Genomic DNA, 144,179 nt, shown 5'->3' with positions numbered 1-144,179 from the left:
TGTTTCTAATAGCAAAAGATTAAAAAATCTAAATTCCATTAAGTAAGGACTGATTAGGCAAATTATTGTATATACATAGATTGGAATATACTATATAACTGTTAAAAATGAAGATCTGTACATGTCTGTTGATATAAAAAATATCCTCAAAGTGTGTTATCAATAAAAGCTAGATAAAAGAGATATTTATCTTGGGCTATCTTTCATATGCAGAAAAATTATATAGATGTGTATATATTTATGTCCACAAATATATTGTATCAAGAAGAAAAAAACTAGTAACTGTTGCTTTGGAGAAAGAGCATTGGGCGAATAAAAACAGAGGGAAGGAGACATTATCACTTTGTATGCCCTCATATTTTTAAAATTTCATCCTATATGCATGTATTGTGGTTGAACATACATTTAAACAACATTTAATGTTTACATTAAAAGTAAATTTAGATTTTATGAAGTGCCATGGAAGAAAAGGCTTTTCAGCCCAGCACTCACCATAAAGGTAGAAAGAAAATTATTTTTACTCTTCTGCAGTTTCTAGTGATGAGGATGAGCCCTTCTTGGACACCCCATCACACCAAAGCCTGCAAATGGAATCCAGGGAAACAGTCAGGAGCTGGCAAAGGATCTTAATGAAAGGTCTTAGGTGAATCATGTGTTCTTGTGTTCCAAGTCCAGTGTTCATAATATGACCAACCACCAAACAACTAGACTTAGTGGAATCTTGGCTTCCAACTTTCTCACCAGGGACTGAGCTTTGAGAAAAAAAAAAAAAAAGCAAATCCTGGCAAAGATCCAAGATAGTAGAGAAGTAAGTGGAAGCTCCTCCCAGGACCAATCTGGAATTACAACTAAATTGTAGAGAAATCATCCTGAGTAACCAACTGAACACTCACTGGAGAGAAGCCTTATAACCATGTGCAGACAGAAGAAGCCACTTCACCACAACATGACTGAGACTTGGGCTCCAGAAAAGGGAGGACAGAGTGGACTAGAGATGCTTGAGGAGATGTGGGGTTGGTGGCTCTCTTGAGAGAACTAAAAAAACAGCCACCAAGATCTCTGTGATGTGTCACTCCCTGTAGTGCAGAAACCATCTTTCTCAGACAGACAATTCATCTCCAAGTGACATCAACTTGAAGAGAAGCAAGAACCCCACCTGCAGGAATTACTCTGCTCCACCCTGTGGAGCTTAAGCTGGCCTGCTGATTACCACTTGATTAGCTTAACAACTAATCAGTTAAATGACTGATTAGTTTAACAACTAAGGAAGACTATGCAAATAAGCAGCCAAAATGGAAAGATAAAGAAACAGACCCCAACTGAAAGAACAAGAAAATTCCCCAGAAGAACTAGAGGAGATGGACGCAGGCAATTTAGCAGATAGAGAGTTTATAGTAATGATTACGATACTCAAAAGCATAAAAAAGACATAGAAACCATAAAAAAGGGCCAGTTAGAAATAAAGAAGGGAATATCTGAAATAAATAATACACAGGAAGGAATAAACAGTAGGTTAAATGAAGCAGAGGATAGAATCAGTGTTTTGGAAGACAAGGTAGAAAAAGACACCCAGGCAAAGCAGCAAAAGGAAAAGAGAATTTTTTTTAAAAATGAAGAGAACTTAAGAAACATTTTGGACAACATGAAGTGTGACAACATCTGCATCATGGGAATACCAGCAAGAAAAGCGGGCAAACAAGGGATAGAGAAACTATTTGAAGAAAAAGTGACTGAAAACTTTCCTAATCCGGTGAAGGAAAAAGTTGCACAAGTTCAGGAAGCTCAGAGAGTCCCAAACAAGATGGACCCAAAGACCCTACACAGAGACACATCACAATTAAGATGAAAGGCTTAAACACAAGGAGAGAATCATAAAGGCTGCAATAGAGAAGCAGAAAGTTACATACAATGGAGTACCAATAAGACTGGCATCTGACTAATCCACAGAAACATTTCAGGCCAGAAGACAGTGGCATGAAATATTCAAGGTGATGAAAAGCAAGGACCTATATAACAAAGGCTACTTTACCCAGCAAGACTATCATTTAAAATCAAAGTAGAAGTAAAGAGCTTCCCAGACAACAAAAATGTAAAGGAGGTTGTTAACACCATACCAGTAATGCAACAAGTGTTAAAGGGCTTGCTTTAAGAAGAAGTAGAAAAAGAAAAGGAGGGGGGGAAAAAACAGCGAACAACAGTCTAACAATAAAATGTCACTACATAAGTATCTGTCTATAATCACCTTAAATGTAAAAGCCTTAAAAGCTTCAGCCAAAGACATAGGGTAGCTGAATGGGTAAGAAAACAAGAACCATATATGTGTTGCCTCCAAGAGACCCATCTCAGTTTGAAAGATACACACAAATAAAAGTAAAGGGACAGAAAAATATTTTCATGCAAATGGAAAAGGAAAAAAAGCTAGGGCAGCAGTACTTATATCTCACAAAAGACTTTAAAAGCAAGGCTATAGTTAGAGACAAAGAAAGATACTAAATAATGATAAAGAAAGCAATCCAACAAGAGGATATAACCCTACTAAATATTTACACACCCAACATAGGAGCACCTAAATATGTAAAACAAATCATTTTTATTTTTGTTTAAGTACAGTAGTCTCCATTTTCCTCCCACCACTCCCCCAAACCCCAGCCACCCCCCTTCCCACCCTCAATCCTACCCCCTATGATTTTGATCATGTGTCCTTTATGCATGTTCCCTGACAACCCTTCCCCCTTTTACCCCCATTATTCCCTCCCCCCCGTTACTGTCAGATTGTTCTTCATTTCAATGTCTCTGGTTATATTTTGCTTGCTTGTTTGTTTTGTTGATTAGGATTCACTTATAGGAGAGATCACATGGTATTGGTTTTTCACCATCTGGCTTATTTCACTTAGCACGATGCTCTCCAGATCCATCCATGCTGTTACAAAGGGTAGGAGCTCCTTCTTTCATTCTGCTGCATAGTATTCCATTGTGTAAGTGTACCATAGTTGTTTGATCCACTCATTTACTGATGGGCACTTAGATTGCTTCCCCACTTGGATATTGTAAATTGTGCTGCTATGAACATTGGGATGCATAGGTTCTTTCAAATTGGTGTTTCAGGGTTCTTAGGGTATAATCCCAGCAGTGGAATTGTCAGTTCAAAAGGCAGTTCCATTTTTAGTTTTCTGAGGAAATTCCATACTGTTTTCCACAGTGGCTATACCACTCTGTATTCCCACCAGCAGTGTACTAGTGTTCTCTTTTCTCCACAACCTTGTCAGCACTTGTTGTGTTTTTAATGGGTTATAGTGGCCATTCTGACTGGTGTGAAGTGGAATCTCATTGTGATTTTCATATAGGAAAGTCTCAGATAGTACATGCAAAAATATTTTCATTGACATGTCCCCTACAGCAAGGGAACATAAAGGAAAGAACAAACAAGTGGGACTTCATCAAGATAAAAAGCTTCTGCATGGCTAAAGAAAATATCAGCAGGATGAATAGGGAACCAATGTTATGGGAAAATATATTTGCAAATGGTACTTCAGACAAGGGTTTGATCTCCAAAATATCTAAAGAACTCACCTGACTCCACTCCAGGAAGACAAACAACCCAATTAAAAAATGGGCAAAGGACTTGAACAGACACCTCTCTAAGAAGGACATACGGAGGGCCCAGAGACACATGAAAGGATGCTCAGCATCACTAGCCATCAGAGAGATGCAAATGTAAAACAAATCTTGATGGATACAAAAGGAGAGATTGACAGAAAAACAGTCACAGTTGGGGATTTTAACACCCCATTGACTGTAGGCAGAAAATCAACAAGTCGAGTTCTGCCCAAGATGGAGGAGTAGGCAGAAACACTTTGCTTCCTCACACAACCAAAAGAAGGATAACAACCAATTTAAAAAGAAATAACAACCAGAACTTCCAGAAAATCATTTGCATGGAAGTCCAACAAACAAGGAGTTAAACAAACATTCGTCCAGGCTGATAGAAGGGGCAGGACTGGCACCCAGGGTGGAGAGGACATGGGGCATGGTGGTGACTGGAGGACCAGCTGAGGAATGTGGCAGTTGGTGGGTCATGCAGGGTGATTCCACATTTACACAGATAAGCCAGGAAGAACAATGGGGGAAAGAGGCAGACAACAAAACCCAGGGTTTCAGTGCAGGAAACTAAAGACTCAAAATCCCTGGCTGTAAAAATCTGTAGGGGTTGTGGCATTTGGAGAAACTTGCAGCCTCACAGGAGAGTTATAATATCCTTGTGGGAAGTGAGGAAAGTGCCAAAAAGTAGGAAGAGAGGGGGAGCAAGTGGTATTATTCCCTCTCTGACCCCTCCCCCACAGACAGCACCACTACCCAACAAAGAGGGTCACCCTCTTTTCTTATACATAGTTAAGAAAAGTAGTTGCACAGTTGCACTTTTATATGCTAATAATGAGCTAACAGAAAGGGAAATCAAGAAACTAATCCAATTCACAGTTGCTTCAAAAAGAATAAAACACCTAGAAATAAACCTAACCAAGTATGTAAAAGACTTATACTCAGAAAATTATAAGACACTGAAGAAAGAAATTGAAGAAGATACAGATAAGTGGAAGCACATGACATGTTCATGGATAGGAAGGGTTAACATCCTTAAAATATTTATACGGAACTACCCAAAGCAATCTATAGATTCAATGCAATTCCTGTCAATATTCCAATGACATATTTCACAGAACTAGGCTAAATATTTCAAACATTTATATGGAACCACAAAAGGCCCTGTAGAGCAACAGTGATCCTGAGAAAGAAGAACAAAATTGGAGGAATCACTCTACCTAATATTAAACTGTACTATAAGACCATAGTAATCAAAACAGCATGGTACTGGCATAAAAACAGACACATGGATCAATGGAACAGATTAGAGAGATCCAAAATAAACCCACACCTTTACAGTCAATTAATATTTGATGGAGGAATCAAGTATATGTAATGGACCCATGTCCTATCCCCACCCCTCCTACTGGTCTGGATGAATGTTTCTTTAACTCCTTAGTTGTCAGAGTTCTGTGCATTTTCATTTTCTGGCAGTTCTGGCTGTTTATTGTTTTTAAATTGGTTGCTATCCTTCTTTTGGTTGTGTGAGGAAGCAAAATATTTCTACCTCTGCCTCCATCTTGGCTGGAACTCTGATTTGATACACAGTAAATGTTAATTAACTTGCTGTTAATGGATTTCTATATGCTCAGTTGGGCACAGCACAGATCTGCTGTGGTTTAAGAGTTGATTCTAAAGGTGATCTTGACCTTGATTTTAGCCCAATGAGACCTGTGGTGGACCTCCAATCTCTAGAATTAAAAGATGATAAATCTGTGTTGTCTTAAAAAAATAAAAGTGATCTTGAGGCACTAAAAGCAAAACTTCTTAATTGCTTGCTAAATATGTTATCTGACTGTTTTGTATGCTAAATAGACTTTCATATAAGGGGAAGGATTAAGTCAAAGAACATGTATAAAGGACCCATGGACAAGGACAACAGGGGAGAGGATTGAATGTAAGGGGGGCAGGGTAGAGGATAGTAATGGGGTAAAGATGGGGACAACTGCAATTGGACAATAAAAAAATTTAAACCAAACCATTTCTTTAAGGACACGTAAGCAACAGAATTCTACAAAAAAAGTAAATATCTACTTTAAAAATAATTTTAACATCTGAAAATAAAACTCGCGGCTGTGCAGCATAAGTGAACTGCAGAATGAGTAAGAAACTCTAAGTCTAAACTATTGAATACTTGTCAGTCTGATCAAGTATTTTTTATTTGTTTCTTTTTTAAATTATATTTTATGGATTATACTATTACAGTTGTACTGATTTTTCCCCTTTTGCCCCCCTCCACACAGCAACCTCTACTCCCTCAGGTAATTCCCCCACCATTGTTCATGTCCACAGGTCACGCGTATAAGTTCTTTGGCTATTCCATTTCCTATACTGCACTTTACATCCCCACGACTATTCTGTAACCACCTATTTGTACTTATTAATCTTCTCACTTATTCACCCATTCTCTGACAGCTCCCTCCCATCTGGCAACCATCAAAACATTCTCTATATCCATGATTTTGTCTCTGTTCTTCTTATTTGCTTAGTTTGTTTTTAGATTCAGTTCTTTTATTCTTGTCTAATCTCCTTTTAATGCTATCGATTTTTTATTTTTTATTTTATCCACATTATTTCATTGTTGTATAAGTATAGTTGTCTCCATTTCCACTCACCCAATTAGATTCATTTGTTGATAGGTATGTATTCTTGCCATTTTATTGTTCATCATTTTCATCTTCTTTTTCTTAAATAAGTCCCTTTAACAATTCATGTAAGAATGGTTTGGTGATGATGAACTCCTTTAGTTTTTTCTTATCTGTGATGCTCTTTATCTGCTCTTTGATTTTAAGTGCTAACTTTGCTAGGTAGAATAATCATGGCTGTAGGTTTCTGCTTTTCATGACTTTGAACATCTCTTGCTCATCACTTCTAGCCTGCAAAGTTTGTTGTTTGTTTGTTTGTTTGTTTGTTTTGAGAAATTGGCTGACAGTCTTATGGGAACTACCCTGTAAGTAACTAACTTCTTTTCTCTTGCTGCTTTTAAGATTCTCTCTTTATCTTTAACCTTTGGTATTTTATGATGATGTATCTTGGAGTGGGCCTCTATATCCATCTTCTTTGGGACTCTCTGTGCTTCCTGGACTTGCATTTATATTTCCTTCACCAAATTAGGAAAATTTGCTTTCATTATTTTTTCAAATAAATTTCCAATGTCTTGCTCTTTCTCTTCTTCTGGAACCACTGTGATGCACATGTTGCACATCTTGAATTGCCCCAGAGGCTGCTTATATTATCCTCATTTTTCTAATTCTGTTTTCTTCTTGTTCTGATTGGTCATTTTTTGCTTCTTTATGTTCCAAATTATTGATTTGATTCTTGGTTTCATCCATTCTAGTGTTGTTTCCCTATAAGTTCTTCTTTATTTCAATTAGTGTATCCTTCATTTGTGACTGGATCTTTTTTATGCTGCTGAGGTCTTCACCAGGTTCCTTGAGCATCCTTATAACCAGTGTTTTGAACTCTACATCTGATGGATTGCTTAGCTCCATTTCATTTAGCTCTTTTTCTGGAATTTTAATCTGCTCTTTCATTTGGGCCATGTTTCTTTGTCTCCTCGTTTTGGTAGCCACCCTGTATTTGTTTCTATGTATTAGGTAGAGTTGCTTTGACTCCATGTGTTGGTAGAGTGGCCTAATGTAGTAGGTGTTCTGTAGGGTTCAGTGGTATAACTTCCCTATCACCCAAGCTGGGTACTTGAGGTGCACCTTTCATGCAGGCTGAGCACACCCTCCTCTTGTAGTTGAGCCTTGGTTGCTATTGGCAGATCAATGAGAGGGATTTACCCAGGCTACTCAGCTGTAATGATTGGCTGTGACCACTTACCACCAACCTCTGCCCTCTGTGGAGGATCAGCTGTGCAGGGACAGGGTGGTGGTGCTCCAACATGGTCTGCAGATGTCCACTGGGTGCATGGGCTTTGGGGTTTCCCAGGTGGTGTCCCCATCTGTGTTCTTCCCAAGGCCACCCTGCTTAAGTTATAAGGCAATCTGTGATGACTACTTCTTATACTGGTCTTCGAGATTCCCAGGAGAATGCAAGCTGTGAATCTAGGTTGGCTGCTGCTAGCGGTGGGCCTGGAGCACACTGAGGCCATCTGCTTCTTGTTTGATAGTATTTAAAAAGTTGTATGACATAAGCCAAGGCCAGCCATTCGTAAGGAAAAGCGTCTTGGGTGGACTTGGAATTTGGGTGGGGTAGGGCCTCTAGGGATCTCCAAGGTGGGTCACTGTTAGCCAGGTTGGTGGAGTCTCAGATACAGCATCAGCTTGCTGGTTCTGTGACTCTTGGGGGGGGCGGGTTAGAAAAGGGACAAAGGCATCTGCTCGCCTTGATGCCAGATACTTCAGTTTCTTCCTGTATGTCACTGATGGCTTTCAAGCTGTTACACTGGTGTTGAAACTCAAAGGGAGTGAGTCTGAGTAGGTGAGTTCACATGTTGGTTCTTTTCTTTTAAAAGGTTTTATTCATTTATTTTTAGAGATAGGGGGAGGGAAGAAGAAAGAGAGGTAGAGAAACATCAACATGTGGTTGCATCTAATGCATTCCCTACTGGGGAACTGGCCCACAACCCAGGCATGTGCCCTGACTGGGAATCGAACTGGCAACACTTTGGTTTGCAGGCCTGTGCTGAATCCACTGAGCTACACCAGCTGGGGCTATGTGTGGGTTCTTCAAGAGGAACAGCTTGGGGCTCCATAAGTTTCTTCCATCAACTCAATCCCCTTTGGGTTTTGCAGCCAGAAGTTATGGGGACTTATCTTCCTGGTGCTAGAACCCTGGGCCTGGAGACCTGGTGTGGATCTGGGACTCTTCCCTCCTGAATTTTTATACATGACACACATTGGTGGGACTAGGCTACTTTGCATCTGTGCCCTCCAACCAGTCTGGATGGATGTGGTTTCTTTAATTCTGCAGTTGTCAGACTTCCATTCAACCTGATTTCTGATGGTGCTGAGTGATGGTTGTTCTATATTTTAGTTGTGATTTTTATGTGGTTGTGCAAGGAGGTGAGCTATATATGCCTACACTGCCATCTTGAATAGAAGTCCTTATTTTTTTATAAGGAAAATAAAACAAATTATTTTCAGGTATTATCCAGAGCTTATTGATGAATACTAACCTGAGTGGCTGTTCTTTAGTAGTTTCGTTTCATAATTAGCATAAATAAAAACAAAAAAATACTTTCCCACAACCTAGTCTCTACCAGCTAGTATGACCAATGAAAAGGAGGTAGCATAATTAGGTAAAGCAAAAATATTTTGTACTTTCTCCTAAAAAGTGGGGGAGGTGGAAAATATGAAGAATATGTATAGATAAAATAGAGACACTCTTAAAGAGCTAAATTGTTGTTGATGTTTGTTTCACAAACTTTCATAATTCACCTTCCCAGAGTGAATAGTTATCTTTTTAAAGACCATTGTAATGAATGGCATCCATCTGACAAAATTAATATTTAAAAAGTCCAAAGGTTTAACTGAAAAAAAGTTTTAGCTACTTGTTTGAAACTTGAAACAAATTTGCTCCTCTCAGCAGTGTTACAAATGGGGGTTCAGCCAAAATGTACCCACCCCTATGTCTTTGTTGATCTCCACAGAAGTAAATCCTGAGACCAGTGCAAGTAGTTTACAGTGTTTGGTCAATAAAGGCAACACTGACAGAAAAGAATTAAACAAAGAAGGGAGGTGTTCCAACAAACAGTACATTGTCAAGCCAGCTACCACTGTGGATAACTGGAGCAAAATCCTCTGGAGAACAGCAGTGTAATCAAGTATACATCTCAGGGTTATCCTGCTATAAGGGCAAGGGAGCTGGGACACTAATATCCCAATCTGTCCCTTGTCGAGAGCTTCCGGGTAGTGAGGAGGTCATTAACTTCCCAGTTCTCTGGCCTGGAGGAATAAAGAACAGGCAGGCAAAGCAGGTTGTGCCTAAATGTCCTTTGGTTAATTCTTTCGCCATCATTGATTCCATTCCCCACCTACTGTCTGGCAGCTGTCAGTCTGTTTCGTGTATCTAAGCTTCTGTTATTATTTCATTAGTTTACTGTGTTCATCAGATTCCACATATAAGAGTGATCGTGTGGTATTTTTCTTTCACTGACTGGATTAAATCACTTATAATATTCTCCAGGTCCATCCATGCTGTTGCAAAATGTAAGAGTTTCTTCTTTTTTACTGCTGCATTGTATTTCCACTGTATCACATTCCAAATGTATCACAGCTTTTTTATCCATTCATCTACTGATGGGCACTTAGGCTATATCCAAATCTTGGCTATTGTAAATAGTGCTGCTATAAACATAGAGGTGCATATGTATATATTTTTTTGTATTGGTGCTTAGGGATCCCTAGGATATATTGCCAGAAGGGGAACCACTGGGTCAAAAGGGTATTCCATCTTTCATTTTTTGAGGAAACTCCATACTGTTTCCCACAGTGGCTACACCAGATTGCATTGCCATCAACAGTGCACTACGGTTGCCTCTTCTCCACATTCTTGCCAACACTTGTTTGTTGATTTATTGATGGCAGCCATTCTGACAGGTATAAGGTGATATCTCACTGAGGTTAATGTGCATTTCTCTAATAATTAATGATGTTGAGCATTTTTTCATATGCCTATGGGCGAGCTGCATGTCCTCCTTGGAGAATTGTCTATTCTGTTCTTTTGCCCATTTCTTAATTGGGTAGTTTGTCTTCCTGGTGTTGAATTGTATTAGTTTTTTGCATATTTTGGAAATTAAAGCTTTATCAGATGTATCACTGGCAAAAATATTCTCCCATACAATGGGTTCTGTATTCATCTTGCTGAGGGTTTTTTTCACTATGCAGAAACTTTTTAATTTGATATTGTCCCATTTGTTTATTTTCTCCATTGTTTCCAGTGCCTTAAAAGCTATATTGGCAAAAATATTGCTGCATGGGGTATCTAAGATTTTACTGCCTATGTTTTCTTCTAGAATTTTAATGGTTTTGTGATTTAGAGTTGTCTTTTATCCATTTTGAGTTGATTTTTGTGTATGGTGTAAGTTGGTGGTTCAGTCTCTCTCTCTCTCTCTCTCTGTCTCCCTCCTCCTCTTCCTCCTCCTCCTCCTCCTCTTCCTCCTTCTTCTTCTTTCTTTTTTTTTTTTTTTTTGCATGTACCAGTCCAGTTTCCTCAACACCATTTACTGAAGAGACTATCTTTGCTCCACTGTATGGTCTTGCCTCCTTTGTCTTATATCAATTGACCATAAATACATAGGTTTATTCCTGGGCTCTCTGTTCTGTTCCATTGATCTACATGTGCATTCTTATGCTATTACCAGGCTGTTTTTATTACAGTGACCTTACAGTATAGTTTGGTATGAGGAGTTATAATGCCTCCAGATTTGTTCTCTTTTCTCAAGATTGCAGAGGCTATTCTGGGTCTTTTTTGGTTACATATAAATTCTTAGAATATTTGTCCTAGTTCTGAGAAATATGCCATTGGTATTTTAATAGGAGTTGCATTGAATGTATAGATTGCTTTAAGTAGAATGGACAGTTTAAGTATGTTAATTTTCCAATCCATGAGCATGGTATATGCTTCCACTTATTTGTATCTTCCTCAACTTCTTTCTTCAGTGGTCTATAGTTTTCCAAGTACAGGTTTTTTACCTCCTTGGTTAAATATATTCCTAGGTGTCTTCTTTTTGTTGTTGTTGCAATAGTAAATGGAGTTGTTTTCTTAGTTTCTATTATCAAGAGCTCATTAATGGTATATATAAATGCCATCAATTTCTGGGTATTAATTTTGTATCCTGCCACTTTGCTGAATTCATCTATTAGGTCTAGTAATTTTTGGTAGAGTCTCTAGGGTTTTCTATGTACAATATCATGTCATCTGAGAATAATGACAGCCTAACCTCCTCCTTTCCAATTTGGATGCCTTTTATTTTTGTATTCTTCTTGATCACTGTGGTGATCAGAACTATTAACAGAAGTATGAACATACTTTGAGAACTATGCTGAAAAAGAGTGGTGAAAGTAGACATCACTGTCTTGTTCCGGATCTTAAGGGGAACACTTGAAGTTTTTGCCAATTGAGAATGATGTTAGCTGTAGGTTTTTCATATGTGACCTTTAGTACACTGAGGTATGATTCCTGTATTCTCACTTTTCTGAGTCTTTACCATAAGTGGGTGCTGGATTTTTTTTAATTCTTTTTCTGCATCTATTGATATGATCATGTGATTTTTATCTTTCATTTCATTTATGTGATGTATCTCATTTATTGGTTTGGGAATATTGTACAAACCTTGCATCCCTAAGACAAATCCCACTTGATCATGGTGTATGAACTTAAAAATATTCTCCAGTTCAAATGGTCTTGTCTTAGGGATGCAAGGTTTGTGATTATTGTACAAACCTTGCATCCCTAAGACAAATCTCACTTGATCATGGTGTATGATCTTAAAAATATTCTCCAGTTCCACCCATGCTGTCAAAAAGGTACGAGTTCTTTCTTTCTTTCTGCTACATAGTGTCCCATTGTGTAAATGTACAAGTTTATATATATATATATATATATATATATATATATATATATATATACTGGTTTACTAATGACATTTAGGATGTTTCTAGAACTTGGCTATTACAAATAGTGCTGCTATGAACATAGGAGTACATAAGTGAAATAATCAGGTGGTGAAAGAAAAATACCATATGATCTCACCTATAAGAGGAATCTAATGAACAAAATAAACTAATGAACAAAATAGAACCACAGGCGTGGTAATATGGAACAGACTGACAGCGACCAGAGAGGATGGGGATAATGGTGGAAAGAAGGGGAAAGAACTAGTCAAAGAACATGTATGAATTACCATCGCCATTGACAACAGTGTGAAAATTGACTGTGAGAGCAGAGAGTATGATGGGTAAAGGAGAGCAAGGGGGAAATATTGTGACAACTGTAATAGAATAACAATAAAAAAGATTAAAAATAAAATAAAATAATTCTCATGCAAGACAGACATATTTTGGGGTGACAAATTTGCTTCCCTACAGTTGGTTTTGCTTCCCTAGGATTAGTCCCTTGAATACCTGGTAGGCACCCTGAGTTGTCTTGGCAACTGATTTGATCTCAGACTGTCCCTGAGAAGTTTGGGGCTGGAAAAGGTAATATTTTCTACTCTTACTGGAAAACAAAGGTAGTGTACATCAGGTCTGCAGAGAAAGTAGGCCCCAGGGAAAGAGAAGAACTAACACAGCATAGTCTCCTGACACTCTTCTCCTTCTAGAAGTGGTAAATTGATCCTCCTGGAATAGGGCTCATTCCCTGGAGGCACTGCTTATAATCCCTCTATCCTCCAGCAGACACTGAGACACCTTCACCCTATCTCTACTCGTTCACTCACTTATGGCTATTGTAGAGGAGAACAACTCTCCTCCCAGGAAGATCAGACACTGTTAAACTTCAGGTTTGGATTCCCCTCTTATCCATGAAAAGAGATGATATAATGCTTACATAAGAAAATAAATATTAAAGAGCCACAGAAGCCTCTGCTTTCTAAATAAGACTCCTTTTCATTTTGCTTCTGCTATATATCATATGGCTAACAGTTGCTAAGCATTACTGTGTATCAGGTTGTAGACAAGTACTTCCACATTCTGAGAACTCAGTCCTTTGGTGAAAGTGTTAACTGTGCCCATTTTATGGTTAAGATACTGAGAAATATTGTATGTGGTTTAAAAAGTTTTCACAATTGACAAAGTATGACTTGTAATTCAAACCCTAGGCACTTTACTCCAAATCCTTTGTTTTTCTACTAGCTTTAGCTGCCTACCACTTCTCATAAATGGAAAACTGTTCTTATTTTCAAGGCTTTGCAGAAATGGGACAGGTGTGAAAATCTCCTGTGCAAACCAAATGAAGCAGATAGATGTGCTGCTGTGAGAGGTCAATTATACTTTCACATCATTGTGCCTTCTTGGACTGGCCTTGGGGAAAAAATAAAATATCAGAGAAATACATTTCTCTCCTATACTATAGCTCAGGACAGGGCTAACCTAGATTGAGTTGAATACAATCTCTCCAAGATATAATGGAGTGATGATGTCATTTTTTTTGGCTTTGTTAAGTAACTCAGTCCAAGCATCCAGTATACATAAACACAGCTTTGACATCATTCTCTTCATATTTATGCTCTGTCACAGTGCTTTCTGGGGCAAATTCAGAACTGTCACATGGACAGCTCCAGCTTACCCTTGTGCCAAGTAAACACCACTGCTCTTCTTTGCACACAGGAGCCAGGTAATAAAAGGTGAGTAACAATACTTGTTAGAAATTTTTTTTCACCCACAGTCAATTTAATTTTTTCACCCACAGGTAGGTCAAGCATAAAATGGTGGTGGCACATAGAGAATCATGTTTCACATGCTATTCCTTTTCTAGGGCAGCTTTGTCAAACTCCCAAAGTTGAATTACCAAGAGGGAGTTGGCCTGAAATTTTGGCTTCATATATAAGTGACAAACTATCTAACTAATGTTTTCATCTGAGAGAGAAATGTAACTAAAAGATCACCTCTATCTCTAAAATTTTTATATCATGTGTATTTGTGGTATACTTACAATAGGAATAAGCATAATGAAAAATGATTAAAATCATATAATCCCACTCCCTTTTCATATAAACAAAGCTTATAGAGATTTAAAAACCCCACTAGAGCCACTGAGAAAAATTATTGCAATGCTGAATCTAGAGTTTCCATATCACGCACGTTCCATATCACGCACGTTCCCTCCCTCTCTCTCTCTCTCTCTCTCTCTCTCTCTCTCTCTCCACCCCCTTACTTCCACATTTGGATCATAATTATCTCCAGCAGTCAGAGAAGTGATATCTGGGTGGGTTGGGGCATGTTCTACCACCCAGAACATTCAGTCTCTCATTACTTCTTTTCAGTGGAATTCCTCTGAAGTCTGGGCCGATGCTCTGGTAGTTTCATGTCATCTGGAGCCTTTCTTGTATGTTTCATTTCCTAAAATTTCATGTCACAGGTCTTTTAAAGTTCAAGTGAAGTAACTGGCAAACATCTATTATTTATCTACATTCTTTATCTTTATAACAGTGTAAACAATCATTTATTTGAAAAATATTTACAAAATTCCTACTATCTTTCTCAGATTGTGTTGGGCACTGGGGATAGAGTGAACATGAAGAATAACAAGAGCAAAGAATCTTGCTATCCTTTCATTTTTAGTTACAGTTTTCCCAACTCTTTCCCCTTTGCTCTCCCCAGCCCCATCCTTCCCACTCCCAAAGTCAATCCCCCCTCATTGTCCTCTATTCATGCCCATGAGTCCTCTATTCATATTCCTTGGATTGCTCCTTCCCCTTCTCCCCCATTATCTCCCACCCCCACTCCCTCTGATCACTGTCAGTCTGTTCGTTGTATTCACACTTCTACTTCTAGTTTGCTCATTTGTTTGTTTTGTTCATCAGGTTCCACTTATAGATGAGAAAGAACATCTGGTATTTGTCTTTCACCATCTGGCTTATTTCACTCTGCCTAATACTCTCCAGTTCTATACATGCTATCATGAAGGGTAGGAACTCCTTGTTTCTTTCTGCTGCATAGTAGTCCATTGTAGAGATGCACCACAGTTTTTTAATCCACTCATTTACTAATGGGCACTTAGGTTGTTCCTAGCACTTGGCTATTATAAATTGTGTTGCTATGAACATTGGGATGCATAGGTTCTTCTGAATTGGTGGTTTGGGGTTCTTAGGGTATAGTCTGGACAATGGGATCACTGGATCAAAAGTCAGTTCCATCCTCAGTGTTTTGAGGAAATTCCATACTGTTTTCCACAGTGGCTGCACCACTGTGGTGCACACCACTATGCACCAGTCTGCATTCCCACCAACAGTGCACTAGGGTTCCCTTTTCTCCACATCCTCACCAGCATTTGTTGTTTGTTGATTTATTAATGATAGCCATTCTGACAGGTGTGAAGTGATATCTCATTGTGCTTTTAATTAGCATTTCTCTAATGGCTAGTGATGGTGAGCATTTCCTCATGTGTCTATAGGACCTCTGTCTGTCCTCCTTGGAGAAGTATCTGTTCAAGTCATTTGCCCATGTTTTAATTGAGTTTTTTATCTTCATGGTGTGGAGTCATGTGAGATTGTTATGTACTTTGGAGATCAAACCCTTGTCCAAGGTATCACTGGCAAATATATTCTCCCATATGGTTGCTGCCCTTTCCATTTTGTTGGTATTTTCTTTAGCCAGGCAGAAGCTTTTTTGTTTGATGTGGTCCCATTTGTTTTTTCTTTCTTTTATATCCCTTGCCCTTTGGGAAGTATCAGTGAAAATATTACTACTGCATGGAACATCTGAAATTTTCCTGCCTATGTTCTCCTCTAGGACTTTTATGGTGTCACAACTTATATTTAAGTCTTTTATCAACCTGGATTTTATTTTTGTGTATGGTGTAAGTTGGTGATTTAGTTTCAATTTTTGCATTTACTTGTCCAGATCTCCCAACATTGGCTGTTTCTTAAAACTTAAAAAAGAACAATGTTATATGATTGAAGTATTATGTGGAGGAGGGAAGGTGTGTTTGTGTGTAAAGACAGAGAGAGAAAGGTAAATTCTGATGGCTTTGGAAATTTATTTTTTGTAATTTAGGAGAAATCTGGCCTCACACCTCAGTTAATTCTGCACAGGCTGACTGCAGCTCCTGACCTCTAGAAGCCTCCTCCCTTTCTACAAATGTCACTTGTTAGACCAAGGATCTTCCATTGTTTCAGTTAATTATTGTTTAACATGGTATTCTAACTCACTTGGAACAAAGAAAGTCATTATGCAGATATTCAATCTGTAAAGCCACTCTTTCTTGAGATGATCCCAGGCAGTTACTGGAGGATGGAGCCAAGTGTTAGCTTTCCATCCCATACAAATCCACTGCTATTTAGAAATCTATGTTATTAATAATATCCACAGTTTATATTATTGAATATGATTATAACTATAACTGAAGACTGGGAAAATTCATATCGTTTTCCAGGTAAGCACAGACCTATTTCAACATGAATAATTCTTTCACTTTGGTTTATAAGGATTGCGATTTTAACACAGCAGAAACTAAGACTAATTTCCTCTAGTTGATTTCACTGTTTACACATGAAATTGGTGTATCATATTATGAAATTAATAAGTTAATCATTTAATTTGAAATAAGGCAAGTTTTAAAAGTTGCATAAAAGAAGTAATTCGAAAAGCTCTATGAGTTTCTGTTACAAGGCTACACAATTTGACTCAGCTTCTGCCACAACTGCAATTGATGTCACCTCTTCTGGAAGTGGGAGAAATTCCATTTTTGTGAGGATAGAGAGGTAGTAGATAAATGGAGACTCTATTACATGGAACATGTAATACGATTTTCAAACATCACATGACTCTCCTTCAAGAGCTTATCAAGTATGACCAAAAATTTTCTTGAGTCCACAGTGAAAATGTAAATGAGAAGAAAGAAACAACCCAAGTCAGTATTCAATCTTAAAGGGAAAAAGTAGCTATTGATGTATACATCTTTGTTTTCTTTCCAAAGATAGTTTAAACATAAATCTGGGTCCCCATTTGTCTGCCTCCAGTCATTTAATATTTGCTGGTCCTTTCACAGTTCACAAACCCATGAAAATCTTCAATAACTCCAGCACCATCACTGGCTTCATCCTCCTGGGCTTCCCTTGCCCCATAGAGGAGCAGGTTCTCCTCTTTGTGCTCTTCTCTGTTGTCTACCTCCTGACCCTCATGGGCAATGGTTCTATCATCTGTGCTGTGCACTGGGATCAGAGACTCCACACCCCCATGTATATCCTGCTTGCCAACTTCTCCTTCCTAGAGATCTGCTATGTCACCTCCACTGTCCCCAACATGTTGGCCAACATTCTCTCTGACACCAAAGACATTTCCTTCTCTGGGTGCTTTCTTCAGTTCTACTTTTTCTTCTCCTTGGGTTCTACAGAATGTTTTTTCTTGGCTATTATGGCATTTGATCGATACCTTGCTATCTGCCAGCCTCTACACTATCCAACCATTATGACTGGACGTCTCTGCACCAATCTTGTGGTTGGCTGCTGGGTACTTGGATTCCTCTGGTTCTTGATCCCTATCATCATCATCTCCCAAATGTCCTTCTGTGGTTCCAGGATTATTGACCATTTCCTGTGTGACCCAGGTCCTCTTTTAGCACTCACTTGCAAAAAAGATCCTGTGGTAGAGCTCATCTTCTCCATTTTAAGTCCTCTGCCCCTCATCATTCCCTTTCTCTTCATCATAATGTCCTATGCTCTGGTCCTAAGAGCTGTATTAAAGGTCCCTTCAGTAGCTGGGAGAAGAAAGACTTTCTCCACCTGTGGGTCTCACCTGGCTGTGGTTTCACTGTTCTATGGTTCAGTACTGGTCATGTACGGGAGCCCAGCATCTGAGCATGAAGCTGGAATGCAGAAGATTGTGACTCTGTTTTATTCTGTTGTGACCCCCCTTCTCAATCCTGTGATATATAGTCTTAGGAACAAAGATATAAAAAAGGCCCTGCAGAAACTTCTGAGTGTATAAAAAGTGTTAATCAGTAAGAATCTTGGAAAATTATGAGGCAAGATAGTAAGAACCTAGGAAAATTCCTAGGCAAGTGGAATTGGGAAACTGAAACAAGAGAATTAAACAAGGCAAACAATTTGAACAGCTTACAGCCAGCTGTTGAATCACAAGACCTTATCTCCCACTTGAGGAGCAAGGACACTTGAGAGCAAATGGTTCATACCTCTCCTCCCTAACCAGAGAATACATGGCTTAAATCACCGTAGTTGGGGAAGTAGAGAACAGAAACCCAATTAATACCATTTGTGCCAACTAAATCCAAGGGCAGATAAAGTCATCAAAACAAATAACAAAAATTCCATTAGAGCCACATGGACCCAAGATAAAAGTAAATCAATACAGCAGACCAAAGAACAGTCCCAAACTCTTCTATATGACCATTTTGGTGCATCAGCATATTAAAAGTGTACTTGGAAAGCTTATGAATATTCTGCTAAAACATTCCCCTGAGATTCTCACCTGAAGAAGAGACATTAAAAAATCTCAAGACAAAGGCTAGATGCAAACTCTCTCTAGAGCATCCATCCCCCTTCTCAGGCATAAACTTTTTACTTCTCTTAATCTCTGGGTCCCCATGAGACTTGAAACCAGAGGAGTAGTTGGCAGTGGCAACTTGTCCCAGGCTTACCCCCTAATCCTGTCTTAAGGCCCTCTTTCTCTGACTTCCCAGTGAGCCAACAGCAGCCCTGCCTTGGCTCACTCTTTCCTATAATGTTTCTAGAGAGTCAAAGCAGAGCACCACCTGGGCTCTCTCCTGTTGCTCCTTCTACCCTAAGCCCTTCCCTTGTTTCACTGTCCCCAACTTTAATAAACACATTCTCAAAATCACCTAGACATTGTGAAATCTTTCCTACATGAAGTCAAGAACCCACACACTACAGGCTGGCCAGAAGCAGACCTGCTCCAGGCCAGTCTCTGTCAAGGAACAGTATCTCATTTTTAACCCAGTAGAGTGACGAAGATCAAGCAGTTTGATAACACTACAGTTGAGAATGGTGATATAGGTTCTCTCACACTTAGTAGGTGGGAGTTACATTTTAGAAATTGTACAGAACAATTAGGCAACTTTTATCAAATGTAGAAGGCATATGCCCTGTAACCCAGAAACTCAACTTCTAAGGCACTTATCCCATAGCTATTCCCATACATGTGGGAAATAATGAAATCTCGAGAATATTCATTTGCAGCATTGTGGTAATAGCAAAATATTAAGGAAAAATGTCAGTTCCTATGAATAGATAACTAATTAAATAAGCTATCATTCAGTCATACAATGAAATAGCATGTCTTCAATTTTATAAAACATGAAATCACTCTATATGTAATGTTATGTAATATCTCCCAGATATACTGTTGAGTAAAAAGAGCAAGGTGAGTAACAGAGTGTAACTACCTTTTATGTGAATGTGCAGACTAGCTCTGGAAGGAGCTCTAGAAATGGATAAAAGGGGTTGCTTCATGAGGAGAATTTGGTGTCTGAAAAACAAAAGAGTAAAGTTTTATTTTATTCATATCCCCTTTTGAACATTTAAAATGCTTTATCAGTTACCTATATTATTTTCTTAAAAAATAAGTAGTAATACAGTTGTTATTGTTGTGGAAAATCCACCCACACTCAGGGAGATAACAAAGCACAAACTTTATTACACGTGTGGGCTCAAGGGGGGGTTAATTCCCAAATCCCAAGGACCAATCTTCACTCTCCTGGGCTTAAATAGTCCTGGGCTTCCTGCCTACATGGCGAAGCAAGGTTACAGAAGCTAAATGCGGAAGTTAGGTCTAGCTACCTTATCTGGGAGACAAAAGAGAAAAACACAGGAGGAAATTTGCAAAAGCTACAGAGCACAGAAGCTTATCATGGGAGTTAGTGTACGACCTTGAGATAACTGGCCATTGCCTTGGTGACGACTGGTCAACTTCTACAGTCCTGTGCGAAATTTTACAAGTGTTACAGTTACAGAGGAACTTTTGGAGTTTTTCTTTTCCTGTCACATTATTAAACAAAGGATGATTTTTGAATCATTTTCTAGATAAATTTTCTGATAATTAGATTTAGGAAATCGATCCCCACAATTCTAGGGTTCCTCAGAAGCCTGTTCATGTATAGAAAAGTTGAAACACGGTCTTAAGAACACCTTAACATTACTTCACTCATAATTTTTCGTACCTTAGAGAAAATATGAGAAATGTCTTTCTTTTCTTATGACTTGTACAAATATACCATTCCAAACTATAATCCAAACTATAACTAGTTTATCACATTTATATTTAGATATCTTCTCCCTCCTTGTTCAATTATGTATTTTTATTGTTGCTGAGCACCTACAATATCAGACATTGAACCAGGAAATGAATTTAATACAAAAGTATGTGACACATTTTCTTTGTTCTTCAGACTCACAGTATTATGGTAAAAATGTACAATAAAATTGCAAGGGTCTTTTTTCCAGCCAAGATGGAGGCATAGGTAGCCACACTGTGCCTCCTCGCAAAACCAAGATAGTGACAACAATAATTTAGAAACAGAATAACAACCAGGACTGACAGAAAATTGAACCGTATGGAAGTCGGACAACCAAGGAGTTAAAATAAACACGTTCATCCTGACCAGTAGGAGGGGCGGAGTCAGGCAGCCAGGCAGAGACGGGTCATGTGGCACAAAAAGTGTTGGGGCCAGGTGCATGAGACTGCAGCAGGCAGACCCTGGGCACGCAAGCAGCGGCTGGCAGACCCCAGCCAAGGGGTAGTAACCAGCAGATCCAGGGGGTCAGCGATTGTGAAGCTAAGCACTGCGAGCAGTCCAGGATCCCAGAGCTGGGAAAATGGAGCCTCAGGACACTGATTGAAAACACCTGTGGGTGTTGAGGCAGAAGGAGAGACTCCCAGCCTCACAGGAGGAATCCTTGGAAAGACCCATGGGGTGCACAAGCCTACCCACATGGGAATTGGCACGAGAAAGGTCCCGTTTGCTTGGGGGAAGCAGCAGAAGGGACTGAAATTGGCAGAGAGCAGAGCAAGCACCATTGTTCCCTCTCAGACCTTGTCCCGGCATACAGCATCACAACCCAGCGACTGGGCTGCCCCATCCTGGTGAACACCTAAGGCTCTGTGCCTCATACGTAACAGGTGCTAGCAGACAAAAAAAAAAAAAAAAAAAAAAAAAAAACAACAACAACAAAAAAAAAAAACACAGAGATGGCTCAAACAGAAAAATAAATGAAAACCCCAGAACCCATCCTTTTAAGGGACCAAGAGATAGCCAACCTATCAGATGCACAGTTCAAAACACTGGTAATCAAGATGCTCACAGAATTGGTTGACTTTGGTCGCAAATTAGATGAAAAAATGAAGGCTAAAATAAGTGAAATGAAGAAAAATACACAGGGAACCAATAGTGATGAGAAGAAAGCTGGGTCTCATGTCAATGGAGTGGACCAGAAGGAAGAAAGAAACAACCAACCAGAAAAGAATGAAGAAACAACAATTCAAACAAATGAGGAAAGGCTTAGGAACCTTAGGAACCTCCAGGATATCTTTAAACATTCCAACATCTGAATTATAGGGGTATGAGAAGGAGAGGAGGAAGAGCAATAAGTGGAAACCTTATTTGAACAAGTAATAAAGGAGAACTTCCCTAATCTGGCAAGGGAAATAGAATTCCAGAAAGTCCAGGAACCTCAGAGAGTCCCAAAGAGGTTGGACCCAAGGAGGAACATACCAAGGCACATCATCATTACATTACCCGAGGTAAAAATAAAGGAGAGAATTCTAGAAGCAGCAAGAGATAAGGAAACAGTGACCTACCAAGGAGTTCCCATCAGTCAGCTGATTTCTCAAAAGAGACCTTACAGGCAAGAAGGGGCTGGAAAGAAGTATTCCAGGTTATGAAAGGCAAGGACCTACATCTAAGATTGCTCTCTCCAGCAAAGCTTACATTTAGAATGGAAGGGCAGATAAAGTGCTTCTCAGATAAGATCAAGTTAAAGGAGTTCATCATCACCAAGCCCTTATTATATGAAATGTTAAAGGGGCTTATCTGAGAAAAAGAAGACAAAAAGCTTGTACAGTAAAATGACAGCAAACTCACAATTACTAACAACCACACCAAAAACAAAAACAAAAACAAAGTAAGCAAACAACTAGAACAGGAACAGAACCACAGAAGTGGAGACCACATGGAGGGTTAGCAACAGGGGAGTGGGAGGAGGAGAGGGGATAAAAGGTACAGAGAATAAGTAGCATAGATGGTAGGTAGAAATAGACAGGGGAGGGCAAGAATAGTATGGGAAATGTAGAAGCTAAAGAACTTATGACACATGGACATGAGCTAGAGGGGGGGAATGTCGGTGGGGGAGGGTGTGCAGGGTGGAGGGGGTTGGACGGGGGTAATCGGACAGCTGTAATAGCATAATCAATAAAATATTTAAAAAGAAAGAAACATTGCAAGGATCTTGTTTTATGAAATGGTACAAGTGCAATGAGTGAGGAAAAACTAAATACTATGAGAGATCATGAGAAGTGACGTGTGTAGCATGGATTTGTGTCGTGTTTAAAAGGACTTAACTTTGACTAATTATAGGGCATTGTCTTTTTTCAAGTGCACTTCAGGTTACAGAACAGAAGTGCTTCTAAAATTCTCTGTAAACTACCACATAACTAACCAGTCCTAGAAACTAGTAATGAGTTCCCTAAAAAGGTATGACTATAAAATATAATGTAAATTTAAATCCAAACTGAAATGTTATTTTAAATTTTTAAGTAAACATAGCTTTTAACAACAGAAAGCTAAGTTACTTCAGTCTCCCATCCTGCTAAGAATAAAGAAAAACATTAAACTTAAAAAATGAAATATTGGGAGAGGTGGAGGGGAAAGGCAGAAAACCATACTTGAACAATAAAAAAATAAAATATTAACAATCAAAGAGACAATAAGAAAATCATAAGTCAATTTTTTAATAAAAATCTGAGTGGTGACCACTGTGGACCTTGATGAAGAAGATGTCTTCTAAGAAGGGCTCCTGGTTGCTAAATGGGAAAGAAAAACAAAACAAAAAAAAATAAAAAATAAAACAGAGCCTAGCAGCCATTTCTACACAAGGACCTCTCATATAAACTGCACTTCAGAGAGAAACCTGCACTGAACTACCAGCCTCTGTACTGAGCTACCTGCTTGTACCAATTATGTTTCTGCTATCTGATCAAGCCCTTATGAAGGAGTTTCTGGAATCCTATTTCAACCAGTAGGACTGAGGCTTTCCACACGGGAGCAGACAGATAGGTGCAGAGTGAAGCAGAGCAGACCAGAACAGACCAGACCTCACTGAGCTGTCTAGCTGAAGAGGGGCCTGGCCCCAGGGCTGCTTCATACCTGTACCGTATTACTACTGAGCTGTTTGCACTAAATAGTTTCCTTCTTCACCGCACCCCAAATTGGGGATTGTTGTTGGCATTGAAGTGGCACCAACAACCACCAATTGACAGCACTAAAGTCATTCATGTTCAGAGAGTACTTGCCCATAGTTCAAATCCTTGTATTTTATGACAATGCCTGTCTGGGGAGATGGAGATGAGAACCCAGAGGTCACAGGAACTTAGAGCAGGTAGTGGTTTTCACCTAAGGTAAGCATGAACCAGAATTAAACCTGACACCACTCAGAAGGACAACTGACATTTAGCCATCCCTGAAAGTTTGTGGTCACGGTTCAGCTGTTGCTCGGATTTGCACATACCATTTTCCCCAGTTTTTCCAATGTATTGTCTCCTTTTGGTTCAAAGGTATGTACCTTTCTATGAAGATTCTGCAATCCTCTTCCCTTTGTCCTCACTCATGAATGGACACATTCATACACACACGTACTCATAAACACACACGCTTCATGACACCATGGTGCTCAACAAAATTTTAAAATATTTTAATTCTCTAGGATAGACTATATTTAAGTCACAAAACATTCAATAAATTATGAAAATTTAAATCATACATGTCTTTTCCAATTACAAAGTAGTGAAACAGCAGAAGTAAAATTGTAAAGTCCTCAAAAACAAAGAAATTAAACTGTACACTTGTTAAAATATATTTTATTGATTATGCTAATACAGTTGTTCCATTTTTCCTCCTCTTTACTCCCCCCTGCCTTGCACTCCTCCCCCTCCCACTTACATTCCCTCACCTTAGTTCATGTCCATGGGTCATACATATAATTTATTTGGCTTCTCTATTTCCTATACTCTTCTTAACCTTCCCCTGTCTATCTTGAACCTACTGTTTGTTTATGTTTCTTATTCCCTGTACTTTTTACCCCATTATCCTCCCACCCCCTCCCTACTGACAACCCTCAATGTGATCTCCACATCTTTGAATCTACTCCTGTTCTAGTTGTTTGCTTAGTTTGTTTTTGTTTTTGTTTCTGTTTTTTTAGGTCTGGCTGTTGCTAGTTGTGAGTTTATCATTTTACTATTCATATTGTTGATCTTCTTCTTTTTCTTAGATAAGTCCCTTTAACATTTCATATAATAAGGGCTTGGTAATGATGAACTCCTTTAACTTTACTTTATCTGACAAGTACTTTATCTGCTCTTCCATTTTTAATGATAGCTTTGCTGGATAGAGTAATCTTGGATGTAGGTCCTTGCCTTTCATGACTTGGAATACTTCTTTCCAGCCCCTTCTTGCCTGCAAGGTTTCTTTTGAGAAATCAACTAATCATTTTATGGGAACCTTTTTGTAGGTAACTGTGTCCTTTTCTCTTCTTGCTTTTAAATTTCTCCCCTTCTCTTCAATCTTGGGTAATGTGATTATGATTTGCCTTGGTGTGTTCCTCTTTGGGTCCAACTTCTTTGGGACTCTCTGAGCTTCCTGGACTTCCTGCAAGTCTATTTCCTTTGCCAGATTGGGAAAGGTCTCCTTCGTTGTGTTTTCAAATAAGTTTTCCATTTCTTGCTTTCCCTCCTCTCCTTCTGGCACCCCCATGATTTGGAAATTAGAACATTTAAAGTTGTCCCAGAGGTTCCTAAGAATCTCCTAATTTTTTGAATTCGTGTTTCTTCTGTTCTGGTTGAATGTTTATTTCTTCCTTCTTCTCCAAATCATTGATTTGAGTCCCAGTTTCCTTCCCATCACTGTTGGTTCCCTGTACATCTCTCTTCATTTCACTTTGGAAGCCTTCACTTTTTCCTACATTTTGCGACCATCCTCAACCATTTCTGTGACACCCTGATTACCAGTGTTTTGAACTCTGCATCTGAGAGGTTGGTTATCTCTTCAACACTTAGTTGTATTTTTTCTGGAGCTTTGATCTGTTCTTTCTTTTGGGCCATAATTTTTTGTCTCAGTGCACCTCTTACATAGTAAGTTGTGGAGCCTTAGGTATTCACCAGGGCTAGGCAATGCACATCACTGCATTGTGGTGCTGCCTGTGGGGGAGGGGTCAGAGAGGGAACAATGCTTGCTGGGCTTCAGCTGGCTTTCCGTCACTTCCTCTGCTACCCACAAGCAAATTGTTCCCTTCTGGTGCTAATTCCCAGGTGCATGTGTTTGTATACATTCTAGGAGCCTGTGGCTTTCTCCAACAAACTTCTGAAAGTTTCTCCTGCCACTGCTGCAACCCCCACAGGTTTTCTCAGTCAGATGTTTTGAGGCTTTATTTCCCCACACTGGAACCCTGGGTGGCATGGTTTGTCTTACTTCCCAGTTGTTCCTCCCAGTTTATCTGCACACAACTGTGGGACCACCTGGTCCACCAGCAGCTGCCTTGCCACAGGTCTTCTCCACCCTGCTGCTCATCTCCTCCCCTCCTACCAGTCTAGGTGAATGCTTCTTCTTTAACTCCTTGGTTGTCAGACTTCCATCTAGTTCAATTTTCTGGCAGTTCTGGTCATTTTTTGGTTTTGAATTTGTTGTTGTCCTTCTTTTGCTTGTGTGAGGCAAAGTGTATCTACCTATGCCTCCATCTTGGCCATAGGTAGTAAACTGCACACTCTTAAATAACCAATAGGTCAAAGAAAAAAATTGCAAGGGATATTATTTTTTTAATCCTAAAACAGATGAAAATACAATATACTAAAACTTATAAAATGCAGAGAAAGTAGCACTAACAGAAGTATTTATAAGTAGAAAACCTAATATTTAAAAAGGAGAAAGAGCTCAAGTCAAAACCTAACTTTATATGTTAAGGAACTAAAAAAAGAAGAACAAACTAAATCCAAAGCTAGCAAATGAAATAACATAATGAAGATCACAGCAGAAATACATAAAATAGTAATTAGAAAATCAACAGAAAAATTAATAAAATCAAGAGCTGAGTTTTTTAAAAAATCAACAAAACTGACAAACATTTAAGCTAAGAAAAAAAAGAAAGAAGACTCAAATGAAATCAAAAAGTGGAGACTTTACAACTAAATATGTTAGAAATAAAAATGATTATTGAAACATACAATGAACAATCTCTTTTTTAAAAAAATGGTTAAACTCTGGGAGGAACATCAGAGGAGCAAGATAGACTGCACAAACCCGGGTTCCAGAATGAGGAAATAAAGCCTCAAAACTTCTGACTGAGAAAACCTGTGGGGGTTGAGGAGGCAGGAGAAATTCCCAGCCTCATAGGAGAGTTCGTTGGAGAGACCCACAGAATACTAGAACATACACAAACCCACCCACCCAGTTAAGCAACAAAATAAAAATAAGGTAACCAGGAACAAATTTAACCAAAAAGATAAATACCTGTACTGAAAATTATACATACTGAAGAAATTGAGGAAGATACAAATAAGTAGAAAAAATATGCTGTGTTCATGGATAGAAGAAATTAACATCATTAAAATGTCCATACTACCCAAAGCAATCTACAGATTCAATGCAACTCCTATTTAAACACCAATGGCATATCTCACAGATCAAGAACAAACATCCTAACAATTCATATGGAACCATAAAAGACACTGAATGTCCTCAGCAACCTTGAGAAAGAACAACAAAGTAGGAGGGATCACAATATCTGATATCAAATTGTATTACAAGGCCACTGTGATCAAAAGAGCATGGCACTGGCATAAGAACAGGCATACAGATCAATGGAACAGAATAGAGAGCCCAGAAATAAAACCACAACTTAATGGTCAATTAATATTTGACAAAGAAGGCAAGAACATACAAACAGATAAAGACAGTGTCTTCAATAAATGGTGTTGGGAATATCAGACAGACACATTCAAAAAAATAAAAATGAAATTAGACCACCAACTTACACCATACACAAGAATAAATTCAAAATGGATTAAAGACTTACATTTAAGATGTGAAACCATATAAATCTTAAAAGAAAAATAGGCACTAAAATCTCAGACATTTCTCATAGCAATGCTTTTGCCAGTATCTCTTCTTAGACAAGGAAAACAAAGGAAAAAAATAAATGGGACTACATCAAACTAGAAGTCTTTTGCACAGTGAAAGAAACCATCAACAAAAATGAAAAGGGAACACACTGAATGGGAGAACATATTTGCCAATAACACATCTGACATGGGTTTAATTTCCAAAATATATAAAGAATTTACACAACTCAACACCAGAAGGACAAACAATCAAATTAAAAAATGGGCAAAGAACCTGAATAAACACTTCTCCAAAAAGGATATATAGATGCCCCTTAGACATATGAACAGATGCTCAATATCACTAGTCATCAGAGAGTTGCAAATTAAAACCACAATGACATATCACCTCACATTTATCAAAATGGCTACCATCAATAAGTCAACAAACAACAAGTGCTGGCAAGGATGTGGAGAAAAGGGACCCTAGTGCACTATTGGTGAGAATATAGACTGGTGCAGCTACTGTGGAAAAAAGTGTGGAGTTTCCTCAAAAAAATTAAAAATGGAACTGCCTTCTGACACAGCAATCCCACTTCTGGAAATATATCTAAAAAAACCTGAAACACTAATTCAAAAGAATATATGTACCCCTATGTTCATAACAGTGTTATTTACAATAGCCAAGATCTGGAAACAGTGCAAGTGCTGAACAGTAGATGATTGGATTAAACAGTTGTAGTACATGTACATAGTAGAATACTACTCAGTCATTTAAGAAAAAAGAAAGCTTCTGGTCAAGATGGCAATGTAGACAGACAGGACTCACCTCTTTACACAACCACATCAAAATTACAACTAAAATGTAGAATGACCATCACTCAGGAATGTCAGAAATCAAGCTGAATGGAAGTCTGACAACTACAGAAACCACATCCATCCAGACTGATAGAGGGGGCATGGACACAGAAAAGGCTGGCCCTACACCCATGTGGATAAAAATGCAGGAGGGATATACCAAGAGCAAGGAGTCCAGACCCCCCATTTCAGGAATCCAGTACCAAGAAGATAAGTCCCCACAACTTCTGGCTGGGAAAACCAGCAGGGATTGAGTCAGTGGAGGAGGCTGCTGGAACCCTAAGCAGTTTGTCTTAAAGAACCCACATTCAACCTCACTCCCTCTGAGCTCCAGCACTGGGGTGGCAGCTTGAAGAGAACCAGGGTATACAGGAAAAGACTGATGTATCTAGCATCGAGGCAAGCAGAAGCCATTGCCCCTTGGCTGAGGACACCGCCCCCCGCCCCCCCCACACACACCGACAGAGCCAGTAGGCTACAGCCATATATGTGACTACATCAGCCTGGCTAACACTGTGGGACCCACCTTGTAGATCCATAAAGGTCCTACCCCATCCAAGTTACAGGCCCATCCAAGCTATTTTTCCATAAGGATTACTGGTGTTGGCTCCTAAATCCCCTCAACAAGCAACAGCTGGCTTCAGTGAGCCCTAGTGGCAGCCAGATTAGAGTCTCAGCTTGGCTTCAGTGGGGAATCTCCAAGCCCAACACAAGTAGCAACCATCTCAGATTGCTTTATAGCTCAGGAGGGGCCCTGGGCAAAACATAGGTGAGGGATGACCTTGACTTTCACAACCAGGTAAACCACAGGATCAGTGCAGCCAGTGGACAGCTACAGACCAGGTCAGAGCACCACCATCCTGCCCCTGCACAGCTGATCCTCCACAGGATCAGGGCAGAAGTTGGTGGTCAGCAGTCACAGCCAGTCCTTGCAGCTTACTGGCCTGAGTAAATCCTTCCTATCAATCTGCCAACAAGAACCAAGACTCAATTACAAGAGGAGGGTGTACTCAGTCCACACTAAGGGTGCAGCTGGAGTACCCAGCTTGGATGATAAGAGAGTCTGTTCCATGGACCCAACAGAATACCTACTACATTAGGCCACACTACCAAGGCAGGGAGTCATAGTAGCTCTACCTAATACATACAGACAAACACAGGGATGCTGCCAAAATGAGACAAAGAAACATGGCCCAAATGAAAGAACAGATCAAAACTCCAGAAAAAGAGCTAAACAAAATGGAGATAAGCAATCTATCAGATGCAGAGTTCAAAACGCTGTTTATTAAGATGCTCAAGGAACTTAGTGAGGACCTCAGCAGCATAAAAAAGACCCAGTCAGAAATGAAGGACACTAATTGAAATAAAGAACAATTTACAGAGAAACAACAGTAGAATGAATGAAAGCAAGAATCAAATCGATAATTTGGAACAAAAGTAAGCAAAAAACAACCACGCAGAACAAGAAGAAAAAGGAATCCAAAAAAAAAAAATGAGGATAGTATAAACAGCTTCTGGGACAACTTTAAGTTGTCCAACATTCACCTCTATGGGCGCCAGAAGGAAAGAAAAGAGCAAGAATTTGGAAATCTATCTGAAAAAGCACGAAAGAAAACTTCCCTAATTTGGTGAAGAAAATAGACATGCAAGTCCAGAAAGTGCAAAGAGTCCCAATTGTGATGGATACAGAGAGGCCCACTCCAAAGACACATCATTTTTAAAAGGCCAATGGTTAAAGAAAAGGATTCTTTTTTATTGTATTCATTTATTTTCAAACTTAAACCATTTCTTTTTTTATTGCTGTTCAAGTACAGTTGTCTGCATTTACCCTCCATCACTCCACCCCACCCCAGCCATCCCCACCTTCCTCCCCTGAGCTCACCCACCCTTGGTTTTTCCCATGTGTCCGTTATTGTTGTTCCTGAAAACCCTTCACCCTTTTTCCCCCATCAGCCCCTCCCACCTCCTGTCTGGTTACTGTCAGTTTGTTCTTTATTTCAATGTCTCTGGTTATATTTTGCTTGCTTGTTTATTTTGATTAGGTTCCACATATAGGTGAGATCATATGGTATTTGCCTTTCACCACCTGGCTTATTTCATGTAGCATAATGCTCTTCAGTTCCATCCATGCTGTCACAAAGGATGGAACTGCTGTATAGTATTCCATTGTGTAAATGTACCATAGTTTTTTGATCCATTCATTTACCAATGGGCACTTAGATTGCTTCCACCACTTGGCTATTGTAAAACGTGCTGCTACGAATATTGAGGTGCATAGGTTCTTTTTGACTGGTGTTTCAGGGTTCTTAAGATATAATTCCAGCAGTGGAATTGCCAGGTAAAAAGACAGTTCCATTTTTGTTTTCTGAGGAAATTCCATAGTGTTTTCCACAGTGGCTGCACCAGTCTGTACTCCCACCAACAGTGCACTAGGCTCCCTTTTCTTCACATCCTCTCAAACACTTGTTTGTTGATTTGTTTATGATGGACATTCTTACCAGTGTGGAGTGGTATCTCATTGTGGTTTTAATTTGTCCATAGTTCATACTACCCAATGCAATTTATAGATTCAATGCAATCCCTGTTAAGGTACCAATGACATATTTGACAGGTATAGAACAAACATTTCAAAAATGTATATAGAACCATAAACAACCCCTAATAGCCACAGCAATTTTGCAAAAGAAGAACAAATTAGGAGGGATCATAATACCTGATATCAAAGTGTATTACAAGGCCACTGTAATCAAAACAGCCTGGTACTGGCATGAGAACAGACACATAGACCAATGGAACAGAATAGAGAGCCCAGAAATAAACTCTCTGGTCAATTAATATTCAACAAAGGGGGCAGAAGCATAAAATGGAGTAAAAATATTCTCTTCAATACATGGTGTTGGCAAATCTGGACAGCTAAACACAAAAAAATGAAACTCGATCACAACTTACACCACACACAAAAATAAATTTAAGGTGGATAAGAGAGGCTCTTATAAATGAGAGAAAGAAAAAAAAATGAGAGAAAGGCCCTGGCTGCTGTGGCTCAGTGGACTGATCACCAGACTTCGAAGCAAAGGGTCACCAGTTTGATTCCTAGTCAGGGCACATGCCTGGGTTGCCACCCAGGTCTCCAGTAGGGGGTGCATGAGAGGCAACCACACATTGATGTTTCTCTCCCTTTCTTTTTCCCTCCCTTCCTCTTTCTCTAAAAATAAATAAATAAAAATCTATTTTTTAAAAGCAAGAGAAAAGTAGTTAAACCAAGAGAAAAGAAGTTAGTTACTGGAAGGTTGCCAGATGTGAGGCGGGGTGGGGGTGAAAGGCGGAAATGAATGAAGAAGTGAGGGATTCAGAAGTACAAATAGGTAGTTACAGAATAGCCATGGGGATGTAAAGTACAGTGTAATAAATTGAGTAACCAAAGAACTTACATGCATGACCCAGGGACATGAACAATGGTGGGGGGGATTGCCTGAGGGAGTAGGGGTCACTGGGTGGAGGAGGACAAAGGTGAAAAAATCAGTACAACTGTAATAGCATAATCAATAAAATATGATTTTTTAAAGAAAAGAAATCTTACCTTTTACAACAGCATGGATGGACCTATAGATTATGTTAAGTGAAATAAGCCAGTCAGAGAAAGAAAAATATCATAAGATTTCACTCATATGTGGATTCTGTGTGTGGAATCTAATGAATAAAATAGAAACAGAGGCATGGATCAGACTGACAGCTGACAGAGGGGAAAGAGATTGAGGGACTGGATGAAAGAAGGTAAAGAGATTAATCCCAAAACATATATACATAACACATTGACACAGACAACGATGTGGTGATAGTGGTGATAGCCAGAAAGAAAGGAGGGTGGGGGCTAGGTGGAGGTGGACAAAAGAGGGGAAAATGGAGATGAAAGAGATTTTGCTTGGAGTGATGCATGTACAATGCAGTGCACAATGATGTTTTGAGTTGTACACTTGAAACCCGCATGGTTTTGTGAGCCAAAATCACTCTGATAAATTCAGTGGCTTTTTTTTCCAAGTCCTTTTTGCAGATGGCCAGAGGAAGGCCTTTTCCACCTATGGATCATATCTGACAGTGGTATGCTTATTCTTCAGGACTCTTTTGGAAACGGATGAGAGCCCCACAGCTGATAACCCAGCTGAAATTCAGAAGATTATGACTTTGCTCTATTCAGTGGTGACTCCCTTCTTAAACTCCATGATTTACAGCTTACAAACCATTCTCTGATTTCTCTTCAGATCATATAAATCTTTCACCTTCCACAGCTTACAAACCAAGGAGATGACAGCTGCCTTGAAGAAAGTTCTGAGAACAGAATGAGCATATGCTAATCTACACAAGACCAAAGCAAACCATTGTCCAGGCATCAAAGACTAATAAAGACTTGATTCGCTGCTGCTGATTTTCCAATGCACACATTAAAGAAGATACTTCTAGCCCTGGCTGGCATAGCTCAGTGGATTGAGCACAGGCTGCAAACCAAAGCATCACAGGTTCGATTCCCAGTCAGGGCACATGCCTGGGTTGCAGGCCATGGCCCCCAGCAACCACACATTGATGTTTCTCTCTCTCTCTCTTCCCCCACCTTCCCTCCCTAAAAACAAATAAATAAAATCTTTCAAAAAAAGAAGATACTTCTCAGTGGGATCCCCCAACATTTCATTCTTCAACTAACCTGGCAGAGCTAAACTATAGTTGATTTATATTACATTACAAATGTGACACCAATATTTTCAACATGGGTAACTCCAGTAGCTGGTGACATGAGGGCATATATCAGTGCATTTCATTCTGTTTTAATTTTGATTTCCAGGGGTTGGAGTGGAATGTAGAACAAGAACAGTTATCCCAGGTGAATCATTGGAGTACTCAAGGCAGTAAGAATGGATACATTAGGATATCAAATCATCTGTGAAGTTCATTTATCCATCTTTCTATATACCATATTCCACAGCTAACTGAAATTTCACTCCAGCACAAATGTCAAAAGGTCTTGGGTGTTATGAAGTCAAATGGTCAGGTGGGAGTTAAGGCTTATGAGGCCCGGTTTCAGGTCAAAACCATGAATTGGAGTTATATTTCTTTGGTTCACAGGCTGGTACTCAATCCACTGAGCCACACCAGCCAGGGATGGAACTATATTTCACTTCTTTATGCCAAGAATGTCCTAGCTAATGAGTAGAATAAGTCGGTTTCATGTCTCAGGTCTCTGCCTACTGTCTTAAAAAGCCCAAAATACCTCATTTACGTCAAATAAAGTTTGCTATCACTCTACTGCCATTCAGGGCCACAGCATGAAGTTAGGCACCTTGTGAAACACACAGCTCAAGGGTGCCCCATCCATGTAGAGGTATGACTGTACAGATGTAGGTGGCAGGCGTCTTGATTGCTTTTATAAGGTTCTAAAAGGGGAGGTATTTTAGTTTCCATGTCAATCATGCACCCTAGAACAGAGCACACTGTTACTAATATAAATGATGAATACACATTTGTTAAATGCTAAAATTAATAAGTGGAAAATATACTACAATTTAAATTTAGCATTCAACTTTTTTATTGCAAACCCAGTACCTATATCTTCCGATCAAAAATGACAGCATGTGGTCTGGCAGATATAGGCGTAGTTTATGGGAAATATATTTGAATTTACAACTCTCCTAGAAATTTTTATATCTATGGTCATTGTAATTATAGTCCATCGAACTAAATTGCTTGGACAAAATTTTGACTTTTACAGAAATCATGTTCATTAGAAAGACTATTTTTCATCATTCTAAAAATATTATAAATTAATATAAATATCCAAAATCACCTTGGCAATTAAACATTTACCCTCTGGGTTTGCTCCTGTTTAACCAAATATTGAGAAGCAGCCCCCTTACTCTCTGCAGATTGTATAAATGGCACAGGATACAATTTTGTGAGCATCTTAACAGTGATATTAATAAATAATATGGTCAATTATCCTACTGTTATAGTAACTATATTACCATATTTAAAATATTGGATCTAAGATGGTGTCAGAGTAGGAAGGAGCAGATTTGGCTTTCCTCTGCTCAGGGGAGAGAGTCCTGACCGATCTTTGGAGTGGAAAGGCAAGCAACCAACATACTTCAGCATTTTTGAGAACGGAGGACCAAGGATTGTGGCAGAACCGAAAGAACAAAGAACAGATCGCTGCATCAAGAAGAACCAGCCTCAACACAACCTGCCCTCACCAGCACAACAAAATATAGAAGGTGGTGGACAGAGTGACCCACATTTAACCAGCTGGCGGGAAGGAACCACCAAAGAAAGACTCAACAACAATCAGAACCCAAAGGCAAACACAAAGCCAACTTAAACAACAGCCCAAGACCAGCGAGCTTGGGGGGTCAAGGAAACAGTACCACTGAAACTCACTGCTACTCTACTAAAGAAGTTCACATCATAAACCGAGGGAGCCAGAACAGATCAATATAAGAAGCTGAGGTGAACAAGAAGAGTCTCACAAACAATGGGAAGACAAAGAAATACTCCCCAAATGAAAGGAAAGGAGGAAGCCTCAAAAAGAATGCTAAATGAAACAGAGGCAATTCAACTATCAGATATTGAATTCAAAGCAGTGATTGTCAGGAAGCTCAATGAGCTCACAATGAGCTACGAGAAACTACAGGGAAACTACAATGAACTCAATGAAAACTACATCAGCATAAAAAAGGAAATAGAAACTCTCAACAAGGGCCAAGAGGAAATGAAGAATACAATCTCTGAAATGAAGAACACAGTAGAAGGAATGAAAAGCAGGATCGATGAAGCAGAAGATTGGATCAGCGAGCTAGAGGACAAAATAGAAGAAAACACCCAGAAAGAGCAAGAAAGGGAAAAGAGGCTCAGAAAGAATGAAGAGGGATTAAGAGAAATGCAAGACAATATGAAACGTAATAATATCCGTATAATAGGGATACCAGAAGGAGAAGAAGAAGAACAAGGGATAGAAAACCTAGTTGAACAAGTGATGATGGAAAACTTCCCTAATTTGATGAGACAAAAAGTCACACAAATACAGGAAACACAGAGAGTCCCAATCAAGAGGAACCCAAGGAGGCCCACCTCAAGACACATCATAATTAAAATGGCAAAATTTCAAGACAAAGAGAGAATCTTAAAGGCAGCAAGGGAGAAGAAGGAAGTAACATACAAGGGGGCCCCAATAAGGCTAACAGCTGACTTCTCAATGGAAACACTCCAAGCCAGAAGAGAATGGCAAGAAATAATCCAAGTAATGAGAACCAGAGGCCTGCAACCACGACTACTTTACCCAGCAAGGCTCTCAATTAAGATAGAAGGCCAAATAAGAAGCTTCTCAGACAAAAGAAGTCTAAAAGAATACACCTCCACTAAACCAGCTCTGCAAGAGATGCTGAAGGGACTGCTTTAAGGAAAGAAAGGAAAAGAGAGAGTGAGAGAGGATCACACGTACATAAAAGGCAATGAATAAGTACCTATCAATAATAACCTTAAACGTAAATGGACTAAACGCTCCAATCAAAAGACATAGAATAGCTGATTGGATAAGAAAACATGACCCACACATATGCTGTCTACAAGAGACCCACCTCAGGGTAAAAGATCTGCACAGGTTGAAAGTGAAGGGCTGGAAACAAATTTTCCAAGCAAATGGACAGGAGAAAAAAGCCGGGGTAGCAATACTCATATCTGACAAAATAGACTTCCAAAGAAGATCCATAAAGAGAGACCCAGAAGGTCATTTCATAATACTCAAGGGAAGAATTCACCAAGAAGACATAAACATAGTAAATATATATGCACCCAACATAGGAGCACCTAAATACATAAAGAAAATCTTAGAGGACTTCAAGAAAGATATGGACAGCAACACAATTATTGTGGGGGATTTTAACACCCCTCTATCAAAAATGGACAGATCTTCCAAACAAAACATCAACAAAGATATTGTGGCATTGAACAATACCCTAGACGAATTGGGCTTTACTGATATTTACAGAACCCTCCATCCCAAAGAAGCTAAATACACATTTTTTTCAAATGTACGTGGAACATTTTCAAAGATTGACCACATGATAGGACACAAAACAAGCCTCAACAATTTCAAAAACATTGAAATCATACCAAGCAATTTCTCGGATCACAAGGGTCTGAAACTAGAAACCAACCACAAGGAAAAAAACCCAAAACACTCAAATTCATGGAGATTAAACAGCATGCTATTAAACAATGAATGGGTCAAGAATGATATTAGGGAAGAAATCAAACGGTTTTTGGAAACAAATGAAAACGAACTCACAACAACCCAAAACTTATGGGACACAGCCAAGGCAGTCCTGAGAGGGAAGATCATAGCGATACAGGCCCACCTAAAAAAGTTAGAAACATTTCAATCAAACAATCTAACCCTACGTCTACAAGAACTCGAGGAACAACAACAAAGACAGCCCAGAGCAAGCAGAAGGAAGGAAATAACCAAGATCAGAGCAGAATTAAATGACATAGAGACTAAAAGCACAATTCTAAAGATCAATGAATCCAAGAGTTGGTTCTTTGAAAAGATAAACAAAATCGACAAGCCTTTAAGCAGACTCATCAAGAAAAAAAGAGAGAAAACCCAAATAAACACAATCAGAAATGAAAGAGGAGAGATTACAACAGATACCACAGAAATACAAAGGATTATAACAAATTACTACAAAGAGCTGTATGCCAAGAAATTTGAAAACCTAGATGAAATGGACAAATTTCTAGAAAAATATAATCTTCCAAAACTCAATAAAATGGAAGCAGAAAGCCTCAACAAACCAATAACAGCAAAAGAAATCGAAGCAGTAATCCAAAAACTTCCAACACACAAAAGCCCTGGACCAGATGGTTTCACAGGAGAATTCTACAAAGCATTTAAGGAAGAACTAACACCTATCCTTCACAGACTATTTCAAAAAATCCTAAAAGATGGAAGACTACCAAACTCTTTTTATGAGGCCAACATCATCTTAATCCCAAAACCAGATAAAGACACAACAAAGAAAGAAAACTACAGGCCAATATCGCTGATGAACATTGACGCTAAAATCCTCAACAAGATACTGGCAAACCTCATCCAACAGTACATTAAGAAGATCCTACACCATGACCAAGTTGGATTCATTCCAGGTATGCAAGGATGGTACAATATACGCAAATCAGTAAATGTAATACATCACATAAACAAAAGCAAAGACAAAAACCACGTGATCATATCAATAGATGCAGAAAAAGCATTTGATAAGGTACAGCACCCATTTATGATAAAAACACTCAGTAAAGTGGGAATAGAGGGAGCATTCCTCAACATAATAAAGGCCATATATGAGAAACCTACAGCCAACATTATATATACTCAATGGGCAAAAATTAAAATCTTTTCCATTAAGAACAGGAACAAGACAAGGATGTCCACTTTCACCACTTCTATTCAATATAGTACTGGAGGTTCTAGCCACAGCAATCAGACAAGAAAAAGAAATAAAAGGAATCCAAATCGGAAAGGAGGAAACAAAACTGTCACTGTTTGCAGATGACATGATAGTGTACATAGAAAATCCTATAGACTCCACCAAAAAACTGCTTGACCTAATAAATGAATTTGGTAAAACAGCGGGATACAAAGTCAATATCCAGAAATCAAAGGCATTTCTGTACACCAACAATGAAACAGCAGAAGCAGAAATCAAGAAAAAAATCCCATTTGAAATAGCAAAAAGGAAAATAAAATACCTAGGAATAAACCTAACCAAAGAGGTAAAAGACCTGTATTCAGAAAACTACATAACACTGAGGAGAGAAATCAAGGAAGACACAAACAAATGGAAACATATACCGTGTTCATGGATTGGAAGAATTAATATCATTAAAATGTCCATACTACCAAAAGCAATCTACACATTCAATGCAATACCGATTAAAGTACCAATGGCATATTTCACAGACATAGAACAAACACTTCAATAATTTATATGGAACCATAAACGACCCCGAATAGCTGCTGCAATTTTGAGAAAGAAGAGTAAAGTAGGAGGAATCACAATACCTGACACTAAACTATACTACAAGGCCACTGTAATCAAAACAGCCTGGTACTGGCATAAAAACAGGCACATGGACCAATGGAACAGAACAGAGAGCCCAGAAATAAACCCAAGCCTCTATGGTCAATTAATATTTGACAAAGGAAGCAGCAACATAAAATGGAATAAAAATAGCCTCTTCAACAAATGGTGTTGGGAGAACTGGACAGCTACGTGCAAAAAAAATGAAACTCAAGCACCAACTTACACCTTATACAAAAATAGATTCAAGGTGGATAAAAGACTTAAATATAAAGCGTGACACCATTAAAGTCCTAGAAGAGAACGTAGGTAGGAAAATCTCAGATATTTTACGCAAAAACTTTTTCACTGACTTGTCTCCTAGAGCAAGGGACATAAAGGAAAGAATAAACAAATGGGACCTCATCAAAATTAAAAGCTTTTGCACAGCTAAGGAAAACAGTATCAAAATAAAAAGAGAACCAACTGTATGGGAAAACATATTTGCTAATGATACCTCAGACAAGGGTTTAATCTCCAAAATATATAAAGAACTTACACGACTCCACCCTAAGAAGACAAGTAACCCAATTAAAAAATGGGCAAAGGACTTGAACAGACACTTCTCCAAGGAGGACATACAGAAAATCCAAAGACACATGAAGCGATGTTCAATATCGCTAGCCATCAGAGAGATGCAGATTAAAACCACAATGAGATACCACTTCACACCAGTCAGAATGGCCATCATAAACAAAGCAACAAACAACAAGTGTTGGAGAGGATGTGGAGAAAGGGGGTCCCTAGTGCACTGTTGGTGGGACTGCAGACTGGTACAACCATTATGGAAAGCAGTTTGGAACTTCCTCAGAAAACTAAAAATGGATCTGCCTTTTGACCCAGCAATTCCATTGCTGGGACTCTATCCTAAGAACACTAAAACACCAATACAAAAGAACCTTTGCACCCCGATGTTCATAGCAGCACAATTTACAATAGCTAGGTGCTGGAAGCAACCTAGATGCCCATCAGTAAATGAATGGATCAAAAAACTATGGTACATTTACACAATGGAATTCTATGCAGCAGAAAGAAAGAAAGAGCTCATACCCTTTGCAACAGCATGGATGGAGCTGGAAAGCATTATGCTAAGTGAAACAAGCCAGGCAGTGAAAGACAAATACCACATGATATCACTTTTAACAGGAATCTAAACAACAAAACAAAACAAAACAAAAAACTAGCAAAATATAACCAAAGACACTGAAATAGGGGGTAGTCTGACAGTGGCCAGAGGGGAGAGAAGAGGGAATTTCAGGGGGGAATGGGTAGGGATTACAGGAACAAATTTGGAGGACACATGGAGAAAAACTAGGGGTGGGGGGTAATGGGGGGAAGGGGGGAGGGTTGGGTGGAGGGGCTGGAACGGGAGTAGGGGGGAGAAAACTGTACTTGAACAATGATTGAAATTAAAAAATAAAATAAAATAAAATAAAATAAAATAAATAAAAAAATAAAATAAAAAAATATTGATGGTGGCTCCCAGCCAAATACTTTGAACTTTAACCAGGAAACTTTAGGACTCAGAAATAAGCCTGGACCAATAGTTTTAGGAAGGTTGTTAGTAAAACATCTGAGTTTATATAGTTGTCTCAACTCCTAACTCATCCTACAGAGAAAGATCTTTCTGGTCTCTGTATATTCTAAGGCCACCCTTTTACTGATTATTTAATTTATAAATTAAATATCGGGTAAAAAAGCAAGGTGAATGGACAAGTTATGGTGTTTAGGGCTTTATTCCTAGCAAAAATGAAGTCGTGTGTGTTTTTTAAATCTTCACCTAAGAATATGTTTATTGATTCTGGAGAGAGAGGGAGAGGGGGGGGGGGGGCGGGGAGAGAGAGAGAGAGAGGAAGAGGGAGAGAGAGAGGGAGAGGGAAAGAAGCATGGATATGAGAGCGAAACATCACTTGGCTACCTCCTATATGCACCCCGATGAGGGGAATCGAATCTGCAGCCTACATATGTGCACTGAGGGGATCAAAGCCACAACTTTTTGGTGTACAGGACAATACTGCAACCAACTGGCCAACCCAGCCAGGGCAAGGCACACAGTTTTATATACTAGAAAAAATGGACATACCTAGCTGCAAGGTACTCCAAGAGCCCAACTGTGATGGAGAATAGTGCAGCTTAGGGGGAAACAAGCCACAGAAAAATGGTGGCCTCCAAAAGAAATCATGTATAGGGGACATAGTAGCTGCCATCAGTTATTTAAGGCCCACACCCTTGCCACACTGAAAGCAGAATTAGACTTTATTTGTGTAGCTTCAACAAAGGAGAGTCCCAGGATCAATATGTATAAATAATAAAGGAGACAGATGTTCCTCAACTTAAAGAAATACTTTGAGAGAACCAGAACTCCTCAAGAGGGGAATGGGGTAAATTATTCAGCAAATCCAGATGCTGTGTAGTGGGAACTAGATACATAGTTTTCAAACCATTTTACAGATCCCTGAGTGTTGTGCGAACGCTCCCCGAGAGCAGCAAAAGCAAGGAGGCTCAACTCTCATCCACAGTTCCATTCCTATCTGCTTTTTATTGAACTTCTATCTGTGAAACTCTAAGGAGGCAAATTAAGGAAGCTAGTTTCACTTCATATTTATATTCAATTTTGTTTCAAAGTAAAAGGATGTATCCAAAGTTTATACCTGTATATAGGATATCAACAGGGTAATGATTTTAACACGAAAGAGGAACATTACTGAAACTCCAGATTATAGGAATATTTTAAATGAAGTGAGGATTGTTCCAAACCAGTCTCCAAATGGGCCAGTGTTTCTAGGAGTTACTGATTTTGCACATTTAAAGAAATCCCTTAAATCTCTGTAAACTTCAGTTTTATAATCTGTAAAAGAGAAGGATAAAGCACACCTCCCTATAGTTCAAAAGGCCATTAGGAAAATCAAATGAGATAATGTGTACAAAAATACTTTGTACATTTTCAAGCAAGTAATAAATTGCTTAATTAATTAATAATTTATTAATTAGTAAATTAATAAATTTACTAATAAGTAAAACCTACAAATGTTCATTTTCATTCTTCAGTTACTTCTGTTTCTCTAACAGCTTTGGGATTCCAGAATACAATGCATTTTGTAACTCTGTTTGTCTTCCAGGTTTTTCTGGTCCGGGGGAAATGCAGAGCTGCTGCTTCTCATTAATCCTGGTAGTCTACTTTCTGACCCAGCTAGGTAGGGAATGGGGCTATTGTCTGTGCAGTGAAGTGGGACAAGCGGCTTCACACACCCATGTACACCCTCCTGGGAAACTGCCTTCTGAGAGATCTGGCACATTTCCTCCACTATTCCAAACATGCTGGTCAACATCCTCTTTTATACCAAGGCCATGTCCTTCACTGGCTGCTTGCTCCAATTACATTTATTATTTTCACTGGGCACAACAGTGTTTCTTCTTATCGGTATCACTTAATCCTAAACTAGGCTTCTGATTAGTACCTAGCCATCTGTCACCCACTACATTACCCCTCCAGCATGACTGGGAAGTTCTGTGTGATCCGGGTCTGTGGTTGCTGGTTGAGTCGATTTCTCAGCTATCCAGTCCCCATGGTCTTTATCTCCCAATATCACTGACTGCTTTCTGAGTGACCCAGGCCCATTGCTCGCAGTGTCTTGCACCCCTGCTCCTTCCACTGAGCTTACCTTCTACACCTCCAACTCAATGATTATCTTTGGGCCCCTCCTTTCCATCTTGGGATCTTACACTCTGGTACTCAGAGTTGTGCCTCGTGTTCCCTCTGGCAATGATCAAACTAAAGATTTCTCCATATGTGGGTCCCACCTAATGGTGGAGTCTCTATTCTGTGGAAATCTTTGGTGTTGTATGTGAGCCCAACATCAGGGAACCCAGCAGGGATGCAGAAGATCATCACTTTCATAAACTTAGCAGCAACCCCTCTCTTAATTTTTTAAATTAAATGTATTGGGTAACATTAGTTCATAGAATTATAAGAAATACATTCATCATGTATTTCTATGATACACAACCTGTATATTCTGGTACAGCCACTATGGAAAGCAGTATGGAGGCTCCTCAAAAAAATTCAGAATATCGTTATCATACGACTCCACTCTTAAATCCCCTTACCTAGAGTCTCTAAACAAAGACATGAATGATACCTGAAAGAAAGTCCTGGGATTAAAGACAGCTGTTTAAATATGAGTTGCATTTTTTTGGTCATGAATAAAATATTTTATAGTCAGCTTTATTAAAGTTTTACATTTATGGCTTCTGGCTTTTGTGATATGCTTACAAAGTGAGTCTTTTTCTACTCCAAATTTGTGAGAGGGAAAATTCTTATGGTTTCCTCAGCTACTTTTATGATTTCTGCCTTCAAGTTTTCTTCATAAAAATTTTTTTGTATTTCTTGTTAAGATCATTTACAGGTATTTTGTCACTTTTACTGTTATTGTATGTGGATCCCATCTTTTATCAGATCTCTTAATTTATTTCAATATATTAAGGCTAGCGATTTTTGTATGTTAATTTTTTAGTCAGTCACCATACTAAATTCTCTAAATTTCAATATGTTTTTAATTATCTTGAAATTTTTAGGCATCTAATTGTATTACTTAAAAATAGTGATAATTCAATATCTCCCTCTCTAATGTGATTTTTTTTATTTATTTATTTTTTAAAATTATTTTTTAAAAGCTGTCTTTACATATAAATAAAATCTATGAGTCAATTTTTAAAAAATGCAACAATATGAGAAAATGGAAAAGAGATGCAAACAGAGAGTTGGAAAAGGAATTACAAGTGGCTTTTAAATATTGTTTAAAAGATTGAAATCTTTGAAAAGATTGTCAGTCTTACTCATAGTAAGTAAAATGTTAATTAAAGCTATGAGATCAGCAGAAAACTTAGTGATATACTTTTGTTGGGTGAATGTTATCACTCATACGTTTTTTATAGGATTATAGTTCAATTTGACATCTACGGAGGACAATTTAGCAATGTCTATCAAAATCACAATGACATTTATACTTTAACTCTGTAATCCCACTAATAGGAATTTAACCTGTAGTTATATTTTCGCATATGTGAAATAATGTACAAAATTTTTTGTTGTTTTTTATAACAATAAAATTTAGAGACAAGTTAAATGTTTAAAAAAAAGAAAGAAAGAAATTCCTGGGATTAAGAATTAACCAAAACTTAGATATTTTTGAAAGAGAAGAAGAATTTGCCACTTCTGACCTAAGTTATTTATAACAACAATAGAAAATGGCTTCAGTAAGTCGTGTTCTGGCTTACACTTAAGTAGAGAGAGAGACTTATTTTTTACAGTTCTTGGCAGTTCAAGTTCAGCTTATTGAGATAAATGTTCAATAAAACATTTTAAACATGCGAGACCTCACTGAGTAATTATATGGTGTTATTATAATATATGCTCTTCTGTGACGTACCTCTCCTGGTTCAATCCCAGCTGGTGGAAGGAATCAAATGCATGTGTACTTGCAGCCTTTCAAGAGAGGGTGCAATCTTCTAAATTAAAAAATAAATATTCTTAAAGACAATGGATCAAGGTGCCACCAAAACAAAACAAAACACCCAGTAATGGACATTTCCCATTGTTTGAGGCTTTCACACCAAAAACAGAGTATGTTTCATACCTCTCTCACTTAGAGATAAAGTACAAACTTTTCTTCCTGTCATCAAAGACTTCATTCAATAGACTGTTCCATCAGTCTTCTCTCTTATTGATCCACCACCTCAGCCCTGCACTTTACAATGATCAGTCTTGTTGCTTTACTTTAAATACATTTTCTCCCAACTACGCATCTTTGCTCATAGTTCTTCCTCCCCAAATCAATTGTGACAAACCCAATATTACTTGTAATATGAAATAACAATGCCCTAAACATATTTTTATGCCTTTCAGAAAGCTGTAGAGCAAAGTTTCAGAGAAAATAATCCCAACAAAAATTGCTATTTTTTGTGCCCAAACCCCATGCTGAAACACCAAAGTTATCAGCTGAGAAGACCAAGTTACTGAAAATAAGAGGAGATCCATTTGGTTTCCCGTTTGGAAAATAAGAGGAGATGCCATACTGAGAATGAAATTATGTGTGCCAGGAAGATAGGCCTGCTGGAGGTAAGTAATGATACAGAGTTTCAAACCTTTTCACTAACAAAGCATGTTTGACAACAGTGATCAGAAAACATGGGGCACTTGGGGGCAATATTTCTTTGAAAAATCAAAGTTTTTATCTTAAAATTTATCACAAACTACACTTTCTCCTCCATAATATATACATATTTAGTATGATACAAAATTATCTTCTCCCAATAAAATTGTCTTTCAGGAACGCATTTAATTAGAGGTTGTGTGCATGATGTGGCACAAAATCACATGTTATGTTTGAGAAATACAAGCTAAAGAAGAGCACGGAGACCCCCCCCCCATAGTTAATGTAGCACATTATTTTTAATAATCCCTATGAGTCAACTTACCATAAATATTAATGAAACCCCCAGGCAAGAAGTAAGAAGGCACCTAGGGAAAACATGGAAAGTTATAGGATCACATGAAGAGATACCTGAGAATTCCAGACAGCAACTAAAATGGCATATATATATATATAATGAAGCTCAACATACACTATAGGAAATAGGCCACTAGAATCTTGTGCAAGGGAAGTAAAATAAGCCATGCATGAGGTTCTCACACAGGGCTTCCACATTAAAGCCACTGAAAGAGCATCTCTGTGGTCTCCCTGTAAAGCTTCATGGTACACAGGAGGCATCTTCTCTGACAGGCATTGCTGCTATTATACATCACAGGTGGGTCTATTCCCCTATACCTTTGTTCATTCAGTACATTCAAAAGATTGAGTATCAAAAATTTGGTTTCTCTTTCAACTCAAAAACAAAACAAACAAACCCTCTCAGAGTATTTAGAGCACCATGGAACTCATGCTCTCCAAAATAAGTGCACTAAGTGATGCCAAAGTCATCATCCACAAGCCTTCCCTTTCTCAGAATGTGGCTGGGACACCAGGAATGGTATTACTTTTAAAGATATTTTCAATAAAACAGTAGGGAACTAGCTATCCACTAGAACTGGAACCAAAAGAAAATAAGGATTTGTTTTGTCTCTTCTTTGTCCATTCCATTACTCATCTACAATTTTGCAAAATATGGGCTTTTAAAAATTAAGGGTAAAATCAAATCAGTGTGTATGAGAACTAATATTCACACAGCATTTGGTGAATATGTTAGGAACTGCTTCTTATAATCATGTTGGAAATTACTTATGAAATTCATTTACCATGCTTTCCCTATTAGCTGACTAATAGTTTTTCTGTGACATTTTTTACTGTCTAATAATGTAGTCTACAGCTCAGACACATGGAGCTAAGTCTTGTGCGTTTTGATTTTGAGTTAAAGTCTATGAATCCAAGTTCAAATCACTGTTGCTGCTGTTCCAGAGGTAAGTGGCTGCCCTCTGCATCACTGCTTTCTTGTCTTCTTGAGGAGAGGTTTCTTGTTTGGAAATCACAGAGTTCCCATAGTGGCAAATCATTTTTTGTGTGTGATGTCTCACTGAAATGATCATCAATGCAAGTTAGCTTAGCTCTTTATAATCAGTTAAAATTGTTTAAAAACTTATTCTCATCTTTCAGTTTCCTTCTCTTCTTGGTTTCTTGTTCAGAAGACTACAACCTGTTTTGACATAACAAGCTCAATAGGAAGGGTATGTTTGATGAATAGGTTCATAGTTCATTCATACATTATTAATTTAGTGATCCCACAATAGCTGCATTACTATAAATATATTTATCTTATTTAATATAAAATCACTGAATAGAAGGGGTTTTCCTACTTGATTATGTTCAGTGAGTACTATAAGCATTCCATTTATACCACTTCTATCAAAAATTAAGGGAAATTTTTTTTATCAGTCAAAAAGTTAAAAGTATCTTGTTAAAAAATTCCTGGAGATTTTTTTAAAAGATTTTATTTATTTATTTTTAGGGAAGGAAGGGAGGGGGCAAATAGATAGAGAGAGAGAGAGAGAGAGAGAGACATCAATGTGCGGTTGCTGGGGGTTATGGCCTGCAACCCAGGAATGTACCCTGGCTGGGAATAGAACCTGGGACACTTTGGTTCCCAGCCCGTGCTCAATCCACTGAGCTACGCCAGCCAGGGCCCTGGAAATTTTAATATGTTAAAGTTATCATTGTGCTCTTTTATCCGAGTAGTACTTAGTTCTTTAAAAGATATCTTCCTTGCTAATAATGTTCTAAAGGAAGTAAGGGTAAGTTTTGCAATGGGTGAATAATAATTTTTGGAACAACTTTTATTCCCTTCCTTTGTGTTATTTTGAAAACAGGGCCTTATTTTTTAAATAGAATAAAGTAAAATATTCCAAATAGTGAATTTTAAGGAAACTTAAGGCACCAGTAAGAAGAGTTTTAGAAAAGAATCTTTGGTGATTTTTTCTCTAGTATGTCCTACATGTTATAGTCATATTTAATTACATTTATTTTAAATGTAGATGAATATTATGTGAAATCAATCATCATGGAGTGAATAATAGTGATTTTCACCTCTAAAAACAAAGAATTAAATACCAAACTATAAATGAGCTCTAGTGTAGTGTAAATATCTTCAAATAAAAAATAGATATATAAAGAATTTATCTAAATATGCTTGTTAATTTTCTTCTGGCATCATGTAAAAAAGTGACAGAAATTTAATGCTCTTTTTTAAATTAAATATTTTATTTATTTATTTTCAGAGAGGGAAGGGAGGGGGGAGAGAGAGAGAGAGAGAGAGAGAGAGAGAGAGAAACATCAATGTGCAGTTGCTGGGGGTCATGGCCTACGACCCAGGCATGTACCCTGACTGGGAATCGAACCTTCAACACTTTGGTTCACAGCCCGCGCTCAATCCACTGAGCTACGCCAGCCAGGGCAAAATTTAATGCTCTTAGTGAAAAGAATCCAGGTGTGGGGGTGAAGAAAATCTGACATAGTGTCAAAGTTCATATTATTTAAGTCTATAAAAAGTGTCAGATTCAAATCAGTTTTTAAATGATAGGTATGTGTCCTCACATTTTGAAGTGAATAACACTAATTGCTATATATGAACAGCCTTCACTGAAAAAAATAGATATGACAAACTGTTTTTGCCTCATTTCAAGATTTCTTTTTTTAATTAAATTTATTGGGATGACATTGGTTAATAAAATTACATAAATTTCTATGATACATGATAAGATTACATCAGTTTCTATGATACATGATCTATATATTGTATTGTGTGCCCACCAGCCAAAGTCAAACCATCTTCTGTCACCATATAGTTGGCCCCCTTTACCCTTTACTACCCCATACCCTTCTGTCTGGTAACCACCATATTGTTGTCTGTGTGTCTATGACTTTCAGTTTTATTTCGCACACATAACTGAAATCATATGGTTCTTAGCTTTTTCTGACATTTTTAAAAGATTTTATTTATTTTTAGAGAGAGGGGGAGGGAGGGAGAAAGAGAGGGAGAGAAACATCAATGTGTGGTTGCCCCTCACACACCCTCTACTGGGTACCTGGCCCACAACCCAGGCATGTGCCCTGACTGGGAATCAAACTAGCCATACTTTGGTTCACAAGCCAGCACACAATCCACTGAGCCAGATAAGCCAGGGCTGACTGACCTTTTGCTTAGCATAATATTCTCGAGATCCATCCATGTTGTCACAAATGGCAGTATTTCATCTTTTCTTATGGCTAATATTGCATTGTATATATTGAAATATATATTCTCCACAATATTTTCCACAATATTCTCCACAGTCTCTCCAACACTTGTTATTACTTGTCTTGTTGATAATATCCATTCTAACAAATGTGAGGTGATATCTCATTGTAGTTTTGATTTGCATTTCCTTAATAGCTAGTAAAGTTGAGTATCTTTTCAAATATCTGTTGGCCATTTGTATGTCTACTTGGGAGAAGTATCTCTTCAGATCCTCTGCCTGTTTCTTAATTGGATTGTTTGTTTGTTGTTGAGTTGTATTAGTTCTTTATATATCTTGGATACTAACCCCTTATCAGAGCTGTTTGAAAATGTCTTCTCCCACTTGATTGCTTGCCTTTTTGTTTTGTTGGTGGTTTTCCTTGGTGTGCAGAAGCTTTTTGGTTTAAAATGATCCAATTTCATTTATTTTTGCCTTTACTTCCCTTGCCTTTGGAGTCAAATTCATAAAATTTTCTCTAAGACAAAGGTCAATAAGTCTAATATCTATGTTTTTTCTGTGTGATATATTGTTTCAGATCTTATTTTTACGTCTATGATCTGCTTTGAATTATTTTCTGTACACGGGGACAAAATGTAATCTATTTCATCCTTTTGCTTATGGCTTTCCAATTTCACCAGCACCAGTTACTAAAGAGGTTTCTTTTCTCTATTGTATGTTTTTGGCTTCTTTGTTGAAAGTTATTTGCCCATATACATGAGGTGTTTTTTTTTTTTTGAGCTCTCACTTCTGTTCCATTGGCCTATGTGTCTGTTATTCTGCCAATACCATGCTGTTTTGATTGCCATTGCTCTGAAGTATAATTTGAAGTCAGATAGTGTGCCACCTCTAGCTTCATCCTTTTTCTGAAGATTGCCTTGGCTATTTGGGCTCTTTTTTGGTTCCATGCAAGTCTGATGGTTTTTTGTTCAATTTTTTTTAAATATCATTGAGACTTTGATGGTGATTGCATTAAATCTGTGTATTCCTTTGGGTAATATGGACATCTTAACTATGTTGATTCTTCCAATCCATGAACACAAAGTATTATTCCATTTCATCATGTCTTTTTCAATCTCTTTTAATAATGCTTTGTAGTTTTCAGTATATATGTCCTTCATATCTTTTGTTAAATTTCTTTCTAGGTATTTTATTTGTTTTCTTGTTGCAGTTGCAAAAGGAATTGTTTTTTTCATTTCCTTTTATAAAATTTCATTATTAGTGTATAGGAATGCAGTGGATTTTTGTACATTGATTTTATATCCTACAACTTTACTGTATTTGTTTATTGTTTCAAATAGTTTTTTGGTGGAGTTTTTAGAGTTTTCTGTATAAAGAATCATGTCATCTGCAAAAAGTGACACTTTAACTTCTTCATTACCAATTTGGATGCCTTTTATTTCCTTCTCTTGCCTGATTGCTCTAGCTAGGACATTCAGGGCTATGTTGAATAATAGTGGTGAGAATGAACATCCTTGTCCTGTTCCTTATTTTAGAGAAAAAGCTTTCAGTTTTTCACCATTGAGTATAATATTACTTGAGAGTCTGTCACATATGGCTTTTGTTGTGTTGAGGTACTTTGCTTCTACACATATTTTATTGAGTGTTTTCATCATAAATGGATATTATATATTAACAAATGCTTTTTCTACATCTATTGATAGAATTATATGATTTTAACTATGTTGATTCTATCCTTTCTTTTGTTAGTATGGAGTATTATGTTGATCAATTCATGTATGTTGAACCATTCCTTTGCTCTGGAATGAACCCCATTTGATCACAATGTATTATTTTTTCAATGTATTGTTTTATTTCATTTGCTAGTATTTCGTTTAGGATTTTTCCATCTATGTTCATGAGAGAAATTGGTCTGTAGTTTTTCTCCTTTTGTATCAGCCTTGCCAGGTTTTAGTGTCAGGATTATGTTGGTCTCATAAAATATATTAGGAAGTATTGCCTCTTCTTTAATTTTTTGGAAGAGTTTGAGAAGGATAAGTATTGATCTTCTTTGAATGTTTGTTAGCATTCCCAAATGATGCCATCTAGTCCTAGACTTTTATTTTGGGAGTGGGGATTCAAGATTGTTTCAATTTCCTCACTGTTGATTGGACTATTTAGGCTTTCTAATTCTTTGAAGGCTAGGAAGATTTCTAAAAACTTACCCATTTCTTCTAGGTTGTTGAATTTGGTGGCATTAGTTTTTCACATTATTATGGAACAGTCCTTTCTATTTCTGTGATGTCTGTCATAGCTTCTCTTTTATATCTGATTTTGTTTATTTGAGTTTATATGAAGAACTTTTCTTCCTTAGTCTATCAGGGTTTTGTCAATTTTATAAATCTTTTTTTTATTTTTTACTGTTAATTCTACTACAGTTGTCCCCCCCCACCCAGTCCACCCCTCTCACCCACAGTCACTCCCCTCTCCATTGTCCATGTCCATGAGTCATTCATACATTTTCTTTGACTAGTCTTTTCCTCCTTCTTTGCACCATTCCCCCCTCCCTCATCCCCTCCTACAGCTATCAGTCAATTCCATGTTTCCATATCTCTGGTTCTATTTTCTTATTATTTTGTCCAGCTACAAGTGAGACCATATGGTATTTTTGACCGACCAGCTTATTTCACTTAGCTAATAGTTTCCCTGCTGTCACAAAAGGTAAGATTTTCTTCTTTCTTTCTGCTACATAGTATTCCATTATGTAAATAGAACTACAATTTTTAATCCATTCATCTATTGATGGGCACTTGGGCTGTTTCCAACACTTAGCTATTATATATAGCACTACTATGGACATAGGGGTGCATAAATTCTTTTGAATTGGTGTTTCAGGATTTTTAGGCTGGGTCATAGGGCAGTTCCATTTTTAATATTTTGAAGAAATTCCACACAGTTTTTCACAGTGGCTGCACCAGTCTACATTCCCACCAAGAGTGTACTAGGGTTCCCTTTTCTCCACATCCACACAAGCACTTGCTGTTTTTTGATTTATTAATCATGGCCATTCTGACAGGTGTTCAGTGATATCTCATTGTGATTTTAATTTGCATCTCTCTGATGGCTCATGATGTTGAGAATTTTTTTATATGTTTCTGGGCGCTCTGTACGTCCTCCTAGAGAAGTTATCTATTCAAGTACTTTGCTTCTTTTGAATAATTTTTTTATTGGGTTGCTTTTCTCTTTGGTGTTGAGTCATATGAGTCATTTATATATTTTGGATATTAAACCCTTGTCCTCCAGTTTAAGACTGGTGTCACTACAGAGTATATCAGTGTGATATATTATCATTGTCCCCTATCACTGGCAAATATGATCTCTGATACAGTTGGTTACTTTTTCATTTTGATGGTGGTTTCTTTAGCCATGCAGAAACTTTTTAATTTTATGTAGTCCCCTTTGTTTTCTATTAAACTTTTCAAAGAACCAGCTCTTTTTTGTATTAATTTTAATAGTCTTTTTGTTCTCTATGTCATTCCATTCTTCTCTAATTTTTATTACTTCCTTTGTTTTGCTGACTTTGGGCTGCTTTTGTCCTTCTTTTTCTAGTTCTTTAAGATGTAATGGTAGGTTGTTAGCCTACCATTAACTTGGCTGAAAATCTTGTTTCTTGAGATAGATCTGTAATGATTTAAACTTCTATCTTAATACTGGATTCACTCCATCCCAAAAGGTTTGATATGTTGTATTGTCATTCATATTTGTCTCTATATATCTTTTTTTTTTTTGAGGAGGGAAGGGACAGAGAAAGAGAAGGAGAGAAACATCAATGCGAGAAACATCAATCATTGCCTCTCACACATGCCAAAACCAGGGACCAAATTTGCATCCTATGCATGTACCCTGACTAGGAATCAAACCAGTGACCATTCATTTTGTGGGACAATGCCCAACCAACTGAGCTACACCAGTCAGGGCTGTCTCTCTATATATTTCAATCTCACCTTCTTTTGCTTCGACTCAGTATTTTTTTCGTAGAACATTGTTCAATGTCCACATGTTGGTGGGGCTTTTTGTTTCTTTTTTTGCAGTTTATTTCTAATTTAAAAGCATTGTGGTCAGAAAATATGCTTGATATGATTTCAATTTTCTTTTTTTTTTTGAGATTTTATTTATTTATTTTTAGAGAGAGGGGAAGGAAAGGAGAAAGAGAGGGAGAGAAACATCAGTGTGTTGTTGCCTCTTACACACCCCCTACTGGGGACCTGGCCCACAACCCAGGCATGTGCTCTGACTGGGAATTGATCCAGCAACCCTTTGGTTCACAGGCCCATGATCAGTCCACTGAACTACACCAGTCAAAGGCTGATTTCAATCTTCTTAAATTTGTTGCAGCTAGATTTGTGATCTAACATATGATCCATGCTTGAGAATATTCCATGTGCACTGGAGAAGAATGTATAATCTGATATTCTGGGATAAAAGGCTCTGTAAATGTTATTTATGTCCATTTGATCTAATGTGTCATTTAAGGTTGATATTTCTTCATTGATTTTTCTGTTTGGATGATCTATGTATGGCTGTCAATAGAGTGTTTAGGTCCTAAACTATTAATGCATTTTGTCAGTTTCTCCCTTTAGTTCTGTTAGTAGTTGCTTTATATATTTTGGTGCTCCCTGATTGGGTACATATGCAGGGTCTGGCAGATGTAAGGTCTGCTTGAGTGTGGTTGGCAGATTAATAATATGGGTGTGATAGTTTTAATTTGAACATTTCACCTAAAATGTCATATGGTATGCTTGAATGTGAATTACATGTTTATGATTTTATAATTGAAAAACGACGTTATTTGTGTGAGACCCTGTATATTGAGGTGTTATATCTTCTTGATGTAATGTTCCTTTCATCATCATAAAATTTCTGTTTTTGTCTCTTATTACCTTTGTTATCTTGAAATCTATTTTGTCATGTATAAGTATGGCCACAACTGCTTTTCTGTGGATGCTATTTGTTGGGAGAATCATTTTCCCCAATTTCACTTTGAGTCTAACTTTGTCTCTGCAGCTTAGATATGTTTTCTGTAGGCAACATGCATTCTGTTTTTTGATCCAATCTGCTACTCTTTTCCTTTCTATTAATGATTTCAGTTCATTTACATTTAGGGTAATTATTGATTAGGATTTCCTATTACCATTTTATCTTTTGTTTTCTGTGAGCTCTCTGTCTGCATTGGTTATTTTCCCTTGTGTTCTGTCTGTTGTTTTTGTCTAGTGGTTTCCATACTTTATTCCTAGTTCTACTTTTTTAAGTTATTGTTCTTTTTTTTTGTTCAGTTTTTTATTTTTTGTGTGTGGTTTTCTGTGTGGCTTATTTTTAAAAAATCCATATATACAGTAGTCCTTTTTCTTCTGATTGCATTTGATCTCCATCTTCCTTTGCAAATACAGAACTTTACCCCATCCCTTTTATGTTTTTGATGTCACAAATTATTTCTATTTACACTGTGAGATCATTGGTTATCTTGTTTGTAGTTTTGTGACCTTTAGTTCTTTGTTTCAGCTAGAATAACCCCCTTGAGTATTTTTCATAAGAAAAGTCTTCTGGTGATACATTCTCTCAGCTTCTCTATGTCTGGAAAAGTCTTTATTTCTCTTTCATATCTAAAGGATAACTTTGCTGGATATATAATTCTTAGTTGGTAATTTCCCTATTTCAGTAGTTTGAATATTTGTTTCCACTCTCTTCTAGCTTGTAGAGTTCATGCTTAGAAATCTAATGATAGCCTGATAGGCTTTCCTTTAAAGGTTACTTTATTGTTTTCCCTGGATGCCTTGAGAATTCTTTCTTTGTCATTAATTTTTGACAGTTTTAATATAGTGCCTTGCATAAGGCCTTTTTGGGTTGAGGTAATTAAGCATTCTGTTTGCTTCTTAGATTAAAGGATCTAGGTCTTTCCACATGTTTGGGAAGTTCTTATCAACTATTGTTTGAATAGGCTCTCTGTTCCCTTCTTCTTCCCTTCTGGTGTGCCAGTTATTCTTCTATTCTTTTTGCATATGGAGTCAGTTAGTTCTCATAAAGCTCTTTCATTTTCTTTTATGTACAAGTCTCTCTCTTCTTCCCTTTGCATGATTTCTAGATTTCTATCTTTGACATCACTGATTTTTTCCTCTATCTAATGGTCAACTTGACTTTCCAGGCTTGCTGGTTCATTCTGGATCTCTTGTATTGAGTTCTTCATCTCTAGAATTTCTATTTGGCTCATTTTTAAAGTTTTCATGTCTTTGGTAGAGTAGCCATTTTGTTCATTAATTTTCTTTCTAAGTTCATTAAACTACTTATCTGTGTTTTCTTGAATCTCATTGAGGTCTTTCAAAACTGCAATCTTTAATTCTGTCATTTAAGTCACATATTTCCATGGCTTTATGTTTATTTTCTGGAGATTTTTTATTTTCTTTCATTTTTCACATTTTTTAAATCGTCATTCAAGTACAGTTGTCCCCATTGTCCCCCCACCACTATCCCTGAACCCCAGCCATCCCAACTTCCTACCCTTGATCCTACCCACCTCTGGTTTTGTCCATGTGTCCTTTACACACGTTCTTGGAAACCCTTCCCCCTTTTCTCCCCATTATCCCTTCCCACCTCCCCTCTGGTTACTGTCAGTTTGTTCTCAATTTCAATGTCTCTGATTATATTTTGCTTGCTTCTTTGTTTTGTTGGTTAGGTTTCAGTTAAAGGTGAGATCATATGGTATGTGTTCTTTACCACCTGGCTTATTTCACTTAACATAATGCTCTCCAGATCCAACCATGCTGTCGCAAATGGTAGAAGCTCCTTCTTTCTTTCTTTCTGCTGCATAGTATTCCATCATGTAAATGTACCATAGTTTTTGATCCATTCATTTACCAATGGACACTTAGGTTCCTTCCAGCACTTGGCTATTGTAAATTGTGCTACTATGAACGTTGAGGTGCATAGGTTCTTTTGGATTGGTGTTTCAGGGTTCTCAGGGTATAATCCCAGCAGTAGAATTGCCAGGTCAAAAGGCAGTTGCATTTTTAGTTTTCTGAGGAAATGCCATAGTATTTTCCATAGTGGTTGTACCAGTCTGCAACCCCACCAACAGTGCACTAGGGCTCCCTTTTCTCCACATCCTCTCCAACATTTATTGTTTGTTGATTTACTTATGTTGGCCACTCTGAGCAGTGTGAGTGGTATCTCACTGTGGTTTTAATTTGTATCTCTCTGATAGCTAGTGATGCTGAGCATCTTTTTATATGTCTCTGGGCCCTTTGTATGTCCTCCTTGGAAAAGTGTCTGTTCAAGTCCTTTGCCCATTTTTTAATTGGGTTTTTTGTTTTCCTGGAGTGAAGTTGTGTGAGTTCTTTATATATTTTAGATATCAAACCCTTCTCTGAGGTATCATTGACAAATATGTTTCCCCATACAGTTTTTCTCTTTTCATTTTAATGCTGTTTTCTTTAGCAAGGCAGAAGCTTTTTATTTTGATGAGATCCCTTTTGTTTATTATTTCCTTTATATCCCTTGCTCTAGTCCTTTTCTTTCTGAGCTGCCTTATTACCCTAGTTATGCATAATATTTGATGAATTTCTTCTCTATCTAGGCATCTATGTATGAGTTGCTTTCCTCTAATAGATTAATAAGAAGTCTTTCTATTGTTCCAGTAGGTGGTGCTGATCTCTAATAGATTATAAGAAGTGTTTCTATTTTTCCAGTAGGTGGTCCTGAATCACAAGTATTTTTACTCTCCTGCACTTTTCTGGCTTTTCAGATCTCCACGGGGATGGTGGGAAATGGCCCATGTTCCTGGGAAAGGTGGGTGGCACCCCTGCGATATGGTCATTCTGGTCCCAGGGGACCAACCCTATAGGGGAATTTGGTGGGTAATGGGGCTCCAAATCCGTGAAATTCCAGTGCTGTCTCCCACAGTCAGATGCCTCCAGCAGTGTAGCCACAATGTGTGAGGGTGGGGGGAGCCAGGGGAACCTAACTACCTCCTTTTTTGCTTCACCCTCCCAGCAATGGCAACCAGCAGCCCCCCACAACATTCCATCCAGCCTTGAGATGTTCAAATTGTAGAAACTTCAAGGGGAGAGACTAAGAGGAAATCTCTCATACCACCACTCCTATGACATCGTTCCAAGATTTCTTTATGTCAAAATAAGATGAAATTCAACAGCTGATGTCCACTGACAAAAACAGTTCAAGCAGCCTGGAATTGTATAATAACCAAGAATCAGGGCAAAGAAGCTAATTGATTATAGGGCAGGATTTATTCAAGTCTTGTTTTAGAATATTCAATACATTTCCTGCATCAGTCAAACTCCTTGTCCTAAGAAAATGTTCAAATGCCTCAGCAACAAAGTGACTTGTCATTATCTCTCTGTCTTTTCTCCACAGTCTAGGAACAATGAATAAGTCAGGGGTACCTACTGTGACACAGTTTGTCTTGTTGGGCTTTCCTGGCCCCTGGAAAATGCAAATTATCCTTTTCTCAATGATTTTGTTCATCTACATCTTGACTCTCACTGGAAATATGACCATCATTTGTGCAGTAAAGTGGGACAGCAGACTCCATACCCCTATGTACATGCTCCTGGCCAACTTCTCCTTCCTAGAGATCTGGTACGTGACCTGCACAGTCCCCAATATGCTGGTCAATTTTTTTTCCAAAACCAAGACCATATCCTTCTCAGGTTGTTTTATTCAATTTTACTTTTTCTTTTCCCTGGGCACAACTGAATGTTTCTTCCTCTGTGTCATGGCTTATGATCGGTATCTAGCCATCTGCCATCCACTGCACTATTCCTCCATCATGACTGGACAGCTATGTGCCATCCTGGTGTCTCTTTGTTGGCTCATTGGTTTCCTTGGACATTCAATTCCTATTTTCTTCATTTCTCAACTACCCTTTTGTGGTCCCAACATCATTGATCACTTTCTGTGTGATGCAGACCCACTGATGGCATTATCCTGTGCCCCTACACCAATTATAGGACATATATTCCATTCTGTGAGCTCTATTATCATCATTCTCACCATGTTGTACATACTTGGGTCCTACATCTCGGTGCTCAGGGCTGTGCTTCAGATTACTTCTTCAGCTGGGCAGCAAAAGGCCTTCTCTACCTGTGGATCCCACTTAGTTGTGGTTTCTCTGTTCTATGGAACCATAATGGTGATGTATGTAAGTCCTTCATCTGGTAACTCAGTTGCTGTGCATAAGATCATCACACTGGTATACTCCATAGTGACACCAGTCTTAAACCCTCTCATCTACAGCCTACGCAACAGGGACATGAAATTTGCCCTTCGTCAGATCCTCTGTGGAATGAGAACTACCCAAACATCATGAATAGGTTTTGTGAAATCCATTGACTCTCTTTCTCCAAATATAAGAATAATTCAATTCTTCCACCTCACCTGACTTGGCTTTATTTGTAAACATCACAGTCCTTCTGTGAAAAGCAAAATTCATCATGTATTGATTATTTTTGATACGTTTTTTGTTTCATAAATGTGTTCCTGTGGGAAGAGACAGACATATGGTAAAAAAAATAATTCTTTTTTTTATTTTAATCACTGTTAAAGAACAGTTTTCTCCCCCCTACTCCCATTCCAGCCCACCCACCCAACCCTCCCCCCTTCCCCCCATTAACCCCCACCCCTAGTTTTTGTCCATGTGTCCTCCAAATTTGTTCCTGTAATCCCTACCCATTCCCCCCTGAAATTCCCTCTTCTCTCCCCTCTGGCCACTGTCAGACTATCCCCTATTTCAGTGTCTTTGGTTATGTTTGCTAGTTGTTTTTTTGTTTTGTTGTTTAGATTCCTGTTAAAGGTGATATCATCTGGTATTTTTCTTTCACTGCCTGGCTTATTTCACTTAGCATAATGTTTTCCAGCTCCATCCACGCTGTTGCAAAGGGTATGAGCTCCTTCTTTCTTTCTTCTGCATAGAATTCCATTGTGTAAATGTACCATAGTTTTTTGATCCATTCATTTACTGATGGGCATCTAGGTTGCTTCCAGCACCTAGCTATTGTAAATTGTGCTGCTATGAACATCGGGGTGCAAAGGTTCTTTTGTATTGGTGTTTTAGTGTTCTTAGGATAGAGTCCCAGCAATGGAATTGCTGGGTCAAAAGGCAGATCCATTTTTAGTTTTCTGAGGAAGTTCCAAACTGCTTTCCATAGCGGTTGTACCAGTCTGCAGTCCCACCAACAGTACACTAGGGACCCACTTTCTCCACATCCTCTCCAACACTTGTTGTTTGTTGCTTTGTTTATGATGGCCATTCTGACTGGTGTGAAGTGGTATCTCATTGTGGTTTTAATCTGCATCTCTCTGATGGCTAGCGATATTGAACATCGCTTCATGTGTCTTTGGATTTTCTGTATGTCCTCCTTGGAGAAGTGTCTGTTCAAGTCCTTTGCCCATTTTTTAATTGGGTTACTTGTCTTCTTAGGGTGGAGTCGTGTAAGTTCTTTATATATTTTGGAGATTAAACCCTTGTCTGAGGTATCATTGGCAAATATGTTTTCCCATACAGTTGGTTCTCTTTTTATTTTGATACTGTTTTCCTTAGCTGTGCAAAAGCTCTTAATTTTGATGAGGTCCCATTTGTTTATTCTTTCCTTTATGTCCCTTGCTCTAGGAGACAAGTCAGTAAAAGAGTTTCTGTGTGAAATATCTGAGATTTTCCTACCTACGTTTCTCTTCTAGGACTTTAATGCTGTCACGTTTTATATTTAAGTCTTTTATCCACCTTGAATCTATTTTTGTATAAGGTGTAAGTTGGTGCTCAAGTTTCATTTTTTTGCACGTAGCTGTCCAGTTCTCCCAACACCATTTGTTGAAGAGGCTATTTTTATTCCATTTTATGTTGCTGCTTCCTTTGTCAAATATTAATTGACCGTAGAGGCTTGGGTTTATTTCTGGGCTCTCTGTTCTGTTCCATTGGTCCATGTGCCTGTTTTTATGCCAGTACCAGGCTGTTTTGATTACAGTGGCCTTGTAGTATAGTTTAGTGTCAGGTATTGTGATCCCTCCTACCTTACTCTTCTTTCTCAAAATTGCAGCAGCTATTCGGGGTCGTTTATGGTTCTATATAAATTGTTGAAGTGTTTGTTCTATGTCTGTGAAATATGCCATTGGTACTTTAATAGGTATTGCATTGAATGTGTAAATTGCTTTTGGTAGTATGGACATTTTAATGATATTAATTCTTCCAATCCATGAACACGGTATATGTTTCCATTTGTGTCTTCCTTGATTTCTCTCCTCAGTGTTATGTAGTTTTCTGAATACAGGTCTTTTACCTCTTTGGTTAGGTTTATTCCTAGGTATTTTATTTTTCTTTTTGCTATTTCAAATGGGATTTTTTTCTTGATTTCTGCTTCTGCTGTTTCATTGTTGGTGTACAGAAATGCCTTTGATTTCTGGATATTGACTTTGTATCCCGCTGTTTTACCAAATTCATTTATTAGGTCAAGCAGTTTTTTGGTGGAGTCTATAGGATTTTCTATGTACACTATCATGTCATCTGCAAACAGTGACAGTTTTGTTTCCTCCTTTCCGATTTGGATTCCTTTTATTTCTTTTTCTTGTCTGATTGCTGTGGCTAGAACTTCCAGTACTATATTGAATAGAAGTGGTGAAAGTGGACATCCTTGTCTTGTTCCTGTTCTTAGTGGAAAAGATTTTAATTTTTGCCCATTGAGTATAATGTTGGCTGTAGGTTTCTCATATATGGCCTTTATTATGTTGAGGAATGCTCCCTCTATTCCCACTTTACTGTTTTTATCATAAATGGGTGCTGTACCTTATCAAATGCTTTTTCTGCATCTATTGATATGATCATGTGGTTTTTGTCTTTGCTTATGTTTATGTGATGTATTACATTTACTGATTTGCAAATATTGTACCATCCTTGCATACCTGGAATGAATCCCACTTGGTCATGGTGTATGATCTTCTTAATGTACTGTTGGATGCGGTTTGCCAGTATCTGGTAAAAAAAATATTTCTTAGAAATCTCAATATTTACTTCCAGGAGAGTTTTTTTCAATGTATGATCTCTGTCTACACAACTTTGTTAAGAGATGGAAATCACATTGGTTATTTGCTTATGTGGCTGTATAACACTCTGTTTAAAAGACAAATAAAAGATAAAATGCATGTGTGTCCTGAATTTTTAGTAGAAACCCCATACACCAGTGTTGGATACCCCAAGAGCCTATAAAGCCAGTTTTTCAATGCTTAGCTCATCATCCTCACTAACAGTGTACAAGGGGAGGCTAGAAGTTTGATTGAGGCCATAAGTAAAAATATCTTTAGTGAGTTATTAGTATATAATCTCCATGATGTAAATGAGAATTATGTCAAAAGAACCACTCAGAAGGCTTGACCTTGGTCCCTGGAGTTTAAAGGACACCTGCACTGTCCCTGATTCAGACCTGGAAAAATGTCAATACTATATAAAAGAGCTTACTCTGAGAGCACAGCAGAAGGAAATGGACTGCAATAGGAGCAAACTGAATTCCCACCAAAAATAGTGCAAATATAGACTACCCACATTTGACCTAGTTAGAACTCAAGGAAGATAATCAATTTGGACCACCTTGAAACGGGTTCTACTCAAAAGTACTACTTGATGAAGTAAGGTCACTCCCTAAGTGAATCTATATGTAGTTATTCACCAGAATCAGGGATGAAAGGAGTTGTAAGCAGCCAACCAAGAAAGCCTTGCCTATATCAGGGAACTGCAGTTTAGGGAGCTCCCTGCCCCCCAAATAAAGGTGGGGGGCAGGAAATGTGCAGAACCACCAGCACAGGGGTGTTCCCATAGGTCCTCGAAGATTTAAACTGGAGGACCCAGGCAGGGTTTGACACATCACCCTCATTAGTATGTTAGGGGCAGAGAGGGAAGGAGACATTAAAAGTGCTCAAGCCACATAATGGAAATGGAAATACCAAGTTCATGTGGAAGGTCATACCTCTACATCAGGTACACCATTGTCTCTCTAGAAAGTTCATTGGTCCTTACAGGAATGGAGCTTAACCCCACTCCCACTGCAGGATCCTTGTTGCCATCACGCAGAAATCATGTGGTAGCCCAGCCTGGTGTGGTTGATGCAGGCTCTGCTGGGGATTGGGGGGTGTTGGCTTCGGGAGCGTTTGAGCACTGGACTTTGCAGGGCTGTTGGCATCTTCTGCCAGAGCTGTCTCTGGGTATGAGGAAGTTGCTAGGCAGCTCTGCTGCTTCCCTGTTTGCTGCACTTGCATTGTGATTTTTAACCCTGAAGAGTCTACTTTTCTCCTGCAGTTAAAAAAAAAATCCCATTAAGGAGACATACACACACACAAAATTAATACTGGGGAAAGAGAGAAAGATGAATAGGCAGAAGACAGAGGATTTTTAAGGCAGTGAGAATACTCTATTATAATGATGAATATATGTCATTATACCTTTGTCCAAAACTATGGAGAGTATAACACCAAGAGTGAACCCTAGGATGAACTATGGACTTGGAGTGATTATGATGTTCCAATGTAGGTTCATCCTTGCAGGGAGAAGTACCATTCTGAGAACTGATGTCCATAATGGGGAATGGGGGACTATGTATATGTATATGTGGGGGCAGAGAGTATATTGGAAATATCTATGCCTTTCTCTCAAATTTTTTATAAATCTAAAACTGCTCTTTAAAAAATTAAAGTCTTTAAAAAAGAGAAGGGAACTATCAGGCATGCCAGAAAATATAGATATAAGTGAAACCCCCCAACAAAGACCTAAAAAGCTTCATAAAATATATAATATAACAACACACTGATGACAAGTAAGACACAAAATACAAGAGACAACATAAACAATAAGCAGATCATAACAATAAAACTTTCAATTTCAGAATAAAGCATCTTTGAGAGTACTAGAATCCAAGGCAAACAAAGTAACAAATTATATTGTCCTAATTATATGAGACAATATAAATCACAGAAATAAAATTTGCATAGCATTATATTTCAAAAAAGAATTTACTCTTCAATTAGGTTCCCCATAATTTTATTTCAAATTTATTTTTTATAAATTTCTTGTAAAATATGACACATGGCAGAAAATGTATAAAACATATATGCAAAGTGTAATAAGTAAAACGAATAATTAATTATAAACCAAACATCTAATAGCCACTACCAAACACAAGAAACGGGACATTGTAAGAACTCTGGAAGTCCCTTTCATTTATTTTAAATATATTTTATTGATTATGCCATTACAGTTGTCCCTTTTCCCCTCTTCACTCCCTTCTACCCTGCACATCCCCTCCCACCCACATTCCCCCCATTTAGTTCATGCCCATGGGTCATATTTAGAAGTTCTTTGGCTTCTACATTTCCCATATTATTCTTACCCTCTGCCTTTCTATTTTCTACCTACCATCTATGCTACTTATTCTCTGTACCTTTCCCCCTCTCTCCCCCTCCCACTCCCCTGTTCCTAACCCTCCATGTGATCTCCATTTCTGTGATTCTGTTTCTGTTCTACTTGTTTGCTAGGTTTGGTTTTGTTTTTGTTTTAGGTGTGGTTATTAATAATTGTGAGTTTGCTGTCCTTTTACTGTACATGTTTTCTATCTTCTTTTTCTAGATAAGTCCCTTTAACATTTCATATAATAAGGACTTGGTAATGATGAAATTCCTTTAACTTGACCTTATCTGAGAAGCACTTTATCTGCCCTTCCATTCTAAATGAAAGCTTCGCTGGATAGAGCAATCTTGGATGTAGGTCCTTGTCTTTCATGACTTGGAACACTTGTTTCCAGCCCCTTCTTGCCTGTAAGGTCTCTTTTGAGAAATCAGCTGACAGTCTGATGGGAACTCCTTTGTAGGTTACTGTTTCCTTATCTCTTGCTGCTTCTAGGATTCTCTCCTTAATTTTAATCTTGGCTAATGTAATTATGATGTGCCTTGGTATGTTCCTCCTGGGGTCCAGCTTCTTTGGGATTCCCTTGAGCTTCCTGGACTTCCTGGAAGTCTATTTCCTTTGCCAGAATGGGGAAGTTCTCCATTATTTGTTCAAATAAGGTTTCCACTTGTTGCTCTTCCTCTTCTCCTTCTGGTACCCCTATAATTCGAGTGTTGGAATGTTTAAAGATGTCCTGGAGGTTCCTAAGCCTCTCCTCATTATTTTGAATTCTTATTTCTTCATTCTTTTCTGATTGGATGTTTCTTTCTTCCTTCTGGTCCACTCCATTGATTTCAGTCCCAGTTTCTTTCCCATCACTATTGGTTCCCTGTACATTTTCCTTTATTTCACTTAGCATAGCCTTCATTTTTTTCATCTAATTTGCGAGCAAAGTCAACCAGTTCTTTGAGCATCTTCATTACCAGTGTTTTGAACTGTGCATCTGATAGGCTAGCCACCTCTTTTTCGCTTAGTTGCATTTTTTCTGGAGCTTTGATCTGCTCTTTCGTTTAGGCTTTTTTTTTTTTTTTTTTTGGTCTTGACACACCTGATAGTAGTGAGGGGTGGAGCATTAGGTGTTTGCTCAGGCGGGGCAACCCAGTCACTGGGTGGTGACACTGTATGCAGGGCAGGGGTCTGAGAGGGAGCAATGACGCTTGTTCCGCTCTCTGCTGGATTTCAGTCACTTCCCCAGCTTCCCACAAGCAAATTGGGCCCTTCTTGTGCTGATTCCCATGTGGGTGGCTTTGTGTACATTCTAGGACCCCATGGGTCTCTCCAGAAAATTCTCCTGTGAGGGTGAGAGTTTCTCCTGGCACCTCAACCCCCACAAATGTTTTCAGTCAGTGATTTGAGGCTTTATTTCCCTGCGTTGGGACCCTGGGTTCTGTGGTCTGTCTCCCTCCCACATTTCATCTGGTTTATCTGCACTCAAATGTGGGATTGCCAGGTCTACTAGCCGCCCCTTTGTCACGAGCTCTCTCAACCCCAGCCACCTGTCTGGATGAATGTGTCTACTTTAAGTCCTTGGTTGTTGGACTTCCATACAGTTCAATTGTCTGTCAGTACTGGTTGTTTTTTGTTTTTAAATTGTCCTTGTCCTTATTTTGGTTGTGCGAGGAGGTACAGTGTGTCTATCTATGCCTCCATCTTGGGCAGAAGTCTTCCCTTTCATTTTTGATCATACTTATTTCTCTAACTTCTACTGTAAGCATCTTTGGTTTATAATTTTTCTTCCTCTACTAAAAATATAGTTAAGGTTTACCTGCTTCAAAACTGTACATATTACAAATATGTTTAATGTTATCTTTTTATTTTTTTTACTTTGTATGCAATAAAATTTACTCTTTGAATTAACTTCAATTTGACCAGTTTTTGCTTATGTAATTTGAAGTTCTGTTGTTAGGTACATCCTACATTCAGAATGGTTATCACTTTCTGGAAAAATGACCTATTTTCAACCATGTAATATCCTTCTTTATTTCTCATAATGTTCCTTATTCTGAAACTTACTTTGATATTAACAGAGCTATATCACAATTTTCTTTTGATTAATGTTTGTATGATTAATCTTTCTCTAGTATCATAGTCTAATTTCTGGTATGACTGGAATGAAATCTATCATTTTGCTAACTGCATTCTATTTTTCTATTTAATTCTTTTCCCCTCTTTTTCTACTTTTTCTAATTCTTTCGCCATCATTGATCCCACTCCCCACCTACTGTCTGGCAGTTGTCAGTCTGTTTCATGTATCTAAGCTTCTGTTCTTATTTCATTAGTTTACTGTGTTCATCAGATTCCACATATAAGAGTGATCGTGTGGTATTTTTCTTTCACTGACTGGATTAAATCACTTATAATATTCTCCAGGTCCATCCATGCTGTTGCAAAATGTAAGAGTTTCTTCTTTTTTACTGCTGCATTGTATTTCCACTGTATCACATTCCAAATGCATCACAGCTTTTTTATTCATTCGTCTACTGATGGGCACTTAGGCTATATCCAAATCTTGACTATTGTAAATAGTGCTGCTGTAAACATAGAGGTGCATATGTATATTTTTTTGTATTGGTGCTTAGGGATCCCTAGGATATATTGCCAGAAGGGGAACCACTGGGTCAAAAGGGTATTCCATCTTTCATTTTTTGAGGAAACTCCATACTGTTTCCCACAGTGGCTACACCAGATTGCATTGCCATCAACAGTGCACTACGGTTGCCTCTTCTCCACATTCTTGCCAACACTTGTTTGTTGATTTATTGATGGCAGCCATTCTGACAGGTATAAGGTGATATCTCATTGAGGTTTTAATGTGCATTTCTCTAATAATTAATGATGTTGAGCATTTTTTCATATGCCTATGGGCGAGCTGCATGTCCTCCTTGGAGAATTGTCTATTCTGTTCTTTTGCCCATTTCTTAATTGGGTAGTTTGTCTTCCTGGTGTTGAATTGTATTAGTTTTTTGCATATTTTGGAAATTAAAGCTTTATCAGATGTATCATTGGCAAAAATATTCTCCCATACAATGGGTTCTGTATTCACCTTGCTGAGGGTTTTTTTTCACTATGCAGAAACTTTTTAATTTGATATTTTCCCATTTGTTTATTTTCTCCATTGTTTCCAGTGCCTTAAAAGCTATATTGGCAAAAATATTGCTGCATGGGGTATCTAAGATTTTACTGCCTATGTTTTCTTCTAGAATTTTAATGGTTTTGTGATTTACAGTTGTCTTTTATCCATTTTGAGTTGATTTTTGTGTATGGTGTAAGTTGGTGGTCCAGTCTCTCTCTCTCTGTCTCTCTCTCTCCTCCTCCTCCTCCTCCTCTTCCTCCTTCTTCTTCTTTCTTCTTTTTTTTTTTTTTTTGCATGTACCAGTCCAGTTTCCTCAACACCATTTACTGAAGAGACTATCTTTGCTCCACTGTATGGTCTTGCCTCCTTTGTCTTATATCAATTGACCATAAACACATAGGTTTATTCCTGGGCTCTCTGTTCTGTTCCATTGATCTACATGTGCATTCTTATGCTATTACCAGGCTGTTTTTATTACAGTGACCTTATAGTATAGTTTGGTAAGAGGAGTTATAATGCCTCCAGATTTGTTCTCTTTTCTCAAGATTGCAGAGGCTATTCTGGGTCTTTTTTGATTACATATAAATTCTTGGAATATTTGTCCTAGTTCTGAGAAATATGCCATTGGTATTTTAATAGGAGTTGCATTAAATGTATAGATTGCTTTAAGTAGAATGGACAGTTTAAGTATGTTAATTTTCCAATCCATGAGCATGGTATATGCTTCCACTTATTTGTATCTTCCTCAACTTCTTTCTTCAGTGGTCTATAGTTTTCCAAGTACAGGTTTTTTACCTCCTTGGTTAAATATATTCCTAGGTGTCTTCTTTTTGTTGTTGTTGCAATAGTAAATGGAGTTATTTTCTCAATTTCTATTATCAAGAGCTCATTAATGGTATATATAAATGCCATCAATTTCTGGGTATTAATTTTGTATCCTGCCACTTTGCTGAATTCATCTATTAGGTCTAGTAATTTTTGGTAGAGTCTCTAGGGTTTTCTATGTACAATATCATGTCATCTGAGAATAATGACAGCCTAACCTCCTCCTTTCCAATTTGGATGCCTTTTATTTTTGTATTCTTCTTGATCACTGTGGTGATCAGAACTATTAACAGAAGTATGAACATACTTTGAGAACTATGCTGAAAAAGAGTGGTGAAAGTAGACATCCCTGTCTTGTTCCTGATCTTAAGGGGAACACTTGAAGTTTTTGCCAATTGAGAATGATGTTAGCTGTGGGTTTTTCATATGTGACTTTTAGTACACTGAGGTATGATTCCTGTATTCTCACTTTTCTGAGTCTTTACCATAAGTGGGTGCTGGATTTTTTTTTAATTCTTTTTCTGCATCTATTGATATGATCATGTGATTTTTATCTTTCATTTCGTTTATGTGCTGTATCTCATTTATTGGTTTGTGAATATTGTACAAACCTTGCATCCCTAAGACAAATCTCACTTGATCATGGTGTGTGATCTTAAAAATATTCTCCAGTTCCACCCATGCTGTAAAAAAGGTAGGAGTTCTTTCTTTCTTTCTGCTACATAGTGTTCCATTGTGTAAATGTACCAGTTTTTTAATATACTGAATTACTAATGACATTTAGGATGTTTCTAGCACTTGGCTATTACAAATAATGCTGCTATAGTGTCGCAGGTTCGATTCCCAGTCAGGGTTCCCAGCAAGGTACATGCCTGGGTTGCAGGCCATGACCCCAAGCAACTGCACATTGATGTTTCTCTCTCTCTCTCTCTCTCCCTCCCTTCCCTCTCTGAAAATAAATAAATAAAATCAAAAAAAAACAAAAACAAAAACAAATAGTGCTGCTATGAACAGAGGGGTACATAAGTGAAATAATCAGGTGGTGAAAGAAAAATACCATATGATCTCAACTATAAGAGGAATCTAATGAACAAAATAAACTAATAAACAAAATAGAACCACAGGCGTGGTAACATGGAATAGACTGACATCGACCAGAGAGGATGGGGATAATGGTGGAAAGAAGGGGAAAGAACTAGTCAAAGAACATGTATGAATTACCATGGCCATTGACAACAATGTGAAAATTGACTGTGAGAGCAGGGAGTGTGATGGGTGGAGGAGGGCAAGGGGAAAATACTGTGACAACTGTAATAGAATAACAATAAAAAAGATTAAAAATAAAACAAAATAATTCTCATGCAAGACAGACATATTTTGGGGTGACAAATTTGCTTCCCTACAGTTGGTTTTGCTTCCCTAGGATTAGTCCCTTGAATACCTGGTAGACACCCTGAGTTGTCTTGGCAACTGATTTGATCTCAAACTGTCCCTGAGAAGTTTGGGGCTGGAAAAGGTAATATTTTCTACTCTTACTGGAAAACAAAGGTAGTGTACATCAGGTCTGCAGAGAAAGTAGGCCCCAGGGAAAGAGAAGAACTAACCCAGAACAGTCTCCTGACACTCTTCTCCTTCTAGAAGTGGTAAATTGATCCTCCTGGAACAGGGCTCATTCCCTGGAGGCACTGCTTATAATCCCTCTATCCTCCAGCAGACACTGAGACACCTTCACCCTATCTCTACTCGTTCACTCACTTATGGCTATTGTAGAGGAGAACAACTCTCCTCCCAGGAAGATCAGACACTGTCAGAGAAACTTCAGGTTTGGATTCCCCTCTTATCCATGAAAAGAGATGATATAATGCTTACATAAAATAAATATTAAAGAGCCACAGAAGCCTCTGACTTCTAAATAAGACCCCTTTTCATTTTGCTTCTGCTATATATCATATGGCTAACAGTTGCTAAGCATTACTGTGTATCAGGTTGTAGACAAGTACTTCCACATTCTGAGTCCTCAGTCCTTTGGTCAAAGTGTTACTGTGCCCATTTTATGGTTAAGATACTGAGAAATATTTTATATGGTTTAAAAAGTTTTCACAATTGACAAAGTATGACTTGTAATTCAAACCCTAGGCACTTTACTCCAAATCCTTTGTTTTTCTACTATGCTTTAGCTGCCTACCACTTCTCATAAATGGAAAACTGTTCTTATTTTCAAGGTTTTGCAGAAATGGGACAGGTGTGAAAATCTCCTGTGCAAACCAAATGAAGCAGGTAGATGTGCTGCTATGAGAGGTCAATTATACTTTCACATCATTGTGACTTCTTGGACTGGCCTTGGGGAAAAAATAAAATATCAGAGAAATACATTTCTCTCCTATACTATAGCTCAGGACAGGGCTAACCTAGATTGAGTCGAATACAATCTCTCCAAGATATAATGGGAGTGATGATGTCATTTTTTTGGTTTTGTTAAGTAACTCAGTCCAAGCATCCAGTATACATAAACACAGCTTTGACATCATTCTCTTCATATTTATGCTCTGTCACAGTGCTTTCTGGGGCAAATTCAGAACTGTCACATGGACAGCTCCAGCTTACCCTTGTGCCAAGTAAACACCACTGCTCTTCTTTGCACACAGGAGCCAGGTAATAAAAGGTGAGTAATAATACTTGTTAGAAATTTTTTTTCACCCACAGTCAATTTAATTTTTTCACCCACAGGTGGATCAAGCATAAAATGGTGGTGGCACATAGAGAATCATGTTTCACATGCTATTCCTTTTCTAGGGCAGCTTTGTCAAACTCTCAAAGTTGAATTACCAAGAGGGAGTTGGCCTGAAATTTTGGCTTCATATATAAGTGACAAACTATCTAACTAATGTTTTCATCTGAGAGAGAAATGTAACTAAAAGATCACCTCCATCTCTAAAATTTTTATATCATGTGTATTTGTGGTATATTTACAATAGGAATAAGCATAATGAAAAAATGATTAAAATCATACAATCCTTCTCCCTTTTCATATAAAGAAAACAAAGCTTATAGAGATTTAAAAACCCCACTAGAGCCACTGAGAAAAATTGTTGCAATGCTGAATCTAGACTTTCCATATCACATACGTTCCCTCTCTCTCTCTCTCTCTCTCTCTCTCTCTCTGCCCCCTACTTCAACATTCAGAGCTGTGGGACCATAATTATCTCCAGCAGTCAGAGAAGTGATATCTGGGTGGGTTGGGGCATGTTCTACCACCCAGAACATTCAGTCTCTCATTACTTCTTTTCAGTGGAATTCCTCTGAAGCCTGGGTCAATGCTCTGGTAGTTTCATGTCATCTGGAGCCTTTCTTGTATGTTTCATTTCCTAAAATTTCATGTCACAGGTTTTTTAAAGTTCAAGTGAAGTAACTGGCAAACATCTATTATTTATCTATATTCTCTATCTTTATAACAGTGTAAACAATCATTTCTTTGAAAAATATTTACAGAATTCCTACTATCTTTCTCAGATTGTCTTGGGCACTAGGGATAAAAAGTGAACATGAAGGATAACAAGAGCAAAGACCTTGGCTGTTTCCTTTTTTTATTTTATTGATCATTTTATTTTATTTACTTATTCATTTTTAGTTACAGTTTTCCCAACATTTTCCCCTTTGCTCTCCCCACACACATCCTCCCCACTCCCACAGTCAATCCCCCCTCATTGTCCTCTATTCATGCCCATGAGTCCTCTATTCGTATTTGTTGGATTGCTCCTTCCCCTTCTTCCCCCATTATCTCCCTCCCCCACTCCCTCTGGTCAATGTCAATCTGTCCATTGTATCCATGCCTCTGGTTCTATTTTGCTCATTTGTTTGTTTTGTTCATCAGGTTCCACTTATAGATGAGAAAGAACATCTGGTATTTGTCTTTCACCATCTGGCTTATTTCACTCCGCCTAATACTCTCCAGTTCTATACATGCTATCATGAAGGGTAGGAACTCCTTGTTTCTTTCTGCTGCATAGTAGTCCATTGTGTAGATGCACCACAGTTTTTTAATCCACTCATTTACTGATGGGCACTTAGGTTGTTCCTACCACTTGGCTATTATAAATTGTGCTGCTATGAACACTGGGATGCATAGGTTCTTCTGAATTGGTGGTTTGGGGTTCTTAGGGTATAGTCTGGACAATAGGATCACTGGATCAAAAGCCAGTTCCATCCTCAGTGTTTTGAGGAAATTCCATACTGTTTTCCACAGTGGCTGCACCACTGTGGTGCACACCACTATGCACCAGCCTGCATTCCCACCAACAGTGCACTAGGGTTCCCTTTTCTCCACATCCTCACCAGCATTTGTTGTTTGTTGATTTATTAATGATAGCCATTCTGACAGGTTTGAAGTGATATCTCATTGTGGTTTTAATTAGCCTTTCCCTAATGGCTAGTGATGGTGAGCATTTCCTCATGTGTCTATAGGACCTCTGTCTGTCCTCCTTGGAGAAGTATCTGTTCAAGTCATTTGCCCATGTTTTAATTGGGTTTTTTATCTTCCTGGTGTGGAGTCATGTGAGATTGTTATGTACTTTGGAGATCAAACCCTTGTCCAAGGTATCATTGGCAAATATATTCTCCCATATGGTTGCTGCCCTCTCCATTTTGTTGGTGTTTTCTTTAGCCAGGCAGAAGCTTTTTTGTTTGATGTGGTCCCATTTGTTTTTTCTTTCCTTTATATCCCTTGCCCTTTGGGAAGTATCAGTGAAAATATTACTACTGCATGGAACATCTGAGATTTTCCTGCCTATGTTCTCCTCTAGGACTTTTATGGTGTCACAACTTATATTTAAGTCTTTTATCAACCTGGATTTTATTTTTGTGTATGGTGTAAGTTGGTGATTTAGTTTCAATTTTTGCATGTATTTGTCCAGATCTCCCAACATTGGCTGTTTCTTAAAACTTAAAAAGGAACAATGTTATATGATTGAAGTATTATGTGGAGGAGGGAAGGTGTTTGTGTGTGTGTAAAGACAGAAAGAGAAAGGTAAATTCTAATGGCTTTGGAAATTTATTTTTTGTAATTTAGGAGAAATCTGGCCTCACACCTCAGTTAATTCTGCACAGGCTGACTGCAGCTCCTGACCTCTAGAAGCCTCCTCCCTTTCTACAAATGTCACTTGTTAGACCAAGGATCTTCCATTGTTTCAGTTAATTATTGTTTAACATGGTATTCTAACTCACTTGGAACAAAGAAAGTCATTATGCAGATATTCAATCTGCAAACCCACTCTTTCTTGAGATGATCCCAGGCAGTTACTGGAGGATGGAGCCAAGTGTTAGCTTTCCATCCCATACAAATCCACTGCTATTTAGAAATCTATGTTATTAATAATATCCACAGTTTATATTATTGAATAGGATTATACCTATAACTGAAGACTGGGAAAATTCATATCATTTTCCAGGTAAGCACAGACCTATTTCAACATGAATAATTCTTTCACTTTGGTTTATAAGGATTGCGATTTTAACACAGCAGAAACTAAGACTAATTTCCTCTAGTTGATTTCACTGTTTACACATGAAATTGGCGTAACATATTATGAAATTAATAAGTTAATCATTTAATTTGAAATAAGGCAAGTTTTAAAAGTTGCATAAAAGAAGTAATTCAAAAAGCTCTATGAGTTTCTGTTACAAGGCTACATAATTTGACTCAGCTTCTGCCACAACTGCAATTGATGTCACTTCTTCTGGAAGTGGCAGAAATTCCATTTTTGTGAGGATAGAGAGTAGATAAGTGGAAACTCTATTAAGTGTAACATGTAATACAATTTTCAAACATCACATCACTCTCCTTCAAGAGCTTATCAAGTATGACCAAAAATTTTCTTGATCCACAGTGAAAATGTAAAAGAGAAGGAAGAAACAACCCGTTAGTATTCAATCTTAAAGGGAAAATGTAGCTATTGATATATGTCTTTATTTTCTTTCCAAAGACAGTTTAAACATAAATCTTGGTCTCCATTTGTCTGCCTCCAGTCATTTAATATCTGCTGGTCCTTTCACAGTTCACAAACCCATGAAAATCTTCAATAACTCCAGCACCATCACTGGCTTCATCCTCCTGGGCTTCCCTTGCCCCAAAGAGGAGCAGGTTCTCCTCTTTGTGCTCTTCTCTGTTGTCTACCTCCTGACCCTCATGGGCAATGGTTCTATCATCTGTGCTGTGCACTGGGATCAGAGACTCCACACCCCCATGTATATCCTGCTCGCCAACTTCTCCTTCCTAGAGATCTGCTATGTCACCTCCACTGTCCCCAACATGTTGGCCAACATTCTCTCTGACACCAAAGACATCTCCTTCTCTGGGTGCTTTCTTCAGTTCTACTTTTTCTTCTCCTTGGGTTCTACAGAAAATTTTTTCTTGGCTATTATGGCATTTGATCGATACCTCGCCATCTGCCAGCCTCTACACTATCCAACCATTATGACTGGATGTCTCTGCACCAATATTGTGGTTGGTTGCTGGGTACTTGGATTCCTCTGGTTCTTGATCCCTATCATCATCATGTCCCAAATGTCCTTCTGTGGTTCCAGGATTATTGACCATTTCCTGTGTGACCCAGGTCCTCTTTTAGCACTCACTTGCGAAAAAGATCCTGTGGTAGAGCTCATCTTCTCCATTTTAAGTCTTCTACCCCTCATCATTCTCTTTCTCTTCATCATAATGTCCTATGCTCTGGTCCTAAGAGCTGTATTAAAGGTCCCTTCAGCAGCTGGGAGAAGAAAGGCTTTCTCCACCTGTGGGTCTCACATGACTGTGGTTTCACTGTTCTATGGTTCAGTACTAGTCATGTATGGGGGCCCAGCATCTGAGCATGAAGCTGGAATGCAGAAGATTGTGACTCTGTTTTATTCTGTTGTGACCCCCCTTCTCAATCCTGTGATATATAGTCTTAGGAACAAAGATATAAAAAAGGCCCTGCAGAAATTTCTGGGAATATAAAAAGTGTTAATCAGCAAGAATCTTGGAAAATTATGAGGCAAGATACTAAGAACCTAGGAAAATTCCTAGGCAAGTGGAATTGGGAAACTGAAACAAGAGAATTAAACAAGGCAAACAATTTGAACAGCTTACAGCCAGCTGTTGAATCACAAGACCTTATCTCCCACTTGAGGAGCAAGGACACTTGAGAGCAAATGGTTCATACCTCTCCTCCCTAACCAGAGAATTCATAGCTTAAATCACCCTAGTTACGGAAGTAGAGAACAGAAACCCAATTAATACCATTTGTGCCAACTAAATCCAAGGGCAGAGAAAGTCATCAAAACAAATAACAAAAATTCCATTAGAGCTACATGGACCCAAGATAAAAGTAAATCAATACAGCAGACCAAAGAACAGTCCCAAACTCTTCTATATGACCATTTTGGTGCATCAGCATATTAAAAGTGTACTTGGAAAGCTTATGAATATTCTGCTAAAACACTCCCCTGAGATTCTCACCTGAAGAAGAGACATTAAAAAATCTCAAGACAAAGACTAGATGCAAACTCTCTCTAGAGCATCCATTCCCCTTCTCGGGCATGAACATTTTACTTCTCTTAAACTCTGGGTCCCCATGAGACTTGAAACCAGAGGAGTAGTTGGCAGTGGCAACTTGTCCCAGGCTTACCCCCTAATCCTGTCTTAAGGCCCTCTTTCTCTGACTTCCCAGTGAGCCAACAGCAGCCCTGCCTTGGCTCACTCTTTCCTATAATGTTTCTAGAGGGTCAAAGCAGAGCACCACCTGGGCTCTCTCCTGTTGCTCCTTCTACCCTAAGCCCTTCCTTTGTTTCACTGTCCCCAACTTTAATAAACACATTCTCAAAATCACCTAGACATTGTGAAATCTTTCCTACATGAAGTCAAGAACCCACACACTACAGGCTGGCCAGAAGCAGACCTGCTCCAGGCCAGTCTCTGTCAAGGAACAGTATCTCATTTTTAACCCAGTAGAGTGACGAAGATCAAGCAGTTTGATAACACTGTAGTTGAGAATGGTGAAATGGGTTCTCTCACACTTAGTAGGTGGGAGTTACATTTTAGAAACTGTACAGAACAATTAGGCAACTTTTATCAAATGTAGAAGGCATATGCCCTGTAACCCAGAAACTCAACTTCTAAGGCACTTATCCCATAGCTATTCCCATACATGTGGGAAATAATGAAATCTCGAGAATATTCATTTGCAGCATTGTGGTAATAGCAAAATATTAAGGAAAAATGTCAGTTCCTATGAATAGATAACTAATTAAATAAGCTATCATTCAGTCATACAATGAAATAGCATGTCTTCAATTTTATAAAACATGAAATCACTCTATATGTAATGTTATGTAATATCTCCCAGATATACTGTTGAGTAAAAAGAGCAAGGTGAGTAACAGAGTGTAGCTACCTTTTATGTGAATGTGCAGACTAGCTCTGGAAGGAGCTCTAGAAACTGATAAAAGGGGTTGCTTCATGAGGAGAATTTGGTGTCTGAAAAACAAAAGAGTAAAGATTTATTTTATTCATACCCCGTTTTGAACATTTAAAATTCCTTATCAGTTACCTATATTATTTTCTTAAAAAATAAGTAATAATACAGTTGTTATTAAACAAAATATGACTTTTGAATAATTTTCTAGATAAATTTTCTGATAATTAGATTTAGAAAATCATTCCCCACAATTTTAGGGTTCCTCAGAAGCCTATTCATTTGTAGAAAAACTAAAACAGGGTCTCAAGAACACCTTAACATTACTTCACTCATAATTTTTGGTACTTTAGAGAAAATATGAGAAATGTATTTCTTTTCTTATGACTTGTACAAATATACTGTTTCAAACTATAACTAGTTTATCACATATATATTTAGATATCTTCTCCCTCCTTGTTCAATTATGTATTTTTATTGCTGTTGAGCACCTACAATATCAGATATTGAATCAGGAAATGAACTTAATACAAAAGTATGTGACACATTTTCTTTGCTCTTCAGGCTCACAGTATCATGGTAAAAATGTACAATAAAATTGCAAGGGTCTTTCTTCCAGCCAAGATGGAGGCATAGGTGGCCACACTGCCTCCTCGTACAACCAAGATAGGAACAGCAATAATTTAGAAACCCAATAACAACCAGGACTGACAGAAAATTAAACTGTATGAAAGCCGGACAACCAAAGAGTTAAAATAAACACGTTCATTCAGACTGGTAGAAGGGGCAGAGTCAGGCAGCTGGGCACAGAGGGGTCTCGTGGCACAAAGAGTGTTGGGGCCAGGTGCATGAGGCCGCAGCAGGGCGCACAAGCGGCGGCCGGCTGGCAGACCCCAGCCAAGGGGTGGCAACCAGCAGACCCAGGGAGGCAGCAATTGTGAAGCAAGGCACTGCGCACAGCCCAGGATCCCAGTGCTGGGAAATAGAGCTTTGGGACACTGATTGAAAACACCTGTGGGGGTTGAAGCAGAGGGAGAGACTCCCATCCTCATGGGAGGGGTTGTGGGAAAGACCCATGGGGTGCATAAGCCCACCCACATGGGAATCAGCACCAGAAAGGTCCAGTTTGCTTGGGGGGAGCAGCAGAAGGGACTGAAATTGGCAGAGAGCACAGCAAGCACCATTGTTTCCTCTCAGACCTTGTCCCCACATACTGCATCACAACCTAGTGACTGGGTTTCCCGCCCTGGTGAACACCTAAGGCTCTGCCCCTCGTATGTAACAGGTGCAACCAGACAAAAAAAAGGAGAGATGGCTCATACAGAAGAACAAATGAAAGCCCCAGGTCCCATCCTTTTAAGCGACCAAGAGATAGCCAACCTATCAGATGCACAGTTCAAAACACTGGTAATCAATATGCTTACAGAATTGCTTGACTTTGGACGCAAATTAGATGAAAAAATGAAGGCTACAGTAAGTGAAATGAAGAAACATACACAGGGAACCAATAGTGATGAGAAGAAAGCTGGGCCTCACTTCAATGGAGTGCACCAGAAGGAAGAAAGAAACAACCAAACAGAAAAGAATGAAGAAACAACAATTCAAACAAATGAGGAGAGGCTTAGGAACCTCCAGGACATCTTTAAACGTTCCAACATACCAATTATAGGGGTACCAGAAGGAGAAGAGGAAGAGCAACAAGTGGAAAAGTTATTTGAACAAATAATAAAGGAGAACTTCCCCAAATAGATTTCCAGGAAGTCCAGGAAGCTCAGAGAGTCCCAAAGAGGTTGGACCCAAGGAGGAACACACCAAGACACATCATAATTACATTAGCCAAGGTAAAAATGAAGGAGAACATCCTAGAAGCAGCAAGAAATAAGGAGACAGTGACCTACAAAGGACTGTCAGCTGATTTCTCTAAAGAAACCTTGCAGGCAAGAAGGGGCTGGAAGAAAGTATTCCGAGTCATGAAAGGCAAGGACCTACATCCAAGATTGCTCTCTCAAGCAAAGCTATCATTTACAATGGAAGGGCAGATAAAGTGCTTCTCAGATAAGATCAAGTTAAAGGAGTTCATCATCACCAAGCCCTTATTATATGAAATGTTAAAGGGACTTATCTAAGAAAAAGAAGATAAAAAGCTTGTACAGTAAAATGACAGCAAACTCACAATTACTAACAACCATACCTAAAACAAAAACACAAACAAAATAAGCAAACAACTAGAACAGGAACAGAACCACACAAATGGAGATCACATGGAGGGTTAGCAACAGGGGAGTGTGAGGAGGAGAGGGGGTAAAAGGTACAGAGAATAAGTAGCATAGATGGTAGGTAGAAATAGACAGGGGAGGGCAAGAATAGTATGGGAAATGTAGAAGCTAAAGAACTTATGACACATGGACATGAACTAGAGGGGGGTAATGTGGGTGGGGGAGGGTGTGCAGGGTGGAGGGGGTTGAAGGGGGGTAATGGGACAGCTGTAATAGCATAATCAATAAAATATTTAAAAAGAAAGAAAAAAATTGCAAGAATCTTGTTTTATTAAATGGTACAAGTGCGATGAGTGAGGAAAAACTAAATACTATGAGAGATCATGAGAAGTGACATGTGTGTAGCATGGATTTGCATATTGTGCAAAAGGACTCAACTTTGACTAATTATAAGGCATTGTCTTTTTGCAAGTGCACCTCAGGTTACAGCACAGAAGTGTTTCTAGAAATTCCCTGTAAACTACCACATAACTAACCAGTCCTAGAAACTAGTAATGAGTTCCCAGAAAGGTATGACTATAAAATATAATGTAAATTAAAATCCAAACTGAAATGTTATTTTAAATTTTTAAGTAAACATAGGTTTTAGCAACAGAAAGCTAAGTTACTTCAGTCTCCCATCCTGCTAAGAATAAAGAAAAACATTAAACTTAAAAAAATGAAATATTGGGAGAGGTGGAGGGAAAAGGCAGAAAGCTGTACTTGAACAATAAAAAAATAAAATATTAACATTCAAAGAGACAATAAGAAAATCATAAGTCAATTTTTTAATAAAAATCTGAGTGGTGACCACTGTGGACCTTTATGAAGAATATGTCTTCTAAGAAGGACTCCTGGTTGCTAAATGAGAAAGAAAAACAAAACAAAAGAAAAGCAAAACAAAATAAAACAGAGCCTAGCAGCCATTTCTACACAAGGACCTCTCATATAAATTGCACTTCAGAGAGAAACCTGCACTGAACTACCAGCCTCTGTACTGAGCTACCTGCTTGTACTAATTATGTTTCTGCTATCTGAGCAAGCCCTTATGGAGTTCCTGGAATCCTATTTCAACCAGTAGGACTGAGGCTTTCCACACGGGAGCAGACAGATAGGTGCAGAGTGAAGCAGAGCAGACCAGAACAGACCAGACCTCACTGAGCTGTCTAGCTGAAGAGGGGCCTGGTCCCAGGGCTGCTTCATACCTGTACCGTATTACTACTGAGCTGTTTGCACTAAATAGTTTCCTTCTTCACCGCACCCCAAATTGGGGATTGTTGTTGGCATTGAAGTGGCACCAACAACCACCAATTGACAGCACTAAAGTCATTCATGTTCAGAGAGTACTTGCCCATAGTTCAAATCCTTGTATTTTATGACAATGCCTGTCTGGGGAGATGGAGATGAGAACCCAGAGGTCACAGGAACTTAGAGCAGGTAGTGGTTTTCACCTAAGGTAAGCATGAACCAGAATTAAACCTGACACCACTCAGAAGGACAACTGACATTTAGCCATCCCTGAAAGTTTGTGGTCACGGTTCAGCTGTTGCTCGGATTTGCACATACCATTTTCCCCAGTTTTTCCAATATACTGTCTCCTTTTGGTTCAAAGGTATGTACCTTTCTATGAAGATTCTGCAATCCTCTTCCCTTTGTCCTCACTCATGAATGGACACATTCATACACACACGTACTTATACACACACACGCTTCATGACACCATGGTTCTTAACAAAATTTTAAAATATTTTAATTCTCTAGGATAGACTATATTTAAGTCACAAAACATTCAATAAATTATGGAAAATTGAAATCATACATGTCTTTTCCAATTACAAAGTAGTGAAACAGCAGAAGTAAATTTGTGAAGTCCTCAAAAACAAATTAAACTGTACACTTGTTAAAATATATTTTATTGATTATGCTATTACAGTTGTTCCATTTTTCCTTCGCTTTATTCCACTCTGCCTTGCACTCCTCCCCCCGCCCCCGCACTTACATTCCCTCACCTTAGCTCATGTCCATGGGTCATACATATAATTTATTTGGCTTCTCTATTTCCTATACTCTTCTTAATCTTCCCCTGTCTATCTTGAACCTACTGTTTGCTTATGTTTCTTATTCCCTGTACTTTTTACCCCATTATCCTCCCACCCCCTCCCTACTGACAACCCTCAATTTGATCTCCACATCTTTGAATCTACTCCTGTCCTAGTTGTTTGCTTAGTTTGGTTTTTTTTTTTGTTTCTGTTTTTTAGGTCTGGCTGTTGATAGTTGTCCACCTTGGCCATAGGTCCTAAACTGCACACTCTTAAACAACCAATAGGTCAAAGAAAAAAATTGCAATGGATATTATTTTTTTAATCCTAAAACAGATGAAAACACAATACACCAAAACTTATAAAATACAGAGAAAGTAGCACTAACAGAAGTATTTATAAGTGAAAGCCTAATATTTAAAAAGGAGAAAGAGCTCAAGTCAAAACCTAACTTTACATGTTAAGGAACTAAAAAAAGAAGAACAAACTAAATCCAAAGCTAGCAAATGAAATAACATAATGAAGATCACAGCAGAAATCAATAAAATAGTGATTAGAAAATCAACAGAAAAATTAATAAAATCAAGAGCTGAGTTTTTTTAAAAAATCAACAAAACTGACAAACATTTAATCTAAGAAAAAAAGAGAGAAGAAGAATCAAATAAAATAAAAAAGTGGAGACTTTACAACTAAATATGTTATAAATAAAAATGATTATTGAAACATACAATGAACAATCTGTCTTGTAAAAAGAAAATGGTTAAACTCTGGGAGGAACATCAGAGGAGCAAGATAGACTGCACAAACCCGGGTTCCAGAATGAGGAAATAAAGTCTCAAAATTTCTGACTGAGAAAACCTGTGGGGGTTGAGGAGGCAGGAGAAATTTCCAGCCTCACAGGAGTTCATTGGAGAGACCCACAGAATACTAGAACATACACAAACCCACCCACCCAGTTAAGCAACAAAATAAAAATAAGGTAACCAGGAACAAATTTAACCAAAGAGAAAAATACCTGTACCGAAAATTATAGGTACTGAAGAAATTGAGGAAGATACAAATAAGTGGAAAAATATGCTGTGTTCATGGAAAGGAGAAATTAACATCATTAAAATGTCCATACTACCCAAAGTAATCTACAGATTCAGTGCAACTCCTATTTAAACACCAATGGCATATCTCACAGATCAAGAACAAATATCCTAACAATTCATATGGAACCATAAAAGACACTGAATATCCTCAGCAACCTTGAGAAAGAACAACAAAGTAGGAGGGATCACAATACCTGATATCAAATTGTATTACAAGGCCACTGTGATCAAAAGAGCATGGCACTGGCATAAGAACAGGCATACAGATCAATGGAACAGAATAGAGAGCCCAGAAATAAAACCACAACTTAATGGTCAATTAATATTTGACAAAGAAGGCAAGAACATACAAACAGATAAAGACAGTGTCTCCAATAAATGGTGTTGGGAATATCAGACAGACACATTCAAAAAAATAAAAATGAAATTAGACCACCAACTTACACCATACACAAGAATAAATTCAAAATGGATTAAAGACTTACATTTAAGATGTGAAACCATATAAATCCTAAAAGAAAAATAGGCACTAAAATCTCAGACATTTCTCATAGCAATGCTTCTGCCAATATCTCTTCTTGGACAAGGAAAACAAAGGAAAAAATAAATGGGACTACATCAAACTAAAAGTCTTTTGCACAGTGAAAGAAACCATCAACAAAAATGAAAAGGGAACACACTGAATGGGAGAACATATTTGCCAATAACACATCTGACATGGGTTTAATTTCCAAAATATATAAAGAATTTACACAACTCAACACCAGGAGGACAAAAAATCAAGTTAAAAAATGGGCAAAAACCTGAATAAACACTTCTCCAAACAGGATATATAGATGCTCCTTAGATATATGAAGAGATACTCAATATCACGAGTCATCGGAGAGATGCAAATTAAAACCACAATGACATATCACTTCACATTTATCAAAATGGCTACCATCAATAAATCAACAAACAACAAGTGCTGGCAAGGATGTGGAGAAAAGGGACCCTAGTGCACTATTGGTAAGAATATAGACTGGTGCAGCTACTGTGGAAAAAAGTGTGGAGTTTCCTCAAAAAAATTAAAAATGGAACTGCCTTCTGACACAGCAATCTCACTTCTGGAAATATATCTGAAGAAACCCGAAACACTAATTCAAAAGAATATATGCACCCCTATGTTCATAACAGTGTTATTTACAACAGCCAAGATCTGGAAACAGTGCAAATGCTGAACAGTAGATGAATGGATTAAAAAGTTGTAGTACATTTACATAGTGGAATACTACTCAGTCATTTAAGAAAAAAGAAAGCTTCTGGTCAAGATGGCAATGTAGACAGACAGGACTCACCTCTTCACACAACCACATCAAAATTACAACTAAAATGTAGAATGACCATCACTCAGGAATGTCAGAAATCAAGCTGAATGGCAGTCTGACAACTACGGAAACCACATCCATCCAGACTGGTAGGAGGGGCATGGACACAGAAAAGGCTGGCCCTACACCAATGTGGATAAAAATTCGAGGCGGATATATCAAGAGCAAGGAGTCCAGACCCACACCAGACCCCCCATTTCAGGATTACAGTACCAAGAAGATATGTCCCCACAACTTCTGGCTGGGAAAACCAGCAGGGATTGAGTCAGTGGAGGCGGCTGCTGGAACCCTAAGCAGTTTGTCTTAAAGAACTCCCTCTGAGCTCCAGCACTGGGGTGGCAGCTTGAAGAGAACCAGAGTATACAGGAAAAGACTGATGTATCTAGCATCAAGGCAAGCAGAAGCCATTGCCCCTTGGCTGAGGACACCCCACCCCCACACACACACAGACAGAGCCGGTAGGCTAGTGCCATATCTGAGACTCCATCAGCCTGGCTAACACTGTGGGACCCACCTTGTAGATCCATAAATGTCCTACCGCATCCAAGTTACAGGCCAACCCAAGCTATTTTTCCATAAGAATGTCTGGTGTTGGCTCCTAAATCCCCTCGACAAGCAACAGCTGGCTTCAGTGAGCCCTAGTGGCAGCACAGAGTCTCAGATTGGCTTCAGTGGGGAATCTCCAAGCCCAACACAAGTAGCAACCATCTCAGATTGCTTTATAGCTCAGGAGGGTGCCCTGGGCAAAACATAGGTGAGGGCTGACCTTGACTTTCACCACCAGGTAAACCACAGGATCAGTGCAGCCAGTGGACAGCTACAGACCAGGTCAGAGCACCACCATCCTGCCCCTGCACAGCTGATCCTCCACAGGATCAGGGCAGAAGTTGGTGGTCAGCAGTCACAGCCAGTCCTTGCAGCTTACTGGCCTGAGTAAATCCCTCCTATCAATCTGCCAACAAGAACCAAGACTCAATTACAAAAGGAAGGTGTACTCAGTCCACACTAAGGGTGCAGCTGGAGTACCCAGCTTGGATGATAAGAGAGTCTGTGCTGTGGACCCAACAGAATACCTACTACATTAGGCCACACTACCAAGGCAGGGAGTCATAGTAGCTCTACCTAATACATACAGACAAATACAGGGATGCTGCCAAAATGAGACAAAGAAACATGGCCCAAATGAAAGAACAGATCAAAACTCCAGAAAAAGAGCTAAACAAAATGGAGATAAGCAATCTATCAGATGCAGAGTTCAAAACGCTGTTTATTAAGATGCTCAAGGAACTTAGTGAGGACCTCAGCAGCATAAAAAAGACCCAGTCAGAAATGAAGGACACTAATTGAAATAAAGAACAATTTACAGAGAAACAACAGTAGAATGAATGAAAGCAAGAATCAAATCGATAATTTGGAACAAAAGTAAGCAAAAAACAACCACGCAGAACAAGAAGAAAAAGGAATCCAAAAAAAAAATGAGGATAGTATAAACAGCTTCTGGGACAACTTTAAGTTGTCCAACATTCACCTCTATGGGCGCCAGAAGGAAAGAAAAGAGCAAGAATTTGGAAATCTATCTGAAAAAGCATGAAAGAAAACTTCCCTAATTTGGTGAAGAAAATAGACATGCAAGTCCAGAAAGTGCAAAGAGTCCCAATTGTGATGGATACAAAGAGGCCCACTCCAAAGACACGTCATTTTTAAAAGGCCAATGGTTAAAGAAAAAGATTCTTTTTTTATTGTATTCATTTATTTTCAAACTTAAACCATTACTTTTTTTATTGCTGTTCAAGTACAGTTGTCTGCATTTACCCTCCATCACTCCACCCCACCCCAGCCATCCCCACCTTCCTCCCCAGAGCTCACCCACCCTTGGTTTTTTCCAAGTGTCCTTTATTGTTGTTCCTGAAAACCCTTCACCCTTTTCCCCCCATCAGCCCCACCCCCACCTCCTGTCTGGTTACTGTCACTTTGTTCTTTATTTCAATGTCTCTGGTTATATTTTGCTTGCCTGTTTATTTTGATTAGGTTCCACATATAGGTGAGATCATATGGTATTTGCCATTCACCACCTGGCTTATTTCATGTAGCATAATGCTCTTCAGTTCCATCCATGCTGTCACAAAGGGTAGGAGCTCCTTCTTTCTTTCTGCTGTATAGTATTCCATTGTGTAAATGTACCATAGTTTTTTGATCCATTCATTTACCAATGGGCACTTAGGTTGCTTCCAGCACTTGGCTGTTTTAAAATGTGCTGGTATGAACATTGGGGTGCATAGGTTCTTTTTGACTGGTGTTTCAGGGTTCTTAAGATATAATTCCAGCAGTGGAATTGCCAGGTCAAAAGGCAGTTCCATTTTTGTTTTCTGAGGAAATTCCATAGTGTTTTCCACAGTGGCTGCACCAGTCTGCATTCCCACCAACAGTGCACTAGGCTCCCTTTTCTCCACATCCTCTCAAACACTTGTTTGTTGATTTGTTTATGATGGACATTCTTACCAGTGTGGAGTGGTATCTCATTGTGGTTTTAATTTATCCATAGTTCATATTACCCAACGCAATTTATAGATTCAATGCAACCCCTGTTAAAGTACCAATGACATATTTCACAGATATAGAACAAACATTTCAAAATTTTATATAGAACCACAAACAACCCCTAATAGCCACAGCAATCTTGCAAAAGAACAAAGTAGGAGGGATCATAATGCCTGATATCAAAGTGTATTACAAGGCCACTGGGATCAAAACAGCCTGGTACTGGCATAAGAACAGACACATAGACCAATGGAACAGAATAGAGAGCCCAGAAATAAACTCTCTGGTCAATTAATATTCAACAAAGGGGGCAGAAGCATAAAATGGAGTAAAAATAGCCTCTTCAATACATGGTGTTGGGAAATCTGGACAGCTAAACACAAAAAAAAAATGAAACTCGATCACAACTTACACCACACACAAAAATAAATTTAAGGTGGATACGAGAGACTCTTAAAAATGAGAGAAAGGCCTTGGCTGTTCTGGCTCAGTGGACTGATCAACAGACTTCGAAGCAAAGGGTCACCAGTTTGATTCCTACTCAGGGCACATGCCTGGGTTGCCACCCAGGTCCCCAGTAGGGGGTGCATGAGAAGCAACCACACACTGATGTTTCTCTCCCTTTCTTTTTCCCTCCCTTCCTCTTTCTCTAAAAATAAATAAATAAAAATCTATTTTTAAAGCAAGAGAAAAGTAGTTAAACCAAGAGAAAAGAAGTTAGTTACTGGAAGGTTGCCAGATGTGAGAGTGGGGGGAGAATGAATGAAGAAGTGAGGAATTCAGAAGCACAAATAGGTGGTTACAGAATAGCCATAGGGATGTAAAGTACAGTGTAATAAATTGAGTAGCCAAAGAACTTATATGCATGACCCATGGACATGAACAATGGTGGGAGGGATTGCCTGAGGGAGTAGGGGTCACTGGGTGGAGGGGGACGAAGGCGAAAAAATCAGTACAACTGTAATAGCATAATCAATAAAATATGATTTTTTAAAGAAAAGAAATCTTACCTTTTACAACAGCATGGATGGACCTATAGATTATGTTAAGTGAAATAAGCCAGTCAGAGAAAGAAAAATATCATAAGATTTCACTCATATGTGGATTCTGTGTGTGGAATCTAATGAATAAAATAGAAACAGAGGCATGGATCAGACTGACAGCTGACAGAGGGGAAAGAGATTGAGGGACTGGATGAAAGAAGGTAAAGAGATTAATCCCAAAACATATATACATAACACATTGACACAGACAACAATGTGGTGATAGTGGTGATAGCCAGAAAGAAAGGAGGGTGGGGGCTAGGTGGAGGTGGGCAAAAGAGGGGAAAATGGAGATGAAAGAGATTTTGCTTGGAGTGATGCATGTACAATGCAGTGCACAATGATGTTTTGAGTTGTACACTTGAAACCCGCATGGTTTTGTGAGCCAAAATCACTCTGATAAATTCAGTGGCTTTTTTTTCCAAGTCCTTTTTGCAGATGGCCAGAGGAAGGCCTTTTCCACCTATGGATCATATCTGACAGTGGTATGCTTATTCTTCAGGACTCTTTTGGAAACGGATGAGAGCCCCACAGCTGATAACCCAGCTGAAATTCAGAAGATTATGACTTTGCTCTATTCAGTGGTGACTCCCTTCTTAAACTCCACGATTTACAGCTTACAAACCATTCTCTGATTTCTCTTCAGATCATATAAATCTTTCACCTTCCACAGCTTACAAACCAAGGAGATGACAGCTGCCTTGAAGAAAGTTCTGAGAACAGAATGAGCATATGCTAATCTACACAAGACCAAAGCAAACCATTGTCCAGGCATCAAAGACTAATAAAGACTTGATTCACTGCTGCTGATTTTCCAATGCACACGTTAAAGAAGATACTTCTAGCCCTGGCTGGCATAGCTCAGTGGATTGAGCACAGGCTGCAAACCAAAGCATCACAGGTTCGATTCCCAGTCAGGGCACATGCCTGGGTTGCAGGCCATGGCCCCCAGCAACCACACATTGATGTTTCTCTCTCTCTCTCTTCCCCCACCTTCCCTCCCTAAAAACAAATAAATAAAATCTTTCAAAAAAAGAAGATACTTCTCAGTGGGATCCCCCAACATTTCATTCTTCAACTAACCTGGCAGAGCTAAACTATAGTTGATTTATATTACATTACAAATGTGACACCAATATTTTCAACATGGGTAACTCCAGTAGCTGGTGACATGAGGGCATATATCAGTGCATTTCATTCTGTTTTAGTTTTGATTTCCAGGGGTTGGAGTGGAATGTAGAACAAGAACAGTTATCCCAGGTGAATCATTGGAGTACTCAAGGCAGTAAGAATGGATACACTAGGATATCAAATCATCTGTGAAGTTCATTTATCCATCTTTCTATATACCATATTCCACAGCTAACTGAAATTTCACTCCAGCACAAATGTCAAAAGGTCTTGGGTGTTATGAAGTCAAATGGTCAGGTGGGAGTTAAGGCTTATGAGGCCTGGTTTCAGGTCAAAACCATGAATTGGAGTTATATTTCTTTGGTTCACAGGCTGGTACTCAATCCACTGAGCCACACCAGCCAGGGATGGAACTATATTTCACTTCTTTATGCCAAGAATGTCCTAGCTAATGAGTAGAATAAGTCGGTTTCATGTCTCAGGTCTCTGCCTACTGTCTTAAAAAGCCCAAAATACCTCATTTACGTCAAATAAAGTTTGCTATCACTCTACTGCCATTCAGGGCCACAGCATGAAGTTAGGCACCTTGTGAAACACACAGCTCAAGGGTGCCCCATCCATGTAGAGGTATGACTGTACAGATGTAGGTGGCAGGCAGTCTTGATTGCTTTCATAAGGTTCTAAAAGGGGAGGTATTTTAGTTTCCATGTCAATCATGCACCCTAGAACAGAGCACACTGTTACTAATATAAATGATGAATACACATTTGTTAAATGCTAAAATTAATAAGTGGAAAATATACTACAATTTAAATTTAGCATTCAACTTTTTTATTGCAAACCCAGTACCAATATCTTCCGATCAAAAATGACAGCATGTGGTCTGGCAGATATAGGCGTAGTTTATGGGAAATATATTTGAATTTACAACTCTCCTAGAAATTTTTATATCTATGGTCATTGTAATTATAGTCCATCGAACTAAATTGCTTGGACAAAATTTTGACTTTTACAGAAATCATGTTCATTAGAAAGACTATTTTTCATCATTCTAAAAATATTATAAATTAATATAAATATCCAAAGTCACCTTGGCAATTAAACATTTACCCTCTGGGTTTGCTCCTGTTTAACCAAATATTGAGAAGCAGCCCCCTTACTCTCTGCAGATTGTATAAATGGCACAGGATACAATTTTGTGAGCATCTTAACAGTGATATTAATAAATAATATGGTCAATTATCCTACTGTTATAGTAACTATATTACCATATTTAAAATATTGATGGTGGCTCCCAGCCAAATACTTTGAACTTTAACCAGGAAACTTTAGGACTCAGAAATAAGCCTGGACCAATAGTTTTAGGAAGGTTGTTAGTAAAACATCCGAGTTTATATAGTTGTCTCAACTCCTAACTCATCCTATAGAGAAAGATCTTTCTGGTCTCTGTATATTCTAAGGCCACCCTTTTACTGATTATTTAATTTATAAATTAAATATCGGGTAAAAAAGCAAGGTGAATGGACAAGTTATGGTGTTTAGGGCTTTATTCCTAGCAAAAATGAAGTCATGTGTGTTTTTTTAATCCTCACCCAAGAATATGTTTATTGATTCTGGAGAGAGAGGGAGAGTGGGGGGGGGGGGGGAAGAGAGAGAGAAGGGAAAGGGAGAGGGAGAGGAAGAGGGAGAGGGAAAGAAGCATGGATATGAGAGCGAAACATCACTTGGCTACCTCCTATATGCACCCCGATGAGGGGAATCGAATCTGCAGCCTACATATGTGCACTGAGGGGATCAAAGCCACAACTTTTTGGTGTACAGGACAATACTGCAACCAACTGGCCAACCCAGCCAGGGCAAGGCACACAGTTTTATATACTAGAAAAAATGGACATACCTAGCTGCAAGGTACTCCAAGAGCCCAACTGTGATGTAGAATAGTGCAGCTTAGGGGGAAACAAGCCACAGAAAAATGGTGGCCTCCAAAAGAAATCATGTATAGGGGACATAGTAGCTGCCATCAGTTATTTAAGGCCCACACCCTTGCCACACTGAAAGCAGAATTAGACTTTATTTGTGTAGCTTCAACAAAGGAGAGTCCCAGGAATAATATGTATATGTTCCTCAACTTAAAGAAATACTTTGAGAGAACCAGAACTCCTCAAGAGGGGAATGGGGTAAATTATTCAGCAAATCCAGATGCTGTGTAGTGGGAACTAGATACATAGTTTTCAAACCATTTTACAGATCCCTGAGTGTTGTGCGAACCCTCCCTGAGGGCAGCAAAAGCAAGGAGGCTCAACCCTCATCCACAGTTCCATTCCTATCTGCTTTTTATTGAACTTCTATCTGTGAAACTCTAAGGAGGCAAATTAAGGAAGCTAGTTTCACTTCATATTTATATTCAATTTTGTTTCAAAGTAAAAGGGTATATCCAAAGTTTATACCTGTATATAGGATATAAAAGAGTAATGATTTTAACATGAAAGAGGAAGCATTACTGAAACTCCAGATTATAGGAATATTTTAAATGAAGTGAGGATTGTTCCAAACCAGTCTCCAAATGGGCCAGTGTTTCTAGGAGTTATTGATTTTGCACATTTAAAGAAATCCCTTAAATCTCTCTAAACTTCAGTTTTAAATCTGTAAAAGAGAAGGATAAAGCACACCTCCTTATAGTTCAAAAGGTCATTAGGAGAATCAAATGAGATAATGTGTACAAAAATACTTTGTACATTTTCAAGAAATTAATAAATTGCTTAATTAATTAATCTATTAATCAGTAAATTAATAAATTTACTAATAAGTAAAACCTACAAATGTTCATTTTCATTCTTCAGTTACTTCTGTTTCTCTAACAGCTTTGGGATCCCAGAATACAACAATGCATTTTGTAACTGGGTTTGTCTTCCAGGTTTCCCTGGTCCAGGGGAAATGCAGAGCTGCTGCTTCTCATTAATCCTGGTAGTCTACTTTCTGACCCAGCTAGGTAGGGAATGGGGCTATTGTCTGTGCAGTGAAGTGGGACAAGTGGCTTCACACACCCATGTACACCCTCCTGGGAAACTGCCTTCTGAGAGATCTGGCACATTTCCTCCACTATTCCAAACATGCTGGTCAACATCCTCTTTTATACCAAGGCCATGTCCTTCACTGGCTGCTTGCCCCAATTACATTTATTATTTTCACTGGGCACAACAGTGTTTCTTCTTATTGGTATCACTTAATCCTAAACTAGGCTTCTAATTAGTACCTAGCCATCTATCACCCACTACATTACCCCTCCAGCATGACTGGGAAGTTCTGTGTGATCCGGGTCTGTGGTTGCTGGTTGAGTCGATTTCTCAGCTATCCAGTCCCCATGGTCTTTATCTCCCAATATCACTGACTGCTTTCTGAGTGACCCAGGCCCATTGCTCGCAGTGTCTTGCACCCCTGCTCCTTCCACTGAGCTTACCTTCTACACCTCCAACTCAATGATTATCTTTGGGCCCCTCCTTTCCATCTTGGGATCTTACACTCTGGTACTCAGAGTTGTGCCTCGTGTTCCCTCTGGCAATGATCAAACTAAAGATTTCTCCATATGTGGGTCCCACCTAATGGTGGAGTCTCTATTCTGTGGAAACCTTTGGTGTTGTATGTGAGCCCAACATCAGGAAACCCAGCAGGGATGCAGAAGATCATTGGTTTGATAAACTTAGCAGCAACTCCTCTCTTAATTTTTTAAATTAAATGTATTGGGTAACATTAGTTCATAAAATTATAAGAAATACATTCATCATGTATTTCTATGATACACAACCTGTATATTGTGATACAGCCACTATGGAAAGCAGTATGGAGGCTCCTCAAAAAACTAAGAATATCATTATCATATGGCTCCACTCTTAAATCCCCTTACCTAGAGCCTCCAAAGACGTGAATGATGCCTGAAAGAAAGTCTGAGATTAAAGACAGCTTTTTAAATATGAGTTGCATTTTTTTGGTCATGAATAAAATATTTTATAGTCAGCTTTATTAAAGTTTTACATTTATGGCTTCTGGCTTTTGTGATATGCTTACAAAGTGAGTCTTTTTCTATTCCAAATTTGTGAGAGGGAAAATTTTTATGGTTTCCTCAGCTACTTTTATGATTTCTGCCTTCAAGTTTACTTCATAAAAATTTTTTGTATGTCTTGTTAAGATCATTTACAGGTATTTTGTCACTTTTACTGTTATTGTATGTGGATCTCATCTTTTATTAGAGCTCTTACTTTATTTCAATATATTAAGACTACTAATTTTTGTATGTTAATTTTTTAGTCAGTCACCTTACTGAATTCTCTAAATTTCAATATGTTTTTAATTATCTTGAGATTTTTAGGCATCCGATTGTATTACTTAAAATAGTGATAATTCAATATCTCCCTCTCTAATGTTTACTTTTATTTATTTATTTTATTTTATTTTTTAACCTTATTGTTTTATTTTTTAAAAGCTGTCTTTACATATAAATAAATCCTGTGAATCAATTTTTTTAAAATGCAACAATATGAGAAAATGGAAAAGAGATGTAAACAGAGAGTTGGAAAAGGAATTACAAGTGGCTTTTAAATATTTGAAAATATTGTCAATCTTACTCATAGTAAGTAAAATGTTAATTAAAGTTATGAGACCAGCAGAAAACTTAGTGAAGTTCTAGCCACAGCAATCAGACAAGAAAAAGAAATAAAAGGAATCCAAATCGGAAAGGAGGAAACAAAACTGTCACTGTTTGCAGATGACATGATAGTGTACATAGAAAATCCTATAGACTCCACCAAAAAACTGCTTGACCTAATAAATGAATTTGGTAAAACAGCGGGATACAAAGTCAATATCCAGAAATCAAAGGCATTTCTGTACACCAACAAGGAAACAGCAGAAGCAGAAATCAAGAAAAAAATCCCATTTGAAATAGCAAAAAGAAAAATAAAATACCTAGGAATAAACCTAACCAAAGAGGTAAAAGACCTGTATTCAGAAAACTACATAACACTGAGGAGAGAAATCAAGGAAGACACAAATGGAAACATATACCGTGTTCATGGATTGGAAGAATTAATATCATTAAAATGTCCATACTACCAAAAGCAATTTACACATTCAATGCAATACCTATTAAAGTACCAATGGCATATTTCACAGACATAGAACAAACACTTCAACAATTTATATAGAACCATAAACGACCCCGAATAGCTGCTGCAATTTTGAGAAAGAAGAGTAAGGTAGGAGGGATCACAATACCTGACACTAAACTATACTACAAGGCCACTGTAATCAAAACAGCCTGGTACTGGCATAAAAACAGGCACATGGACCAATGGAACAGAACAGAGAGCCCAGAAATAAACCCAAGCCTCTACGGTCAATTAATATTTGACAAAGGAAGCAGCAACATAAAATGGAATAAAAATAGCCTCTTCAACAAATGGTGTTGGGAGAACTGGACAGCTACGTGCAAAAAAATGAAACTTGAGCACCAACTTACACCTTATACAAAAATAGATTCAAGGTGGATAAAAGACTTAAATATAAAACGTGACAGCATTAAAGTCCTAGAAGAGAAACGTAGGTAGGAAAATCTCAGATATTTCACGCAGAAACTCTTTTACTGACTTGTCTCCTAGAGCAAGGGACATAAAGGAAAGAATAAACAAATGGGACCTCATCAAAATTAAGAGCTTTTGCACAGCTAAGGAAAACAGTATCAAAATAAAAAGAGAACCAACTGTATGGGAAAACATATTTGCCAATGATACCTCAGACAAGGGTTTAATCTCCAAAATATATAAAGAACTTACACGACTCCACCCTAAGAAGACAAGTAACCCAATTAAAAAATGGGCAAAGGACTTGAACAGACACTTCTCCAAGGAGGACATACAGAAAATCCAAAGACACATGAAGCGATGTTCAATATCGCTAGCCATCAGAGAGATGCAGATTAAAACCACAATGAGATACCACTTCACACCAGTCAGAATGGCCATCATAAACAAAGCAACAAACAACAAGTGTTGGAGAGGATGTGGAGAAAGGGGGTCCCTAGTGCACTGTTGGTGGGACTGCAGACTGGTACAACCGCTATGGAAAGCAGTTTGGAACTTCCTCAGAAAACTAAAAATGGATCTGCCTTTTGACCCAGCAATTCCATTGCTGGGACTCTATCCTAAGAACACTAAAACACCAATACAAAAGAACCTTTGCACCCCGATGTTCATAGCAGCACAATTTACAATAGCTAGGTGCTGGAAGCAACCTAGATGCCCATCAGTAAATGAATGGATCAAAAAACTATGGTACATTTACACAATGGAATTCTATGCAGAAGAAAGAAAGAAGGAGCTCATACCCTTTGCAACAGCGTGGATGGAGCTGGAAAACATTATGCTAAGTGAAATAAGCCAGGCAGTGAAAGACAAATACCACATGATATCACCTTTAACAGGAATCTAAACAACAAAACAAAACAAAAAAAACTAGCAAAATATAACCAAAGACACTGAAATAGGGGATAGTCTGACAGTGGCCAGAGGGGAGAGAAGAGGGAATTTCAGGGGGGAATGGGTAGGGATTACAGGAACAAATTTGAAGGACACATGGACAAAAACTAGGGGTGGGGGTTAATGGGGGGAAGGGGGGAGGGTTGGGTGGGTGGGCTGGAATGGGAGTATGGGGGAGAAAACTGTACTTGAACAATGATTAAAATTAAAAAATAAATAAATATTTGAAAATATTGTGAATCTTACTCATAGTAAGTAAAATGTTAATTAAAGTTATGAGATCAGCAGAAAACTTAGTGATATACTTTTGTTGGATGAATGTTATTACTCATACATTTTTGAAAGGATTATAGTTCAATTTGACATCTATGGAAGACAATTTAGCCATGTCTATGAAAATCACAATGACGTTTATCCTTTAACCCTGTAATCCCGCTAATAGAAATTTAACCTGTAGTTATATTTTCACATATGTGAAATTATGTGCAAAATTTTTTGTTGCGACATTTTTTATAACAATAAAAGTTTGGAGACAAGTTAAATGTTTAAAAAAAAAAGAAAGAATTCCTGGGATTAAGAATTAACCAAGACTTAGATATTTTTGAAAGAAAAGAAGAATTTGCCACTTCTGACCTGTTATTTATAACAACAATAGAGAACATCTTCAATAAATTGTGTCCTGGCTTGCACTTAAGTAGAGAGAGAGACTTATTTTTCACAGTTCTTTGGCAGTTCAAGTTCAGCTTATTGAGATAAATGTTCAATAAAACATTTTAAACATGCAAGACTTCACTGAGTAATTATACGGTGTTATTATAATATATGCTCTTCTGTGATGTACCCCACTTGGTTCAATCCCAGCTGGTGGAAGGAATCAAATGCATATGTACCTGCAGCCTTTCAAGAGAGGGTGCAATCTTCTAAATTAAAAAAATTAATATTCTTAAAGACAGTGGATCAAGGTGCCACCAAAACAAAACAAAACACCCAGTAATGGACATTTCCCATTGTTTGAGGCTTTCACACCAAAAACAGAGTATGTTTCATACCTCTCTCACTTAGAGATAAAGTACAAACTTTTCTTCCTGTCATCAAAGACTTCATTCAATAGACTGTTCCATCAGTCTTCTCTCTTATTGATCCACCACCTCAGCCCTGCACTTTACAATGATCAGTCTTGTTGCTTTACTTTAAATACATTTTCTCCCAACTACGCATCTTTGCTCATAGTTCTTCCTCCCCAAATCAATTGTGACAAACCCAATATTACTTGTAATATGAAATAACAATGCCCTAAACATATTTTTATGCCTTTCAGAAAGCTGTAGAGCAAAGTTTCAGAGAAAATAATCCCAACAAAAATTGCTATTTTTTGTGCCCAAACCCCATGCTGAAACACCAAAGTTATCAGCTGAGAAGACCAAGTTACTGAAAATAAGAGGAGATCCATTTGGTTTCCCATTTGGAAAATAAGAGGAGATGCCATACTGAGAATGAAATTATGTGTGCCAGGAAGATAGGCCTGCTGGAGGTAAGTAATGATACAGAGTTTCAAACCTTTTCACTAACAAAGCATGTTTGACACCAGTGGTCAGAAAACATGGGGCACTTGGGGACAATATTTCTTTGAAAAATCAAAGTTTTTATCTTAAAATTTATCACAAACTACACTTTCTCCTCCATAATATATACATATTTAGTATGATACAAAATTATCTTCTCCCAATAAAATTGTCTTTCAGGAACGCATTTAATTAGAGGCTGTGTGCATGATGTGGCACAAAATCACATGTTATGTTTGAGAAACACAAGCTAAAGGAGAGCAGGGAGTCATCCCCCCCATAGTTAATGTAGCACACTTTTTTAAATAATCCCTATGGGTGAACTTACCATAAATATTCATGAAACCCCCAGGCAAGAAATAAGAAGGCACCTAGGGAAAACATGGAAAATTATAGGATCACATGAAGAGTTACCTGAGAATTCCAAACAGCAACTAAAATGGCATATATATATATATATATATATATATATATATACACACACACACACACATACATATCAATATCGATATAGATATATAGATATAGATAGATATAGAGTATGTAGTTCAACATACACTACAGGAAATAGGCCACTAGAATTGTGTGCAAGGGAAGTAAAATAAGCCATGCATGAAGTTCTCACACAGGGCTTCCACATTAAAGCCAGTGAAAAAGCATCTCTGTGGTCTCCCTGCAAAGCCTCACGGTACACAGGAGGCATCTTCTCTGACAGGTATTGCTGCTATTATACATCACAGGTGGGCCTATTCCCCTATACCTTTTTGTTCATTCAATATGCTCAAAAGATTGAGTATCAAAAATTTGGTTTCTTTCTGAACTCAAAAAAAAAAAAAAAACAAAGAACAAACAAACCCTCTCAGAGTATTTACAGCACCATGGAACTCATGCTCTCCAAAATAAGTGTACTAAGTGATGCCAAAGTCATCCACAAACCTTCCCTTTCTCAGAAAGTGGCTGGGACACTAGGAATGGTATTACTTTTAAAGATATTTTCAATGAAACAGTAGGGAACTAGCTATCCACTAGAACTGGAACCAAAAGAAAATAAGGATTTTTTTTTTGTCCCTTCTTTGTCCATTCCATTACTCATCTACTATTTTTCGAGATACGGACTTTTAAAAATTAAGGGTAAAATCAAATCAGTGGGTATGAGAACTAATATTCACACAGAATTTGGTGAATATGTTAGGAATTGCTTCTTAAATCATGTTGGAAATTACCTATGAAATTCATTTACCATGCTTTCCCTATTAGCTGACTAATAGTTTTTCTGTGACATTTTTTACTGTCTAATAGAGTAGTCTATAGCTCAGACACATGGAGCTAAGTCTTGTGTGTTTTGATTTTGAGTTAAAGTCTATGAATCCAAGTTCAAGTCATTGTTGCTGCTGTTCCAGAGGTAAGTGGCTGCCCTCTACATCACTGCTTTCTTGTCTTCTTGAGGAGAGGTTTCTTGTTTGGAAATCACAGAGTTCCCATAGTGGCAAATCTTTTTTTTCGATGTCTCACTGAAATAATCATCAATGCAAGTTAGCTTAGCTCTTTATAATTAGTTAAAATTTAAAAAAACTTATTCTCATCTTTCAGTTTCCTTCTCTTTTTGGTTTCTTGTTCAAAAGACTACAGCCTGCTTTGACATAACAAGCTCAATAGGAAGGGTATGTTTGATGAATAGGTTCATAGTTCACTTCATACATTATTAATTTAGTGATCCCACAATAGCTGCATTATTATAAATATATTTATCTTATTTAACATAAAATCACTGAATAGAAGGGGTTTTCCTATTTGATTATGTTCAGTGAGTACTATGAACATTCCATTTACACCACTTCTATCAAAAATATTTTAAGGGAAATTTTTTTCTTATCAGTCAAAAAGTTGAAAGTATCTTGTTAAAAAATTCCTGGAGATTTTAATATGTTAAAGTTATCATTGTGCTCTTTTATCTAAGTAGTACTTAGTTCTTTAAAAGATATCTTCCTTGCTGATAATGTTCTAAAGGAAGTAAGGGTAAGTTTTGCAATATGGGTGAATAATAATTTTTGGAACAACTTTGATTCACTTCATTTGTGTTATTTTGAAAACAGGGCCTTATTTTTTAAATAGAATAAAGTAAAATATTCCAAATAGTGAATTTTAAGAAAACTTAGGGCACCAGTAAGAAGAGTTTTAGAAAAGAATCTTTGTGGTTTTTTCTCTAGTACATTCTACATGTTATAGTCATATTTAATTACATTTATTTTAAATGTAGATGATTACTATGTGAAATCAATCATCATGAAGTGAATATTAGTGATTTTCACCTCTAAAAACAAAGAATTAAATACCAAACTATAAATGAGCTTTAGTGTAGTGTAAATATCTTCAAATAAAAAATAGATATATACAGAATTTATCTAAATATGCTTGTTAATTTTCTTCTGGCATCATGTAAAAAAGTGATAGAAATTTAATGCTCTTAATGAAAAGAATCCAGGTGTGGGGGTGAAGAAAATCTGACATAGTGTCAAGGTTCATATCATTTAAGTCTACAAAAAGTGTCAGATTCAAATCTGTTTTTAAATGATAGGTATGTGAGTACACATACCTATCATTTTGAAGTGAATAACACTAATTGCTATATATGAACAGCTTTCACTGAAAAAAAAGATATAAGACAAACTGTTATTGCCTTATTTCGAGATTTCTTTGTTAAAATTAAATTTATTGGGGTGACATTGGTTAATAAAATTATATAAATTTCTATGATACATGATAAGATTATATCAGTGTCTATGATACATGATCTGCATATTGTATTGTGTGCCCACCAGCCAAAGTCAAACCATCTTCTGTCACCATATAGTTGGCCCCCTTTACCCTTTACTACCCCACACCCTTCTGTCCGGTAACCACCATACTGTTGTCTGTGAGTCTATGACTTTCAGTTTTATTTTGCACACATAACTGAAATCATATGGTTCTTAGCTTTTTCTAACTGACATTTTTAAAAGATTTTATTTATTTTATTTTTAGAGAGAGAGGGATGGAGGAGGAAAGAGAGGGAGAGAAACATCAATGTGTGGTTGCCCCTCACACACCCTCTACTGGGTACCTGACCCATAACCCAGGCATGTGCCCTGACTGGGAATCAAACTAGCCACGTTTTGGTTCACAAGCCAGCACACAATCCACTGAGCCACATCAGCCAGTGCTGACTGAGCTTTTGCTTAGCATAAGATTCTCAAGATCCATCCATGTTGTCACAAATGGCAGTATTTCATCTTTTCTTATGGCTGAGTAACATTGCATTGTATATATGTACCACATATTCTTTATCCAATCATTTATTGAAGGACACTTCACGTGTTCCCATGTCTAGGTCACCGTAACTAATGCTGCAGTGAACATAGTGGTGTACATATCTTTGTGAATAAATGCTTTCAAACTTTTCAGGTAGATACCCAGGAAAGGAATTCCTGGGTCATATTCCTAATTTTTTGAGGAGTCTCCATACTATTTTCCATTGTGTCTGTACCAGTTTACTTTCCCACCAGCAGTGAATAAGGATTCCTTTTTCTCCACAATCTCTCCAACACTTGTTATTACTTGTCTTGTTGATAATATCCGTTCTAACAAATGTGAGGTGATATCTCATTGTAGTTTTGATTTGCATTTCCTTAATAGCTAGTAAAGTTGAGTATCTTTTCATGTATCTGTTGGCCATTTGTATGTCTACTTGGGAGAAGTATCTCTTCAGATCCTCTGCCTCTTTCTTAATTGGATTGTTTGTTTGTTGTTGAGTTGTATTAGTTCTTTTTTTTCTCAGTAAGTTATTTTTTTATATTTTATTTATTTTTTTTTTAGAGAGGGAAGGGAGGGAGATAGAGAGAGAGAGAGGGAGAGAGAGAGAGAAAAACATCAATGTGCAGTTGCTGAGGGTTATGACCTGCAACCCAGGAATGTACCCTGGCTGGGAATCGAACCTGGGACACTTTGGTTCCCAGCCCACTCTCAATCCACTGAGCTATGCCAGCCAGGGCTATTAGTTCTTTATATATCTTGGATATCAACCCCTTATCAAAGCTGTTTGAAAATGTCTTCTCCCACTTGATTGCTTGCCTTTTGATTTTGTTGGTGGTTTCTCTTAGTGTGCAGAAGCTTTTCAGTTTGAAATAGTCCAATTCATTTATTTTTGCCTTTACTTCCCTTGCCTTTGGAGTCAAACTCATAAAATTTCCTCTAAGACCAAGGGCAATAAGTCTAATATCTACATTTTTTCTGTGTGATATATTGTTTCAGATCTTATTTTTACATCTCTGATCTGCTTTGAATTATTTTCTGTACATGGGGACAAAATGTAATCTATTTCATCCTTTTGCTTGTGGCTTTCCAATTTCACCAGCACCATTTAATGAAGAGGTTTCTTTTCTCTGTTGCATGTTTTTGGCTTCTTTGTTGAAAATTATTTGCCCATATACATGAGGTTTTATTTTTGAGCTCTCACTTCTGTTCCATTGGCCTATGTGTCTGTTATTCTGCCAATGCCATGCTGTTTTGATTGCCATTGCTCTGAAGTATAATTTGAAGTCAGATAGTGTGACACCTCTAGCTTCATCCTTTTTCTGAAGATTGCCTTGGCTATTGGGGCTATTTTTTTGGTTCCATGCAAGTCTGATGGTTTTTTGTTCTATTTTTCTTTAATATCATTGAGACTTTGATGGTGATTGCATTAAATCTGTGTATTCCTTTGGTAATATGGACATTTTAACTATGTTGATTCTTCCAATCCATGAACACAAAGTATTATTCCATTTCATCATGTCTTTTTCAATCTTTTTTAATAATGCTTTGTAGTTTTCAGTATATATGTCCTTCATATCTTTTGTTAAGTTTCTTTCTAGGTATTTTATTTGTTTTCTTGTTGCAGTTGCAAAAGGAATTTTTTTTTTATTTCCTTTTATAAAATTTCATTATTAGTGTATAGGAATGCAGTGGATTTTTGTACATTGATTTTATATCCTGCAACTTTATTGTATTGGTTTATTGTTTCAAATAGTTTTTGGTGGAGTTTTTAGAGTTTTCTATATAAAGAATCATGTCATCTGCATAAAGTAATACTTTAACTTCTTCATTACCAATTTGGATGCCTTTTATTTCCTTCTCTTGCCTGATTGCTCTAGCTAGAACTTCCAGGGCTATGCTGAGTAATAGTGGTGAGAATGGACATCCTTGTCCTGTTCCTTATTTTAGAGAAAAAGCTTTCAGTTTTTCACCATTGGGTATAATATTACTTAAGAGTCTGTCACATATGGCTTTTATTGTGTTGAGGTACTTTGTTTCTACACATATTTTATTGAGTGTTTTAATCATTAATGGATATTATATATTAACAAATGCTTTTTCTACATATATTGATAGAATTATAGAATTCTATCATAGAATTCTATTATATGAAAGAATTTTATCCTTTCTTTTGTTAGTGTGGAGTATTACGTTGATCAGTTCATGTATGTTGAACCATTCCTTTGCCCCTGGAATGAACCCCACTTGATCATAATTTATTATTTTTTCAATGTATCGTTTTATTTCATTTACTAGTATTTTGTTTAGGATTTTTCCATCTGTGTTCATGAGAAATATTGGTCTATAGTTTTTCTCCTTTTGTATTAGCCTTGCCAGGTTTTAATGTCACGATTATGTTGGTCTCATAAAATGTATTAGGAAGTATTGTCTCTTCTTTAATTTTTTGGAAGAGTTTGAGAAGCATAAGCATCAATCTTCCTCAAATGTTTGTTAGCATTCCCAAATGATGCCATCTAGTCCTGGACTTTTATTTTGGGAGTGGGGATTCAAGATTGTTTCAATTTCCTCACTGTTGATTGGACTATTTAGATTTTCTAATTCTTTGAAGGCTAGGAAGATTATAGTTTCTAAAAACTTACCCATTTCTTCTAGGTTGTTGAATTTGGTGGCATTAGTTTTTCACATTATTATGGCACGGTGCTTTCTATTTCTGTGATGTCTGTCATAGCTTCTCTTTTATATCTGATTTTGTTTATTTGAGTTTATATGAAGAACTTTTCTTCCTTAGTCTATCAGGGTTTTGTCAATTTTATAAATTTTTTATTTATTTTTATTTTTTATTGTTTATTCTATTACAGTTGTCCCCCTCCACCCAGTCCACCCCTCTCACCCAGTCACTCCCCTCTCCATTGTCCATGTCCATGGGTCATTCATACATTTTCTTTGACTAGTCTTTTCCTCCTTCTTTGCACCATTCCCCCCTCCCTCATCCCCTCCTACAGCTATCAGTCAATTCCATGTTTCCATGTCTCTGGTTTTATTTTCTTATTATTTTCTCCAGCTACAAGTGAGACCATATGGTGTTTTTCACTGACCAGCTTATTTCGCTTAGCTAATAGTTTCCCTGCTGTCACAAAAGGTAAGATTTTCTTCTTTCTTTCTGCTACATAGTATTCCATTATGTAAATGGAACCACAATTTTTTAATCCATTCATCCACTGATGGGGACTTGGGCTGTTTCCAACACTTAGCTATTATATATAGCACTACTATGGACGCAGGGATGCATAAGTTCTTTTGAAATGATGTTTCAGGATTTTTAGGATATATTCCCAGCAGTGGAATCACTGGTTCATAGAGCAGTTTCATTTTTAATTTTTTGAAGAAATTCCATACAGTTTTTCACAGTGGCTGCACCATTCTACATTCCCACCAAGAGTGTACTAGGGTTCCCTTTTCTCTGCATCCACACAAGCACTTTCTGTTTGTTGATTTATTAATGATGGCCATTCTGACAGGCGTTAAGTGATATCTCATTGTGATTTTAATTTGCATCTCTCTGATGGCTAATGATGTTGAGCATATTTTTTTCATATGCCTCTGGGCCCTCTGTATGTCCTCCTAGAGAAGTTATCTATTCAAGTACTTTGCTTCTTTTGAATAATTTTTTAATTGGGTTGTTTGTTTCTTTGGTGTTGAGTCATATGAGTTATTTATATATTTTGGTTATTAAACCCTTGTCCTCCAGTTTAAGACTGGTGTCACTACAGAGTATATCAGTGTGATATATTATCATTGTCCCCTATCACTGGCAAATATGTTCTCTGATACAGTCGGTTACCTTTTCATTTTGATGGTGGTTTCTTTAGCCATGCAAAAACTTTTTAATTTTATATAGCCCCTTTGTTTTCTATTAAACTTTTCAAAGAACCAGCTCTTTTTTGTATTAATTTTAATAGTCTTTTTGTTCTCTATGTCATTCCACTCTTCTCTAATTTTTATTACTTCCTTTATTTTGCTGACTTTGGGCTGATTTTGTCCTTCTTTTTCTAGTTCTTTAAGATGTAATGGTAGATTGTTAGCCTACCATTAACTTGGTTGAAAATCTTGTTTCTTGAGATAGACCTGTAATGATTTAAACTTCTATCTTAATACTGGATTCACTCCATCCCAAAAGGTGTGATATGTTGTATTGTCATTCATATTTGTCTCTATATATCTTTTTTTTGAGGAGGAGGAGGAGGGAAGGGACAGAGAAAGAGAAGGAGAGAAACATCAATGCGAGAAACATCAATCATTGCCTCTCACACATGCCAAAACCAGGGACCAAACTCGCATCCTATGCACATACCCTGACTAGGAATCAAACCAGTGACCATTCACTTTGTGGGACAATGCTCAACCAACTGAGCTACACCAGTCAGGGCTGTCTCTCTATATATTTCAATCTCACCTTCTTTTGCTTCAACTCAGTCATTTTTTTGTAAAATATTCTTTAATCTTCACATGTTGGTAGGGCTTTTTATTTCTTTTTTTGCAGTTTATTTCTAATTTCAAGGCATTGTGGTCAGAAAATATGCTTGGTATGATTTCAATTTTCTTTTTTTTTTTTTGAGATTTTATTTATTTATTTTTAGAGAGAGGGGAAGGAAAGGAGAAAGAGAGGGAGAGAAACATCAGTGTGTTGTTGCCTCTTACACACCCCCTACTGGGGACCTGGCCCACAACCCAGGCATGTGCTCTGACTGGGAATTGATCCAGCAACCCTTTGGTTCACAGGCCCATGATCAGTCCACTGAACTACACCAGTCAAAGGCTGATTTCAATCTTCTTAAATTTGTTGTAGCTAGATCTGTGATCTAACATATGATCTATACTTGAGAATATTCCATGTGCACTGGAGAAGAATGTATAATCTGATGTTCTGGGATAAAAGGCTCTGTAAATGTTATTTATGTCCCTTTGATCTAATGTGTCATTTAAGGTTGATATTTCTTCATTGACTTTTCTGTTTGGATGATCTATGTATTGCTGTCAATAGAGTGTTTAGGTCCCAAACTATTAATACATTTTGTCAGTTTCTCCCTTTAGTTCTGTTAGTAGTTGCTTTATATATTTTGGTGCTCCTTGATTGGGTACATATACAGGGTCTGGCAGAAGTAAGGTCTGCTTGAGTGTGGTTGGTAGAGTAATAATATGGGTGTGATAATTTATAGTTTTAATTTGAACATTTCACCTAAAATGTCATATGGTATGCTTGAGTGTGAATTACATGTTTATGATCTTATAATTGAAAAAGGGGGTTATTTGTGCCAGACCCTGTATATTGAGGTGTTATATCTTCTTGATGTAATGTCCTCTTTATTATCATAAAATTTCCATCTTTGTCTCTTGTTACCTTTGTTATCTTGAAATCTATTTTGTCATGTATAAGTTTGGCTACAACTGCTTTTCTGTGGATGCTATTTGCTGGGAGAATCATTTTCCCCAATGAGTTAGACTCAATTTCACTTTGAGACTAACTTCGTCTCTGCAGCTTAGATACGTTTCCTGTAGGCAACATGCGTTCTGTTTTTTAATCCAATCTGCTACTCTTTTCCTTTCTATTAATGATTTCAGTTCATTTACAGTTAGGGTAATTATTGATTAGGATTTCCTATTGCCATTTTATCTTTTGTTTTCTGTTAGCTCTGTGTCTGCATTGGATCTTTTCCCTTGTATTCTGTCTGTTGTTTTTGTCTGGTGGTTTCCATGCTTTTTTCCTAGTTCTACTTTTTTTTTAAGTTGTTGCTCTTTTTTTGTTCAGTTTTTTATTTTTTGGGGTGTGGTTACCATTTGGCTTATTTTTAAAAAGATTCATATTATAGTAGTCCTTTTTCTTTTGATTGCATTTGATCTCTATCTTCCTTTGCATATATACAGAACTTTACCCCATCCCTTTTATGTTTTTGATGTCACAAATTATTTCTATTTACACTGTGAGAACATTGGTTATCTTGTTTGTAGTTTAGTGACCTTTAGTTCTTTGTTTCAGCTAGAATAACCCCCTTGAGTATTTTTCATAAGAAAGGTCTTAGGGTGATACATTCTCTCAGCTTCTCTATGTCTGGAAAAGTCTTTATTTCTCTTTCATACCTAAAGGATAACTTTGCTGGATATATTATTCTTAGTTGATAATTTCCCTATTTCAGTAGTTTGAATATTTGTTTCCACTCTCTTCTAGCTTGTAGAGTTCATACTTAGAAGTCCAATGATAGCCTAATAGGCTTTTCTTTAAAGGTTACTTTATTATTTTCCCTGGATACCTTGAGAATTCTTTCTTTATCATTAATTTTTGATAGTTTTAATACAGTGCCTTGGATAAGGCCTTTTTGAATTGAGGTAATTAACCATTCTGGTTGCTTCTTAGATTAAAGGATCTAGCTCTTTCCACACATTTGGGAAGTTCTCATCAACTACTGTTTGAGTAGGCTCTCAGTTCCCTTCTCCTTCCCTCCTTCTTCTGATGTGCCTATTATTCTTATATTGTTCTTGCATATGGAATCAGATAGTTCTCATAAAGTTCTTTCATTTTTCTTTTATGTACAAGTCTCTCTCTTTTTCCCTTTGCATGATTTCTAGATTTCTATCTTTGACATCACTGATTTTTTCCTCTATCTAATGGTCAACTTGACTTTCCAGGCTTGCTAGTTCATTCTGGATCTCTTGTATTGACTTCTTCATCTCTAGAATTTCTATTTGGTTCTTTTTTAAAGTTTTGATCTCTTCGGCAAAGTAGTCATTTTGTTCATTAATTTTCTTTCTAAGTTCATTAAACTATTTATCTGTGTTTTCTTGAATCTCATTGAGGTTTTTGAAAACTGCAATCTTTAATTCTGTCATTTAAGTCACATATTTCCATGGCTTTATGTTTATTTTCTGGAGATTTTGTATTTTCTTTCATTTTTCACATTTTTTAAATCGTCATTCAAGTACAGTTGTCCCCATTGTCCCCCCACCACTATCCCCCAACCCCAGCCATCCCCACTTCCCACCCTTGATCCTACCCACCTTTGGTTTTGTTCATGTGTCCTTTACACATGTTCTTGAAAAGCCTTCCCCCTTTTCTCCCCATTATCCCTTCCCACATCCCCTCTGGTTACTGTCAGTTTGTTCTCAATTTCAATGTCTCTGATTATATTTTGCTTGCTTCTTTGTTTTGTTGGTTAGGTTTCAGTTAAAGGTGAGATCAAATGGTATGTGTTCCTTACCACCTGGCTTATTTCACTTAGCATAATGCTCTCCAGATCCAACCATGCTGTCACAAAGGGTAGAAAGTCCTTCTTTCTTTCTTTCTGCTGCATAGTATTCCATCATGTAAATGTACCATAGTTTTTGATCCATTCATTTACCAATGGACACTTAGGTTCCTTCCAGCACTTGGCTATTGTAAATTGTGCTGCTATGAACATTGAGGTGCATAGGTTCTTTTGGATTGGTGTTTCAGGGTTCTCAGGGTATAATCCCAGCAGTAGAATTGCCAGGTCAAAAGGCAGTTGCATTTTTAGTTTTCTGAGGAAATGCCATAGTATTTTCCATAGTTGTTGTACCAGTCTGCATTCCCACCAACAGTGCACTAGGGCTCCCTTTTCTCCACATCCTCCCCAACACTTACTGTTTTTTGATTTACTTATGTTGGCCACTCTGAGCAGTGTCAATGATATCTCACTGTAGTTTTAAGTTGCATCTCTCTGATAACTAGTGATGCTGAGCATCTTTTTATGTCTCTGGGCCCTTTGTATGTCCTCCTTGGAAAAGTGTCTATTCAAGTCCTTGCCCATTTTTTAATTGGGTTTTTGTCTTCCTGGAGTGGAGTTGTGTGAGTTCTTTATATATTTTAGAGATCAAACCCTTCTCTGAGGTATCATTGACAAATATGTTTCCCCATACAGTTTTTCTCTTTTCATTTTAATGCTGTTTTCTTTAGCAGGGCAGACGCTTTTTATTTTGATGAGATCCCATTTGCTTATTCTTTCCTTTATGTCCCTTGCTCTAGTCATTTTCTTTCTGAGCTGCCTCATTACCTTAGTTATGCATGATATTTGATGAATTCCTTCTCTATCTAGGCATCTATGTATGAGTTGCTTTTCTCTAATAGATTAATAAGAAGTCTTTCTATTGTTTTCCAGTAGGTGGCGCTGAATCACAAGTATTTTTTACTCTCCTGCACTTTTCTGGCTTTTCAGACCTCCACGGGGATGGTGGAAAATGGCCTATGTTCCTGGGAAAGGTGGGTGGCACCCCTGCGATATGGTCATTCTGGTCCCAGGGGACCAACCCTATAGGGAAATTTGGTGGGTAATGGGGCTCCAAATCCGTGAAATTCCAGTGCTGTCTCCCACAGTCAGATGCCTCCAGCAGTGTAGCCACAATGTGTGAGGGTGGGGGGAGCCAGGGGAACCTAACTACCTCCTTTTTTGCTTCACCCTCCCAGCAATGGCAACCAGCAGCCCCCCACAACATTCCATCCAGCCTTGAGATGTTCAAATTGTAGAAACTTCAAGGGGAGAGACTAAGAGGAAATCTCTCATACCACCACTCCTATGACATCGTTCCAAGATTTCTTTATATCAAAATAAGATGAAATTCAACAGCTGATGTCCACTGACAAAAACAGTTCAAGCAGCCTGGAATTGTATAATAACCAAGAATCAGGGCAAAGAGGCTCATTCAGAATAGGGCAGGATTTATTTAAGACTTGTTTTCGAATATTCAATATATTTGCCTGCATCAGTCAAACTCCTTGTCCTAAGAAAATGTTCAAATGCCTCAGCAACAAAGTGACTTGTCATTATCTCTGTCTTTTCTCCACAGTCTAGGAACAATGAATAAGTCAGGGGTACCTACTGTGACACAGTTTGTCTTGTTGGGCTTTCCTGGCCCCTGGAAAATGCAAATTATTCTTTTCTCAATGATTTTGTTCATCTACATCTTGACTCTCACTGGAAATATGACCATCATTTGTGCAGTAAAGTGGGACAGCAGACTCCATACCCCTATGTACATGCTCCTGGCCAACTTCTCCTTCCTGGAGATCTGGTACGTGACCTGCACAGTCCCCAATATGCTGGTCAATTTTTTTTCCAAAACCAAGACCATATCCTTCTCATTTTGTTTTATTCAATTTTACTTTTTCTTTTCCCTGGGCACAACTGAATGTTTCTTCCTCTGTGTCATGGCTTATGATCGGTATCTAGCCATCTGCCATCCACTGCACTATTCCTCCATCATGACTGGACAGCTATGTGCCATCCTGGTGTCTCTTTGTTGGCTCATTGGTTTCCTTGGATATCCAATTCCTATTTTCCTCATTTCTCAACTACCCTTTTGTGGTCCCAACATCATTGATCACTTTCTGTGTGATGTGGACCCACTGATGTCATTATCCTGTGCCCCTGCACCCATCATAGGACATATATTCCATACTATGAGCTCTATTATCATCATTCTCACCATGTTGTACATCCTTGGGTCCTATATCTTGGTGCTCAGAGCTGTGCTTCAGGTTCCTTCTTCAGCTGGGCAGCAAAAGGCCTTCTCTACCTGTGGATCCCACTTAGTTGTGGTTTCTCTGTTCTATGGAACCATAATGGTGATGTATGTAAGTCCTTCATCTGGTAACTCAGTTGCTGTGCATAAGATCATCACACTGATATACTCCATAGTGACACCAGTCTTAAACCCTCTCATCTACAGCCTACGCAACAGGGACATGAAATTTGCCCTTCGTCAGGTCCTCTGTGGAATGAGAATTACCCAAACATCATGAATTGGTTTGATGAAATCCAACGACTCTCTTTCTCCAAGTTTAAGAATAATTCAATTCTTCTACCTCACCTGACTTGGCCTTATTCATAAACATCACAGTCCTTTCGTGCAAAGCAAAATTCACCGTGTTGATCATTTTTGTATGCTTTTTGTTTCATAAATGTATTCCTGTAGGAAGAGACAGACATATGGTAAAAAAAATAATTCTTAAAAATCTCAAGATTTACTTCTAGGAAAGTTTTTTTCAATGTATAATATCTGTCTGCACAACTTAAGAGATGGAAATCAAATTGGTTATTTGCTTATGTGGCTGTATAACACTCTGTTTAAAAGACAACTAAAAGATAAAATGCATGTGTGTCCTCAATTCTTGGTAGAAACCCCATACACCAGTTTTTGGATACACCAACAGCCTATAAAGCCAGTTTTTCAAACCTTAGCTCATCAGCCTCATCAAAGTGTACAAGGGGAGGCTGGAAGCTTGATTGAAGCCATGAGTAAAAATATCTTTAGTGAGTTGTTAGTATGTAATCTCCATGACATAAATGAGGACTATATCAAAAGAACCAGTCAGAAGACTTGACCTTGTTCCCTGAAGTTTGAAGGATACCTGCACTGTCCCTCATTCAGATGGGGAAAAATGTCAATACTATATAAAAGGGTTGTTGACGTATGCTGAGAGCGCAGCAGAAAGAAATAGACTGCAACAGGAACAAACTGAATTCCCACCGAAAATAGAGCAAATATAGAATACCCACATTTAGCCTAGTTAGAGCTCGAGCAAGATAATCATTTTGGACCACCTTGAAAGGGATTCCACTCAAAAGTACTACTTGATGAAGTAAGGTCATCCCCTAAGTGAGTCTATATGTAGTTAGTCACCAGAATCAGGGATGAAAGGAGTTGTAAGTAGCCAACCAAGAAAGCCTTGCCTATATCAGGGAACTGCAGTTTAGGGAGCTCCCTGCCCCCCAGATAAAGGTGGGGGTGCGGGGAATGTGGAGAACCACCAGCGGAGGGGCGTTTCCACAGAGTTTGGAAGATTTAAACTCAAGGACCCAGGCAGGGTTTGCCACACCCTCATTAGTATGTTAGGGGCAGAGAGGGAAGGAGACATTAAAAGTGCTCAAGCCACATAATAAAAATGGAAATACCAAGTTCACGTGGAAGGTCATACCTCTACATCAGGTACACCATTGTCTCTCTAGAAAGTTCATTGGCCCTTACAGGAATGAAGCTTAACCCCACTCCCACTGCAGGATCCTTGTTGCCATCACGCAGAAATCATGTGGTAGCCCAGCCCAGTGTGGTTGATGCAGGCCCTGCTGGGGTGGGGGCGGGGCGGGGCGCGGGTGTTGGCCTCGCTTTTCAGGGCTGTTGGCATCTTCTGCCAAAGCTGCCTCTGGGTATGAGGAGGTCACCAGGCAGCTCTGCTGCTTCTCTGTTTGCTGCACTTGCATTGTGATTTATAACCCTGAAGAGTCTACTTCTCTTCTGCAGTTAAAAAAAAAAAAAATCCCATTAAGGAGACATACACACACATACATATACACACACACACACGAAAAAAATTAATACTGGGGGAAGAGAGAAAGATGAACAGGCAGAAGACAGGGGATTTTTAAGGCAGTGGGAATACTCTATGTTTATTATAATGATGAATATATGTCATTATACATTTGTCCAAAACTATGGAAAGTATAACACCAAGGGTGAACCCTAGGATAAACTATGGACTTTCAGTGATTATGATGTGCCAATGTAGGTTCATCCTTGTAGGGAGAAAAAGTACCCTTCTGAGAACTAATGTCCATAATGGGGAAGGGGGCGGGGACTACATATATGTATGTGTGGGGGCAGAGGGTATATTGGAAATATCTGTGCCTTCCTCTCAACTTTTTTATAAATCTAAAACTGCTCTGAAAAAAATTAAAGTCTTTAAAAAAGAGAAGGGAACTATCAGGCATGCCAGAAAATGTAGTAGATATAAGTGAAACCCCCAACAAAGAACTAAAAGGTTTCATAAAATATATAATACAACAACACACTTATGACACATAAGAAACAAGATACTGTGAGAGACAACAGAAACAATAAACAGATCAGAACAATAAAACTTTCAATTACAGAATAAAGCATCTTTGACACTACTAGAGTCCAAGGCAAACAAAGTAGCAAATTATATTGTTCTAATTATATGAGACAATATAAATCAGAGAAATAAAATTTGCATAGCATTATATTTTTAAAAAGAATTTACTCTTCAATTAGGTTCCCCATTATTTTATTTCAAGTTTGTTTTTTACAAATTTCTTTTAAAATACATGGCAGAAAATGTATAAAATATATATAAAAAGCACAATAAGTAAAATGAGTAATTAGTTATAAACCAAACATCTAATAGCCACTACCAAACACAATAAATAGGACATTGCAAGAACTCTGGAAGTCCTTTTCATTTTTTAAAAATATATTTTATTTATTAAGCTATTACAGTTATCCCTTCCCCCCCTTCACTCCCTTCCACCCTGCACACCCCCTCCCACCCACATTCCCTCCCTTTAGTTCATGTCCATGGGTCATATTTATAAGTTCTTTGGCTTCACATTTCCCATACTATTCTTACCCTCCCCCTGTCTATTTTCTATCTACCGTCTATGTTACTTATTCTCTGTACCTTTTCCCCCTCTCTCCTCCTCCCACTCCCCTGTTGATAACCCTCCATGTGATCTCCATTTCTGTGGTTCTGTTCCTGTTCTAGTTGTTTGCTTACTTTGTGTTTTTGTTTTAGGTGTGGTTGTTAATAATTGTGAGTTTGCTGTCATTTTACTCTACGTGCTTCTTATCTTCTTTTTCTTAGGTAAGTCCCTTTAACATTTCATATAATAAGGACTTGGTGATGATGAACTCCTTTAACTTGACCTTATCTGAGAAGCACTTTATCTGCCCTTCCATTCTAAATGAAAGCTTTGCTGGATAGAGCAATCTTGGATGTAGGTCCTTGCCTTTCATAACTTGGAATACTTCTTTCCAGCCCTTTCTTGCCTATAAAATCTCTTTTAAGAAATCAGCTGATAGTCTTATGGGAACTCCTTTGTAGGTAACTATCTCCTTTTCTCTTGCTGCTTCTAGGATTTTCTCCTTCATTTTAATCTTAGCTAATGTAATTATGATGTGCCTTAGTGTGTTCTTCCTTGGGTCAGCTTCTTTGGGACTCTCTGAGCTTCCTGGACTTCCTGGAAGTCTATTTGCTTCCTGGAAGTCTATTTGCTAGATTGGGAAAGTTCTCCTTTATTATTTGTTCAAATAACTTTTCCAACTGTTGCTCTTCCTCTTCTCCTTCTGGTACCCCTATAATTCGGATGTTGGAACATTTAAAGATATCCTGGAGGTTCCTAAGCCTCTCCTCACTTCTTTGAATTCTTATTTCTTCATTCTTGTCTGATTGGATGTTTCTTTCTTCTTTCTGCTCCACACCATTGATCGAAGCCCCAGTTTCCTTCCCATCACTATTGGTTCCCTGTACATTTTCCTTTATTTTACTTAGTATACCCTTCATTTTTTCATCTAATCTGCAATGAAATTCAACCATTTCTGTGAGCATCTGATTATTAGTATTTTGAACTGTTCATCTGATAGGTTGGATACCTCTTCATTGGTTAGTTGTATTTTTTTCTGGAGCTTTGATCTGTTTTTTCATTTAGGCCATTTTTTTTGTCTTGACGTGCCTGTTATGTAATGAGGGGCAGAGCCTTAGGTGTTCATTCAGGCGGGACAACCCAGTTGCTGGGCTGTGATACTGTATGTGGGGCAGGGGCCTGAGAGGGAACAATGATGCTTGCTCCACTCTCTGTTTGACTCCAGTCCCCTCCGCCACTTCCCCCACCAAACTGGGCCCTCCTGGTGCTGATTCCCATGTGGGTGGGTTTGTGTACATTCTAGGACATTGTGAGTCTGTCCAACAAACTCTCCTGTGGGTCTGGGAGTCTCTCCCAGCACCTTAACCCCCACAGGTGTTTTCAATCAGTGATTTGAGGCTTTATTTCCCCATGCTGGCACCCTGGGTTTGTGTAGTCTGTCTGGCTCCCATTTCACCTGGTTTATCTGCACTCGAATATGGGACCGCCAGGTCTGCCAGCCACCTTGCACACTCAGGGTCCACCAGCTGCCACTTTGCCACAAGCCCTCTCAGCCCCAGTTGCCTGACTCCACCCCTCCCACAGGTCTGGATGAGTATGTCTTCTTTAACTCCTTGGTTGTCGGACTTCCATACAGTTCAATTTTCTGTTAGTACTGGTTGTTTTTTGTTTTTAAATTGTTGTTGTCCTTATTTTCATTGTGCAAGGGGGCACAATGTTTCTACCTATGCTGCCATCTTGGCCAGAAGTCCTCCCTTTTATTTTTGATCATACTTATTTCTCTAACTTCTACTGTAAACATCTTTGCTTTATAATTTTTCTTCCTCTACTAAAAACATAGTTAAGATTTATCTGCTTTAAACCTGTCCATATTACAAATATGTTTAATGTTATCTTTTTCATTTTTTTTTACTTTGTATACAATAAAATTTACTCTTTGAATTAACTTCAATTTGATCAGTTTTTGCTTATAGAATTTGAAGTTTTGTTGTTAGGTACATCCTACGTTCGGAATTGTTAAATCTTTCTGGAGAAATGACCTATTTTGAATCATGTAATGTCCTTCTTTATTTCTGATAATGTTCCTTATTCTGAAATTTACTTTGATATTAACAGAGCTATATCACAATTTTCTTTTGATTAATGTTTGTATGATTAATCTTCCTCTAGTATCTTAGTCTGATTTCTGATATGACTGGAATGAAATCTATCATTTTGCTAACTGCATTCTATTTTTCTATTTAATTTTTCCCCTCTTTTTCTAGCTTTTTGGGGTTATTTTTATGAGTCCATTTTAACTATACTATTGCCTTATTATTTGTAGTTTTTAAATTTTTTAAATGGTTGTCCTAGGTTTACAATATTTATTTAATCAGAGTCTAAATGTTTTTCTCTTTGTAGTCTCAGATTTTTCAATATAGAATGTCTGTTATTTATATAAAAAATAATACAAGTTAAAGTAAATGTGTTTTAGAAATTTTATTTAACCTGGCTCCTCTTAATGAATAGCTATTATCTTCCCTTATTTTTTATTGTAAATAATGCTGAAATCAATATTCTTATCATCACACATGTATTTGTTGAAATGCATCCACAGTTGTTGTCTTTGAACATTTTTATGGTATATGCAAAGATTAATTTTGTTTAAACTTTATGTGGCCAAGTTCATCAATCATTTCTTTAATGGCATCAGGGCCTTGTTTTATGCTTTAGAAGGACCTTCTTCACTCCAATATTATAGAATAAAAATGATTCATAAAAAAAATATTACTATACTATTTGATGTGCTGTGTATCTCTTAAATTTGGTTAGAAGGAACACACCTCAACATAATAAAAGCCAAATATGACAAGCTCATAGTTAACATCATACTCAGTGGTGAAAGGTCAAAGCCTTTCCTCAAAGATCAGAAACAACAAAAGAGTGCCCACATTCACCTTTTCTATTCAACAGAGCACTGGAAGTTTTACCCAGAACAAGAAAAAGAAGTAAAAGGCATCAAATCAGAAAAGGAGAAGGTAAATTGTCTTTGCAGATGACATGACCTGTCCAAAAAAAGTCTGGAATTGTTCATATAGAGGAAATCATAAAGATCCTACCAAAAAACTGTTAGAAGTAGCAACAAATTCAGTAAAGTTGCAGGATATAAAATCAACATACAGTTGATTTGTATACACTAACTATGAAATACATGAAAGAGAAATAAAGAAAATAGTCCCATTCAAATAGCATCAAATACAATAAAATACTTAAGAATAAATTAAGCCAAGAGTGTGAAACTATAGGATTTTAATGAAAGAAATTGAAGAAGACAGTAGTAAATGGAAAGTTAGTCCATATCTGTGGACTGAAAGAACTAATATTGTAAAAAAAAAAAGTCCATACTGCTCAAAGTCATCAAAAGATTTAATGTAATCCCTATTGAAATTCCAATGGTATTTTTCACAGAAATAGAAACAACTTAAAATTAGCACAAAATCACAAAGAACTCAAATAGTCAAAGCAATCCTGAGAAAGAAGAACGAAGCTGGAGGCAACAGATTTCCTGATTTCAAACTATACTACAAACCATAGTAATCAAAACAGTATGGTACTGCCATAAAAAGACACGTAGACAAATTGAACAGAATTGAAGGCCCAGAAATAAACCCTCACATATTCAGTCAACTAACATTTTCCAAGGGAGACAATGGGAAAATGGCATAGAGTGTCACTGAATATCAAGTTCACTTATGAACTGGCCCAGTAACCACTGGTGAAGATTTTCTCATTGATCTTCACTGTCACCTCACTCCTAAGGAAACCTGAGTCATATCTAAGGGAGTGGCTTAAGAGGACCTTAGGAAGAAGCCCAATTTTTTTATAATTATAACAAAAGACCAATGATAAAAAAATTTCTTCTCACATTTGCACTGCTTTTAAATTCCTTGTTCTTTGAAAATGAAATCAGAGTGGAAACCAACAATTTGACTAGATTAGTTTAATTAAATGGCTTCTGCCCTGTTGAATTTGTTTTCACATGAGTTAACATCACTCCACATTATATCATATCACACAAGGCAGTTTCTACCTAGCACCAACCACCTAATTATTACACTGAAAAACTCCAGGAAAATTTCACAGATTTAATTTTAAACAGAATCTAATTTCCTGTTTCTCTGTGTTCTAGCATTTCATTTAAGCTAGATAGGAAATGTTCACAAACATGTCTCAGTTTCAGAATTAGAGTCCTGGGCAAAACTTCCATTTATTGTACTGATCCTCACAGAAGATGATTCCTCAATGGAACACAATCTTTACAACAGAAAGCCTCCAAAACTTTACCCAGTATTTCCCCTAGATTTTGTTTTCCTAACTCTGGCCACCCCCTAGGAACTGGATGAGTTGCAAAGGTTGGAAAGAGGATGCACTCCAGAGAACACTTGAAGAAGCCACTGAGACTACGTGGGAAGAGACATGGATTTTTGGAGTAATCCCTGAGAGGAAACATAGATTAAATACAGCTTCACTAGTTAAATGTCTCAGCAAATTACTAGAAAGTAAGCACCTGGAGCCTCTAGAAATTAAGGCAGTCCAATGAACCACAGAGTGCTTTCACCTGAAGTTTTCCTCAACAGAGCCAATGAGAAGATGCCTTTATGTTCAACATTATGGTGCCCATCACTCTCTCCAAGCTGAGCCAGGATATCCATCATGCATGAAAGAGAAAAAAGGACTAATTGTCCACATTACAACCACTGTTGTGATATACTGCAGAGTGCCTTTTACTTTATAATTCTGATTAGTCATCGTTCCTCAGTAGTAGAAGAGTGCAAATGTTCCATATTTGAACACTTAATATTCATTGGGTGAAAAGTGAAACACCCTCTGTGAAACCTATCTGTAAAATGAACAGTTAAAATAGATCATCTGTACCATTTCCCCCCCCAATTCTATGTCTTTTACTATTAGGGACCATCCTTCTGAAATCTCACTTTCCAGGAGTAACCAGGCAGTAAGCCCTTCTCTCAGACTACCTGGGAAGACTGTATACCAAGTGAGGAACATTTAGAAGAAGACTATTTAATCAAGCTATCATTCTTGAGGTGGGTAGACTGATTGATTGGTTGGTTGGTTGGTTGGTTGGTTGGTTGGTTTCTTATATTGGAAAGGAGTGTATGAAAGAGCTCGTCCCTCAGTTTATAGCTCGTGTGGTAATTTATGAAAACCAAAAGCATGAGAAATAGTATGTCTATGGAATAAAATGGTGAATATTCCATTCTAATACCCTAACCATTCCCAGCAAGTAATTTTGGAGGCTTTGGAGTGTGGAGTTATGCAAAAGTTTATAGAGTCATCTTATTCTATCAATGGTGAAAATGAAAATTGATTACTCTGGCTTTTCCATTAAGCTCCTCACCCTTTGATCATCTCATTACTTATCTACACTTTCACCAAAGGCTACAGGAAAATAGTGTTGCTGCTAGTAAATCTTACAGGATATGTTGGTAGAAAAGATAAAATGAGGTATGAAGTTGCCAGGGTATAATGCAGAGTGTCCCAAACTGTTATTCACATTAAGCAGTCATGGGCCATTTTTCAGAAAGGAGGACGGGAAGCAAAGATCTTATGAATCTGCCTCTTGGTTTAAATCTATGAGCCTGGACCCACAGCAGGGAAAGTGATTTATTTATACTTCATAAATGACCATCTGGAAATCATTTCTTGAGCACCTTATTAAGCAAAGTTGGTAAAAAGAAATGTCTTTTGAATTCAACTTTGACCAGAAAACTGTACTTTAGAATTTGGATGCTCAAATCTACCATTTTTGTGCTTCTTTAGAAATGCCAACAGGGGACTAGTAATACTGAGGTTCAAATACTAGTTTCTTCTCTGTTCTTTGTCTTTCAAATTTCTTTAGCTTCTGTTTCTGACAAAGTCATGACTGGTGACCTCCAATAAACAAGACAAGAAATGTGAATTTAACAAGAGAACTCAACATCAAAACTATCATTTTTAAGACTCTTAATCAATGCTTTTTTAACATTAATAATTACAAGATTACTGTTTTTTAAACACAAAGATTTGTACATTTTTGTGCAATTCTTAAGTGTAAATTTAAAAAAAAAATCAGTCTTCATCCCAGGACATTTTTTTCATTGCTTTTATAGACAGAGGAAGGGAGAGAGAGAAACACTGATCATTTGCCTCCCACATATGCCCAGACTGGGGATCAAACCCACAACCTAGGTATGTGCCCCAACCAAAAATTGAACCCACACCTTTGGTTACAGGACAATGCTCCAACCAACTGAGCCACACCAGCCAGGGCATTAAATATAAATTCTTAAATACTACTGAAAAGTACCTGCCTGTCCAAATATTTGAAAATGTACTCTCCCCTTTCAGAGAACAAAATTAATTTTCCAAGATAAAACCCTATTTGATCTCAGATCCCTTTGTTTTTATCATCTAAAAATACTCACTAAATGAACTAAATCTTTGTGCTGAAAACACTATTTTCTTTATTTTATCTAAGTATAATCTAAACATAAAAAATAAATAGTTCATGTGGCATAGTATGGGTAAAAAACATGAAGATAAACACTTGCAAATAGAGTTATTCAAAAATAATACTCTCATTTATCCTTTAGAGCCAATATATTTGATATACTGGATCTTTTGTATATTTTTTAGGTGTCACCCAATTGGTTAGAGTGATATTTTAAAATAAAATCTTTAAAGCAAAACTGAAGAACAGCTTTGAGTCTTGAGTGCAGTGACATTTGTGACAATTAATTCAGTTGATTAGACTATTCAGAAAAGCCAATGTCTTGGAGTAAGTTTTCTATCCATGTGCAAATCAACTAATTGTGTTTGGTTGCCAAAGGTTTTAACCCATTATTACACCATCTGTTCTCAAAATATATGTCTTTTTTTTTAACTATGTAAGCTGAATAAGACAAAGTGGATGAGTTTGTGCATGAAGACCCTTAGTCAACTTTAGGAAACAAACTAAAATTGGAAAAAGCCTTCTTAAGGACCAAAGAAAAACAGAAATAGATTTGTCTGGTTATACCAATGATGTGGAAAATTCTTGCTGCATTTGGATTCTAACAAAATAATACTGAGATTTATAACCACAGTCAATTCAAAATAAGGTGAGATTTATTCCCACCTGGTCTCAAAATATCTCATATATTTTCCAGCAGAATTTAAGTTCCCTTCTCAATAAAGTCCTGGAGATATGTAGGAAGCAAAGTAACTTGGGTTTACACTCATGCCTTTCTCCTTTATAGATTTAAGACCCATGAACAGGTCAGCAACATACGTTGTGACTGAGTTTGTTCTCCTCGGATTCCCTGGTTGCTGGGAGATACAGATTTTCCTCTTCTCATTGTTTTTGACAATTTACATCTTGACCTTGCTGGGGAATGGAGCTATTATCTGTGCAGTGAGATGGGACCCACGACTACACACCCCCATGTACTTCCTGTTGGAAAACTTTGCCTTCCTTGAGATCTGGTATGTTTCCTCCACCGTTCCTAACATGCTAACCAACATTCTCTCCAAAACCAAGGCCATCTCATTTTCTGGTTGCTTCCTCCAGTTCTATTTCTTCTCTTCCCTCGGCACAACAGAATGTCTCTTCCTGGCAATAATGGCTTATGATCGATACCTGGCCATCTGCCACCCACTGCACTACCCCACCATCATGACTGGGAAGTTCTGTGGAATGCTGGTGTCTCTATGCTGGCTCATTGGGTTCCTTAGCTACCCAATCCCCATTTTCTTTATCTCCCAACTCCCCTTCTGTGCATCCAATGTCATTGATCACTTCCTGTGTGACATGGACCCACTGATGGCTCTGTCCTGTGCTCCAGCACCCATTACTGAACTTATTTTCAATATTCAGAGCTCCCTTTTCCTTTTCCTCACTATTCTATATATTCTTCTATCCTACACTCTGCTGCTCAAAGCTGTTTTTCAGGTCCCTTCTGCAGCTGTCCGGAAAAAGGCCTTTTTCACCTGTGGTTCTCATTTAGCTGTGGTGTCTCTTTTCTATGGAACAGTCATGGTAATGTATGTGAGCCCTACCTATGGTATGCCAACTTTGATGCAGAAGATTCTCACACTGGTATATTCAATAATGACTCCTCTCTTTAATCCCCTGATCTATAGTCTTCGTAATAAGGACATGAAACTTGCTCTGAGAAATCTCCTGTTAAGCATGAGAATTAGTCATAATTCATGAGCCAGAAATGTGCCTTACTTCCAAGCTCTAATAAATAATAATTTGGAGATGTATAAGTTCCTTCCATGATCTTTTAGTCCTTATTTTGAGGACAAAAATACCTATGCTGACTACAAAGGCCTTGATTCACTGCACTGCAGCATGCAGTGAAATTGTTTTAAAGGCTGTCCTTATTGGGATGATAAAATAGGATTCCTATATGAGAGAAGTTAGACTTTCATGAAAGATTTATCATCAGTTTTAGAACAAGTCTAATGACCAAATGCAGGTATCCTCCACTATCCAAAGGTAAAATGTTCCTATGAAACCTTTCTTATGGTGATGTGGCATACAGGGAAGAAGCAATTACCATTAATTTAAAAGCAATCATCTTCTTTGGACTTATTTTAGTTAGGAAAAAACAGGTACTAATGTAGGCTTTTACAAAAACGAAGTGGCATAATGCAAACTTTTGAAAAGTAGGGGATATGTGTAGCTAAAGGTGCAGTGAGTTTTTGTTGTCAATTTTTTGTTGTTTTTTATTGTTGTTATTAAGTACGGTTATCTCTATTTTCCCACCACCACTCTCCACTCTCCCATCTTCTACCCTCAATTCTATTCCCCTTTGGCTTTGTCCATGGGTCCTTCATACATGTTCCTCTTTGACCCTTCCTATTCTTCCTCCCACTATCCCTCTCCCTCCTCCCCTCTAGTTACTATCAGTTTGTTCTTTATTTCAGTCTCTCTGGTTATATTTTGCTTGCTTGTTTGTTTTGTTGATTAGATTCCACTTATAGGTGAGATCATATGGTATTTGTCTTTTACCACCTGGCTTATTTCACTTAGCATAATGCTCCCCAGCTCCATCCATGCTGTTGTAAAGGGTAGGAGCTCCTTCTTTCTTTCTGCTGTATAGTATTCCATTGTGTAAATGATCCACCCATTTATTTAGACATAATTGATACACAAAAGGACTACATATGTTTAATGTATATTAAAGGTCCAGTGACTTTTAAGTAGCCATGAGATTTTTCTATAATCTTTAACAGACATTCCTCTCTTATACCTACTCTAGCAATTTTACCTAATGAATTTCTTCTCTACTGAGGGAAAAAAAAACACTTTCCTGACCAGAAGGAACTCCTTCAACAAATTTTCTTAGAGATATAATTCCTTTGTGATAAGTTTAAAATAAAACTTGGATACATACTAAATAATAATGTCAAGGTTGCTTTTAACACTTCTATTATTACATGTACCACACTGGAGTGTAATTTCTTTATTTAAATATATTTCCACTGAGGGAAAATTGCCTTCTTCATTTCTAGAGCCCCAATACACAGTGACAAAGAGGAAAGCAACCCCTGGCAGTTGGGACCAGGCCTGGCATTATCTGTAGGTCTTGGTGTAGCCAGGAGCTCCTGGAGCTCACAACTAGGCCATGGTGTAATCCTGTTGAACATTAGCAATTTCATAGACGACCAATGTCAGACAAGGTCATTCTGTGACCATGACGGATCAAGACAAAACACTACCACTCTATAATCAAGTCTAAGTAGAGATAAAATCAAAACACCACCTCAACCACCAAAAAATGACCATACATTCCCCTCTTTAGGCTAATATGGGTGACTGCTGCCTCTTTACCAAGTATAGCCTTAGCCAATTGCCTTTTAGATAAAAATTAAGAGATCCAATTATAGCATTTTCCTCCACTTTCTGACAGCTTCCAGAGAAAACCTATACTTCCTTAAATTGTCCCCAAAATCAACTAACACAAGCCCAAATCATATAATAAATCCTTTCTAGCTTTGACTGGTGTGGCTCAGTAGATTAGGTGTTGTTCTGCAAACCAAAACATTGCAGGTTGGATTCCCAGTCTGAGCACATGCCTGGGTTGCAGGCCCAGTCCCCAGTTGGGGCATGTGTGAGAGGCAACTGATTGATGTTTCTCCCCATCTCTTTTTCCCTCCCTTTCCCTCTCTCTAAAGAAATAGAATATTTTAATAAATAAATAAATTCTTTCTAACATCTTCCTCCTGAGATGCTCCATATTCCTCATGGCCTATGTTCTCCTTCATTGTAAGAAGAAAATAAACCCATCTTTATTCAATGACAAATGTGTTCCTGGTGGTCTTTGCATGATTAGGAACCAACAGTAGCATTGGATTGGCCAAAAAGTCCATATGGTTTTTTCCATAAAATAAAAGACACATTTTTCATTTTCACCAATAGCTTTATTGATTTGGATATTTTGAGAATGTTGGCCATCTCCTGAGTGGTGTAATGTCCATTGTTCTCAATTAATGTTTCAATTTGATTGCTATCAACTTCAGCTGGTCTACTCAATGGTGGAGCATCATCCAGTGAAAAATTTCCAAAACAAAAATTCACAAACCACTTTTGACATGTTCCATCACAGTACTTTCTCCATGCACTGCACAAATCCTTTTTTGCATTTCAGTTGCATTCTTACCTTTCTTGAAATAATAAAGCATAATATGCCAAAAATGTTGCATATTTTCTTCCATCTTTAACATTAAAATGGCTACACAAAAATTCACTGATTTTGATAAATGTTTTTTAAATGCACTGTGAATATAGGAAATTAAGTGAGAAGATTGTATGTTTAAAGACATTTAAATCTGAATATATAAATCTTATTATTCTCAGAACCATGTTGATGTATCATTACTACACACATGGATAAGACTGATGGTGACCAGAGGGGTTGGGGGAGAGGATAATAGTGGAAAGAAGGGGAAGGGACTAGATAAAGAACAGGTATGAATGACCCACAGATATGGACAAGTGTTGGAACTGACTATGGGAACAGGGGTGGGGGTGATGGGTGGAGGAGGGAAAAGGGGGGAAAATTGGGACAACTGTAATAGAATAATAATAAAAAGTGGTTTAAAAAAGAAACTATAAAAAAATTTTAAAAATAAATGCACTCTGAGAATTACCAGTCAAGATGGAGATGTAAGTAGGCACGTTTCACCTCCTCACACAACCATAGAAAGAGTTACAACCAGATCTCAAAAACAAGTAATACTCAGAACTGTCGAAAATCAAGCTGTATGGAAGTCAGAAAACAAAGGTATTAAAGAAGCCACATTCACCCAGACAGGTAGGCAGGGTGGAGTCACGGAGACATGGCGGAAAGGTGGTGTGGCACAGACAAGCTGCAGCAGTGGCATGGATGGTATCCACATGAATGTCTGGTGGATAAAAATTAGGAGGGATACCCTGGGAGTGAGCAATCTCAACCCCAGGCCAGACCACAGAGCCCAGTGTTCCAGCACCAGGAAGATAAACCCCCATTACCTCTAACTGTAAAAAACAGTGGGGGCTGGGACAGTAGAAGAAACTGTCAGATTTTCAATGCTTATAGGGCCCACATGGACTTACAATGTACATAAACCCTAGGGCAGCAGCTAGAGGGGTGCCAATCACACACAGGAAGTGGGTGAAGTGACTGCCAATGGGGCAATCACATAGAAGCTAGGCAGCAGAGTTGTCCCCCCTACACCCCTGCTTAACACAAGTGGAGCTGCAGAGTGGTGAAGTGGGTTGCCCTGCCCTGGCAATTATCTAAGGCTCTGCCCCACACAATTTACAGTTGCCTTTGCTACATAAACCATGCTACTAAGACAGGGAGTAAAAGCAGCTCTACCTAATACACAGAAATACACACAGGGAGGTTGCCAAATTGAGGAGACAAAGAAATATGGTCCAAGTGAAAGAACAGAATAAAAACCTAGAAAAAGAATTAAATGAAATGGAGATAGCCAACATATCAGATGCTAAGTTGAAAACACTGGTGATAAAGATGCTCAGGGAACTCACTGAGTACAACAAATGAATAAACAAACAAACAAAGGAATGAAGGTTATACAAAGTGAAAATAAAAGAAAAATAATACAGGAAACCAACACTGAAGGGGAAGAAGCCAGGATTAAAACCAATGATTTGGAACAAAAAGAAGAAATAAATACTCAACTAGAACAGAAAGAAAAAACAAAAATTAAAAAAAAGGATAGGCTTAAGAACGTCTGGGACAACTTTAAATATACCAACATCTGAATCATAGGTGTGCCAGAAGAAGAAAAGAGCAAGAAATTTGGAAAACAATGAAAGAAAATTTACCTAATTTGGTGAAGGAAATAGAAATACAAGTCCAAGAAGCACAAAGAGCCCCAAACAACTTGGACACAAAGAAGACCACACCATGACACATCATAATTAGAATGCCAAAGGTTAAAGATAAAGAGAGAATTAAAAGCAGCAAGAGAAAAGCAGTTTACCTACAGAGGAGTTCCCATAAGGCTGTCAGCTGATTTCTCAAAAAAGAAACTTTGCAGGCAAGAAGGGACTGGCAAGAAGCATTCAAAGTTATGAAAAGCAAGGACCGACAACCTAGATTACTCAATCCAGCATAACTATCATTTAGAATTGAAGGGCAGATAAAGTGCTTCCCAGACAAAGTTAGACTAAAGGAGTCATCATCACAAAGCCATTACAGAAAATGTCAAAGGGACTTATTTAAGGAAAAGAAGATCAAAACTATGAACATTAAATGACAACAAAGTCACAACTATCAGGAACTGGAGCTAAAAAAAAAAAACTAAGCAAATAACCAGAACAATAGCAGAATCATAGGTATAAAGATCATTTGGAGCATCATCAGCTGGGAGAAGAAAGGGGGAGAATGGAGGACATTGTGCAGGGATCAAGAAGCATAATTGGTAGGAACAAAATAGACAGGGGGGTGTTAAAAATAGCATAGGAGAGGGAGAAGCCAAAGAACTTATACTCATGACCCATGAATAGGAACTAAGGAGTGGGGGCATTGCTGGGGGAAGAAGGACAGAGTGGGGCAAAGGGAGAAAATTGGGACAACTATAACAGCATAACCAATAAATTATACTTAAAAGTAAATAAATGCACTGTGATATTGACAGCCACCATACTGTTTTAAATGAAGTTAAAGACAACTAGAGCCATCTTATGGGGGGAAAAAAAATGAACTAACTTTTTGGCCAACCCAATAAAATACTTAGCATATAGTAAGATCTGCAAATGTTTGTTAAATATTTTTATCTCAATGTCGTTACTCACAAAAATAATGTGTACTTGTTGTAACAAAGTCAAGCAATGAAGAAGGTATAAAGATGATGGATTTCCCAACTTCACTCACATCCCCACCACTTGTTCACTATGCTCCTCAGAGTCAGCATATCTAAATTCCTGTCTGGCCTTCAACACCTTTCATAAAGTGGCCCGATTAAACCTTTGTTTTTTCACACTTCCCAATATGAACACTCAACTCCAGTCAGGCTGGACATTTACCCACTCCACTGTAGATCATCTCCGCACCTTTGTTTAGGTTGCTTTTTAGCTGCTTTGTTTAGGCTGTTAACTCTGAGAGTGCCTCACCTTGTCTACTGCTATGCAACTTGAGAAAGATAATTAACACTTATCTTTGGGCCTTATTTTGTAAACTGAATATATAGCTTATATCATGTGACAATTTCATAAGGATTAAATGAAACAATTTGAGTAAGAATTGTAACACAGGAAAAGACACATAGGATCTCAGCACCTTTGTTTCTGTCTCCTTCCTATCTTTCAAATCTGACTGTGGATACTTTGTCAGTTATTCGATCAGATTTCCATTGGCTCAAGTAAACTGTTTTTGCCAAATAATACACACACTTATGTATATGTAACTAATGCCTTAGTTAAAGTGCAACCTCTGCACCATTTGACATTTTGTGAAATTTTAATATGCACATTGTTTCTTAGAACACAAAAAATATAATTATTTTCCACAAAAATCTATAGAGATGCCTCCAAATTCCTTTAAGTTTTTTCTACTATGTCAGACAAACATTACTTTCTTGATGTACCATTGCCTTAAGAGACAGCAAATCTGTTCAGTCAATAATTCTCTGTAATAACTTGGGGGAATTAAGTTATTCTAAATCAGTTCCTCCTCCCAGAATTGTGCTTGAAGATGAAAATATTTATAGCTTTAAAACTTTATGAACTTGTGGGAGATTGATTCTACAATACAACTTGTCAAAATTGTGCTGACTCTTCTCAGTTCTCCAAATATACTGTGTCCAGGCAGCCCTCTCTGTCCTTCATAATAGTGCATGTGACAACAACCACCTCAGTGACTTCCTTGATTAATAAGCTGTTTTTCTCATAGTTTTGAATAATATTTGCTGGCATTTTGAGGTTTGACTTTGCCTGCTTATTTCTTCCCAGGCACTTGGAAAAGAATTAATATTAAGATAAGCTATCACACTGATTATGTCCTTGTGCATGAGCAACCAGACATCCAACATATTAAAAAACTGGATTAAGAGGGTTTTATCTTCAATTATACATTTCTCTATAAAACAGACAAGTCTAAACACCAAATATATGAAGAACTACATTTAAAAATTAAGTCTAAATACCTAAGGAAAATTGGGCACTGTACATATTAATCCTAGTTATTAGACTTTTAGTCTTTAATGTATTATCTTTTTGTGAGCTTAAATAAGAACACGTGATTTCTTTTACTTTCTTTTTTAATATCTTATTTATTTATATTTAGAGAGAGGGGAAAGGAGGGAAACATCAATGTGTGGTTGCCTCTCCTAGTGGGGACTTGGCCTGCAACCCAGGTAGGTTCCCTAACTGGGAATTGAACCTGCAACCCTTTTGTTCACAAGCTGGTGCTCAATCCACTGAGCTACACCAGCCAGGGCTTCTTTTATTTTCTTACTTTGACATAAGAACACCACAAAACAGCCCAATGTAAGAGTCAAAAGCACTACACTTGGAGATCCAGATCTAAGCCCAGGTTTCCCACTAACTAGCTATATCACCTTATTCATCTTAAAGCCCTCATACTGCCGTATCCAATATTAAAGTAGGTACTCAATCAACATTTATAAATTTTATCAGAAGCCAAGCCTTGGAGGAACCAGTGAATAAATGAAAGAGGTCTCCTCTTTGCTTGCTATCTAACAAATTGGACTATAGCAACGGACAAGTAAATAACAGAAAGGGTAGATTCCTCCCTCCCAACTGTTCAACCACCTGGTAGGCAAAAAAGGAAATGTGTAGGCCATGAAAGGAGCACAAAGAGAAGCAAGGCTAGACAGGGCTAAAAGGCTGGTAGGCTTTAGCCCCACATTGGGATTCCTTATCTCCTAGCAAGCATAGTTTTACCCAACCACACTAATAAACCATGCACTCTCCTATTTAGTAGAGCCATGTCCTAAATCCAAGCCAAGGTACTGATCCATCTCAGTACCTTGGATATACTTCTACATTTATCTGACGGGATTCTGGTATGCACTCTTCTACAGACATCCAGCTCTGAACAAAAATTAACAGGGCCAAATAAGCAGGGCCATGTAGCCATTTCATTTACCTTCTCTATCAATGTAAACTTGTAAAATACGTGTGAAAAGAGGAAACACTCATATTCTAAATCTAAGGTAAGCAAGAACAGAAAAACATGTGTTCTGAGAATTGTAAGCAACAACAGAATAATGTTTACTCACTCAATATTTTTGTGTACTATAAATAGACATCATGCTATAGTTAGGAAAACATTTTTAAAAACCATATGATCTCATTGATAACTGGAATCTAATGAACAAAATAAACTAATGAGAAAAATAGAACCGACATGGAAACATGGAACAAACTGATAGCTGTAGGAAGGGGGAGAGTGGTAAAAGGAAGAGGAGGGATTAGACAAAGAGCATGTATGAATGACCCACGCACATGGACAATGGAGAGGAAACTGACTGTGGACAAGAGGGTCGGGCCTGGTCAAGGGGGCAAAAGAGAAAAAATTGGGACAACTTTAATAGAGTAAACAACAAAAAAGTACAAAAAATAAAAAGGCATATTTCCTACCTAAGAGAGATCATGATCTTTTGGGAAATAATAATTTACAAATTACTCATATTTTACTTAGTAATAAAAATATATACATATGGTTACTTTATCTACAATGCAGTTCTCAATGAACACATGAAACTGTGCAGAGATTTCTGTCTCTTGGTCTTAGCCCTAGACATAGACCTATAAGTGCGTTTACCTATAAGCTAATAACTAACCCCCATTGTTTAGTAAAAAGGTCATAATTCAATCCTCAAACAAGAGTTTTCTGTCCTGCACCTTGACCATGGCCTGGACAAAGAGTGTGGGTAACAAGCCACTCAAAGTCAAGCCCACTGCATTTCTTCTCCAAGGGTGAACTGGTACCAGGACAATATACTTTAGCAGTGTCCCTTTGTCCAAAAAGAAGTCACACAAATGGACTTTTGTATACTAGAAGGAAATATATTTACTCTCTAACAGAGTTTTAAAATCATACTAAAATATATTTCTAAATGTCATTTAAAATATATAACCCAAGAAGCCAATCTGAAAATACTATATACTCTATGATTCCAACTATAGGAGATTCTCAAAAAAACAAAACTATGAAGATAGTAAAAACATCAGTGGTTGGTTTTCAACAGCATGGATGGAACTGGAGGGTATTATGCAAAGTGAAATAAGTCAGTCAGAAAAAGACAAATACCATATGATTTCACTTACATGTGGAATATAAGGAACAATACAAACAAACCAATAAACAAAAACAGAAACAGACTCATAGATACAGAGAAAAGACTGATGGTTGCCAGAGAAGAGGGGGTTTGGGGGCTGGATGAAACAGGTAAAGGGTTTAAGAACTACAAATTGGTACTTACAAAACAGCCACAGGCATATAAAATACAGCATAAGGGAAAATTATCAATAATATTGTAATAACTATGCATTGGGGGGACCACTCTGTAAAGTATATGTCTATCTAAACACTATGCTGTATACCTGAAAGTAGTACAAATTAATATTGAATGTAAACTGTAGTTGAAAAATAAAATTTAAAAAATAATAATAATCTATAGACAAAAAGAAATAAATAACTAAAAACTGACTAGTGCGGCTCAGTTTTGGGTGTCATTCCACAAAGCAAAAGGTCGCCAGCTCGACTTTCGACCAGGGCCCATGCTTGGGTTGTGGGTTGTTCCCTAGTCAGAGTGCTTATAGGAGGCAACTGGTTGATGTTTCTCTCTCACAACAGTGTTTATCTCCTTCTGTTTCTCCCTCCTTTCCCCCTTCTAAAAATAAATAATAAAAAATAAAATCTTAAAAAAATAATAATAGGACTTAGGGCTTCCAACCAAGATAGAGGAATAGGCAGATATGCTTCACTTCCTTGCACAACCAAAAGAAGGATAACAACCAGTTTAAGAAAAAAATAACCAGAACTGCCAGCAAATTAAACTGTATGGAAGTCCAACAACCAAGGAGTTAAAGAAGAAACATTCATCCAGACTGGTGCAATGAGACAAAGAAATATTGCCCAAATGAAAGAACAGATTAAAACTCCAGAAAAAGAACTAAGTGACAAAGAGATAGCCAATCTAGCAGATGCAGAGTTCAAAACACTGGTAATTAGGATGTTCACAGAAATGATTGAGTATGGTCGCAAATAGAGGAAGAAGTGAAGACTATACAAAGTGAAATAAAGGAAAATATACAGGAAACAAACAGTGAAGGGAAGGAAACTGGGACTCAAATCAATTATTTGGAACAAAAGGAAAAAATAAACATTTAACCAGAACAGAATGAAGAAACAATTCAAAAAAATGAGAAGAGGCTTGGGAACCTCTGGGACAACTTTAAATGTACCAACACCTGAACCATAGGGGTGCCAGAAGGAGAAGAGGAAGAGCAAGAAATTAAAAAATGATTTGAAAAAATAAATGAAAGAAAACTTCCCCAGTCTGGTGAAGGAAATAGACATATAAATCCAGGAAGCTCAGAGAGTCCCAAAGAAGTTGGACCCAAGGAGGAACACACTAAGACACATCATAATTCAATTATCCAAGATTCAAGGTAAGGTTGGCATTGGTAGTATAGTGGTGAGCTTAGCTGCCTTCCAAGATTAAAAATAAGGAGAGTCTTAAAAGCAGCAAGAGAAAAGGAGACAGTTTACCTACAAAGGAGTTCCAATCAGACTATCAGCTGATTTCTCTAAAGAAACCTTGCAGGTAAGAAGGGGCTACAAAGAAGTATTCAAAGTCATGAAAGGCAAGGACCTACATCCAAGATTACTCTACCCAGCAAAGCTATCATTTAGAAGGGGAGGGCAGATAAAGTGCTTCCCAGATAAGGTCAAGTTAAAGGAGTTCATCAGCACCAAGCCCTTATTCTATGAAATGTTAAAGGGACTTGTCTAAGAAAAAGAAGATCAAACAAACTATGAACAGTAAAATGGCAAAAAACTCACAACTACTAACAACTGAAACTTAAAAAACAAAAACAAACTCACCAAACAATAGAACAGAAACAAAGTCACAGAAATGGATATTACATGGAGGGTTATCAATGGGGAAGGAGTAGGGGAAGAATGGGAGGAAATGTACAGGGAATAAGAAACATAATTGGTAGGTACAAAATAGATGGGGTAGGGGGTGTCAAGAATAGTATAAGAAATGTAGAAATCAAAGAACTTATATGTACAACCCATGGACATGAATTAAAAGAGGGGTATGCTAGAGGGGGTGGTGCAGGGTGGAGGGGGATAAAGGAGAGAAAATAAAGGGACAACTATAACATCATAATCAATAAAATATACTTAAAATAATAATAAAAATACTATTGGTTGCCAGGGGCTAAAAGAAAAGGGAAGGATGAATAGATGGAGTACAGAGTTTTAGGGCAGTGAGACTGCTCTGCATATTATAATGGTGGATACAAGTCATTATGCATTGTTAAAACCCACAGAATGTACAATATCAAGCATGAACCCTAATGTAAACTATGGACTTTGGGTGATGATGTGTTAGTGGTAGATTGATTGTAACCAATGTACCACTGATGCAGGATGTTGAAAATAAGTGTCTGTGTGAGGGCAGAAGTTATATATGGAAGCTCTCTGTACTATCCATTCAATGTTGCTGTCAACCTAAAACTTCTCTTTAAAAAAGTCTATGTAGCCCTGGCTGGCATAGCTCAGTGGATTGAGCGTGGGCTGTGAACCAAAGTGTCGCAGGTTCAATTCCCAGCCAGGGTACATGCCTTGGTTGTGGGCCATAACCCTCAGCAACCGCACATTGGTGTTTCTCTCTCTCTCTCCTTCCCTTCCATCTCTAAAAATAAATAAATAAAATCTTTAAAAAAAGTCTATGTAAGGAATATTTTTAAATGTAACCTAATAATGAATATTAGCCAAAGCTGCACAGCTAGTGTTTACTCTCCTTTGGGCAGTAACAAACAAAAGCACACCAAGCAAGCTCTCCAAAGGCTTTTTGATAATAGTGAAGCAGTCTATGGACCAAACTATCAAGGCTCACATTCCTCAGATGATGGTTTTTCATCTCTATGTTTCTCCATCATTCACTAGGCTCATTTCAGACACCTCAACCAGGTATCTTCTTCTATCCTCTCTGCTAACATGAATAAAAGGCTTCGGGACAAACGGTAGTTGACAAAGTCTAGAAGTTGGTACCATTCAAGATGTCTCTGTGAAAATAATGCTCAAAAGGATCCTTCTCCCCAAGGCCTAATTCAAAGACAAAGTTGTTTTAGCAGATTAGAAAAGAAAGTTGAAGAAACAGTCATAGCAGAAGAACCTGGGGTCCCAAGATGCCAGTTTGGGACTCTGCAGCAGCTCTGCCTTGTCTGATTAAAGTGAGTGTTGAAAGCCCCTGAGTGCAAATTAGAAAAGAAAGTCAGGGTGAGAGGAGCAGAAATTACTCCAGCAACTACCAATTAAAAATAAGTGGATCCCACAGCACTAAGGGACCATGACTCAAACTGTTGCATCAGCCAAGTTCCAATACCAACTCCCTGAATATGAAGAGGGAGCAAAGAGGAGGGGTGAGGGAGGGAGGCAGAGGTGTCCCACATTCTGGAAAGCTTCCACTTCTTATCCCAAGTGCATACACACCTGACAATTAAGGAGCAAGTGGTAGCTCTTGATTAGTCACTTAGAAAACCCAAGAACATGCCATGAGAGACAGGATCTGTAGGCTGGGAAACTCATCCAATAGTTAGGCTACTTACACAACAGCCCTGCCACCAATTCAGAATTGCTCTTGTCAAATCACATCACATGTGACCCGTTGTCCTTCGTGAAGAACAATTCTACTTCCATAACCACCTTCCCCTCCATCCTGTACTTGTAAATAACTGCTGATTTTCAAAGCATGTTCTCATTCATTGGTTGTGTGTTCACACATACTACTTCATTGGTTGTCACAAAATCCCTGTGGGTTTTGTCAGGTATGTTTTATTTCCATCTAGGATTTTAAATAAGTTCATACTGAGGTTAAAGAGATTTGCCTAAGATCATACAGGGAGTAAGGTTTATATATTTTTAAGTGATATGCCACTATACTTATATATACACAGGATATCTCTGGATGAAACAAAAATGGAATGGACACTGACTACAAGGGAACTAGGGGTCAGGAGTAGAAGTGAAGCTTTCTTTTCACTATTACTCTTTTTGTTGCTTTTTTATTTTACATAATTGTGTATACAACTTCCTGAAATTAAGTGAAAAAGGAAGTTCTAATTAGGAAGCAGAAAACCACAGTTGAATTCTCCTTTCCACTGTATAATATAATGCTGCCTCCCATGTTGGGTAAGTGGTCAGAGCAGATTTCTTTCTCCTGTATCTTCCTACTTATTCCCCATGCCATGATCCCCACCCACATATACACATATTCTATGAGCACTTTCCCATCATTGCCTTCTCTCTGAAAATCTGCCAGGAACTGACAGTGTGCTGAAAACCAACCAAGTGACAGAGAAACTGAAAATGTGATTCTGATTGGTATGTATTCTTATATTTCCTTTGGAAAAAAACATTTTTTCAAACATTTTAAGAGAGTAGAAAAATAACACGACAGCATAAAGTTTCAAGATTAGAAAGAAAAGGCCATAAAAACCTGCCAGTATGAGGGACTATGGTTTCCCAATACTCAACAGGATGGCAAGTCACTGAGAGGACAGAAAAAAATTTCCTTCCCTGGATGTCAAAGGGGATTTCTTGGCCTGAATCCTGTCAAGAAGAGAAGGGATGTATGATACAATGGGCAATGCAGCTACACGTATCTAGAGATATGTAAAATTAAATTGATAAAGTATTGGAAGAAATTGTCTCTCAGGCCACTTTCAAAAGTAAGTATAGAAAGTGCTAACAGAATACTGACACCAAGGGGCAGTCATTACCATAGACTAAAACAGGAGACTACCATGGGAACAGCATAAATATCCTTTTAAAGTTCATTCATTAATTCCATGTAAATTTATTGCACACGTGTCAGGTACCAAGCTAGGATCTAAGACCTCAAAGATGAGTTCCTTCAATAAGCTCATACCCTAAGGAAACTGGCAAATATTTAAAAGACAATGTCATAGGTACTCTTAGACACATACACATCAAAATCTACATCAAGTATGCTCAGGAAAGGTTCACAAAAGTGATAACGCTTGAGCTGAATCTCAAAGGACAATTAGGAGCTCTCCAGGAGTGAGGATAACACATTTCAAGCAGAAGGAATCACATGTGCAAAAGTACTAAGATATGAACAGGCATGGAAATTTCCAGATATTAAAAACATGTGGCTCAGTTGGCTGGGCATTGCTCTGCAGAGTGAAGGGTCATTGGTTCCATTCCCAGTCAAGACACACGCTTGGGTTATGGGTTCAGTTACTGGTCAGGGCCCATATAAGAAGAAACTGATTGATGTTTCTCTCTCACATCAATGTTTCTCTTCTTCTCTATCCCTCCCATCCCCTCTAAAAATAAATAAAATCTTTTTTAAAAAAATGTGGAGGTTGCCATGAATTAGGAGTACAAGAGGACAGAAATAAGGTAAAACATAAGCATGAAGGCCATGGCCCATGTGAAAGAGTTTCTTACTAGAATTACAGATTGCTAAGTGTTGTTTCTAAAAGATTTTATTTATTTATTTATTTGTTTATTTATTTATTTATTTTTAGAGAGAGGAGATGGAAGAGAAAAAGGGAAGAAGGGAAACATCGATCGGTTGCCTCTTCCATATCCCCAACTGGGGACCTGCTGGCAACCAAGGCATATACCCTGACAGGGAATCGAACCAGTGACCTTTCAGTTCACAGGCTGGCATTCAGTCCACTGAGCCACACCAGCCAGTGAACCAAGTGTTTTTAAACAAGGAAAAAATATGTTCGGATTTGTGCTCAGGAAAAGTGAAAATGTAGACAGTACTTACCACTTCTGAAACAGCAGAAGGACACATTAGCATTCATTAATGGATAAGAGTACAGCTCCAGAGTGGGATGAGTGGGTTCAAATTCCAACTGTAGTAATTCCAGCATTATTGAATGTTATCCTACTTGTCTCTCTGCTTTTCTTATGCATATAGGGTATATGTGAGTTCATTTAATCCTCACAACAACCCTACAAGTTAAGTAATACTGTCCATTTTACAGATGGGGACACAGAATCTCAGAGGTAAGGAACTTGCCCAGAGCCTTTGAGGCAGAGTTAACAGTTGAGATTTCAAATCCTGGCTCTGCTAATTACTAGTTTATAAACTTGGACAATACTAATATTATGATTATTGTTATTAAAAAGAGAAAAAAATGGAGGACTTCTGGCCAAGATGGAGGCGTAGGTAGATATGCTTTATTTCCTTGCACAACAAAAAGACAACAATAAATTTAAAAACAAAAACAAACAGAAACGCCAGAAAATCAAACTGTATGGATGTTTGATAGCCAAGGAGTTAAAGAAGAAACATTCACCCAGACTGGTAGCAGAGGCAGAGATAGGCAGCCAGGGCAGGGAGGACACACAGCAAAGTGGCTGCTAGAGGACCAGGCAGTCCCACAATAATGTGCAGATAAATCAGGAGGAACAACTGGGAAGCAAGACAGACCATGCAATACAGGTTTCCAACTCAGGGAAATAAAGCCACAAAACCTCTGGCTGTAAAAAGCTGTGGGAGTTGTGGCAACAATCTCACAGGAGATTCTGTACTCATGGGGTCCTAAAATGTACACAAACACACCCACCCAGGAATCAGCAACAGAAGGGCCCAATTGCTTGTGGGTAGCAGAAGAAGTGACTGTAAGTCACCTGAGAGCTGAGCAAGCAGCACTGTTCTCTCTCTGACCCCTCCCCCACAGGTAACACCACAAGGCAGTAAAGTGGGTTGCCCTACCCTGGCGAATACCTAAAGCTCTGCCCCTTACAACTTACCAGGTACGCCAAGACAAAGAAATATGGCCCAAATGAAAGAATAAAACAACATTCCAGAAAAATAACTAAGTGACAAGGAGATAACCAAACTATCAGATGCAGTTCAAAACACTGGTAATCAGGATACTCACAGAATTGATTGAGTATGGACACAAAATAAACAAAGAAGTAAAGGCTACACAAACTGAAATAGAGGAAAATATATAGGGATCAAACAGTGAAGGGAAACTGGGACTCCAATCTATGACTTGGAACAGAAGGAAGAAATATTCAACCAGAACAGAAAAAAAAAAAAAACAAGAATTCAAAAAAAATGAGGAGAGGCTTAGGAACCTCTGCAACAACTTTAAATATACCAACATCTGAACCATAGGGATGCCAGAAGGAGAAGAGGAAGAGCAACAAATTGAAAACTTATTTGAAAATGAAGGAAAACTTCCCCAATCTGGTGAAGGAAATAGACATACAAGTCCAGGAAGCTCAGAGTCCCAAGGAAGTTGGACCCAAGGAGGAATGTACCAAGACACATCATAATTAAATTACTTAAAATTAAAAATGAGGAGAGAATCTTAAAAGCAGCAAAAGGAGACAGTTACCTACCAAGGAGTGCCTATAAGACTTTCAGCTGATTTCTCTAAAGAAACCTTGCAGGTAAGAAGGGGCTACAAAGAAGTATTCAAAGTCATAAAAGGCAAGGACCTACATCCAAGATTACTCTATCCAGCAAAGCTTTCATTTAGAATGGAAGGGCAGATAAAGTGCTTCTCAGATAAGGTCAAGTTAAAGGAGTTCATCAGCACCAAGCCCTTATTATATGAAATGTTAAAGGGACTTATCTAAGGAAAAGAAGATAAAAAGCATGTACAGTAAAATGACAGCAAACTCACAATTATTAACAACCACACCTGAAACAAAACCACAAACAAACTAAGCAAACAACTAGAAGAGGAACAGAATCACAGGAATGGAGATCACATGGAGGGTTATCAGTGGGGAAGGATAAGGGAAAAGGTACAGGAAATAAGAAGTATAATTGGTAGGTACAATATAGACAGGGAGACGTTAAGAATAGTATAGGAAATGAAGAAGCCAAAGAACTATATGTTCCACCCATGAGCATGAACTAAGGAGGGGGACTGCTGGAGGGAGAGGGGTCAGAGCAGAGGAGGACAAACAAAAGAAAAAAATGGGACAACTGTAATAGCATAATCAATAAAATACACTTTTAAAAAGTAAAAATAATGAAGATTTCAGTGATAAAATAAAAAGAATAACATTGTAATAATTGGGTAAGAAATGCTAAACTACTGGACTTAGTATGAATGGAAAGAAAATAAATGAAGAGGTATCTAAGGCAGATAATCAACATACCCAATGACAGAGCAGATACTGAAAATAAGGACTTGTTATAGGTGACTTTGAGTTTCCTGGCTTGGATAACTGAATACATACTGATGTCAGCTGCTGATATCAAGAAAATAGAGATGATTGCTAGATATAATTAGCTCTATTTTAGGTATGTTGGGTTTAGTCTATAACACATACAGCCTGGTAAGCCTGTATAAATTTATCATGAGTGCTAAGGAAAAAGATCTGGAAATATAGGTTTAGGAAATTGGTATTTAGTTTGATAATTGAACACAGGGTATGAATGAAATGGTCTAAGGAAATATTTTGAGAAAGAAAAGCAGCAGGCCTTGAGAACTCCCAAGGCCATCATCACTTAAAGATGAGATGTGGAAGAAGTGTCCATATAGGAAGTAGGACTCAAGATTCTAACCTCTTCACTAGGGCTATAACCATCATATCAGTAAGTCAGAAGCAGTTTATGCTTTGGCACTTACCTGGGTTTGCTATGTTTGTGGTTACCCTCTCAGATTCAACACCCTGCCATTCCTTCCTTCAGTTCTTCCCCTAATCACTGTAATTAGGCCTCTTTTTCTGCCCTTGTAGAACCTAGCTATAACCCTCAACTTCCTTTTTACTCTTGCAGTATTCTCCTAGAAGTTCTGCTATGCTGGAACTACATTTCCAAGAATCCTGTTTCCTGTACAATTTAGTGTAGAATTGGCCAAAAAAGGAGTTTTCACAAGACCTAGAAAAAAATCAGCAGCCTTTAAGCTGAGGGTCATTGTGGTGAGAGATGGTGACAGGAGCCAATGTCTGGCTCTTCTTCTTCCTCTTCCTCCCTTCTTCTTTTCAATCCTCACCTGACAATGTGTTTATTGATTTTAGAGAGAGAAGGGAGGAAAAGAAACATGGATGTGAGAGAAACATTGATCAGTTGTCTCTTGCAAGCACCCCAAACAGGGACTAACCCACAAACCAGGCCATGTGCCCTGACTGGGAATTGAACCCGTGATCTTTCAGTTTACAGGAAGATGCTCCAACCAAGCCACACTGGCCAGGGTTGTCAGCTCTTCTTTACCGTAGACCAGGCTGGCCAATGGTGGTTGCAGGCCCACCACAGACACTTGGCAGCAGACCCACAGAGGCTGTTTACACAGGGGCATGGCCTCCCATGGCTCTCCCTACAAGATTTCCCTCTGCAGTCTCATTCAGTAGTTGGATGTACCTGGCTTCTCAGATTGACTGGCTGCTGACTCCTGACTTCCCCCTGGACCTTCACGCCCACAGCCCCTGTGACAACTGCATAAGGTCTAATTTATATAATAAATCCCTTGTCTGTAACTCATAAAGATTCTGCCCCCGATTGAACCATGATTGATATATTCCTTCCTGTCTCCAAATTCTGACCTCCATGCCTCATATTCTAATAAAGAATAGCACAATTTCCAGTATTTCACTGAAAGGTGAGGCAGTCCTTATAATAGTTGGGAAGGAGGAATAAAAAGATATTATGAAGATAAAAATAAAAACTAATGGAATATAAAAAACATACAAAAGGGTCAAATTCAAGGTATTTGAAGACTTTTTAGAGACAAATGACTGAAAGAAAAGAGATAAGATACAAATGAGCTATTATCAGTAGAGAAAAGGGGAACAAAAATACTGCTACCACAAAGAATAAAAAAATAAGAGTTCCTCTTTTTTTCCAGCTGGAACCATGGAGGGTGCAGAAGAGAAGAAAGTTCCTGCCAGGCCAGAAACCCTTAAGAAAAAGCAAAGAAATTTCACAAAGCTGAAAATCAAGCACCTGAGAAAGAAGTTTGCCCAAAAGATGCTTCAAAAGACAAGGAGGAAGCTTATCTATGAAAACGCTAAGCACTATCACAAGGAATATAGGCAGATGTACAGATCTGAGATTCGAATGGCTATAATGGCAAGAAAAGCTGGCAACTTCTGTGTACCTGCAGAACCCAAATTGGCATTTGTCATCAGGATCAGAGGTATCAATGGTGTGAGCCCAAAGGTCTGAAAAGTGCTACAGCTTCTTCACCTTCACCAGATCTTCAATGGCACCTTTGTTAAGCTCAACAAGGCTTCAATTAACATGCTGAGGACTGCGGAACCATATATTGCATAGGGGTATCCTAACCTGAAGTAAGTAAATGAATTAATCTACAAGCGTGGGTATGGGAAAATCAACAAAAAAAGAATTGCCCTACAGATAACGCATTGATTGCTCGATCTCTTGGTAATTCTGGCATCATCTGCATGGAAGATCTGATTCATGCGGTCTGTACTGTTGGAAAATGCTTCAAAGAAGCAAACGACTTCCTGTGGCCCTTCAAATTATCTTCTCCACGAGGTGGAATGAAGAAAAAGAGCACCCATTTTGTAGAAGGTGGAGATGCTGGTAACAGGGAAGACCAGATCAACAGGTTTACTAGAAGGATGAACTAAGGTATCTACCATGTTCATTTTTGTAATCTGGTCAGTTAATAAACAGGAACTACTTTAAAATTGATGATAAAAAAAGAAAAAATAAACATTACAAATAATTTAATTTGAAAATTTGAATGAAATGAATTACTAAAAAAATACAAGCTATCAACAGTGAATCAAGAGAAAGCTTGCATAATTCAATCCAATAAACAATAAAGAATTTAAGTCTGTAGTTAAACTTTTCATAAAGAAAATGCCTGGTGCTGATGACTTTATAGGCAAGTTCTACCAAGAAGAAAGATAAACAAATTTTATATAAACTTTTCAAATAAACACATAAAAGAAAAGCTCTTTACTCATTGTATGAGGGTAATATAACTTCGATATCAAAACCAGACTAGAATAGATTAAAAAATAAAAAGTCTAGACTCAAAATAGCACCACTTGTGACCCACAGACACAAAATCCTAAATATTACACAAGTGAATCCAGCAATGTATAAAAATATATATTCCCTGACCAAGTAAGGTTTGTACCAAGAAGGCAAATTTGGTTTATTAATCAAAAGTTGAGTGCTCTAATCATCACATTATCAAATTAAAGAAGAAAAATCATTTGCCATTTCAATTAATACAGAAATAGCATTGGATAAAATTTAATACCTTTTTATGATAAAAACTCAAAACAGGTTTGGAATTTAAGAGCACATGTATATAAAAACCATACAATAATCTCATTTAATATTGAAATACTGAAAATATTTCCATCACATACAGGAATAAGAAAAGGGTATTTGCTATCATCACTTCTATTCAGCATAGCAGAGGCCCTAACTAATTCAGACAACAAAACAAAATATGAAAGGATTGAAAAGACACAAAAATAGTCATTTTGTACATAGAAAACCCAAAGAAATCAACAATTAGAATGAGTTTTCCAAAAATGTCAGATACAAAAATGTATATAAAATAGCCTATTGTATTTATATCACCAACCACAGTTATCAAATGTAATCTTTAAAATTATACTATTTATAATAGCAAAACACTATGAAGAACTATCTGGACTTATTGGTCTAATAAAATATATGACTTTTTATGAAATGTAAATAATTGTATTAAAATATATTGAAGAAAACCCAAATAACTGAAAAAATCATGGATAAGAAGATTTAGTTACAAAGATGTCTACTCTTCCTAAATTGATCTATAAATTGAATATAATCCCAATAAAAATTCCAAATTTTTCGTGGAAATTTGCAAGTTAATTCTAAAGTGTAAATGAGCCACTTGTTAGGAACAACATGAAAGAGACTTGTCTGATCAGATACTGACTTTAAGAAAACTGTAAGACAATGTGGTACTGGCACAGAAATAAACAGACCAGAATAAGTAACAACTGGGAACTCAAAAACAGCCCTACATATATATGAAAAGTTGGTTTAAGGTACATTGGGCTGTAGACATCAGTGGTTAAGAATGGATTCTTCAACAAAAGGTGATGGGTCAATTAATTAGTCATTATGAAAAAAAAAACAATATGCCTATACTACAATGTAATGAAAAGTCATAATGAAAGAAAAGAATAAAATGATAAAAATTCATAAAAGAAGAGAGGAAATGTCTTTATGACTTCAGGGTAGAGAAGGACTTCTTAAAACATAAATTGCACTAACCATAAAAGAAAAGATTGCAAACTCAGTAACACTGAATTTAAGAGCTCTGTTCAAAAAAGATCCAATTCAGAAAGTAATAAGACAAGCTAAAAAACTGTTAGATGTTTGAAGCACATAAAATGACAAAAGAAAACTTCTAGTCAAGATGGAGGCATAGGTAGGTACACTTCGCCTCCTGGCACAACCACAATAATTACAAATAACCTCAAAACAAGTAACACCCAGAACTGCCATAAAATCAAACTATATGGAAGTCCAACAACCAAGAATTTAAAGAAGCCATATTAATCCAGATGGGTAAAAGGGACGGAGATGTGGAGTAGGGGCAGAGAGGCGAGGAGAAGCGGTGTGGTGCGGAGAGGCTGTGGCGGTGGCAGAATGGGCAGTCCCACATTCACCTGTGGTAGATAAAAATCAGGAGGGATACCCTAGGAGTGAAGGATCCCAGCCCGAAGCCAGACTGCACAGCCCCAGGTTCCAGCACCAGGAAAATAAATCCCCATAACTTCTGGCTGTAAAAAAGAGTGGGGTTGGGAAGAAAATGCTGGCGTCTTAAGAGAGTCTGTTTAAAGGGCCTGCACAGACTTAGAACATATGCAAATCAACCCACTCTGGAATTTATCACCAGGGTAACAGCTGAAGGGCACCAGTCACATATGGGAAGTAGAAAAAGTGATTAGAAAAGGGGCATGTACAGGGCAAACCTCCAGAAGCCAGGCAGTAGCACAGTCCCCTCCCCAAGCCTTCACCACACACAGAGCCACAAAGCTGAGAAGTAGGTTGCCCCAGGCTGGCAAATAACCAAGGCTCCCCGCCATACAACTTAACAGGTGCACTAAGACAGAGAGTCAAAGCAGCTCTACCTAATACACAGAAACAAACACAGGGAGGCTGCTGAATTGAGGAGACAAAGAAATATGGCCTAAATGGAATGGAGAGAGCCAACCTATCAGATGCAGTTCCAAGCACAGGTGATCAGGATGCTTAGAGAACTTACTGAGTATGGCAAAAACATAAAGGAAGAAATGAAGGCTTCACTAAGTGAAATAATGAAAAATCCACAGGGAGCCAACACTGAAGGAAGGAAGCCAGGATTCAAATCAATCATTTGAAACATAAAGAAGAAATAAACATTCAACCAGAACAGAAAGAAGAAACAAGAATTCAAAAAAACAAGGACAGTATGAGAAGACTCTGGGACAACTCCTAAAGTGCCAACATCTGAATCATAGGGATACCAGAAGGATAAGAGGGAAGAGCAAAAAATGTGAAAACTTTATCTGCCCTCCCACTCTAAATGATAGCTTTCCTGGATAGAGTAATCTTGGATGTAGGTCCTTGCCTTTCATGACTTAGAATACTTCTTTCCAGCCCCTTCTTGCCTGTAAGGTCTCTTTTGAGAAATCAGCTGAAAGTCTTATAGGCACTCCTTTGTAGGTAACTGTCTTCTTTCCTCTTGTTGCTTTTAGGACTCTCTCTTTATCTCTAATCTTGAGTAACTTAATGATGATGTGCCTTGGTATGTTCCTCTGAGTCCAAATTCTTTGGGACTCCCTAATAAGGTCAAGCTAAAAGAGTTCATCATCACCAAACCATTATTATATAAAATGTTAAAGGGACTTATCTAAAAAAAAAGATAACAAATATGAACAGTCAAATGACAACAAACTCACAACTATCAACAAATGAACCTAAAAAAAGAAAAACAATGAAAACAGAAACTAAGCAAATAACTAGAGCAGGAACAGAATCAGAGAAATGGACATTACATGGAGGGTTTTCAGTGGAGAGGGGAAAGGGAGGAATGGGAAAAGGTGCAGGGAAGAAGCGTCATTGGTAGGCATAAAATATACAGGGAGAGGTCAAAAATGGTATAGGAAACAGAGAACTCAAAGAACTTATATGTACAACCCATGGACATGAACTAAGGTGGGGGGAATGCTGAAGGGTTGGGGGGTGGAGGGGGGATAAAGGGGGGGAAACTGGGAAAACTGTAATAGCATAACCAATAAAATATACTTAATAAAAAAAAGAAGTGTGAAAACTTACTTGAAAAAATAACAAAAGAAAACTTCCGTAATTTGGCAAAGGAAGTAGAAATACAAGTCCAGGAAGCACAGAGTCCCAAACAAATTGAACCCAAAGAGGACCATACTAAGACACATCATATTTAAAATACCAAAGGTTAAAGATAAAAACAGAATCTTAAAAACAGCAAGAGAAACACAGAGTTACTTACAAAAGAGTTCCCATAAGACTATCAGCTGAGTTATTTACAATAGCCAAATGCTAGAAACAGCCTAAGTGCCCATCAGTAAATGAGTGGATCAAAAATCTGTGGTACATTTACACAATGGAATACTACGCAGCAGAAAAAAAAGAACTCCTACCCTTCACAACGGCATGGATGAAACTGAAGAGTATTATGCTAAGTGAAATAAGCCAGGAGGTAAAAGACAAATACCATATGATCTCACCTATAAGTAGAACCTAATCAACAAAACAAATGAGTAAAATAGAACCAGAGACATTGATATAAAGAACAAACTGACAGTGGCCAGAGGGGTAGGAGGAGAGGAATAACAGGGGAAGGGGCAAGCCAAGGAACATAGAGTACTCATGGACACAGACAATTGGTGGGGATGGACTGTGGGAGTTGCAGGGGACAGGGCAGGGTACAGCAATGGGAGAAAGGTGGGACAACTGTAAGTGAACAACAATTAAAAAAAAGACTATCAGATGATTTCTCAAAAGAAACTTTGCAGGCAAGAAGGGACTAGCAAGAAGTATTCAAAAGCATGAAAAGAAAGGACCTACAACCTAGATTACTCTATCCAGCAAAGCTATCACTTAGAATGGAAGAGTAGACAAAGTGCTTCCCAGACAAGGTAAAGCCTAAAGGAGTTCATCAGCACCAAGCCATTATTACATGAAATGTCAAAAGTAGTTATTTAAGAAAAAGATCAGAATTATGAACATTAAAATGATAACTCTCAACTATCAACAACTGAATCTTTATAAAAAAATAACAAAACTAAGCAAACAACCAGAACAGATATAGAATCATAGATATGGAGATCATTTGGAAGTTTATCTGGTAGGAGGGGGAAGGGGGAAAATGGCAGAAAGGTACAGGCATTCAGAAGCATAATTGGTAGGTATAAAAATAGACAAGGGGATGTTAAGAATAGTATAGGAAATGGAGAAGCTGAAGAATTTACATGTATCACCCCTGGACATGATCTAAGGGAGTGACTGCTAGAGGGAGTATATATCCCTCTAGAGGGATATCAGGAGGAGCAGGGCAAAGGGGGAAATATTGGGACAACTGTAATAGCATAATCAATAAAATATACTTTAAAAAATAACAAAAGATTAGTATACAGGGATACATAAATAAGTTCTATAAATCAATTTGAATTCCAGTTAGAATGGACAAAAGCACAAAGAATCATTTTTACCATGAGAAAATATTAGTGGCCTGTAAATATATGAAAAGATCCTCTAGCCCATATGAGCAAGAGTAACATAAATTAAGATCATAGGAGGTATCATTCTAACCTCCTGTATTTGCAACCCCTTAAAAGTAAGACAACATCCAACACAGAGGAGGATGAGGAACATTGGGAAGACTCATCCACAGGTAAGAGACATAAATTGGTGCAGCCATTTCAGAAATGTTTGGTATTTCTCAATAAAGTTGAGCACCTGTATACTTTATAACCCTGCAATCCCATACTTGTGCCAATATTCTTAAACAATGGTTCTCACATATTAGTGTGCATCGGAATCACTGGGAGGGTTTGTTAAACACAGATTGCTGGACTCTTCCTTAGACTTTCTAATTCAGGGATCGGGGCCTAAAAACCTGCATTTCTAAGAAGTTCCAGGTAATGCTAATGCTTTGAAAATATGCTATAAAGGTAACTCTTGTACTTACACATCAGGACATGTACAAAATATTAATAATGTATTCCCTTGTTAGAAAAAATGAAAAACAAAACCCAAATATCCTTTTAACAATAGGATGTGCATACTGGCATAATCATACACTGAGATATTGTACAGCTATGAAAACAAAGGAGATCATGAAGAGGCAAAGAGGGCTTCCAAGATACCAGGGATGTTCTAGTTTTTAAGCTAGATACACATTTTCACAGGTATTTTAAGTTGTTAAAGTTGTTAAAAAAAGAAAACTGTACGTACATATTTTACATGTTCCTATATTTCATCACGAAATCATTTAAGTTGTGCTTCTCTACTACCTACTGGCCATTTTTCTATAGCCTGGCCCAACACAGACCATGTCATCCCAGGACTTGAGTAAAAAGGGAATAGTTACTGGATCTCATCTCTCTCCTGACCCTAATGGCATACATCCCCCTGCCACACACGCCAGTTACTTTAAACTACTTCTCAAGATATTGCACCCCCTTAAGTTCCTCATCACTCTTCCTTGACTACAGGCCTTGAAATCAACAACCAGAACTGAATACAAGGCTCTGTGATCTGACAGGCAACGTATTAAAAACTACCTCTGGCTACCAGATTCACAGTGTAATCTACATAAAAAGTGTGTTTTTGCAATGGTATCACACTGGTTACTCACACTGACTTTAGCATATCTAGTGAAACTTCTAGTGCTTTTTGATATATGATGTTAAAGATATACCTCATAAAGATGGGCTTTGGACCAAAAGAATGGACTTAATTTTATCCTCAATTCAGCTCTTCTGCCTTCTTT

General features: G+C 37.9%; 5 protein-coding genes and 3 pseudogenes across 7 annotated transcripts; all 8 read left to right on the top strand.

The window, feature by feature from the left end:
- Window positions 1-16,620: 16,620 nt before the first annotated feature.
- On the top strand, window positions 16,621-18,233 carry LOC114490322 (olfactory receptor 11G2). The gene is made up of 2 exons (XM_028504298.2): window positions 16,621-16,680; window positions 17,296-18,233. The coding sequence occupies exons 1-2, from the start codon at window positions 16,632-16,634 to the stop codon at window positions 18,231-18,233; spliced, it is 987 nt and encodes a 328-aa protein (XP_028360099.2). The 5' UTR covers window positions 16,621-16,631.
- A 5,602-nt stretch (window positions 18,234-23,835) lies between these two features.
- On the top strand, window positions 23,836-42,781 carry LOC114490371 (annotated as a pseudogene).
- A 13,952-nt stretch (window positions 42,782-56,733) lies between these two features.
- LOC114490326 (olfactory receptor 11H7) lies at window positions 56,734-57,863 on the top strand. The gene has a single exon (XM_028504307.2). It carries the CDS (start codon window positions 56,743-56,745, stop codon window positions 57,685-57,687), a length of 945 nt encoding a protein of 314 aa, XP_028360108.1. The 5' UTR covers window positions 56,734-56,742; the 3' UTR covers window positions 57,688-57,863.
- Window positions 57,864-68,318: 10,455 nt separating this feature from the next.
- Window positions 68,319-74,552, top strand: LOC114490321 (olfactory receptor 11G2-like). Of its 2 annotated transcripts, XM_036031163.1 has the most exons (4): window positions 68,319-68,516; window positions 69,250-69,356; window positions 72,075-72,138; window positions 72,745-74,552. In XM_036031163.1, the coding sequence occupies exon 4, from the start codon at window positions 72,756-72,758 to the stop codon at window positions 73,680-73,682; it is 927 nt and encodes a 308-aa protein (XP_035887056.1). In that variant the 5' UTR covers window positions 68,319-68,516; window positions 69,250-69,356; window positions 72,075-72,138; window positions 72,745-72,755; the 3' UTR covers window positions 73,683-74,552. The 2 variants fall into 2 exon arrangements, with proteins under 2 accessions (XP_035887056.1, XP_028360098.1); XM_028504297.2 differs by lacking the exon at window positions 72,075-72,138.
- Window positions 74,553-86,620: 12,068 nt separating this feature from the next.
- On the top strand, window positions 86,621-90,350 carry LOC114490372 (annotated as a pseudogene).
- Window positions 90,351-95,270: 4,920 nt separating this feature from the next.
- LOC114490323 (olfactory receptor 11H7-like) lies at window positions 95,271-108,099 on the top strand. Of its 2 annotated transcripts, XM_036031154.1 has the most exons (3): window positions 95,271-95,434; window positions 95,994-96,096; window positions 106,839-108,099. In XM_036031154.1, exon 3 carries the CDS (start codon window positions 106,849-106,851, stop codon window positions 107,791-107,793), a length of 945 nt encoding a protein of 314 aa, XP_035887047.1. In that variant the 5' UTR covers window positions 95,271-95,434; window positions 95,994-96,096; window positions 106,839-106,848; the 3' UTR covers window positions 107,794-108,099. The 2 variants fall into 2 exon arrangements, with proteins under 2 accessions (XP_035887047.1, XP_028360100.1); XM_028504299.2 differs by lacking the exon at window positions 95,271-95,434 and having other exon boundaries at window positions 95,942-96,096.
- Window positions 108,100-114,361: 6,262 nt separating this feature from the next.
- On the top strand, window positions 114,362-118,769 carry LOC114490314 (olfactory receptor 11H4). The gene is made up of 2 exons (XM_028504289.2): window positions 114,362-115,515; window positions 117,709-118,769. Exon 2 carries the CDS (start codon window positions 117,720-117,722, stop codon window positions 118,662-118,664), a length of 945 nt encoding a protein of 314 aa, XP_028360090.2. The 5' UTR covers window positions 114,362-115,515; window positions 117,709-117,719; the 3' UTR covers window positions 118,665-118,769.
- Window positions 118,770-137,023: 18,254 nt separating this feature from the next.
- LOC114490302 lies at window positions 137,024-137,842 on the top strand (annotated as a pseudogene).
- Window positions 137,843-144,179: the final 6,337 nt, after the last annotated feature.

The sequence above is a fragment of the Phyllostomus discolor genome, chromosome 1 (genome assembly GCF_004126475.2).
Source record: "Phyllostomus discolor isolate MPI-MPIP mPhyDis1 chromosome 1, mPhyDis1.pri.v3, whole genome shotgun sequence".
NCBI lineage: Eukaryota > Metazoa > Chordata > Mammalia > Chiroptera > Phyllostomidae > Phyllostomus > Phyllostomus discolor.
Note: the sequence above shows the minus strand (reverse complement) of the source record. Positions and strands in the feature narration are given on the sequence as shown.

What these genes read in the sequence shown, in the direction of transcription:
- LOC114490314 (XM_028504289.2), top strand. Translation starts at nt 117,720, where the DNA reads ATGAACAGGTCAGCAACATACGTTGTGACTGAGTTTGTTCTCCTCGGA.
- LOC114490322 (XM_028504298.2), top strand. Translation starts at nt 16,632, where the DNA reads ATGATTATAACTATAACTGAAGACTGGGAAAATTCATATCGTTTTCCA. An exon ending in AAATTCATATCGTTTTCCAG is followed by an intron (nt 16,681 to 17,295) that starts GTAAGCACAGAC and finishes GTCCTTTCACAG; the next exon opens with TTCACAAACCCATGAAAATC.
- LOC114490321 (XM_028504297.2), top strand. Translation starts at nt 72,756, where the DNA reads ATGAAAATCTTCAATAACTCCAGCACCATCACTGGCTTCATCCTCCTG.
- LOC114490323 (XM_036031154.1), top strand. Translation starts at nt 106,849, where the DNA reads ATGAATAAGTCAGGGGTACCTACTGTGACACAGTTTGTCTTGTTGGGC.
- LOC114490326 (XM_028504307.2), top strand. Translation starts at nt 56,743, where the DNA reads ATGAATAAGTCAGGGGTACCTACTGTGACACAGTTTGTCTTGTTGGGC.